Below are 119,709 nucleotides of genomic sequence, written 5' to 3'. Positions count from 1 at the left end.
CAAATTGACCCTAGTCCGTGTGTGTGTGTTAGGGAATTTAGACTGTAAGCCCCAATGGGGCAGGGACTGATGTGAGTGAGTTCTCTGTAGAGCGCTGCGGAATCAGTGGCGCTATATAAATAAATGGTAATAATAATAATACCTGTACAGTATTCCACAATGAATCATTGAGTCAAACCATGACGATATGCCCAACATTGACTCCTGGTACAAGAATTTCGTGAGTAAGCTCCGGTGTAACAACTTGAATTCCTTTTCCAGGATGTTTACATTCTTTAATTCCATCATAATAGTGCCAAGAACTATCATCTGTAAGGTTAAATAAGCATATAAAATGTTCTCCGACATTGTAGGTCACTGCTATTGTCGTATACCTATGTAGGGAACATAAACCATTGCTATAGAAACAGTTATTCAATATTTAATTGAGTTTCCTTTACTCTTTTTTTTTTTGTTTTATGGGGGGGGGGGGGGGCAGATTGCGTTCAGAAATCCCCATGAGTTACATATTATTATTTAGGGCCGGAGTCACCATTAGGCAGCTGCCTGGGGCGCTGGGCTTTGGGGGTCGGCACTGTGGCCCCCCACTAACAAGACACTAACAATGTCTGTGAATGAGACGTTGTTAGGCGGCCAGGGTAATACGATCGCCCGCCGGCTATTTCTGCATGCTGCTGTCATCACCTATAAAGAAAGGAGGAGCCGCCTTGTGGCAGCACTGCTGCTCCGCATCCTCCTGGCGCCAGGCTCCTGGCAGAGCCGTGAAGTCACAACGCTGTCGGTGTAGAGGAGCAGAGGGGCTCCAGGAAGAGATGAAGCAAAAAGCGAACAAGAAGAGAAAAGAAAAACTAATTACAGTAACACAAAGAAAGGGAGGGAGGGGGGCTGGAGAAAATGGGGAGAGAGGGGTCTAGAGAAAATGGGGGGGGGGGGCTACAGAAAATTGGGAGGGGGGTGGCTACAGAAAATTGTAGGGGGGGTGACTGTAGAAATTGGGGGGGGGGGAGGTGTCTGGAGAAAATGGGGGGGGGGGGGGAGATTGCGTTCAGAAATCCCCATGAGTTACATATTAATTTAAAGGAACTTAAGGTTTGAGCCCACCTTTATTTTTTTAGTATTTGTTTCTCCCCTGTGACTATTTATTAGTATAATGAATTTAAATCTGCAGAATACATGAACATATAAACAAAGGTAATCTAAATGACATAGCATTAAGCTGTTTATTTATTACAATTTTGTGGGCAAGAGGACATGTGAGAAAAAAGCTGATAGGCAGCGGAGTACATGTCAGTATGTAACAGGTGAGTGATGTCCTCCCCTCTAGAATCCTGCGTTTGCTCCTGGGCAGCAGTGAAGCCTGGACAGCATTCTGCGTCAGTACATCTGATCTGCAGCCTTACCACCCAGCCAGGAGGAGGTAAGAGTTACTATTTTTATTTTACAAATGTGAAGTGTGTGAGGGGCTAGGAAGTGAGAATTGGAGGGAGAAGGGGCGGTAGACAGAAGCTTTGCCTAGGATGCCGATAAACCTTGCGCCAGCCCTGGGTAAACAGTGACGCTGATTCCATGTTTCAGGAAAATCATTGGGGTATTCTTTTACTTTAGTATAGATTTTACATACAAAAGTCATATATAGCAGAGCGCCACAATATCCAGTATTCACATTACATGCATTATAGGCCCCTCACCCGCCACACATCACATGTGGTTTTCAGCTCCGAACCGTTGGATTTACTAACCAGCGGTTTGGATCCTAAAGAAAAAACCAGCATGCGATGTGACGGTTTAAAGTCAAGAAGAGGCCTGTGGTTTGGTCTGTATGCTGTTACTGCAAACTGCGGAGTCTGAAAAATAAAATAAAAAATCAAGTGTGGCAGTGGCTCAATAGATAATCAGCACCAAGGCCAGACAGCCCAAGACTGGCACTGTAACGCATGCAACTTTACTAAATGTGAGCCTGCCCGCCCCGCGGTGACTGGGTAGGCGTCCCCACGCCATGACGCAGGTGTTATCCTGGGAGAGAAAGACATCTTGCTGGAGACCAGGGACAGGAGAGGACAGGGTCCCAAGCTCCCCCGACGTTTGGGATGTGGGTTTGTGGCAGAGCCTTGTGGGCCAAAAAAAAAAAAAAAAAGTCCCATAGTAAGAAGACGCTGTGAAGAAGGGGGCCTGCAGCAGATGCCTTAAAGTTGCTCATTGAGCCAGCAGTTTTAACATTAAAACTCCCAACGCATTTCATTGCATTATTTACAAAGGGTCCAAGATTTCTCCCGTCGTAACCCATTTAACATTGCTGAGCACAGACCCCATATATTAATATGGGGATTACGAAGCTATCCAATTTACATCATTTTTGCAGCTAAGCTTAAAATCATAATGCCATCTCATGATGTCATTTGGTACCTGAGCCCATAGAAACTAATGTTTATGCCAGAGAGGATATGACACAAGAAAACTGCATGCCAGGATAATTTACAAGGCATGAGCAGCAGGTCAAGAGGTAAGAAGCAAGAGGATGCATCGTGTCTGCAAGGAGCAATGCAAGGCCCATTCTCTATGGCAGAGTCCGGGAGGACTCCCAGAAATTCGGTAGTCACCCGGAAATTCCGGGAGAGTAGGCAGCTATGCTTTAATAGTCATGAATGCAACATGGATTCAATGCTAAAATTATCCCCTTTTCTGATAGAAATTCAACCTTAGTCTTTTGGATGTTAGAGGTGTTTTAGTCTTTAATTGCAGGCACTTTAAACAAAGAAACAATGTTTGCCTTATAGAACCTCTTTGTAACCAACTGAACCCCCAAATCAGGGGGACCCTAACCAGTCCTCGTTAGGCATATGTTTATGCTTTCTAAAAAAAAAAATAGTTTAAAAAAACATAAACAACCTTACATTAGCAGTCTATATAAACAGACTTCTCGAGACACTAATGTAACCCATATGTTACTATATTAAAGAGGTCTGGCTCTATTCACATGTCAGCTTCTTCTGGCTTTAGGCAATTCACGTTATCTCCCTGCTGATCAGGAACCAACATTTAATTGTACATTATAGGACAGGGGCATGACTGGATGAGACCCAGCAAAAAAAAAGTTGTTTTTTTTTAATAAGCATAAAATTAGTCTAACTAGACCATTGAAGAGAACTAGCACTTTTGACAAAATAAAAAATAAATAACATAAAAGAACTTTTAAAAAAGAATACTTGATTAAAAATCTGAGAAACCAGTGCAGTTTTCTGGACAAAAACCATGTTGCAATGCAAGGGGTGCACATTAGTTTATTATTTTGAACATAAGGAAAATACTGGAATTCAAAGTTGATTTTGGACATGACTTACCCAAACTATAAATCTGCAATCACATTTTAAATTTACACCCCCCCCCCCCCCCTCCAATGCAACATGGTTTTGCCTTACTTACTTTTGCTTAACTTTCCATAATGAATCAGGCCCAATGTTCCCACCATTACTTTCAGTGCGACACCTTTTGCTCTAAGTGCAAGGGCGGGGCTTAGGACACGAGTCTTGCGTCACAGTGGCCCCGCCCACTACCATAGTAGGCAAGAATTGATAATGTGTGTTTAGAGGGCGGGACTAAATGACGCGATTCACCGAGCCCCACTCCAACCTGCCCCCACATCTCCTGGAGGCAAACTTAGCAAAGTTGGCAAGTATGTGTATAGTGTAGTGATAGGCACCCTGATGCCATTCAGGGGCCTCAGGCGCCCTCTGGAACTTCAAATAGGCCACAGATTACACTAATTTTTAGTAATAGGTTAAAACAATACATTTTATCAAACAAAGAGACACCTATCTGCAGTAATGTATCAGCACGCATTTTTATCCCGACGTCATGGTGGTGGAAAGTTGTTACACGGACCTTGAGGTGGGTCATTATGACCCGGGTATATTTTTGTGCCTAATTTTGAAATTTTAAGAATGATTTTAGAAGATTATTATTATATTTAGAATAATGAATTATTGAGTGAGGTATTTTGATAAAAAAAAGTCGTAGAGAATTAAGAAAGAACTCTTTTTATTTTGACATAGTCTTCAACAAAAAAAAATCAACAAAATTGGCAATTTCTGTGTTATTGCTAATATCTTAACAAAAAATAAACTTTTAATCTAAAATTAAACTTTTTTGTTAACTTAAGTATGAGATCTTTGAAAATTAAAACAATACGAAAACAAAATCAGTCTTAAGCTGGGTACACACTACAGAATTTTTCACCAACTTTTTATGCCGATCGATTTTACATCCGATCGATGGTCCGATCGCTCGGTCCATGGACTGCATACGCACTAGCCTTGTTTTAGACGATAAAGGGAAGAACAGCTGTCCTGTTAGCGACTTTTTACAGCTATGTTGTCGTGAGCAATGACGTAACGGTACGACCAACCAAATGAGCCGATAATCGTCCATTTGGGCATACTTTCGACCATTGTGTCACCACACACACTGACCCGACTTTTAAACGAGCGGTTGTATGCCGGCTGATTGAGCCGATTATTGGACAAAAACCGTGTAGTGTGTACCTAGCTTTACAACTAATCAGTTTCACCCAGCTTATCACTACAATCGCTGCAATATGAAATCAGGTGTTCCGGCCATATAACTTTGTAACACACTTGGCATGTGCGAGTGGTCTTATGATCTTTTTTAGCGGGACACACTTGACATCTTTTTCGAACTCCTGGTACATTTGCTGGTGGCTCCTCTGAAGATTCTCCAGTGAAATCGCTAATTATTTTGCGCATTTCTCTTGGTGAATGAAATACATCTTTGCGGATGCTCAAGTGTTCATTTAGGAGAGCAAGACCCAAGGTATTGATGAATTTACGTTATTTTTGCGACGCACTATTTTTATTATACCGGTATATTGTGATCGCATTGATTTCAGACATATTTAGCATGGCATAAGAAAAATAGTCAGGGGCCATTTTCTCAAATTGCTGCTTATATTGAACATCGTCTGCAACATCTACTCAAAAGAATAAATAAAACATCACATAATAAAATGCCTGAAATTGTTACACCGACATTGAGATAATTCCTTTTTGGAATTTGCGCCCGTTTAGTTCTCTGTGCTGACACCGGCTGACTGAGTGGGAGCGGGAAACGGATAGAGAGGGGTCTTAACTCCAGCTACGGAGAGGTTTGGCAACGTTGCATAACTAAGTAAAAAGATACACATAATTTAAAAGGCCCTGGGTCATTATAACCCAACCTCAATGACGCAGGATTAAACAAGTGTTATAAGCCATAACAAATAAATCTGAGGGTGGGGCTGGGGGCTGCAGGTGAAGACCCTATGGCCACCTGTTGTCCGTCACTGGTATACAGGATGTTCCCTTTATTTAATAATAAATTATAGATGTATAGCTGAATGTTACTGTTATACAGAACAGTCTCACTAGCCAGATAGTGGAGCATAGTTTTTCTAACCTCGTAGAATATCCGGGAGATTCCCGGGAAATTTAGAGACATCCGGCACTTCCGGGAAGTTAGGTTCCAGCTTTTAAAGATGTGACCGTGGAATTTTTTGGCCCTGTTGTTTGTATCTCTTTTATTTTTCAGTACTGAATATCTACACAATAAAATTACACTTTTTGTGCAAATAAAGGCACACAGTATTTTTTTTTTTTGGGGGGGGGGGGAATGTAATTTAATAAGTAGTTAGTCCACAATTTATATTAGGAAGGAACTTGAAATTACATTTTTGACTTTTAGAACATGCACAATCCTATCACGCACCCCAATCTGTCAAATTGTTGCTAAAACTTTTGCTCAGATGCACCTACAAAAAGCGTAGTGTGGACAAATGGCTGCAGGTGAGCAAAAACATGCACTGCGCCTCCACATTTATTAAAATGTCCCCTAAATTTGTCTCAGTGTACTTGTGTGTAGATGGCTTTTACATTTTTTTACTTTTCTCATTCATATATAGGGGACTGATTCATTAAGGATCTTAACTTAAGAAACTTCTTATTTTAGTCTGCTGGACAAAACCATGTTACAATGCAAGGGGTGCAAATTAGTATTCTGTTTTGCACATAAGTTAAATACTGACTGTTTATTCATGTAGCACACAAATATCAACTTAAAATTTCAGTGTGTGTCAGGACGTGATGACTTCACATCCGACAGTCGGTGAGAAGAGAGAGAAGGGCGCCGGATGCGGCACCAGGTAAGTGTTCATTTGGCCGGTGGGCAAGCGGGGAAGGTAGGCGGAGTGAAGCGCCTCTCAGGCACGGCGCTCCCACATCATGCTTACCCCATGTTCCGCCGGCCCTGGCTGCCTGTAAGGAATTGGGACGGATAAGCCCCACTTTGAGCACTGATCGGTGCTATCTATCTACTACTGATTCAGCTGTGTGCATATTGACCCCTCCAACTGATATTATTATTTACTTTAGCACATAGGCTATATTGTGTTACGTTTATTCACACTTCTTATTGACCACTTGGACTACTGTAGAGAAAAATATCCCTATTGGATTTGTAAAGTGCAAACAGGGCATGTAATGATGTTTGTATTTAATTACATTTTATATGAAAAATGTGATTTCCACATTTAGAGCTAACACTGTTTAGACACTCTGTACATGACACATTATTACATTATATTGTCTATAAACAGGGTAATACGACTCTCGTAGTTATACTGTTAAGTATCTCTAAGCTATTGTTGAACATAAATATATGCTTTTGAATGTCTGACGTAGGAATACTTCTGTATTTGAAGTCGAGATACGTACGACTCAACATACCGCACATTGGACACATAATGCATGAAAATCTTGTCTCAGATATTAATATTTCAGGTGAATAGGGAGGCTATTTGGAAACATAAAATAAAATACTTTGTACCTATCTTGTCTTCCCCATTATATTATATGGGTAGTTTTGCACTTGAATAATAGACCATTTATTACCAGAGGACTTGATCATAGTGCAGAAACAGCTCTTCCACACTCACACACTATTGGTTGGCCTAACACTGTCACTCGTTTCTTCCTCTGCTGAATCCTTCTTCCCAGTGACTTGATTAACATAATTTGTATTGCCCATGCCAGGAATGACAGGAAAGGAGCACAGTAAGTGATAGCAAGGTGATAGGTAGATTCCACAAACACACATTTAGCAGACATTAATCATTAGCAATCTATTAAAGCAGCAATCCAATTAAAATATGAGGTGTATTATTTTAACATAAATCACTGTGAGAGGCTATATGAAAATTCTTAGCAGTTACCATTTTCCTTGGTTTGTTTCTTCCTGCTGCTATTAATGATTTATAATTCTGCCTAATGTCATGGACTACCATGGCAACCACAGTCACTTTGTACATCATGTAGTGACCAGAGAGGTTTAGGAACGCCCCTCTGAGCTTTGTCTCCTCTGTTTACTGTAAAATCCTTCCCCGGTTTATCCTCCTTCTCTCTTAACAGGACATGCTGTGAGCCGTGAACCTATTTGTGTGTGACTGGCAGTCATACTTTGCGCCCTCCAGAGAGATTTTGAAAAAGAGGTAACAATTTGTGGGAGGACAGCTAAGAAAAATGCCAAATCAGATGCACGCTTAAAGGTACTTAACCTTCTATGTGGGATTGCTGCTTTAATATTTTTCTTTTTTTTCATTTACCACCCATTTAAGCTGGCAAAACACAGCCAAAATCACAGCATCTGTTTCCTATTCGCCCATAAACATGTTCAGACTGAGTAGTTGGGAACCTGCTAATGCGCTTGGTACGTAACAGTACATGCAGGAAGATGCACATCTGGCTACCAGATTTGCATGAAACATTGAAAATGATCCACTTGATGTCAATTGGAATATATACAGGCATTGCTCTAGTTCTGGGATATATATTTGCTAATATAGGACCAATTTACCAATATCCCCAGAAATATTGCTGACTATGCAGCCCCAGATTCAGGCACATACTAAAGAGGGACTGCCCATAACCCCCTCCCCTCCCAGAGCATATATATTTTCCCATTCCCAAATCTATATTCCTCTAGTGCAGTGGTCAGGGAACAGGGGTAAATTACCCCAAATGGGGTAAAAATGAAATTCCTGGGGGTAATGCTGCCGATTCACATGCTGTCAGTTGGATTGTAGACCCCTTTAAATGTGAAATTGTTGTTGTACCAGAAGAGCCTCAAGGGTTGGCAGAGGCACTTCTTGAGCTTCGAAGCAATAATGAAGCACGTATTGCATTTGAAAACAAAGCAGATCTGTCATATTTTTGGATGTCACCAGCTGCAAAGGCATTCAAAATTGCACATGAGGAGGCAGTCAAAAAGTTGCTGCCTTTTGCAACAACCTACCTTTGTGAACAAGGATTTTCCACTCTAACAAACATAAAAACAAAGCAGAGAAATCGATTGGACGCTGAAGATGGTATCCAAATTGCTCTGACATCAAAATGCCCCAATATTGATGCTCTCATGTCAAAAATGAAGCAACATTATTTCTCCAAAACCTGAAGTTTTGAAGTTGAAGCTTTCAAAGAAATTTTGAATAGACTCAATAAAATTTTGGATTCCAATAATTAATAATATATGATTTCCTTCCTTTCAAATCAAGGGGGTAACGTCTGTGTATCTAAATATATTTGGGGTAAAAGGTAAAAAAAGTTCCCTGACCCCTGCTCTAGTGCCATGTAGGAATTACCATGAATGTAGTACATTTAAGCAGTTGTGCACTGAGGCCCCCCTACAACACTCCCTAGGCAAATGTCACTGTCCTCCTCCAATCAACAGTCAGCTCATGTTACACTGATCACATGGTCACGTGAGTGTCTGACTGCTAATGATGTCAGAGACTTCAGCCTCTCTTTTCTTACCCAATGTCACCTCTGAAACGAATTTTGGGGAGTTCTCTCAGACTCCTGGGAGAGTAGGACAATTCATAAAATTGATTAAAAAAATGATTACTTTTTGTAACTTTTTGCTAGCCCCTCCGTAATACCAATGAAGTGTAGAGCTAAGACAGATTCAGCAGTGATTCTAACAGATTAAAAAGAAAGATGTTGCTTTATTTGATGGTTGTAAAATGCAATTATACTAGCTTTTTCTGTTTTAACTTACTGTCAACTAGTTTATACCTTATCTGATGTTTAATAAAAGCTCATTTTGCTCAATATAATAGATAACTATTTTTTATCTTTGATCCAGTGGCTTAAAAGTTCCTCAGTTAAAAGATAGAGGCAAAAGTGTTTTTGGAACAAGCAGAAAATGGTCTAACGTATCTGAATAGGATTTATGAGGTCATAGTTGGCAGACATTCGCTATATCATAAATAGGACAGCGCCACGATTGAATTAATGGACTGGCTGGACCTGTTTGGTTCTACAACTAGATGACTATGACACAACTGTGTGGGTGGATTTTTTTAAGGACACACTAAACAAACAGATAATTAAATATAGATTAGGTTTGTGTTAGTTTCAGCCATATTAAAATACTCGTGTCATCTTTTTTTTTCTTTGTATTACAAACCTCGTGGTGGTTTCCAAACATTTTGCTGTTGTGACACAGCAATTGTGGTTAATTTTTGTGATGCATTAATTAAAATATTGTAATAAACAAAACTATAATTATGAACAAACATGACTTCATAAACAAACCCAGAATAAATATTATCTGAAGCCATTAATGATCAATAATATAATAAAATATTATGCTTTATCTCTCCTACACCTATGTTTTGTGACATTTCTAATCCTTTATGTTAGTCTAATGTTCTGCGTTTATGCTATGTTAGCGTAAGTTAAACATGGAGCAACTACGAATTTGAAAAACTGGGTCATGATGCCGGCTCCAAAATTTTTAAGAGCATAGGAACACCCATGATGTCACAGTGTTGGACATTGGGGAAAACAGGACATGAATAAAACAGGGGCATACATGAGGGGCAAAAAAAATACTAAAGACTTGAATATAAAGGGTCAGGAGGGCCCTGCTTATGAGAGCTTACAGTACATTCTAATTGGAAGAGGGCACAGCTGAAACAAGGGGGGGGGTTAAGCTCTAATAAAGAGATGGGTTTTAAGAGAGCATTTTAACATTTGAAGGCTGTGGGAGAGTCTGATCATGGTAAGGAATTTCATAATTGGGTAACATCACATGAGAAGTCTTGTACGTGCAAGTGAGGGGTGAACCATAGACCAGGCGTAGGTCAAAGGTAGATCTACAAGAATTAGAGAGAAAGTGTTTTGAAAAGAGATTTCATCATCATCATCATCATCATCATCTATATAACACCAACATATTCCATAGCGCTTTACAATTGGGGACAAATACAGTAAGAAACGAACTTGGTAAAACAGACAAAGAGGTGAGAAGGCCCTGCTCGCAAGCTTACAATCTGAGGGACAATGGGAGTTTGACACATGAGGTTAAGTCTACATTTTGCATTTCGGCCCAGCCAGACTGCAAAGGTAAAAGTGATTCGCAAGCTAACTGATCCCGTCACAAAACAATGTTGGTCAGGGGGTAGTTGTCTTGTGTGAAATTGTGTAACGGGTGGTAACGGTAATCTAGTGAGGTTAAGAGGGTGGTTGAGGAATATTATAAGCTTGTCTGAAGAGGTGGGTTTTCAGAAAACGCTTGAAAGTTTGCAGACCTGAGGAGAGTCTTATTGTGCGATGGAGGGAATTCCATAGAGTGGGTGCAGCTCGAAAAAAGTCCTGTAACGGGAATGGGAGGATGTAATGAGGGTCGATAAGAGACGCAGATCTTGTGCAGAACAGAGTTGCTGAGTTGGGAGATATTTTGAGACAAGAGAGGAGATGCAATTTGGTGCAGCTTTGTTGATGAGATGAGATTTGAGATGTATGCAGGGGTAGTGTTATGCTTTATCCTTAAGGGTGAGTAATTTGAATCGGATTCTGGGGGACACGGAAGCCAGTGTAGGGATTTGCAAAGTCCTGCGGTAGATGTGGAGAGAGAAGAAGGTCAGTCTTGCTATTGGCGTACTTGCGAATAGGTATTCACAGCCATAATGGGAAGCTATTGGGGCTTAATATTTACATAATCAAAATTAAAATTCAGTTGAATTACTTCCTAAGATCGTTTTTAAACGTGCCATGATTGAATGAGCTAGTTTAGGGGGTTTCCCTTTCCATACATAAGAGGTAAGTAAGTTACGTAATTTGTCCATATGAAATTTGGGTAACTTAAAAGGCAAAGTCCTAAATAGATACATCATTTTGGGCAGAAGAGACATTTTAAACGCGGCTATCCTGCCTAACCAGGAGACCTCATAGTGCTGCCACGCTTTTGCCAGGGTGTTTAGCTGGATCAATAATGGACCATAGTTGGCCTCTATGATGGAATCTAAATGTGAGGTTATCATGATTCCCAAGTAGGGCATGGAAAGGGACCTCCAAGAATATGGGAAGGCCGTCTTGAGGCGACCCAAAAGGGGCTCTGACAAGTTAATAGGGAGAGCGTCCGTTTTAGTTGTGTTTAATTTGTAATAGGAGGCCCTTCCAAATTCCTGTAGGATATCATGTAAGAGTGGAAGTGAGGTCTCCGGGCTAAGTCTAAGATCGTTTTTAATCAATATAATATCAAAGCAACAAAAGATATACATCAGTAATATATAATAATACAGGACTTTAATATTGTATTATTTTCTGCAATACATACTACCTTTTTCTTTTAGTAACAAAGAATCTGAAGCTGCTCAGTACTAATTATAGGGCCAGATACCCGATATCACATTGAAAACAATGTTATTTTTAACTTTAGAAGTCAACATATAGTCAGAGCAATAAAAGTGGCATTGTGTTAAAGGGCTATGAAAAGTGTGACACAAATATTGCTGCCTGAACAGGTAAACAAACTGTTATGTCATAAACAACAACAGCGTTTGTTGTGGATTAACTTTTTCTTTTGATAGGACAGGAACCTAGTGAACCGTAATCTCTGCTTCCCAAAAAAAAAAGCAGGTCATTTACTGCTAAAAATTGTATGTACACTTCTCACTGTACTCTAGATTGTAAGTCCCTAAATTAAATAGTATAAGGTATTTCTTTATAATTTATATAGTATCAGTATTTAAAATAAGGTAGACTGTTATCTTATATCTACAGATTAATGCATAGATGACATATACATTGTAATAGAGGTTCGCAAAATCATAGCCAAAGTTTGTGCAACTCTAGTTTTGTGGCGAGACAAGTTAAAAGTTTCACTGGGAACTCTTAGGGGTTTCGGCGGTGTCCGGCTGCTCTAGTGACAGTCAGGGGCAAACACAGGATTTGTAGAGGGGAATTTCCACCCCACGCCACCAGTGGGCGTGACCAGCATGCATGGGGGCGTGGCTAAAATTTTAGACAGTGCTTGGCTGCTCTCCAGCTCTTTCTATCCCCATAGTATGCATGGACAATGCTGCGTGGACTACTGTTGGGTGTACGCAGCTCTCCTTTTTCAAGCAGAGCTGTGTGAAGTGGAAGCAGAGTCCAGCCACCTCAATTATACAGTGCCCCAGGCTTGGAGGGGGGTTTCCAGGCACTAGGAACCCCCCCCCCCCACCCTCGATTTGCCTATGTCAGGGTACTATGGTACCCAAACATCACTGATTTTCCTGCACACCTTCATGACCATTCCGGAGGCACCCAAGAGCACATTGACAGTGATTGAACCCCCCCTCCAAGGTGAAATTCCATCAAACACACAAAATTTTGTGTCCAAACGCAAATTTAAGTGAATATTTTACTGAACATTTTTGAAAATTTTGTTCATTTCTAATGATTTACTTCCAGGCTAAATGACAAATTATTTTCTTTGAATCTTTTTTACCTACTCTTAATTTCCTGGTCTCTTGCAACGCAGTATATGATCAACCTTAATTGTTATACGTCAGTGATGATGATACTGAAATTATAATTGTATTTGTGCTCCCGCCTATAGATGTTATCATCCTGCCTCATGCTGTGACCTTGCCAATCCCCATAGCTAATAATCTCCAGTACTTCCTGTCTGACTTGTTCAACTTGATCCTAAACCTCCTATACCACAAAGACTTTACTAGTCACTTAAACCCCACATGAAATTCAGTCTTTTTTTTGTTTCAATATTTGTGTGCATTGGGCTCTTTCAGCTTCTTATAAAATATAACTATTTACCTGTCCCGGGTCAGACTGCTGATAACCGCAATTGTTTTTAAATTTAAAATTTCTTTTTAAGAGCAGAGTACATTTACAGCTGTACAAGATACACTAGAAGTTGGCCGACCATACATAGCATTAATTATTATCATCATCATTTATTTATATAGCGCCACTAACTCCGCAGCGCTGTACAGAAAACTTACTCACATCAGTCCCTGCCCCATTAGAGCTTACAGTCTAAATTATCTAATATAGACACACACTCACACACACACACAGAGGGAGAGATTAGGGTCAATTTTGATAGCAGCCAATTAACCTACCAGTATGTTTTTGGAGTGTGGGAGGAAACCAGAGCACCCGGAGGAAACCCATACAAACACAGGGAGAACATACAAACTCCACACAGATAAGGCCTTGGTTGGGAATCAAACTCATGATCCCAGTGCTGTGATGCAGAAGTGCTAACCACTAGGCCACTGTGCTGCCCAATTAGAACGCAATATCTAAAGAAGACAGCTGGTAAATGTCCCTTATTTTAAAAGAATATGTCCTTGGAAGATTTGTTCCTGTAATTAATATTACATGTATTAAGGGGCATATTTAATTGTTGGTGAAAACGCCAAAAATCTGGCGGCACACGCACTATTACCGTCATTACGGTAATAGTGCGCGTAAATACCGTTATTACGGTAGTAGTAAACTGGATTTCAGCTCGCAGCTCCCTGAGCCGCGAGCTGAAATCCAGCTTATTATTACCGTAATAACGGTAATAGTTTTAACGCTGTGGGGATTCAAAAGAATTGAATATGCTCCTAAGTGTCCAGTGTTTTTTCTTCTTTTATTTTAATTGCTGTATTCCAGTGCCATGCATGAAGTTAAAATAAAATATATTGATCAAATACAACTGTACAAAGGTTGACAACAAATAAAAGAGTAAGATAAAATAGTGTCTTTTAATTATCTTACTATTTTATGCATGAAGTTAAGCTATACTATGAATTCATTTCAGATTGAAGTTGGGAGGGGGTAGATCACTGTCCCAATAATCTAATCTCCTTTCCTGAGGCCTCACAGTCGGTTAACTGGGAAGGGAGGAGCATCCAGTCTGCTGGGGAGGGGCCAGAAGATCCCGCTCCGTGTTGGCTTCCACTGTAGCGGGAGAACTGCTGAATATGGCATTGGCTAACAGAAACAAGCAAGTTTGTTAAATTGGACAAGTCCGCAGTTCCCAAGGAGGATACGAGGATTGCAATACTAATAAGATATTTAAATGAACGTTGTAGATCTCTGTCAACTGTTGGTAAACAGTCCCACATGCTAAAAATCGCCTTAATCCTACGGAAACGGCCTTTTACCGCAAAGATTTACGGCAAAGTAATGTTTCATAAATAGGCCCCTAAGTCTGCAACTCCTCCTTTATCATCAACATCATCAACATTTATTTATATAGCGCCAGCAAATTCCGTAGCGCTTTACAATTGGGAGTAAACAGTAATAAAACAATACTGGGTAATACATAGAGACATAGAGGTAAGAGAACCCTGCTCGCAAGCTTTCTTTATCAGCTGTCTTATTAATTCAGCCCTACAAATCATACCCAGTGGTCATGTTGGGCACAACTGTATTCTAATGTTGGCAACTTGGACGATCATCAACATCATCTATCACTATATACTCCATAGACGCCACTATGACTATCCTTGTACCGTTTGGCTCATTCTTTGTATCGTCAGAGAAGCCTCTATAGTTCTGTAATGCTTTATATGTTTTGAATGCTGGCCATAGAGGCAACAATTTTTCACATTAGAATACACGATTACATACACTTTCTATTACTGCACATGTTGCGATTGCATCACTTGATATCATTAGACTTTATAGAACCTCAGTTCAACCACTTCGGATTAAAATTTCCCACCATTGCCCATCATGTTTATTCTATTTCACCCACATATTTTGATTTTCTTTCAATTTTATTACAATTCCGTTTCTGTCCGCTTTAATCAATATAAAATGACAAAACCTAAATTTAATAGCAGTCCTAGGGTCGTGTACATCAGCCGTGAAGAGGAAAAACTCCAATGTATACGTCCCATCCATCCCGATTCTAGGGCCATAAAGGGGGTGGGGCTTAGAAAACCTGGTGCGTTTCGTCCCAAAGTAGCGTTTCTGGGCGGGGTTTTCCTTGAATAGGCATATGGCTTATTTTCACTTAAAATCATTAACTCTAAATTCTTTATTTTCTTTTAATTCAGACTTCAAATGCACCCAAATTAGTAGTATAGGTTCCTGTAACAATTAAACTTCATTTGGGATCTAAATTTTTTTTAGTGTAAACTGTAAATCTAGGACACCCATGTGATCTGGAGTATGTTCGGGCCATAAAATCCTCTCCATAATTCCATTTGGATGTCAAAGGAAAAGCTGTTCCAAAAGTATATTCCCATGTATATTCCTACTTATACTGTGAATTTGGGACCTTCAGGGTTCTAACAGGGTCACTTACATCTTAGATTAAGTCCAGGGGCTAGATTTACTAAACTGCGAGTTTGGAAAAGTGGAGATGTTGCCTATAGCAACCAATCAGATTCTAGCTTTCATTTTTTTAGTGCACTCTACAAAATGACAGCTAGAATCTGATTGGTTGCTATAGCAACATCTCCACCTTTTCAAACCCACAGTTTAGTAAATATACCCCTAGGTGTGTTTTACAATACAAGCTCTTGTGATAACAAAAATAACATGTATTTTATTTTTATATATATGTTTACATTTTATTATGATCCACATAAGTAGACCCCACCTGTAATTAAATATGCATTTTTCAAATCCCAATAAAGTGTAGAAGTTGCAGAACACATGCTGATGTATAAGTGTGCAATCACACACTCATGCTTACATGCAATTTCCATAAAATATCCAAGTAAAATAGAAATATATTTTTCCAATATTGTATTAAAATAAATCCCTTTTTACCCAGAGGAAATAAAATATAAAAATGTCTTTGGTAAATAAGGTTAATCTGCCATAACCAGGTATGAAAAACTATTCCACCCTCCCCTCCGCCACGCTGAATTGGAAAGGGTTAATGCAAGAGGAAATTGTGCTGAATCTTTTGTTTCTGAATTTTATTATTTCACTTTATGATTTTTGTTTTGCCTGAATGTTACAATGTTTCACACAGCCGCCCTCTACTGGTGCCATGTTATTATTACAATCTCACTGTTCTTTAAAAGCAAAAAGTAACTTTCTGTTTAAATTCTTGGTTTTTTTTAATATATAAAGTACTTATCATATTAACAATACAGACGTATAGAACTATTCTGAATGCTGCCATGTTTTAAACAACTTCATTCTCTCAGCGAACAGTGCATTTGTTCAACTGCCTATTACTGGTTTAGATTCTTTTTTGAAAATTCTTAGAGACCGCACCTTTTTTTGCCAAAGGCAGAAAAGCACATTGAACCTTTTACCCAAAGTACATTTACATTAGAGAGAGCCCCCAGTGACATAATGCATGTTTGGGGTCTTTTTACAGTGGTAAAAAGACTCCAAACAGGCAAACGTCACTGGTGGGCAGAGCCAAAAGGTTGTGATTCGCAAAGCCCCGCCCTTCTGTCCATACATGCCGGCTCTAATCTGCAGATACGGGAGAATTGAAACCTCTCCCAGAATTCAGGAGTCTCCCAGACATTCTGGGAGAGTTGGCATGTATGCTCTACTAAGTTTTTGTTTTTGTGTATTAAAGCTGTATGACCTTCTAGGGCAGGGGTGTCCAACCTTTTAGCTTCCCTGGGCCACATTGGAAGATGACAAGTTGTTTTAGGCCGCACATAAAATACACTAGCACTAATAATAGCTGATCATTCAAAAAAAACATAGAAAACGTTGCTAATGCTCCTTGTTGTTGCTCAGTGCTTCAATGACATGCTAATGGCTGCTGTCAAACATCAAGTGATATTGTTACAACATTTTATGAAGGGCTTCAATACAGCAGTCATTAAGACAGGAAGATAAGGTTTGTGATGCTCCAGGACCAGGTGAGTTTATGCACTGGTCAGCGTCCCTTGAAATAATAAAAAAAAACAAAAAAAACCCCTTAACTTACCTATTAATCGGCTTGTTCTCTGATTCTCCTCTCTTGTTTTTTTCGTTTCACTGCTGCAGATAGTTCGCGCGGGTGACTCCTATGTGCTGTGCTCCGCAATGGATGTCGGACGTGGTGACGTCACGCACGACATTCACTGCGAGCGCCGCACGGAGGAGGAGACCAGGGAGGGACCGCGTGACCACAAGGTAAGTGTTTTCTTATCTTTTTCTTTTGCCATTAGATAGCATGTAGCAATGGCGATTTTTATGGGGTTTGTTTTTTTTAGTCTTTAGGATACTGGCAGAATAGCATGGAGCAGTCAAATATGTTTGTTCAATATTTTTAAGTGTGATGTTTACCTAGAGATACCAGGTGCCAGCTTCCCAAATAATTCTGTCTCCACATTTTTAAAGGAACTTCTTTCTTTTTTTTTTTCCTAATTTGGCCCTCTTTGCTGCTCTAAATGAATCTGCCGCCATTTTGACATAGCAAACATGGCACCATTTCTAAACTATCATGTGTTTTTGTTTGTTCGTGTTTTCCAAATAAAGTAATGGGTCATATTCATTCCAACCGAATGCCGGCGCATCCACCGCTGTGACCACCGCCATGAGGAGGCGGCACAGGAGGTTGAGGCCCACATAGGCAAACCGAGGGGGGTTTCCAAGGCTGGGGCACTGTATAATTGAGGTAGCTGGACCCTGCCCCCGCTTCACACGGCTCTGCTTGAAAAGGGAGAGCTACATGCACCTAACAGTAGTGCACGCAGCATTGCCCATGTATATTATGGGGATAGGAAGAGCTGGAGAGCAGCCAAGCACTGTCTAATATTATAGCCACGCTCCCATGCATGCTGGTCACACCCACTGGTGGCGTGGTGTGGAAGCCCCCCTCTACAAATCCTGCGTTTGCCCCTGGCCCAGAAGGCTACTATTTAGCAGGCACTAACAGCAACAGGCAGAGGAGCCACAGCTGCTTGTTGAAGAAAATAAGTATAGGGATGTTGGAATGTCGAACACTTTCACAAATTTGATTTGCCATTATAAAAGTGTGGGCATCTGAAACAGTTTTTGAATTAAAAGTTATGTACCCTTCCTCTGGTCACAGTTTACCGTTCCTGAGGGCATCCTAAGTACCCCCAATCAGGAACCTGCGCCCCTCACTGCTTGTCTTGTGTGGAGCTGGGTGGGACAGCAGGGGCTGACAGGGAAATTGTAGCTTGGTAAGACACACACACACACACCATACTTGCCAACTCTCCCGGAATGTCCGGGAGACTCCCGAATTCTGGGCAGCCTCCCACATCCGGGAGCGGGGACAAAATGACACGATTTTTTTAACCCTGCCCCTCGTATGCCCACCTCACCCCCGATACATCCCGGACGCTGACTATATACACATATACATACAGGTGCCTGAAATAAATAATATACTTCTGAATATTGCTGTCTTCAGCATAACATAAACCTTTGGCCCAATTTTCACTTAATATACCACTAGTGACTCTACTGAGCATGCAAAATGTGTGCACAAAGTACACCCATAGAGCTAGCATATAACCTTTGTTATAATATAATGATATTTTTTATTTCCTTACATATAAAAATTATATGAAAATATAATTTTTATTTCCTTTTTTCCAGCTGATGAAGAACTGATGACGCCTAATCCCCACAATGGAAAGTGCTCCCTGCCCCAGCCCCAAGTTCTTTTCCAATTAAAAAATAAAAAAATAAATAAAAAGTTGTCAAAAAACAAAAAATATTTGTTATTAAGTTCAAGTTAAAGTATTTAAATAAAACAGTTTTGTTGATTTGTTCTAAAATCTTATGTGTGTGTTTGATTAATGATAAAAAAAATGTATATTAAGATTTTTTAGTATAATTGTGTGCCAACAACAACCCCCCTTCCACTGTATCTGTACCTAGTTCTGGCACCCAGAGGCCGCTGGTGCCTATAGGTAACATGAAAGAAAGTAACATGAAAGAAAAACAAAAAAAGAACAAGAGTAATCAGATTTAAATTTAAATTACAAACAACAATCATTTTTAATCTTTATTGCAGACCTACATCATCAAGGGTAGACAATGATAAACTAACTCCTAAAAGCTCCACTGTCATGTTCCTATTTCTTACAGGCTTCCCATTCAAATGCTAGTGTATTGTACAGTACGTAGGTCATACTTGCCAACTTTTCCTCGTTGGCTTCAGGGAGATCCCGGGGGAGGTGGGGGACCGGGGATGGGGCTTGACGAATCGCATAATTTTGCCCTCACCCCCTAAACGATTGTCACAATTGTGGCCACTTACAGCAGGCGGCGGGGCTAAGATGACACGATATTTGCATCATTAAGCCCCGCCACTTATCTATTGCAGGGGCGAGAACTGGGAGGTTGCCCTGCTCTCCCGGGAGGTCTCCCAGAAATGCGGGAGTCTCCCGGACATTCCGGGAGAGTAGGCAACAATGCGTTAAAGAAAAGCAGCTAATGAATCTATAGAGACTGAAGTGTCTTTTACATTTCTGTCTTCATTACCAAAGTCACGTTGTCTTACATGTCAGTCTTTGATTAAATCTTGGTCTCCATGAAAATGGCCACCTCCATAGGCATCAATACATGGACATAGGACACAATTTCTGAACTGTGTCATTATGCCACAGATGGCGAAGCCAACCACGTCTTGTACTGGCTCAGCATCAGGGAGAATGCCAGACTCTTCAGGGAGTGAGGGAGATCACCCCTATTTCAGGGAGTCTCCCTGACATTCAGGGAGAGTTGGCAAGTATGACGTAGGTCCGAGATGTACCTAGCAGATGCATGAGATACAAAGACAGGTGCAGTGACAGGGTCCGCCATTGTGAACATAACGTAATTGATGTTACTACTAAAGTTATCAGGCAACTTATGTAACACCCCTTTCCTTGTTGACATTGGGAGTACGAAGAGGCGATTTATGTACGTTTTACACCGAACGCAGGTTGCGCTCAGTATGTGTGCCTTAAGGACTTCGTACCTCAGACGTTCAAATACAAATTATCATTAAATATTGCTTATTATAAATGGCTACAAACACCACAGAGAACTAAAACATAAAATTCAGGGTGGATATAATTTTCCATTTAAGAGCCATACAAATCTTTAAACAAGTCTGTGCAAGTCCTTTTACAAAGCTGAATAGAGGGAGAATGTAGAGACTAGATGGCCATAGTTTTTTGTTTTGAGAGACGTCCTTGAGGTCATCTTTGACACCTACATAATCGGTGTATATAGACAATGGCCTTTCTCTGGCCTGTCTGTGTTTTCGGTTGTGACTGAGGCGGATGTTTTATTTATATATACATTGTTTGATTTTAAAATTTTGCAAAGCAGACGGTTTGTGCTGTAGATCAGATAAGAACAGAGTAATTGCTAAAATCTTCCCCGAGAGCATAACACATCAGGGCTTTCTGAAATCAAGCCTCCAAGGCACTGTCGTTGCACACTTCACTGATCAATGGTTTCGGCCTTACACACCCATGCCCTAAAGGTAGGGCTTGATCATTTACCTCCTCACAGATCCTTAAATAGCCCATGTCACTGTCTTTACTTCTCTGAGAAGTGTACTGTCCAGTAGTGGCTGGCCTGAGGCTGTTGCTAGGGAGTGGTTTATCATAGTACATTTTGTACCGTATTTTCAGCTATTGGGTGTCAAGGCCACTAAGTGGCAGAAAGATTTGAGACACTTGCAGATTCCTTAGTAGTAATTGTACCCATATGTACTGCAAACCATCTGAGCCTTTCATCCAAATGAATGGAGTGGCAATAGGCAAAAACTTGTGTTACACTGCTAAACTATGAAAGGGATTATAATGCTTTAAAATTGTATGTGCCTTTACCTAGTGTAAGCCACTGTTCCCTGCTCTAACACATTGGGGGAGATTCAAATTCACGGTGGCTCAGTGGTTAGCACTTCTGCCTCACAGCACTGGGATCATGAGTTCAATTACAGACCATGGTCTTATCTGTGTGGAGTTTGTATGTTCTCCCTGTGTTTGCGTGGATGCCTCCGGGTGCTCCGGTTTCCTCCCACACTCCAAAAACATACTGGTAGGTTAATTGGCAGCTATTAAATCGCCCTTAGTCTTTCGGTATGTGTGTATGTGTTAGGGGATTTATACTGTAAGCCCCCAATGGGGCAGGGACTGATGTGAGTGAGTTCTCTGTACAGCGCTGCGGAATTAGTGGCGCTATATAAATAAATAGATGATGATCTGTGGACACACGTTCAAGGTCAAATCCATCAAATAGTTTAGGTGTCAGACCCAGTAGCGGGATAGGAATGTAAAAGGTTCCACTTCCGGGTTGGCCATTGGTTCACATGCCAATGGGAGTCATCAGCATGTGAACACGTACGTATCCATCCTTCCCAATAACAGTACTTTAGCCGCTCTAATTGAATGTCACAAGAGCAATATGAATGTGATTGGCAGAGGTTTTCAGCTATATCTGAGCTCTTAGACTACTAATGGAATGGCAGTATTTTGTGTTAATGAGTTATTTAGTGAGGAAAATCCCTTTAACAATCCCTTTAACAAGTGGCCACACTGAACCAGAGGTACCAGCTGTGTGGATGCTGTGGGTAGTTGATACCCCAGTATCTTTCTCTGCCGCAGCAATGGGTGTCAGCAACGTTGCACCCACTCCTGACCTTTTTTGTTCCTGCTTACGTTTGGGGAGCTAATGCATCCAAATCTACATGAACTCCTTAGTTCATACTAATCAAAATGCTTTAGAACTGATCTACTAAAAAAATAAATAAAATAATTTCTATATTTCATATATATTAATTCACTATATTTCCTGCACTATAACAATCAAAATTGTGAAAAGACTTATAAAGGTCAATTATGATGCTGTTGTTTGCTGAGGGTCCAGCAGGGGGGGCTCTAGTAAAGAAGTTTCTCATTCATGTTTCATCCATTAGAGAGGAATTTGCAAAGCATCTCTGCAGAATACAAACACACCCATCTCTCATTGATTGGTCTGGGATACAGCTGCAAGGTTATTTTTCCTGATGTTTTCACATGTTATTTCTATCCATATGCATGAAAATTAAGGGTCCTGATGTGCGCCTGCTGTCTGGCACAGGGATGCCTCTACTGCTGCCTGCCTTTCTGTTCATTATTTTGGGCTCCCCTTCCTCCCCTGCGTCCCTGTCTCCTGAGTACCACAGTGAATTTGATGGGGCCAGAGAGGCCTTGAATGCAATGGCAATCCCTTATAAGGTGAGTAGCATTTAAAACACAAGCTCTGTCATCAGATCCCTAAGGAAATTGTATGGCTTGAGTTATTTATTTTCTTTGCTGAGCTTAAATGCCTCTGAAGCCAAATCAGGATGCATTTACTTTATTAGGGATAGATGTTTATGCATTGAAAAACATGTCATATCCTTCTCTGCATTTATAGTAGATGTGGTCATTAATATTCATTAATATTTCAAGATGCAGCAAATCCTGGTGGCAGTGTGCAGCTATGGAACAGAGTTTAACCCTTTCAGTAGCAGTACTGGAATCAGCTGTCACTACCACCTATGAATAGACACTACTATTTTGTGATGTACGTACATTTCTTTGGCTCTAGAATGACACAGATTCTAATCTGGACTTGGGCCCTCCTGCAGTAATGGGACTACTATTTCCAGCATGATTGCCTACCACTGATCGTACCTCTAACTGGTGGGGAAGTAGAATACAACCACTATTCAGGGGCAAACGCAGGATTTACAGAGGGGGGTTTCCACATCACGCCGCCAGTGGGTGTGACCAGCATGAATGGGGGTGTGGCTATAATTTTAGACAGTGCTAGGCTGCTCTCTAACTCTTCCTATCCCCATAATACCATAATATACATGGGCAATGCTGCATGCACTACTGTTAGGTGCACGCAGCTCTCCCTTTTCAAGCAGAGCCGTGTGAAGCGGGAGCAGGGTCCAGCCACCTCAATTATACAGTGTCCCAAGCTTGGAGGGGGTTTCCAGGCACTAGGCAACCCCCCTCAGTTTGCCTGTGACTATTCTATAGCACCCATCAGCTGATGCATCAACTGAAGGAGGATGAACAGTGTGGGGTCCCTGCGAAAAAGCCACAACCAGCGCCAGGCTGGGCTGGTGACATTATAACAGGGAAACCTGCAGCGTGGGGTCTCCCTACCGTAAAGTCACTCAGCCATAGCCTGTTCATCATAGGGCCCCCTCTATAGGAAAAAGCAACCCCTAAAAGCACCGGGGCTCCTTCCAACGTGTGTGGTGGGTGTGTTGGTAATAGCTTTAAATGGTCCCAGCAAGCCTTAATAGCTATAACCTTCCTGGTTGTGCTGGCAAAGCATACTGGAATCTGTAGTGCCACATAAAAAATTTACTGTAAAAAAAAAACACAGCAGACACCATGCATACCTCCCAACCAGGGGAGGGCTGGCAAATGTTAGCCCAGGGGGGCAAGACTCGGCTCAGCAGCCTATTAGGAACATTTTAAAGGGAAAAAAAATGCAGGTGACCCAGCCCAAAGTAGCCTACTATGGGACTGGCTTAAACACAAGTGCATGGCCTACCCCCCTCCAGTAATTTGTGCATTTGTGGCTGGTGTTTGGTAAGAACTGGGACGAAGCTTATTTTGTCGGGAGGCATGACCATAAAATATACAAAACTCCATAACACAATAAACAAAAAACCACATTGCTGCTAGCCTGCTCCATGCAGAACCAACATTGTGAGAAACGTACGTATATGATACCAACATAAGAACAAAACATTCTTTGTACAATATAATATATTGTTATAACACAGAGTGACAACACAGTAGCACATTTAGGAACAGCTCCACCTGCTGTCCCTCAAGTGTAATCACTAAAGCAAGTCTGTTGCACTCAACACTCCTTCTGAACAGATGAGGCTTAATCCACTAGACCCATCTTTCTAAGTAGTCTATGATGTCTTTCTCCAGCTAAGGGCTTGGTGAAAATATCCGCAATCATGTCCTCTATTGTAGGATCATATTCATCTACAAAATGGTTCTGTATGAGTTGTATTCTTAAGGTGGCTCCCACCACCACCGTATCCAGTTGTCAGCTTCCCTTTTCGGTAGGTCAGATATTTCTTTCCAGGAAGTGGGCCCAATTTTAGCTTTATATGAGAGGCGCACAGGTTCTTTGGCTTTGCTTCTCTGGTTGCCGCCTTACTTCATCTGCTGTGCACTACTGTGTCTCTTCACCTTTGGTATCTGGTTTCCCATTGATTTAAATCTCTTGTTCAGTGGCTGTATTTCAGACAGGGTTCCGTTCTTCCTTTCAGCTACCCCATTTTGTTCTGGTGTGTAGGGTACCGACTTGTGGTGCTCTATGTCGAGTTTTCTTTGGAAGTGTTCTATTTTGTGTTCCCATGAGATCTCCATTGTCACTACGAAATGCAAGTAGATTTCTTTGAAATGTATATCTAATCATTGTTTCACAATTCTGCAACTTGTCTAGTACTTCATCTTTGCTTTGTATTAGGTAAGTGACTGTGTATCTGGAGTAGTCATCTGTGAAAGTCACTATATATCTGTTACCTCCTGGTATACTCACTTTCAATGGGCCACACAAGTTGCTCCATAGAAGTGGTCTCAATGCTCTGGTCTCACATTTGGGATTGTTATTCTTGTGGCTTTTGCATTTATACAGCGTTCACACCTCATGGCTGATGAACAGTCTGATGTGTGAGATCCTTTGTTGGGTCTCTCCTTACTGCTCTCTGGGTGCCTGTGTCCTAGTCGTCTGTGCCACACATGAATACAGTCAAAGGCGTTCTTACCTTTTGGTTGTGCTTTGGCTAATACCTTTGTTCCATTCTGGATAATGCACATGCTATCTTGGAATTCGATAGTATGTCCTTTAGTCGCCATGTATGTTACAGACAAGAGCCCGACTTCCAGTCTGGGAATATCTAATACATCTTTTATCAGTATTGGTAAATTGCTGCCGTTTGTATTGGTGCACAGGAGCAGACCGTGCCCTATACCTCCCACAGTTATATTGGTCCCATCTGTGAGATAGATTACTTCTTTATGTTTCATGTCACGTTCAGTGATGGAATCTCTTGTCATGTGACTTGTCACTCCTGAATCTATATTGTATCTATGGGTCAGATGAGTTACTGTCGCTTTTAGTTCAACTCCACTTGTTTGTGCATGTATCTGTGTGTGTAATTTTAACTCTCTGCAAATATAGTTTCTGCTGTACTGCTTTCCATATCGATCAGTTTTTCTTTAAATGTCCAATTGTCTTACATTTAAAGCATGCTCTTGTTTCCCTATTAGACAACTTGGTTACTGCTGGCCTAAAATCTGTGCTGCTTGCCATTTTCTTCCATTTTTGTATATCTTTATTCCCTCTGAGGTATAATACTGGGTTACTCACTACTTACTTGGGCCTAGGTCTTTGTGTCTGGATTCCAGATACCAGTGAGTGAGCCCATAACCTATTGCAGATTATGCTTTTTTCAGTCTGTCAATAGACACACACTGGGAAGTTGTGGAATAACTTTTGTATTAAACAGTGTATCTCAGCATACAGTCATAACACATCTTGCATTTAAAACCAACATGTGAACAAAGCAGAACATGCTTTGCACAAAAATGTATATTGTTATAACACAGGAGATATAGTCAAAATATCAACAGTCAAAATGGGGGGAGGATAGTACCAATGAAAAAGAAGTTTATATACATTTTCTTTTATCCGGACACAATCTGAGCTGGAGGCTGCGTTATCCCTAATTTCGGACCAGTCAAGAGGGTTGCCCAGGTCACGCTCCCTTTGTGAGGGTCGCGGGACGTGGTACTCGGGAAGGTCAGTTCTAACTCACCCCTGGTATTCACCAGGGACCCCCGCAAGGAGGTATGGACTTGGCTGCGAGAGGTGCACAGGTCGTGGTCCTCAAGCCAGACAGTAGTGCAGTACACAGGGATAATCAGAAGAGGCTTCAGGTAAGAGCAGAATGTCAAACCAAGCGGGCTGTGTAGTACCAAATCGGAATCCAGGAGAATAAGCCAAGGAACAAGCCAAGGTCAACAAACACTGGAAAATAGGAGAATCACAGGAAGTGCTGGAGCTGGTGTGAACCAATACTCTGGCACTGATCTGCAGTATGGAGGATCCTTGAATAAAGTGAAGTGGTGCCTGATAGGAAGAAGCAGATTAGTGATCCAGTGCAGCTGAATCGGCAAAAAAAGGGGCGCCGGCAGTAAGAAAAGACAGGCGTCCATTCCCAGCACCACATACAGTCAATGTCAGGAGATTGTAGAGCAGAAAAGTTTTTCTTTGTTTGTTTGTTTTGTTTGTTTACCCCTTGTGGGGGTTTTACAGTGCAGGGTAGAGGGAACTGTAGGGAGGATAAGGCACACTATGTGAAGCAGGTGCAATGCAGACACATACACCGGAGAGGCGAAGCAACGCTGGCTGGGTCTCCTCACACACTGCTGGTGGCCAGAGGTAAGCAGGTGGATTGGCCGAGGTAAGGAGAGTGGGATTTAACCCTCTTAGGGTGGTGGAGGCAGGGGATGCCCGAGTCTACGGTCACCATGCGGGGAGGGCAGATCAAGTGTCAGTCGGCAGCCGGTCCACAAACTTGTAGCGGGTTCAGACTTCCCCGGGTGCCGCTCTGTATTACTGAAAGGGGGCCCAGTTGGAGGGGGGGGGGTTCGGCGAGGACACTTCTCTAATGATGGCTGCTGGAGGACTGATTGAGGCAGCTCCAGGGGCGATATGTAGTCCGGCGGTTCCAAAAATCGAGCCCGCGGCTTCTGGCATGGACTAGGCCTCAGGAACCCCAATATGAGTTTGGGTGGTACCGGAGGATGCAGGGTTCCAGCAAAACGGGGCTGACCTAGATGGCTGCCAGACCACGCCCCCCCTCCCCCCTTCCGTAGCAGTTATACTATCTCAACCCACATTCTAGTTTATGGAGGAAAGTGCCAAAGTTGTTTTTAGACATGTGTAGACAGTGCTGGGGAAACCTGAAGGGTCATATAATTATCAACTAAACAACATTCTTCTGGTGCTAACCTAATGATGTATTTCTTTATTTTTCTTGATGCTCATCTTATAAGGTTCCTTACAGTGCACTGTCACTAACAGTTAATATGTGATCCAATGGGACAGAAAACAACCTAGCGGTCATTTATGAACCCTTTGGTTACACAATACAGAGCCCCTTCTGGTAGTTAGCATACAGTGAAGACCAGTGGGCCAAGGGGAAATTTAGAAGTAGCGGAATGGAAACTTAGAAGCGGCGGTACGGAATATGTAATAGGAATGTAAGTGAATGGAAATTGATCGTTTTTCAGTGAAAGCAGTAGGAAAAGTGGCGGTATGGCGTACCACCATATACACCCCAGTCACATATACTGGGTTCCTATTTTAAACACCAGTATAAAAAGCATATGCCGTTACCTCCATTGATTGAGCCTGTCAGGTGTAAAAAAAAAAAAGTCTACATGACCTTCTGCATGCCTGGCAGTAACATCATTCAGCCACTGTTCAACCTCTCAGCCATTGTTCAGTCATCAGTAGACACTCTGTTTTAACATTTACATAGTGCACTAGGTACTATGTAAGATATTATTAACTCAGCAGTGACTGGTCCTCTTGTAAGTAGTAATCACTATTGTTACCGAGCAGGTAAATATGTTGATCTAGTTGTTGCTGTCATTATCATATGAGTTATTAATGACTCATAATACCCGCACGGTATATTTTCAGCACTACATACAGAACCATTATGTAAATTAAGTTTAGTCACCAGTCAGGGGGACGAAACGATAGTGATCATGTGAGTGCTACAGTGGTTTCCCAGACTAAACTTGTTGGTCTTGTTTAACAAGGGTGTGATAGATCAAAACCTCCAGGCTCCTTTTACAAATAGGCCCAACTAGACACTGTTCCTCTATCCTCACCAAAAACAGCTTTGTGATTCTTTTTCATATTTTTTTTTAGAAAAAATAAAAAGTCCACCTTCTTCTTAAGCAAATGAGCTTACTTATTATTAAAAAATTAATTCATCATTCATTCTTAGAGAGGGAAATAAGTATTTCAGTTGTCGGGAGGGGAATTGCAACTACTTTTTAAATGTTTATATTAATATTAACATGGGGGAGGGGTATATATACTAAACTACAGGTTTGAAAAAGTGGAGATGTTGCCTATAGCAACCAATCAGATTCTAGCTGTCATTTTGCAGAATGTACTAAATAAATGACAGCTAGAATCTGATTGGTTGCTATAGGCAACATCTCCACTTTTTCAAACCCGCAGTTTAGTAAGTATACCCCCGGGAGAGAGTTGGTGAATAGTGCTACCAGTCGGACGATACAGTTATATACACCACAGTTCTAGTACCCATCATCATCATCATGAATGAGATATGGTATTGAGTGACACATTGTGAATCATTTATTTCTGTGGTATAATTGATTTTCTCCCTTGTACTTGATATTCCATTCTACAGGACTGTAATGACTCCCGTGACTGCCCACAGGACCAGTATTGCCACGCTTCATCAACTGCTGCTATTTGCCAAGAATGCAAAACCAAGGAAATGGTGAGAAATATATTTGGAACATTATCTTAGAAAAACATCAATGCTGAACTGTGAGAATGAGTGTTGAATAGGTAATGGAGACCAAACAGTACTTAAATGACTGAGCATGTATGGATCTAATGTATAGGTTAATTGGATGTCAAAAGGCATCATGTAACATTCTTATATACATGTCCATATTAATATCAACATATATGGCAATGGTTGGAGAATTTGATAATTGTGTACCAAAATTTGGGGACCATTGTACTTTTTGTGACCCCATTGTGTCCAATATTAAAGTCTAATCTCACTAATCTGGGAGAAAGGAAAATTTGGTTGGTCGTTGAGTGATGTCATTGCTCAGCCTATCAGATCTGGACAATGTAACCTTCGCGTGCATTGCTAGATTGCTCACAGAGCCAGCAATTTGTTAATTGCAGAGAACGACTGGATTCAGCACTGTCTCTATACAGAAGGCTCTTTCTTATTATCTTATAAAATATTTTAGTATTAAAGAATGCCATTTGCATATATATATATATATATATATATATATATATATATATATATATATATATATATATATATATATATATATATAAATAAATTACAAACTGTTACCTTTCCTTATTTTACTTATTTTATTGTTCACTTGGTTTATTGCACAGTATATAAAAATTAAAGATGCTCAGGCTCGGTTCCCCGGGAACGGAACACACCCGAACTTAGCAGATGTGAGTGGTACTTTTGCGCGCCCTCAGATTTAAAAACGAAGCAAAACATCATAGTTACGTTGTTGGATCCTGGGAGCTTTGGATTCTATAAGTACCGCCCTCCACGGCGATCCAGCGCCATTTCACAGAGGGACACAGAATGGGTAGCACAGTTCTTGGCAGTCCATAGAGCAGTGGGGCAGCATCATAGGTAGAAAAGAGAGGAGGGGTAGCAGCGTTCTTCAAAGTCTCCAGTGACATTCAGGAGAGCTCCATTGCTAATTGTCATTGCTGAAATTTAGATATTAGGTTTGGCAGGCTTGGTCTTCTAAATCTGCAGTCTTTGTTTGAAAGTGTATGAAAATAATATTGTGACCTGTGAGGTGGTCAAAATTGAGTGCAAATGACTTGAAATTAGTGTTATTGGGGTTAATAATGATGTAGGGGTGAAAAAAGTAAAAATATGGGATTTTAGCACAAAAAAAATAGGGATTTTATTAAAAAAAATAATTAATCGGGATCCAAAACCAAAACACGCAAGGGCGGTTTTGCCAAAACCAAAACACGAAGTTAATCCAGATCCAAGTTAATCCAGACCCCCATACGGGGGTCAGTGAACATCTCTAATAAAAATGGCCATAACAGTTAAAAAAAACGTAAACACTGCGCTCCACCCCAAGGGGGAAGTATTTTTCTTTTCCCTTCTGCTGAGAAATTCCATTCTGAGTATTGCATGCATGCACATTGAATGTGCACCATAATAATTTGTCATGGTGTGTCATATTTTTGGATATGATAAAATGTCACCCCACAAGTCTTCTGCCTCCCAGCACTACAGATACTGTATAAACCTCCTAACATTTTTCCTTTGTCTTTGACACCATCATTTGTATCAGCATTGTCAGGAAGATGAAGAGTGTTGCTCTGGGTGGGTCTGTGCCGAGGGCGGATGTACTGAAGCTCTGAGAAGTGACAGTGGTGGAACGAGATGTCATCCAGCAGAAGACAGTTGTGCTCCTGGATTCTGCTGCTACAAACCTAAAAGTATGTTTAATAAAATCTGCATTTAGAGTGTGTATGCAGAATGTGTGACCTGTACATCCCTATCCCAACTACAGCTGGGAGCTTGCTAAATAATCTGACAGAAATATTATATAACATTGGCATACCTAAAGGCCCTGGGGCCCTTGTGCAAAGTCTGTGTTGGGGCCCACGACCTCTCCTCGCCATTGACAACACCTACTAAACACACAAATCACACAGTCACATCTACATCATCCACATGTTTTCCTACACTGCCGACCTTTTTTGGGAGCTCTCTAAAATCGGCCTTACGTTGTCTAGCTTATATCCTTAGGTCCTTGTACCGATTTTGCCTGCGTTATCTCCTTATGCATGCCCCCCGGGCTCTTCTCATTCCCTGTCTTCTATCTGCCCCCACATGTCTGTCCCAGCTTGTGTTATGTCAGTTTTCAGCACGCTCATAATTGCCCCCTTTTCTTTACCATCTTTTTTCCGCCCCACCCAGTGTTTTGAGTGTCCCTTCCACCACTGTCTTTCGGTTTCACTTTCTTATGACCACAGAAGCACCGTATTCCCTATTAAGGAGATATAGGAGATGTTCTGCACTCACGGCGAGGGTCTGTGTGGTGACATCCTGGCATAACTTCTCAAACAGACCAGGATGGAGATTTTACAGTTGCAAAATTTGTGCTACCTGTGCTAGATTACAATAAAATATGTGTTGCCTCCTCACACCTTGCTTACGTCTATACTGTGCTGGGATAACCTTCTATCCCCAGTGATTCATATAGTAGTCGCAACCTAATTATACTTTTAGTATTGGTCTCGGGTGACTCTAATTGTACTGTAGTGCTGTAATTATATAGTACCAACTTGTGCTTCTCTTCTTGTGCCTTTATGAGACTTACACCGATCAGCCTCAACATTAAAGCTACCTGATTAATATTGGGTAGTTTCCCCTCGTTCCTCCAATACAGCTCTGAGCCGTCAAGACATGGACTCCGCAAGACCTCTGAAGGCATGTGGTATCTGGTACCAAGACGTTAGCAGCAGATCCTTTAAGTCCTGTAAGTTGTGAGGTGGGGCCTCCATCATGGCTCTGACTTGTTTTTCCAGCACATCACACAGATGCGCGATTGGATAGAGATCTGGGGAATTTTTAAACCGAGACACGTCATGCTCCTTAAACCATTTCGGAACAATTTTTGCTGTGCGGCAGGGTGCATTATCCTGCTAAAAAGACGCCACTGCCATCAGGGAATACTGTTGCCATGAAGGGGTGTACTTGGTCTGCAACAATGTTTAGGTAAGTGGTACATGTCAATGTAACATCCACATGAATGCCAGGACCCAAGAGCATCACACTGCCTCCGCTGGCTTGACTTCTCATCTCTTCTACAGGTAAACAACGAACATGCACCAGCTATCCACATGATGTTAAAGAAAACGTAATTCATCAGACCAGGCCACCATCTTCCGTTGCTCCATGGTCCAGTTATAGCGCTCATGTGTCTATTTGTAGGTGCTTTTGGCGGTGGACAGGGGTCAGCGTGAGCATTCTGATTGGTCTGCGGATACGCAGACCCATAACATACGCAGCAAGCTTTAACTTTTTCAACAATTTGTGCTACAGTAGCTCTTCTGTGGGATTGGACCGGATGGGCTAGCCTTCGCTCCCCACGAGCATCAATAGGCCTTGGGCGCCCATGACACTGTCGCCGGTTCACCGATTGTACTTCCATGGACCACTTTTGGAAGGTATTATCCACTGCATACTGGGAACACCCCACAAGACCTGCCGTTTTGGAGATGCTCTGACCCAGTCATCTAGCCATCACTATTTGGCCCTTGTTAAAGCCGCTCAGATCCTTATGCTTGACCATTTTTCCTGCTTTCAACACATCAACTTCAAGAACTGACTGTTCATTTGCTGCTTAATATATACCACCCCTTGACAGGTGCTATTGTAACGAGATAATCAATGTTATTCACTTCACTTGTGAGAAGTTTTAATGTTGCGGGTGATCGGTGTATATAAATGAGATCTTTCCACTATATTTAATGTGCAGGCGTTAACAGCAGGACGTTGGCAAGTGCACAATTCCATGCAAGTTGATCATGTGACACATTCTCACATAGGTACAGGTTGCAATCTTTGGCCTGGAACAGCTCATGTTCTTATGTCTGAGCTGTGTCATCCATCTGATTGGGTTAAATATAGCAATCAGCCTATTAAAGCCACCCTTTTAATAACATAACTGTAACCAACCAATCTGCTATCGGCTTTTAGCCAGTTTCTGATTATCCAATAGGCTGGAGCCTAGGGCGCAAGGCTTTTGGGTGAGGCGCTACATTTTTGGGAGTGCAAAACTGTGACACGGAGAGGTATGAACTGAAACTAATTTTAAAACATAAGAGAATAGTTAATCTCTAAAGTAAAAAGAAAACATGACAGAAAAATCTAGCAAGATTTCAATCTTAACGTTTTTCCATGGTGAGTCATTAAGTAGAGCAAAGTATAAAAAAGGAGAAACTTTTCACCTGGACAAAACCATGAGGAATTAGTGACACTATAAAAATAGCTGATGATGATACTGATACAGAGTAAAAGAGAATGGGGGTCATGTACATAGGGTAAGCTCAGTGTTGTGCTCTTGTGCTAGCTTTAAGAGAGTGCTTGGATACGCTCGCCTCCAAAATGCATTCATTCCACTTTGATTTTCTGCCATCTGAGATAATATTGTGACTCTTGAGAGCCGTACATGTGCGCTCCCCTCCACCCCAGTTCTGTTTTCTAGGCTAAATAACACAAAGTCATTGAAGATTACTTGTATGTGCCTGATTCATTAAGGAGCGTAATTGCAGATGTGTGCCGTATTTTGTTTTCTGTGGACTGCGCATCACTTGCTCAATTAAAAATATCACCACAACATACGGCCTATAGTCACAAATAAGCCTGACCTCCTCATTAATAACACTAACATGCACTCCCACTACTATTTAGTAAGCCCTATATATTGTTTTGTGTAACTCTTTTTCTTTTAAATTGTATTGTTTGTTATTAGACTATCCTTAAATAGATAAAAAAAAAAAGGTTGTATGGGACACTGCAAATATGAAATTCTTTTGCAGCAACTATATGTTTTAACTGTCACAACTAGAACTCTTTATCCCTAGTGAGCACTAATGGGTCTAATGAGACCAATGGCTCTTGCAGAGACCCCAGTGATCATGTGATTGAGAGTTACGCAGCAATGATTGCACTGTCAGGAAAATTACTAGCTATCTCTCTGGAGTCCCAGGCTGTCAGTGACTTGCGGCCATTTCTAGAGGCTATTAATATAGATAGGTTATGTTCTTTGATTTACATTTGCATGTCTATGCGCTTTGTGCCTTACTTGCAGTGTACTGCTTTTTTCTCCCTTTAAGTTATCTGTTAGTTGCATGTAATTTAATCATACTTGTCTACTCTCCAGGAATGTCCAGGAGACTGACGAATTTCAGTGTGTCCTCCCGGACTCCCAACATAGTATCCATCCCTGTCAGATCATTTAAAGATCTTGTTCCACAAAACAAAATCCTTTTTTTAATAGATTTTGCTATATCATTGCGCCTAACTGACAGCACTCTGAAATGCCCACGATCTGCTCAGGTTCACCCACCATCCTGTGCAAACTGTACTTGTTCTGTATTTCACCATGTACATCCATACATAGTTTCACAGAAAACAGGTTCACATCTGCACATTGACCTCTGTGGCATCAACGCTAACTGCTATATATTTATAATGCGCCACCATTGTAAATTACTCTTCCAGTCTCTAAGTCCTATGTGGAGCCAGATATGTTAATGCCCTGAATCAGAGAGAACAGGGGCATTGATCCCACGCAGGCGCACCCCTCAGCTTTGCATAATGATGTGATGCTTTGTGGCAAAGCATTTAAGTACAACACCCTGTTATCACATATGTAAGCAAAGCAAAGAAATAGTAGCATCAAATATTACTCACATGCATTAGGGGTTATTTTGGATTCAACTGCAACAGATTTACAGCAGTGGTGCAACATTTTTTTTTAAAAATTGCTGAACACGATCAATATTTATTAATTTAATTATTTGTATGTAATATGTATTCTATGGGCCTGATTCATTCATTGCCTTAATGAATCAGGCCCCTAGAATACATTGTACATAGAGAGCAAAACAATGACAATGAGTAAATTTGCACCTTGGCAAAACCATGTTGCATTGGAGGGGGAGGTAAATTTAAAATGTGGGGACAAATTTATAGTTGGGATAGGACATGTCCAAAATGTCACTGTAAAGATCAAGCTATCAAGTATGTGTGGAGCTACATGAAAAAGTAGCCAGTATTTTCTTTACATACAAAATAATAAACTATTTTGCACCCCTTGCATTGCAACATGGTTTGTCCAGAAGCAAATTTACTCCTTGGGGTAAATGTATGAAGCTCCGGGTTCTTCAACACCCGCGAGTTCGGCGTCTTCAGCGCTTAAATTTAAAGCGGCGCTGCCTTGTAAAATTTAAGTGCTGAAGACGCCGAACTCACGGGTGTTGAAGAACCCGGAGCTTCATACATTTACCCCCTTATCTTTGCTGTGCATGCATTAATGATTAGGGCCGATGGAAGTGGTGATTGTGAGCTGAGAGATACACCGACATAACTGTACTGTGTAGCATGTAGTCCTGTTCTCAAAATTTTGAGTCTATATTTTTTCACAGCAAAGACCATTTAGAGTAATGCAGTACTGTACGTATATGCTTAGTAGAAAAGCACAGATATTTAATATTTCCAGTGATTTGTTCATACATGCCAACCTTTAAGACCCGGGGGAGAAGTCATGTGACATGGGGTAGGAGGAGGGCGTAGTGACATTGTCGCTTCACCATACTATAAAAAGCCGAAATTCACGTCATTGAATGGAGGGGGCGGAGCTACATGACGTATTTAACCCCACCCCCTCCATTCACTCCCGGGAATTCCTGGAGAGTAGGCAAGTATGGTTTTGTTCAGTTTAACTAGCAAGTCAAGGGGAACAAAACTTGATGTATCACCACATTGAGACATTGAGATATGTCCATTTTTTACGTAATAGAAGATGTATCTGGTTTCTTTGTCTGTTTTTCCTTAGCTCCAATATCTACTGACACACTTAGAAGACATGGGAGGTGTTTTTTGAAACAGCCGCACAGTGGGGGAGAGATACAAACTATGCAAATGAAATTATATAATGGGAAGCAAACAAATTTTCTGTATTCCAACAACTGCAATTTAATACAAAAATAATCAGTTTAAACACAGGATGCTATAACTGGTGTGACTAAAAATGATGCAATTAAAGGTCCAGTAATCCTAAAAAGTTGCCTTTAAGAAAAGAGCTACTTATAAAAATGTGAGTGTCACCCGAAAATGATGGTCACCCCAATGCTTTATAGCAAGAACCCTGCTATTTATCCCCATTGCCCAACCCCTATCCCCACTGAGGATTAGAGCATATGTCAGTCCCTGCCCCATTGGTGCTTACAGTATAAATTCCCTAATATACACACACAGACAGGTCAATTTGATAGGAGACAATTAACCTACTAGTATGTTTTTTTGGAGTGTGGGAGGAAACCCATACAAACACGAGGAGAAGAACTCTACACAGATAAGGCAATGGTTGGGAATTGAACTCATGACCCCAGTGTTGTGAGGCAGAAGTGCTAACCACTAAGCCACTGTGCATTTATTTATTTATATAGTGCCACTATGCTTATCACATTTTGGATAAATATGTGGAATACCATTAATTGAGTAAATGTAATTTGCAGAAGAAAAGGGAATTTTGTTTCCTGATTTTGACTGCTTCCCCCTATATAATGTACACAAAAAAATATATTTATGCCACCATTCTACCAAAATGAAGACCCGTGACTAGTAAATGTATAAAACTGAGTTGTGTGGACTAGGAAGTTTTACCTAGGGACATCACCAATATGTGAAGATTGATCTGTTTAGGAAGCAGCTATAAAACAAATAGTACTGTGATCATTAAAATATTGAACTTGACCATAACATTTCCCCATAAAATAACAAATAAACAATTTCCCCCCATATAAACCAAAACAGTATTTGCACTTATCTGCAACCACATCTAATAACTGAAATATTAACTACAACTTATCTATATCACGATGATTTAGGCTTTCAATCACTCTAGACAATCAGCAGATCGCTTTTGCTTTAAAGAGCAACATGTTGGTCCCTTTGTATTAAATGTAGCACTTGTCATTATTCTTACAGCTTTTCCATTCCCGGTGTGTGTGCCATTTCCATCCAAAGGAATGCAATGTCAAAGCCAGACCAGTAATCTCTTAAAGTTGATAAACTTTGGTGCAGATTATGATTTTGGTCTGGGGCGCTGTCCTTGTGCCGAGGGTCTTGTGTGCACCAGTAAAGGGTAAGGTTGGTTTTAGTCCATTTACAAAAACTGACACTTGAAATGCATCAGTAACAACCACAAATCATACACATTGTTGATGCAACATATTTCTTGTTGAAAATGCACCATTCTTGTTGCACTTGCTTTGATTTATAAGCCGTTAATTGTGATTGATACTGTTGGTTAGGTTCATATTATTTAAATGTTGCATTTCAGTGTTCCTCTGTTCTTTATTTATTCTGTAGAAACCTGATTTCCACCTGTGAGAAGCCAGATGAAGTGATAGATTTCACGAACTACAGAGAAGAATCTTCTATCTTCCAACCAATAGTCCGTAGAGATGAGGAGTTGACATACTATGATGTAGAATTCGTTCCGTGGCCTTCACAGGATGACCAGTTAGCGTTCGTAGACTTTCCTAGGGCGGCTGAAGAGAGCGAGAGAGAAGCCAAAAATGCTTTTAATATGCTGAGCGTGGACGTAGGGGATAATTTGGAGGATGAAAGTCTGCACTTCGATGACCATGTCGATGAACCTCCTGATCCAAGTCAGGTTGACTTCCAAGAACTTAAACAACTTGCAAATGAAATGGGCCAATATTTTGGCCCTGGTTTTTACTAAATGCATGCAGTTTTACTGCTGTTATATTTAAGTTCTATTTTGTTGCATTTTGATATAATTTTTCTATAAGACTGTCTTTCAGAATAAAATTGTTTTAATAATATGAAGAAATAAAAATGCAGTGTTAAATTGGTGATCACTTAGTATATATAAGGCGCATATTACTGCAAAGATTCAGACGTGTCCATTTCACATATAACATAACAATGGGCGAGAAGTAATAAATGATATGCTGGGCTGGTTTACTAACACAGTTAGTGCATGGTTACAGAGTCACGATAGCAGCAACTGTAATGGTCCTGGGCAGACTTGAAGTTCCTTGCTAAATGCAGGCTAGTTCTCATAATACGTCTCGTATTGCACCCAGATGCCAAAGTGACAGTGTTGCAGGACAAAATATTTAAATTCTCCTTTAGGAGTGGAGAGTGCACATTTACAGGGGTATTCCGGTTTTAGCAGCTTCCTTTTTAGTCCTGCTATGTTACCTGATTTTTACACATCTTCAGAGATGCTGGAGGTAGGGTATTAACCAATACTTCCTATGGCAGTGTTGACTAACCTGTGACACTCCAGGTATTGTGAAACTACAAGTCCCAGCATACCCTTCCAGCAATAAGCTGCTATATATTGGCAAAGCATGCTGGGACTTGTAGTTTCACAAACACCTGGAGTGTCACAGGTTAGCCAACACTGTCCTATGGGATGCTGTTTGCAGATAGATAGATCCATACATGGTACAGGAAAATTCATTAATAATCATTAATAATCATGAGTACGTGTACGTGTTGAAAACCAAAATCTCAGCTGTTCTCTTACTCTCATGACTTACTCCAGACATAAATGCGGCTCTAACTAGCAGCAATTTTGGAAAAAATAGAAAATATTACATTAAGGAGTGTGTCAAAAATAGATAGTAGACAAGACTTTCAAGTGATATTTTTACTTTTGGCAAAAAAACATTGAAACATAGAATTTAACAGCAGATAAGAACCACTTGGCCAATCTAGTCTGCCCATTTTTTAACCTATGATAACCTCAAACCCTATTTCATCCTTTATTCGAAGGATATCCTTATGTCTATCCTAAGCATGTTTAAATTGCTCTATTGTATTAGCCTCTTCCACCTCTGACAGGAGGCTATTCCACATATCCACCACCCTTTCTGTGAAGTAGTTTTTCCTCAAATTTCCTCTGAACCTACTCCCCCCCAGTGTCAGTGCATGTCCTTGTGTTCTAATACTTCTCTTCCTTTGAAGAATCTTTCCTTTCTATACCTTGTTAAAACCCTTGATACATTTGAAAGTTTCTATCATGTCCCCCCGTTCCCTTCTCTGCTCCAAACTATACATATTAAGATCTTTTAATCTTTCCAGGTAAGATTTATGCTATAGGCCATGCCAATAAGAGCATTCTGGGTTTTTTTGGACCACAGTCCTACAAATGGTTGCTTGAAGAGTCCTTATTTTTTTATTGTTTGTAAATGACCCTTACTAACTACAAGCAAGAATATTTCGAATGGAAAAGAGCAAAACAGTATATTTATTTTGTAATATACCTATGCTGGGTGCACTAAGCATTTAGGGTACTATTTTTATTTAGATTAGGATAAATGGTTGTCTATACATTCAGTAATACAATTGATTAAAACTAGTGAGAAAACAATATACTCAGACAATTTAGAAGTGGTAGTATGGCCTGTGGGATTTTAGCAGCATGACATTACTTAGCCCTAATACGCAAGACAGCCCCACCACATACAAAACAGTCTCTTTCCCATCTGTTCTTGCAGTTTACACTACCTGCTGGTTTCTTAAGCTGATCAGCCACAACATCGTAATATGTGGGTGTTCATTGCCTCGCCCGATATGGACCGGGGCTTAATCCAGACGGCACAGGGCACATTTAAGTGAAATAATTTCCTACAACTGCAAAAGATAATATCAAATGAAGGTCAAAGGCTGAGAAAAAGTGGCCATCAAGAATCAAAAATACAGATGGATTATTAATTATACTATAATATTTAGCAATTTATCACCTAGGAAAATATGTTCAGACCAATCCTCATGCTCGATCCAATGTGACCAATTTGGCCATACACGTGGGTGGTGAAATTGGCCAGATAAATTCTGGAATTTGGCCATACACACAGGAAACATACCTGATAATGATCCAATTGAGTTTGGATTATTATCGTCCTTTTTTGGGGCCACACCTCCTGCAGTAATGAAACAGCTGCTGGTATCGCTGACAGCATGGCAATGTAAATGACAAGCATTAGCAAATAGGTTTTAAGTGAATGATCTGGGCTAGCCTTAGTACATACTACCCAACATTTAGAATCACAAAGTCGGATCAAAATAAGCCCACCCCCTTTCCGCCCCTGCAGATGCTGCCTAGCCAAATGTTTGTATTGTACAGGTAAATGGGGTGATGATGATGATGATAATGCAGGCAGTGGGCTTGGGACCATGGGAGAAAAAATACTGAAAGTATGGGAGGAGGAAACATGTTACAGATGTCAGGGGACGGACCTAGCAAGCCCCCTATGTGACATGACCACACCCCTTAATTATGACCCTCCACATTCTTCTATCCATACAGGGAAATTCCCTGTGTTGAAATGTATGGCATAATTGCAAAGAGATTCATCTTTTCCTTCATTAAATGCTATCCCATACATGCCAACCATAGCGTCACCAAAGCCCCGCCCCCACTATAAAAAGCCGAAATTCACAGCATTGAATGGAGGGGTCGGAGCTTAATGACACGATTAAGCCTCCCCCCTCCATTCACTCCATTCACTTCCGGGAGTCCGTGAGGACTCCCCGAAATTCGGGAGCCTCCGGGGAATTCCGGGAGAGTAGGCAGGTATGTGCTATCCATGTATTTTTTCATTTTAAAGCCAGTCAACATTTTATTACCCCTTGAAATTAGTCTCCCAATATGAATCAGGGCCATATCCCTCTCCACCTAAAATACAGTCATTTAACTTGCTACTTTATTTTTCCTTGTGAACCTGGATAACTAATATGTCAATACGTTGATTAGATTAGAAAATGCTTGTTAGCATAACATATGTCAGTTGTTTTCTGTGTTTCTTTTTGTTTGTGTAATAAAAATCTTCCAATAAAAAACAAACCATTCAAAAAATAAATAAAAAATAATCTCCCAATGTGGCTCTCACACCAGGACATGATTGTATGTTACTGATAGATACTGTAACTCCCAGCCTTGTAACAAATAAAGTTGTTTAAAAAAAAAAAGAGAGGGAACTACTTATATCTGATTAAGTCTGGGGGGTGTGAGACATATTGAGGAACTTGAGGTAAGTATTACAGTGTCCGGGCTTTATGTCCATTTGATTACAATTTATTGTATATCATGGCATTATCCAGTCATTCAAATTGTGGGTGTATTTTATTTTAAAACATTAGCCAGGTTTTGCTCTTTGTGTATTTTATTATTACTTATTCGTTGTTCTCTCAGGTTTTTTTTACATTTTTACTGCAATTGGCCTAATCTAAGACCAGAAATGGATTTCCTATAGATTTAGGCGAACAACACAACAACATTTGGGGCTAGATTTACTAAGCTGCGAGTTTGAAAAAGTGGGGATGTTGCCTATAGCAACCAATCAGATTCTAGCTGTCATTTTATAGAAGGTACTAAATAAATGATAACTAGAATCTGATTGGTTGCTATAGGCAACATCCCCACTTTTTCAAACCTGCAGCTTAGTAAATCTAGCCCTTGGTGTTTGTGTATTTTAGTATTACATATTACATGTTCCAGCAGATTTGTAGATTACAACTGCCAGAATAGACAATGGCTGCCAGGGCTTCCAGGGACTTATTATGCCACAATAGTACTTAATTATTTTAGTTATTTGTCACTGGCACCCACCACCCAATCAGTGCCAGGAAGAACCCCTGTTATACTGTGGCCACCCCAGCCTGGCATAGCCTAGTGGGGTGGGGGGGGATCACACTTTTTAAAAAAATTAATAAAAAACATATACTATTTACCGCTGCACTCTTATTACTATAGCCATCTCAGGATGGGATAGCCGAGAGTCAGCAAAGTAAAAATAAAATGCTTTATTATTAAAATAAAGCATTTTTCCTTGTTTTAGTTAAACAAAGTTATTTCTTTTTTTCTATGTTTTACAATTTTTTTCCCCAAAAATATTTTTTTCATTATTTTTTTCCAATGTGGAACTGGGAGCCCAAGTCCGAGGTTCAAGTTCCAATACACATGCGCGAGTAGAGAAGCCGGCTCAAGCAAGCGCAGATTAACCCCTGACTGGCTTGGCAAATGGTAAGACTCCTCTTACCACCGCCAGTCGGTATTGATGGGGCACTGAGCATTTATTGATAAATTGTGCAGCCATAATCTTCAAAACCACAGGGTCTTGGTAAATAGACCCCCCCAAGTGTTTCATTGGTTGGTACGGTTTAATGCTAAATTTGCACCTAAATACAGTGTTTATAAATGATCCATACTGTCCCTTTAACCTTTTGACTGATATGGGGGTGCCAAGACCTTTTGGGGGCTGTTTTTTCATTAATGAAATTAAGAGTAATGTGTGGTCCTTTTAAAGGTTGGATGGCCACACATGTGGCCCTTGAAGTATACCAGGTGACCCATAACTGATGTAAATCGTCATCATCATCATCACCATTTATTTATATAGCGCCACTAATTCTGCAGCGCTGTACAGAGAACTCACTCACATCATGTAGATGGAATACAGTAACAAACAGAACACATGCTTTGATAAAGAACACAGCAAAAACTTAAGTTACAACATTGTTTTTTTTAGGACTGGAATACTATAACAAAATGTCTGTGGAAATCTTTGATAGTGTCACACAAGTCAACCTAGTGGCATCAAGTAGACAACTTGATGATTTGACATTGGTTTCTGATTTTTGGAAGATGGATGAATCATCAGAGCAAGATTTGCAACTCAGCAATGAAGGTATATTGATTATCAGGTGGCACAGTGCTTAGCATTGTTGCCTGGGCCATAGGTTATATTGAAACCAGGGCACTATCTGTGTGTAGTTTTCATGTTCTTTCTGTGTGTATGCATGGGTTTCTTGCAGGTGCTCTGGTTCCTTCCCCCACAGTCCAAAAACTTACTGTCAGGTTAACGTTTTTTATCTAAATGGTATGCCAAAGCACAGTATAAATATAAATAAAAAGTGATTATGTCAGATTGGATATAGTAAGATTTTTGTTCATCTGAATATATATAAAGATATACTTATATGTAAAACGCAATCACATTTGATAATTTATAATCACATTAAATAATAATACGAATCTACTGAGTGTACTTTAAATACATTATAGATGTTAATGTATAAAGTAAAGTGAAGGTTTGTCCTTTCTTTCCGCCATTCCCAGGCAAACAAAATTACATGAAAAGTCAGTTCATTTTCTGTTATTATTCCAAATAAATTGTTTTGCATAATATTAATGTATGTCATTTTTTATCTTATTTAGTTTATTTTAAGCATTGTGGCTATTTGTCCATTTACTAACTTTCTGTTCTCTCTGTTCTAATAAATTCATGTGCTAGTTAGCTTGGTTATTCATACTCTACATAACTGAAATACTGGTGATTGTTTGGCAAACAATAACTCGGGTTGATTTAGCTTTTGATTGTAATTTTGCTATTAAAACAAACCTTGTTGGTGGCAGTTTTGAAGTAAATGTGTAATACAAAAGGGGGAGATTTCATCATTTTTAGACAAACCAGATGGTTGTGTTGGGATTAACCCTTTGTCACGTATTTGTCAAAACAGGCGCAGGTGAGTGCTGTTTGTGACAAAGGAGATTGATGATTCCTAACCGTTGGTGCATTATTATTTTAAGCTCTTGAATGCATTTCAGCATAATCCACCTCAAACCACTGAGCACCATATGTGCCAGGCCTTAAAATGAAACAGACTGTAGGTTTCATCCTACACTGGTAATATGATCCATTTTGCATCTTCCAGTTGCACTTCTGCAGGAAAGAGAATTTATTGGTGCACTTTAAACATTGCAATAAAAACCTTCAAACTCACAAAAGTGACACATGTATTGTAGTGAAAATTCATTTTTAGTTTTTAAAGTAGTGGAATGGAAAGGCTAGACTAGTTAAAATATAGTACTTATATGATATAAAATGTTTTTTTTTACTTAAACATTAAGGGGTAAATGTATTATGGTCCGATTTGTTCATCCCGCCAGAAATCGGCGACTTTGTAGCTAAAATTTACAGCGCCGATGGCTTGTAAAGGCAAAATTGTCACTGGGGCAGGGCCTAAATGACACAATTTGTGACACATCTCTTCACGGAGGACATCATCTCACCCACTTCACTAGGAAGTGGGATGGATGTGGGAGAATGGATTGCTAATAAGCAGACCTACCTGAAATTCCGAGAGAGTGGGCAAGTATATTCTGTACTTGATATAATTGTCAATATTATGTAGGGTCACACACTCAGCAATTTCACAAATTAACCCAATATCCATAATGATCAGATTATTTCCTGGTATGACTGTAAATCCGGTCGTCAGAGCTATAGCTGCTTATAAGTGGTCATATGTTAACCATACTAACAGGCCAAACTGAGTGCCGAATGGCCATATCTGTCTGATTTCAGCATTTGGCCCACGTATGGCAAGCATAACCAGCAGCTAGTTTAAAGATGGCATTTGCATTTTAGATTCAGTAGTTCTTTAAAATATTTAAATCTCTAGCTGAATGTTAAATATTTGGAATCTTTTACAAATGATTGACACAGCGCCTAAGGCCCTCGATTGCTGTGGTAACATCACAAATCATCACTTATATCTGTTTTGGGGGCACTACAACAATATACATGGTTATATGACATTTGTCAGATGAGCAAATATTTGCTCATGATGATAGAGAATTTCAGGTCAGTGGATTTAATCTGGTGATGTGCCAGGTTATGCACAGTCTGGTCAGTCAGTCAACTACACTGACACAGGCTCACAGCTCTCAGCATGTCATGTGATGGCAGAGGGGGGGAGAAGGAGGATGTCACAGTGCAGACAGAGTTCAGAGGAGTGGGCTTAATGACCCCACCCCTCTGCTCACTACATCATGTGCGGCATTTCACTGTAGGGATGGGGCTTAATGATGCAATTTGCCTCCCTGTGTATCCAGGAGGGTGCCTGCTCTTTCAGGAGAGTAGACAAGTATGATCCGCTGCCATGTGACTGTGGTTGTCACGGCAGTCCAAAATCATAAATCAGTAATAGTAGCCTAAAGAAGGGGAAATGGTAAATACCAAAATTGTTCTTATAGTCTGCCCCTGTGATTTATGTGATGTTATGTTTATTGCTGCTTTAAGTTTAGACTATAAAAGGTTTCAGTAGATTACAGACAAAAATTCTGTAGCGCATAGGAGAAATCTTTATGAATCACAGCCTTATCTCTAATAATCGTTCCTGAAACATTTTGCATAAATATTCCTGAATACTACTGGTACTTCTTCTACGACAACTAGTATTTTAGAATAAGTGGTCCTTTAACCTGATGACATACATCATTATATCTATAAGTACTTAAATCTCTTAGGTCTCTGGTTCTCAAAACTACTCATCTCTATTCATGTAATTATTCTTTAACATGACCTATGTAATCCATGTGACATCTGTACTCTGCATAGCTTTTATAGGAAACCGTTCCTTGTTATCTTGTTATAGAGGGTCATTAATGAAGGAACTTCTTCAATTCCCCTTTTAGATATTTCCCAGAAATACCTTATGCAAACAGCCAATTTATCATCTGAAGAGCAGATGCTTGATAGTGTCTTTCGAGTATGTGATTCAGAAGAAAGAGGTAAGAGGTTTGTTTCATAAGATGATGTAAATAACCTCACGGCAGGATCATCAGTGGCTCTTGATGTCATTCAGGGGAAATGTGAGCACTATATTGTATGGATAGATTGCATGATTTGTGGAAAAAGTAAGTGGAAGTTATATGCAAAATCCATTGTGAACCTGTGATCAACATATATTTATATCAATATTATATATATATATATATATATATATATATATATATATCATATATACACACACACACATATATATATATATATATATATATATATATATATATATCCATATATATATACAGGCTATGAATATACACCCACTTTCTTAGTATTGGGGAGGGCACCCCTTTGCACCCAGAACAGCCTGAATTATCATCATCATCATCAGCATCATGTATTTATTTATATAGCGCTAGCAGATTCGCTTTACAATACATGGTATGGATTAAACAAGGTGCTGGAAACATTCCTTAGAGATTCTGGTTCCTGTTAGCATGATAGCATCACACAGTTGCTGCAGATTGGTCTGCTGAACAGTCATGCTGCAAATCTCCTGTTCCCACACATCCCAGAGGTGCTCTTCTGGACTGAGAGATAGTGAATGTAGAGGCCATTGGAGTATAATAAATTCATTGTCATGTTTGTGGAACCAGCTTTAGATGACATGTGCTTTGTGACATGGCGTGTTTGTGACCTGCTGGAAGTAGCCATTAGAAGATAGATAGTCTGTGGGCATAGAAGGATGCACATGGTCAGAAACAATGCTCAGGTACCCTGTGGAATTAAAATAATGCTCAATTGATATTAAGGGAACTATTGTGTGCCTAAAAACATTCCCCACACCATTACACCATCACCACCAGCCTTCACAGTTGACAAAAGGCAGAATGGATCTATGGATTCATGCAGTATACGCAAGATTCTGATCCTAAATCATAATGCTACAGCATATAATGACACTCTAGAGAATTGTGTGCTTCCAACTGTGTGGCAAAGTTTGGTTTCTGCATGTCAATGTTTGGTTTCCCAAGTTATGTGTGAAAGAACTTGACTGCACAGAGCCCTAATCTCAACCTTATTGAGCACCTTTGGGATGAATTGGAAAGCAGACTGTGAGCCGGGCCTTATCGTCCAACATCAGTGCCCGGCCTCACCTAAAGCTCTTGTGATTGAATGTATGCAAATCCCCGCAGCCATGTTCAAAAGTAGGAGGCGTTATATATCAACAAAGGAAAGGCGAACTCTGTATTAATGCCAATGGTTCTGGAATGAGATGTTCAACAAGATGTACGGGTCTTCACATATTTTTTATCTACCTATCTAAAATCCTTAGCCTTAAGATATATATATATATATATAAACCAGAGGTGAAACTAGCGAGCTGTAGGCCATGGACCCTCTGCATCTGCCATGCAGCAGGTCCCATTATCTCCATGGGCCCCGGTGCACGGCCCCTGCAGCACCAGTGGTAGTTCCGCCATTGATTGTAACTGAGTTAGGGGAACAGGTGCCATCTCCTGTGGTAATTGGTAATGAACAGCAGCAGAGAAATCACACAAGTCCAAGGTTTTGGTACAACTGGCCTTATCCAGTTTTACTAAGCAGAAAAAACAAAGAAAACATCAAAATAAACACCTTGCCTGTCCGGCACCAACTATCACATGTCGATCTTGACTATCGAACTAAGCAAAAACATAAGAAGTTCCAGCACATATAATTTACTCACAACCAATATCAGGCTTTCTCTTAATATCAGGCATTCTCTTAGAGCCTCTGCGGTCCCTTCCCCCAGACAGAGCAGCGTCTGAGACAGATAATTCACACACCTTTTTTTCTGGCTTAACATACATGTAACTTTCTCCACTGTTCTGTTTATGAACTTTTTTTTCAGGCTATTCATCTGGAAATGATCAGTCCAGTTGTACTGTGTGTGATTGGTGAATGATCTCAGCCTTTCTTTCCTTTTGGCAGCCTCAGCGATCTACTGTATATGGGGTGAACTCAAAAAGTAGAATTAAACTCCAAAAATAAAATACTGTACTTATTGTAACTTTATGCAAGAGACATCTATCTATTCATACATGTGAAAGTGATTATTCATTTGATCTCAACTGTTTTTTCTAAAAGTAGGTGTTACTCTGCTGTAGGATGTTGCTATAAAGAGGGCAATTTGCAAGGGAAGGCTGGCAAATTTCATCCCAGGGGCAAGACTCGACTCAGCAGCCTATTAATAAGGTAAAAAATGCAGATGGCCCAGTGACCCAGCCAAAGGTAGCCTATTATGGGATCGATCCGGGGGGCAGATGCAATTTGTTAATTGATTAACACCGGTCAGGGTCATTTTCTTGCATGTGCATCACATTTATATATGCCCAATTATGTCTGTTTTTGCAGACAAGCACATAATTATGTGCATGATCGTGGGTACAGTCATGATCCATCTGACTGCGAGCCAGATCCAATGTGTGTAATCATAGTGGGATGTGAGCACAGTTATGTTGTATCCCAGGAAAACAAAAATAAACATATTTACATAAATATATAAGGATAGCTTGACAGAAAAGCAATGAATTTCATAGTTGCATATACAAGCCAATAAATAAAGTAATCTAAAGATTAAAACCTCTTTAAAAGCCCTGCCATTCAATTTAAAATCATGAACTCCTGAATATATTCAAATTTACCATCCCTATCAGATCATTGCAATACAAGCATGGTGGCTCAGTGGTTAACACTTCTCCGTCAATGTACTGGGGTCATAAGTTCGATTCCCAACTATGGCCTTATCTGTGTGGAGCTTGTTTTTTCTCCCCATGTTTGTGTGGAGGAAGTGTTTGGGTGGGTTTCCTCCGGGTGCTTCGGTTTCCTCCAACACTCCAAAAACATACTAGAAGGTTAATTGGCTACTGTTAAATTAACCTTAGTCTCTCTCGTTCTGTGTGTGTTAGGGAATTTAGACTGTAAACTCCAATGGGGCGGGGATTAATGTGAGCGAGTTCTCTGTGCAGCGCTGTGAAATTAGTGGCGCTATATAAATAGATGATGATGGTAATTTTGGTGGTTCTTGTGTATAGTAAAGAGATTATTGCTTCTATCTCACAGCAGGTCAGAGCATTCAAGATCAACTTATAAACCTGGGTAAAATGTACTTGTTGTTCAGTAACGCACAGTTCTGCACAAATATTTGTTCAGTCCACAGAACAATTTTGTGGTATCATTATGGCACATGAAAGATTTTTGTGATGCACCTTTGGTACATAAAATATCATTGGTGACTTGGAATTGAATACAGACTTTAACAGAAACATGGCAACACCTAGTAAGCAACTTCTGATTGACTTGTTGTGACATTAAAGTAATCAACTTCTTTATAAGTTTTGTTCCAAGAATCTGTGCTTTCCGATTTCCCTCAGGTTTCAATGACTATTTTTCTCTGTTCCTTACAATTTCTTCTATACTACTGATATAGATGGGTGTGAATTTGGATTGCAAGTGTTACCTGATTAAAGATGCATGATATGGAAGGATGGATGAATGTTGAATATGTAGTATACTTATAGCATGAGTGACTTCATCTGTAGGAAAGGTATCAGTGTCACAGATCATTGATTACTTGAAGAGCGTGACAGATCCCAGCCGTGATGGAAATCGTCTTCAGTGTCTCTGTACGATGTTGGACCCAGATAATCAGGGAACCCTGGTAGACCTGCAGACATTCCGAAGAGTCATGACCAAGTGGATTGCCAGCTGTAGCCAGGACAGGTTGGGCACAATTATATGCTTTATTTTCGTAATGTATGTAATGTTTTACAGTACTATAACATGGCTGCTCACCCAGTGGTCTGTGGGTCAAATACAGGATTGAAAGGCTTTTTTGCTAAACTTATACCTCACCACTTTGTAACATGTTCTGTAATACATCAACTTTTATGTAGGATGTCAAAATATATGACACTTACCTCACAAGAAAGATGGATATCAGTGTACTACAACATTATGTAAATCAAATGTGCAGTCCAGGACATGAAGGAACACATGCATAATAACCATTATATAAAGAGAAATGTGTTCCTATTGCAGTCTAACCGCTCCAAGGCCTGACTTATTACATAATGGCTATAGCAATTTCCATATTTTTACAATGTGTTGGCTGGATAATAAACACTTCTTTAATTGCTACTTTATTCAAGTGTACTTTATATTGCGTCTTTAGGATATAATGGGGTTTGTTTAGGTAGCAAATTTAATAAATTAAATAATATATCATCTATTCATAAATAGACAGCCCTAGAAGTACACATAAAAAAATAACTTCTTCCCCTGCAAAAGAACAAAATATGTGTTCTTTACACATAAACAAGGTCATACATTATAACTTTGAAAATGTATTTTTCTCCTGCCATTAATCCTTCATTAGCCCTTAAGATGGTTGTAAACCCCTGGTCAGTCACAGGAGACTCTAGGGATGCTTCTTTTGTCAGACTATGTGATTTTGATCAAGTAGATGACTGAAGCTTTCATCTTCCTACACTGACATGGGATCCTGGTTTCCTGGCAACCCCCAATTAGCCAAATATGTATCACTGGATCCAGAACCTGTCATTATCATAAGGGAAAGACAGTACAACATACCACACCACAGGTGTTAGATTTTAGGAAGGCTGATGGGAAAATGGGTAAGTGACTCTTTGGCAGCGTGGGCAAACTTGAAAGGAGTGCAAGAGAGGTGGGAAAATTCAAAAAGTGCAATACTAAAAGCAACTGATCTTTGTTTTAAAAGAGTTAGGAAAAGCACCAGGAAAAGGATGCCAGTGTGGTTTGCAAAAGAAGTAGCAAGTATTGTGACAGGAAAACAGATGGCTTTTAGGAAATATAAATAGACTCAGAATAATGAAGACAAAGAGTTGTATCTTGTTAGACAGAAGGAGACTAAGAAGCTAATCAGATGTGCAAAGTCTGGGACAGAACGTCTGTAGTACCCTGCAGTAGTTAAGAATGCCAGTGCATTTAACTGGGTCTTGGTCCAGGGCCAGTCTCAGATTGTCTCTACCTTAGCTGGTTCTGAACAAACCATTGTTTCCCCCACACCATGCCCCAGGAACTGCACCTCTGACATCCCATTCTGGCACTTTTTTTGCCCTAACAGTCAGATATGCTGACCCAATCTTCCCTAACACCAGCCCTACTTGCTCCAGGTTATCTTCCCAAGTGTTACTAACAATTAAAATGTGTTCTAGGTAACCCTGAACTCTGTCCAGCAAATCTACCAAATAGTTAAAACAGGGTGAAAGGTAGGCGTCAGACATGGTCACATTATTCAACTGGTAGTAGTATACGCAAAACCACATTGTCTTGTTCTTCTTGTGAACCAGTTCAATGGAGGAAGCAGATGGATTGCGCAATAGCTGGATCACACCTAGCTCAAGAAGCCCCACACATCTCCCTGGATATGCACTCATCAGGCGCGGGCTGGGAGAGGCGTGGCCGCGGGGGGCACACAGGCGGCCGCATCTCATGAAAAGGGATGCGGCCGCGTTATTGATGATGTGGCCGCATCCCCTGTCATGTGATGCGGCCGCCTGTGCGCTGACATGGCCGCATCTGATGTCATCAGATGCGGCCGCGGGGGAAAGCATAGTATTCTGCAGGCGGGGGGCGGCCGGCCGGCCTACCCCCCGGCCCTAATAGCGGCCTGACCGAGCAGCCCGGGGGGGCCATGCCCCCCGGGCCAGCCCGCCCCTGGCACTCATTGGCCTCTGGTGAGACCCGATAATAATTGGCCTATGCTCACCAGTGTCCACATGGTGCAACACCGAGGATGTCCGGTGGGCTTCCTTCTGAACTGAGTCCCAAAGGGCCAAAGCACTGCCTCAAGCTGCTCCATCTTGCAGGCACTCAACTGCTCATCCCAGCCCACTTCCTCTACACCACCTTCACCTCTGGCATCTGTGAGGAGGTCAGATAGTGGATCAGTTCCTGGTTCCTCAGTCGGTAAGTCCACACACTTGTAGTATGCCTTCAACATATTCACGTAGTATGTCTGCTGCCGCCTACAGTTGCTATCAAATGACATCACGTAAGTGATGTCACTCAGGCGTTTTGAGACTGTGTATGGTCTAGCCAGGCAGCATGGATCTTGTACTGGCGCATGGGCATCGGAACAAGGACCTTCTGCTTTACCTGAAACACTCTGGCATGCGTGCCCTGATCATACCAAGTCTTTTGTTTTCCTGCGATTCCACTAGATTAGCCTGCGCAAGTCCCATGAGATTCTCTAACCGGTCTCTGTACACATACTCCACCACAGAGACATCCTGTGTGGGTAGCTCCCCTTCCCAAGACTCCCAGAACACGTCAAGGGGTCCTCGGACTCTGCAGCCATATAATCATTCAAAGGGTGAGAAACCGGTATATACCACGACACTTCCTGATAAGCAAACAGGAGGTGCGGTAAGAAAACGTTCGCAGTCCCCCCCCTCCGATGTTACAAATGCCTGCATAATGTGCTTCAGAGTGCCATTGAACCACTCGCACAGTCCGTTAGTCTGGAGATGGTAGGGGGCAGTACAGAGTTGCCGCAGTCCACACTTTGCTCAGAAACACTGGACCAGTTCACTCATGACCTGTGTCCCTTGATCGGTTAGGATCTCACTAGGGAACCCTACTCTACTAAATACTCCTAGCAGCATGCCCACTACCTTTTCCGCAGTGATGGCGGACAGAGCCACAGCCTCTGGATACCAGGTAGCATAGTCCACCACAGTGAGGATGTACCACTTCCCCGATCTACTTGGCACAGGCAGGGGACCTACTATGTCAACAGCCTTTCGCTGAAAAGGTTCCCCAACTATTGGCAAGGACCTAAGGGGAACACGAGAGCTGAGGCGCCCAAGCCGCTGACACACATCACAGGACTTACAGTATGCCTGGACATCATCTGACATTGCCGGTCAGAAAATGTTCTGTGTGAGGCGCTTCAGTGTTTACTCTCTTCCCTGGTGTTCCGCCAATGGGATTTTGTGGGCAACTGACATCAGTTGCGCACGAAAGCTCCGTGGTACCACAAGATGAACTTGTTACCGGCATGGTCTATCCCCATCTACCTTCCTAGCTACACGGTACAACAACCCTTTACGCCAGGTTACACTCCCCACCTTCATTACTGGAAGGCTGCCGCCAGCCTGGCACCTCATGTCTTCCAATGAGGAATCAGAGAGCTGAGCTGTCCTGTACTTTTTTCTTTTTACCTTCACTGTCGTGTAAGTCAGGACACTCTGCAGGGGGTGTCTATGTTGGGGTTACTAGCGTCAGTGAAAGTGGGGTTAGTCAAAGGGAGGTCACTGTGGTCAGCTATACTCAATGCCGGAGCTGGCATACTGCTAGGGACAGGAGCATCACCGGGTACCCTCACAAGATCAAGTTGGCAGGAGTCAACATCCTCTGCGTTGCTAGGGGACGTAGTCTTTCCAGAGGAAAAGAGCTGGCTGTTTCCTGAAGAAATTGAGTCTTGTCCTCTGGGCTGGCTGAAGCTCTGGTTGCTGGTGATGGCTTTTGTCTAGGAGCTGTGATCTTTTCCTCTAGGTTGGGTTGTGCAGGTGTAGATCCTGAAGACTGTAGTCTGGTATCTTGGCTCCGGGTAATGAAGTAGAGAAATGCGGTCACAATTCCTCCCCCAACATCGTTGCTCGCAACTCCTGGCCATCTCCCCAGTCCAGATACACCCTTGCTACAGACACTTCCTTCTCCAGTCCATCTGCCACAGTAACTTTGGCAGTGCGACTCTGCAATACTGCAGCTGGATCAATAAGATGGAGGCTCTCTACAGTTATGGAGGCCCTTAAATCTTTCAGTCCTCCTCCCTGTGGGGGTCCCACTTGGACCGTGTGCCGGTTTTTCCACATGTTTTTGGTAAGTCTTTTGGAAACACAGGTGACTCTTCCCTCCACGTCTCCTTCAGACACGCCACACTCGGGCTGGCAGGGGTGGAAACAGTCTCTACTGGCTCACCATCGCCAATTAAGCAAGTCCGCCAGGCCCCAGGACTTGGATTAGGGACATGAGTCTGGGGTGCTGGGACTGTGGGACAGTCCATCCTTAGGTGACCGGTTTTCCGGCAGCTGTAGCACTTCTTCTTCAGCCTGGGCCCCAGTGGTCTCTGATAACTCCCAGGGACAGGACGGGGCGGTAGCTGGTGAACGTTACCCAATTGGTTGGATGCTTGCTTTTGAGTCGAAGAGGGGTGTCCCCTTGATTGTACAGTTGTTTGGTGTTGGCTATTAACCTGGAGCTTCTGCCAGTGTGGCCTCACTGCCACATACCGATCCGCCAACTCTTAAAAGAAAGAGTAAAATATCTAAAATCCAGTAACAGGATACCAAACAGCATTGATTTACTGGAGGAAAATATCTCAAACAAATCTTATTGATTTTTTTGACTGGGTGGCTAAAGTAATAGATCAAGGGGGGCAGTAAATGTACAGTAATGGCTAAAAGTTTTGAGAATGACACAAGTAGTAGTTTTCACAAAATTTGCTGCTTCAGTGTTTTTAGACCTTTTTGTCAGACATTGCTATGATATGAAGTAAAATTACAATAATTTAATGTGTCAAAGGCTTTTATTGACAATTACATTAAGTTTATGCAAAGACTCAATATTTGAAGTGTTGACCCTTCTTTTTGAAGACCTCTGCAATTCGCCCTGACATGCTGTCAAGCAACTTCTGGGCCACATACTTATTGATGGCCGCCCATTCCTGGGTTTTTGTTTGTCCACCCGCCTCTTGAGGATTGACCACAAGTTCTCAATGGGATTAAGGTTTGGGGATTTTCCAGGCCATGGACACAAAATTTCGATGTTTTGATCCCCTAGCCACTTAGTTATCACTTTTGCCTTATGGCAAGGTGCTCCATCATGCTGAAAAAGACATTGTTCATCACTAAACTGTTCTTTGATGGTTGGGAGAAGTTGCTCTTGGAGGATGTTTTGGTACCATTATTTATTCATGGTTGTGTTCTTTGGCAAAATTGTCTGAGAAGCAACCCTACACATGAATGGTCTCAGGATGCTTTACTGTTGGCATTTCACTGGACAAGCGTTATAAAAAAACGGATGCAGCAGACTTTGTGAAAAATTATATTTGTGTCATTCTCAAAATGTTTGGCCAGGACTGTAGCTTATCTAAATTTTAGTAAGACTGTTTACACTGTTCCACATCTCAGACTATTAAATAAACTTGAAAGCTTGGGATTGGATTCTAAGATGGTTGAATGGATAAGATCTTGGATGCAGGATAGAAAACAGAGATATAGTAAATGGAGTGCATTCACAGGAGGGAAAGGTTACCAGTGAAGTACCTCAAGGATCTATATTTGGACCAGTGCTTTTTAATAACTTTATTGGCAAAATTTAAAATCTTAAATTGAAAGGGAAGTATGTCTTTTTGCAGATAACACAAGGACATACAACAGGGTAGACACACCAGGAGGGGTAAAACAAACAATTGATGATCTAGGTTAAGGAATGGTTAATTGTGTGACAACTACAGTTTAATGCCCAAAAATGCAAAATCAGGTATTGGGTCTCAAAAAGGATAAATATAGTATTAATGACACTATAATGGAAAATACTGAGGAAGAAATGGATCTAGGTGTCACTATTTCAGGGGACTTAAAGGCAGGTAAGCAATGTTACACACAAATACTTGATCGCTTATTTGTACACTGAAATTTAAAGTTGATATTTGTGTGCTACATGAAAAAAAGTCAGTATTTAACTTATGTGCAAAACAGAAAACTAGTTTGCACCCCTTGCATTGTAACATGGTTTTGTCCAGGAGACTTAAATAAGAAACTTCTTAATTTAAGTTCCTTAATGAATCAGGCCCCTAGTGCAGATAGTTGCACAGAAGGCACATTTTATGAAGGATGGACACAGGATGTCACAGTGAATGAAGTATCATGTTGAATTGACACGGAGGTATGTTTGGACCTAATAGATTTAATGGAAGCCACTTGCTTGAAAGAGGACATATTCTTTAATATGCACAGCCCCAATGGACTAAAGTTAATTTGTCAAACCTTTGCTTATCTGTATCCCTTTTGCCAAATCCTTCATTAAATCACCATTGCCTTAGGCTGGGTACACACTACAGAATTTTCCAACCAATGTGTTGTCAACAATGATTTTACAAACAACTGGAAAAAATCCCGATCATCATGCCAATTCCTGTGTACACACTCTCGTACATGTTTTAAAACATTTACCCTCAGATCCGTGCTCTTCAACTGTCGTATCCTGAAAAGATCAGCACTCTGTAAACTCTATGGAGATCCTGATCGTGAGTTCATACAAACTGCAGGATTGGAACAACATTGGAACAAGATTTATAGTTCTGCTGAACAATCAAATAAAACGACGATCGGTACTTTGGAATGAGTATCGTTCATCGTTTAGGTATACACACTAATGCGGTATTGGCCCAAACAGCCGTATATTGTGTGGTTGACCCAATAGTCAGCTGAAAAACCTATAGTGTGTACCCAGTTTAAGTGTGCAAATGTTACTGATTGTCCATTATCAGTTTCACATAGTTCTGAGAAGTAAGAAAAGAAAGTTGTTTCATTTCGGTGTTTGGTATTTGTGTAAGATGTTTTCAGATTGCACATCCGTGACATTCTCAATGTGTGTGCATAGATGTGCAAACAGCTTTCCTGTTGACGTTTCAGCTTAAATGCATCACTGGACTATGTATTTTGAGCTTGCGAAAATTCTCTTTCACCTTACACATCAGAGGAACATACCCAGGTTTACCCAGTCACACATCATTTAGTTAATTTTAATATCATACTTGCATACAAGCCACAGTGATTTTGCAAGTTTGCTCTATATTATAAAAGATGGTTATCCATGTGCTAATAATCACTGAGAATTTTCTTTCACACTTTGAATACAATGAGAAAGAACATCACTTTTTATAAAGGATAACTGAAAAAGATTAAGGCTATTGTAACATAGTATAGGCAGAAAAAAGCTTAGACGTGGAGACGAGTTTATTGAACTGTTCAGCGTATTGTAACAGAGGATTGACTAGAGCAGGGTTTTCCAAACCCAGTCCTCAGGGCTCCCTAACAGTGCGGGTTTTCTGGATCACATGTGACATAATTAGGAGCACCTGTGGATCTGTTACAATGTGTCAGTCATACCGCTTTCATACTGCCACCCCGGCAATATCCCGGGTTTTTCAAGCCGGGTTTTTGCCGGGGCTCGGAGCGTCCCAGCTCAGAAACACCATTCATACTGCACCTCGGACCCGGGAATTTCCCGGGTTGACCCCATTCATACTGCACAAGTCTGTGCCCTGGCAATTTATGGGAGTCATCACCAGAGCAGTTTTCATTGGCTAAAAAATGGTGATACACAATATAATAATACAATAATACAATAATGAATAAAGGATACCTCCAATTGGCTTATATATTTAGTCGTACTAGTCTAGGAGGGCTTTCTGAAAGGCATAAAGAGACTGGGAAACATATATTTAAGGGAAGGTTGTAGGAGCTTTTAAAGCTAGGCATTGCATATTTCAATGATTACCCCAAAAGACTAGACTTCTAGATGGAAAATTAATGGCCTCTTTTTGGCAAGCATAAAATGAATGAGAAATGCCTAATTCCAAATCCTCCAGAGACAGGCAGACAGCCAATCAGCTTGTTTTCTGTGCAACCCGGGTTGCACCATTCATAGTGCAGGCAACACGGGTCCGACCCGGGAATTACCCCTCGATAAATCCCGGGTTGAATAGCTCGCCCCGACAAAAACCCGGGATTTTGGTCAGTATGAATGGGGTATCAGTAATGAATAAACATGTGCTCCAGCAAGGAGATATGGAAAACTGTTACGGAGCCCTGAAGACTGGGTTTGGGAAACCCTGGACTAAAGAGTTTGCACCACCCTTTAATATGAACACAGCGCAGATTTTGAGCAATGCAGTCACAGTGCTTCAGGTTAAGAACACAATATAATGCTGTGCAGTTTAATAAAGCCTACTCCATCTGTACACATAAATCAAACAATTACTTTGCTGTGCTTTCTAAATGCCGGGTAAATAATCTAGTGCAGTTTCTAGTTTCTCAAAACCAGTCCTCAGGGCTCCCTAACAGTGCAGGTTTTCCATATCTCCTTGCTGGAGCACAGGTGAAGTCATTACTGACTGATACATTGTAACAGATCCACAGGTGGTCCTAATTATGTCACATGTGATCTGGAAAACCTGCACTGTTGGGGAGCCCTGAGGACTGGGTTTGGGAAACCCTGATCTAGTGTTTGACACCTGGAAGTGACACCTGAAAGTCAACATATGCATTGCAGAGATTACATTACCATTGTCTGCTCATGTCAGTTACACTTTACCTATAAGTGCCTTTAGAGCACAATGCACGTCTGGTTGGTGGCATTGTGAACAATCATATCAAATGTTATTGGTGTAGACGATTGTCCTGCATGTTGTGTAATACATGATATATGACTAGTTGCTGACTACTAAAGTACTATTTCTTGGTACATAGGGAATTGCGTGACACAAAGGATGATGAGTTATTTATGAAAAATATACGACAGCCGCCTACTGGTAGGTGAAATTATAGGGGTTACACTTCATTTGATCACTTTATTATTGCACATCTCAAAATCTTTTTAACAACGTCAACTTTCTTGGATTTCCAGTGTATCTGAGTATTAAACTTAATTGTCCAACACTATTGTGCACCCCTAATTCATCGGTTAGTCCATTTGGCACTAAGTATATTTCTATTAGATAATTAAACCATGAGTGCTGGAACATTTTATTCAGTAAATATCACCAGTATCTAGCAAAGTGGCCTCTGCTGACTGTGATTTAAAATGTAGAGAAAAGGAAAGACCTTATGTGTTATTGTTGTCATCATACTGATCTTGCGTTGGTCTCATCATTACGTAGAGCCATGAATCCAATAGTTCTATTCTTGATGATTAATCCACTCATTCTGTAAGTTAATGTAAGTTGTTTGGCCAATGAGGTTTTAAGGTAGAATGGTGAAATTGGTGAAACTTATGTTACGTTTTTACAATGAAAAATCTATACTACCAAACAACAGTTTGGACTTTAATTCCTGGCATTATCTGTTGTTTACTTAGTTAGTTAGTAGATAGTTTGTTTAGCATGATGTAAAACATTGCCCTGCCGCATTCCCTTGTGTTTTGCAGTTGCCAGCATATGGCATGCATTTTTTCCTCTTAAAAGGGAATCTTATCATTTTGTTTATACTTTTTAAATTAAATATTGTTTTATTATTTTTTTAAATATTGATGTGTTTTTTGGAAAAACAATAAATATAAAATATTAAAATATTGTTTCCACGTATGTTTTTAGTTAGTCCTGGAGGGGTGGTCAGCTGGCAAGTGTGGGAGGGGGCATGGTGTTGCCATTACGTCACTGTCGCCCAGCCTCCCGTCTGCAATTCACTGAATTGTGGTACGGGAGCAGAGCTTAACGACATTAATCGTGTCATTAAACCCCGCCCCTCCCAGTATATGGAAGAGTTCTTTCTCTTCTGGGAATCCGTGCGGACTCACAAAATTCGGGAGCCTCCTGGACATTTCCAGAGAGTAAACTCTAAAAATTAAAATTTTTCAATGAACAATACAAACCAATTAGACACTTTTATTATCTTGCTTGCACTAGACAGATAAAAAGTTTTTGCCAACTGGTCATTATGGTTTAGTGCAAATTCCACACCCAAATGCAATATTAAAAATAAACCCTTTCGTGTTACTGTGTACTACTGTATCAAAATCACCTATTTTCTATCTGTGGTAGAAACGCTGCATGTGCAGTCCTGATTTTTGCAGAAAAATTTGTAGGGCCTTTTGGAAAAGGGCCACACTCAAAATGGGCACTATTTTGGTAAATGGGATGAGACCTACTTTGTCCTGACTTTCCAGTCACACAGTTTGTCAGATATGCATGTATTTCGTATTTACACCACCATTCATTTGTCTATGTCTTTTCACTTTTGGTTTGATTAATATATGTTATGTAATTACTGAGTTATGGCTTTACCGGTATTAAGTAGGTGTCGCTTTTTCCCCCCTATCAATAATGTCTATTGAAAAATATTTGCAGGTAAATTGGAGGGGAGAGGGGATGGTACAGAAAATAAGAGGAAGGAAGGAATAGGGGCCTTAAGATTTTGCGCTATCGCAGCCCTAGTCGCTGTCAGGATATAACCCAGAAGATATCTGTCATGTTAGGGACAGAGGTGGGGTAAAGGTGGGGCAGTGCCGCAACCAGGTCTGGGTCAACCGCCCCCCCCCCCCCCCCCCCCAATATTATAGATTATATATATATATTATGAGATCAAATACCTCCTGCCAAAGTGGTTGTATGAGTGGGCATGATAAGAAGACATGAAATATGTCAGCTATTTGACGTGTATCTCAGAATGGTTGATACGTTTAGACAACGGAAGGGAGGCAGTATAAATAAGTGTTGTCACTTTTTTTAAAAACTTTTTAAGAGATACCCTTAATTTTCTGTAAATCTTAAACTATGTAACAAAAGTAAATGATATTATCTGCCTTGGTATATTTTTGCTTCCACTGTGTTGCTCACAAAGTAACCATAATTATGTGTGATGTGCGTATATACACACATGCTGCAATGTCTTGTCTTGTGTTCAGAAACTCCTTTTCTAAGTATTTTATCCCTATACAGAGAAGCAGTTCTCCAGTACAGCACAGCTAGAAGGATATGGCGGCCTTGTCTATAAATACATGTAAGAGTAATTATTGTTCTATTTAAGCCAGTAAAAAATATGTGGTAGCGGATTGGTTTATCTGATAAAAAATACATATCAAAAGTAACTACATTTGGGGGACAATATGAAACATAGGGACACGCTTCTTTGAAGTACTTGACTGATGACTGACACCTTTTTACACCCTACATTTTGAAATGTCCTTACCTTTGATGCCCCTTCTTTTGTAGCAACTCATGTACATTTTATTACTCATGTAACATTTTTTTCAGTGTCTACAAATCATCATCATCATCACCATTTATTTATATAGCGCCACTCATTCCGCAGCGCTGTACAGAGAACTCACTCACATCAGTCCCTGCCCCATTGGAGCTTACAATCTAAATTCCCTAACATACTGACAGACAGACTGTCAGGCACACACACACAGACTAGGGTCAATTTTGATAGCAGCCAATTAACCTCCCAGCATGTGTTTGGAGTGTGGGAGGAAACCGGAGCACCCGGAGGAAACCCAAGCAAACACGGGGAGATTATACAAACTCCACACAGATAAGGACATGGTCGGGACTTGGAACTCATGACCCCAGGGCTGTGAGACAGAAGTGCTAAGTAGTAAGCCACCGTGCTGCTCACAGCATGTTCTCATACCTCCCTGCAGCATAGTGTACTATGTATTTAATGAGTGATCATATAGAACTCCTTCATACCGTACTAAGCATTAATGCCCATGAACATTGCAGGCAACGTTTAAACAAACAGAGAGCAAACACTTATCGAAATGTGTGTGTGTCCATTCTCTTACATAATTATTTGAACTATTACTTACGAGGCTTTAAGAACTCAATACTAACACCAGTGTGTACAAGCCTTAAAAGACTAAGGGGTAGACTTAACAAACCTTCTAAAAAGGAATATACATTTTCTAGAATATACTACATAGATGATAACAAGACACTAATTGGTTGCTATGGGCAGCAACTCCACCTTAGAAGGTTAGATAAATGTACGGCTAAGATATGATTCATTTCACCCGTATATGTAATGGTCTGCTTTCTCTGAAAGGGGAGAACCGACAGACCTAGTGAACAAGATTACTGACCTTAACTTTACCAACAAAAAATTGATTGATCAGAAAATAAAACTACAACGGAGCCTTGAATTAGCCGAGGAAACAAATGCCAACCTGACAGAGGAAATATCTGAAATAAAAAGCAAATTGAAAAGGTGGGTTACAGAGGCAAAAATGTTGTACTAAATGTATGGGATCCAATATTAACATTTATTGACCAGTCTGCTTTATGGAACCCTGATGCTTTGGGCCTTGTACATACAGGCACTTTGGAAGCAACCACAATGCATCTTGATTGGATGATTTCTAAATATCTTTAAAGTGTACTTGTCTATGAAGGTTTAGTCCAAATCTGCTGCAAAAATACAATTTACGGCTTTACTGTATTTATGAAAATAGTTGGTTTGTCTGACACTGTATCCAGCATTAGCCTTATTTACTAAACAGGAATAAAACAATAAACACATAATATAAAATAAGACCATTGATTTCTCCAAGTTAGCAAAATGAAGGTGTCCTTATTGTTATTAGCGAATTATTAAAAGTATACCCACATATTGTTTTAAAGCACTGACTTAAGGTCTCATACCCACTGGTGTTAATTTGACTTACATAAAACCCACCTGTATATACTGTACGTGAGTCAAAACAAATGCAAATGTGTTTCTGTTTGTAACAAGCACCTGAACTTACATTTTTAATAGTGTTTTGAGGGTAATCCCCGGTGAAAGGAGCAAACAGCGTTCAGCAAAATGCAGCACACCCAAATGGTAGTAACAACATGAATATGGGTTTTTGGGAAATAATAGGTTCCATTGCGATAACCATTTACCTATGTTGTACTAGCATAAAAACAACCGTAAATGCTTGTACATCTAATGCCAGTAGTTATGAGGCCTTAAGCACACACTTTCGACAAACTTGCTTATGATAAATTAACTGACAAACTGTAGCAGATTACATATTTAATCCTGAGAATAAAGTAACTCAAACTGACATTTCTGTAGCAATGTATATGAAATAGAGACTGCTCTGCACTACACAAATATGGATATGAATCATAATTAAGGTTTTGGTTACACGTGTTGCATTTAGTTCCCAACAGGCAATGCATCAAGTCCAATCAGCTCACAATGAGCTTGAAGATATGAAGACTTTTGCCAAAAGTCTAGAAGACAAAATTGCAGTTTTGTGTTCGCAGAGAAAACAGCTGGTTTGTATAATTTCTTACATCATACAATGTACCTTTTACAATTATTTAACATTAGTTTAAGGATTACCTGTCATGCAGGTAACATTGATATGGTTATTAGCATACAGTATATACCATGTTTTAGAAAATCAGCTTTAAAACAGTACTCCTCACTCTGAAACTGGAGGGAAGTAGGTTCAGAGGAAATTTGAATAAACATTACTAAACAGGAAGGGTAGTGGATAAGTGGAATAGCCCCTCAGCAGAGGTAGTAGAGACTAATACAGTAGAGCAATTTAAACATGCCAAGGATAGACATAAGGATAAGGATCAAATAGGGTTGGAGGTTACCATAGGTTAAAACATGGGCAGACTAGATGGGCCAAGTGGTTTTTAGCTGCCGTCAAATTCTATGTTTTTATAAGTGGGTACAAAGTCCCTGGGCCCAGATATACTTTGAAGGCCTCAGAGAAGCCAGGTAATTGCTGCTACAAAATACAGAATAGGACTGTTTGAAGCCCCCGAATAGAAATGCAATTCCAAACTTTGCTCATGCAAAACTTGGTAGGAGTGAGGACCTTATACCATACTTGCCAACTCTCCCGGAATGTCCGAGAGACTCCCGCATTTCGCGTGTCTCCTGGACTCCCGGGAGAGTGTGGCAATCTCCCTGATCTGCCCACTTCCTAGTGAAGTGGGCAGAATTCGGTTCAAACGCCGCGGTTCATCGGGAATCGTGGTGTTTGGCCCCGCCCCCGCTGTAAAATTACGCGATTTGCGTCATTACGTCGCGGGGGTGGGGCTAAAGTTACGTGATTTTCTGAGCCCCGCCCCCTACACGGCCACCTCCCCCTGGCAGCTCCCGGAAGAAAAATATTAAATGTTGGCAAGTATGCCTTATACAGGCTTATAAGTAAAATATCTTAGACTTGACTTGACCTGTAGCAAAAGAGCTGACTGCAGTAAGTTTTAAATAGTGCGCTGTTCTCATTGATGGTGCATTGCCACATGCAGTCTTTAGTTGGTATTGTGGCAGATCCTCGCACACCAGGACCTGAATGCTCTCCCGGCAGCACTGACCACAAAACAAATTTATTGGGAGGTAAAAGATAAGGCAGCACTAACACTAGCAAATCATAGGCCCCAAGTAGTGGACAGTTTATAAAGGTAGAAAGAATACATGCATTTGTGGTACACTGGTATCTCATTAGCAATCTCAAGTTAAAATGGCAAGAACCTGACATCACCCTCCACTGTAATAGAGGCCCATTTCTAGCATAGATTATCAGTAACCAATGTAGGCTTTCTGCTTCCATCACCCCGAGGTGACACACACCTCAGGCACTGAATCTTGAGTGCATGAACTTAAGCACGTGATAGTACTTCAGAATAACTTTAAAACATGCTTTTATTTTTTTGTTATTCTTAAAATTGCCTCCATATGTGTATTCTCCTATTTTTTCATTAGAATAAAATAATCGAGGATGATTATATAAATATATATGTATATAAAACAAACAGATCCTATAGATTTTGTAATGAATATGATAGTTTTACAATAAAGTTACAATAACTTTACATCAATAAACTACAACATCCACAAACGCATCATGATCATCTTCACCATTAATTTATATAGCGCCACCAATTCCTCAGTGCTGTACAGGGAATATTTTTGTTGTTCACATCATTCCCTGCCCCATTGGTCCCATTGGAGTCTAAATTTTCCTAATACACACATACACACAGACTAGGGTTACACACACACACACACACACACACACACACACACACACACACACACACACACACACACATATAAAATGCTAATACTCATTTGCACTTAAAACACATGTGTTTTGAAAACAACAACAATTGTAATATATATGGGTTTTTTTCACAGCAAAAGGACACACTTTTGTTTAGCAGTCAGAATCAGAGCTTACAGGATGAGGTGATGTAAAAGTGGTTTTACTGATTTGATAATCCATCTTAAAATACCTCACTGTATTTATTTTTCTCAGTTGTAATTTATAATAACTTTACATTTTGAATGGCACATGCTTAAAAAAGGTGGATTTTGTACTTACTGTTAAATTAATTTCTTTTAACCCATCTGGGGGATACTACAACATTGGGGTTGTGGTGAGGGTGCAGGATCTGTACACTTAATAGCTAACTTTTCTGAAACTACAAGACAGGGCACCCAATTTGAAAACCTGTCAAGTGGTTAAAAAAAAAGTCACCTTTCAAGTCAAGTGCTTTAAGTCAGTAGTCTCCAAAAGTTCATACAGAGAAAGCTGAAGAGCCGATAGAACCAAATTAAGATATGCAAAAGCTATAGGAAGAGGTGTGGAAACCTTTGCTGTTGCACAGGACTACATAAGTCTTCCAAACCCTATGATAGTTAAGTGCAGATACCGACTGTCTGGCTATGAGCACAGTTTGAATAAATCCCTCAGACCAGGGCCGTAACTAGGGCTGTGTGACAGGGGCGACCGCCCAGGGCGCAACGTTGAAGGGGGGCGCAATTTAGGAATATTTTAGGTTAATTTGGTTAAAATTGAGGGCAAAGGTGGGGCTGCCCCAGGTGCTAGAATTCTAAGTTACGGCTCTGCCTCAGACAATCCTTTGGCTCCAGAGCCTGGCTTTAACAGCCATGGCAGACGATGAAGGTCCTAGTGCAATGGATCCCAAACTTTCTCAGGCACCCTTAGGCTCTCCATTATTTTTTCAAGGCACCCCTAAGCAAAAATAATTACCAAGTAGTCCCCTGTCTTGATTATCACCTGCCCTCGCTGTGGCACCCCTTTGAGATTGCTGCGGCACACCAGGGAGCCGCGGCACACAGTTTGGGAACCACTGTCCTAGTGGATAAACGGACATTGCCACAGAAGATCTTCCCACGAGGAAGTCTCCACCCTGGACCTGCTGCTATCCTTACAACATCGGCGTACCAGGCTCTTTATTGCCAATATGGAGCTACGAGGATGACCAGAACTCCCTCCCTCTTGACCTTCTTGAGGACAAGTGGGAGCATCAGAATTGGAGGGAAGAGATAGATCAACTAGAACTTTCAAGGGACCATCATGGCATCCACTAATGCAGCCAATTTGTCCCTGGAGCAGAACGCGGGCACCTTGTTGCTGTGTTGGGAGGCTATTATGTCCACTTAAGATCCCATCTCTGCGTTAGCAGACTGAACGCATCCAGGTTGAAGCGACCACTCTCCTGGGAGAATGTTGTGCCTGATCATGAAATCTGCCTTCCAATTTTTCAGTCCTGAAACGTACATGGCAGATATTGCTGGCAGAAAGCGTTCCGCCCATGACAGGATTCGAAAAAAGCTTCCTCATCGCAAGGAAGCTCTTAATACCTCCTTGATGATTTATGTATGCCACTACCATGGTGGTTGTACAACTAAATCCGGAGAGGCTTGCCCTGCAGGGTCGGCTGTGCTACCGTCAGAGCGTTCATCAATGCTCTGAGCTCCAGAACGATGATGGGAAGACCTTGCAAGCAAAGATGTAATGTCACCGCACCCTATCCCTGTAGACTGGCGTCCGTTGTAACAATAGTCCATTCGAGGATGGTGAATTGGCGACCCTTGATAACATTGTCTGCTTTCAACCACCACCAGAGAGACAGGCATGTCTCCAGCAACAATAAAATGAGCTGAGAGTTCAACTGAAGGCTAAACATCGACCACCTCCTCAAGACATTCAGCAGAAAAATCCAGAGTGGTACCTGGCATACTGCACAGCTTCGAAGTTGGAGACTTCAACTTCATGCATAGCAGAACTGACAGAAGTCTGAGGGCCAGAACTCACCTCACCAATGCTTGGAGAGTCTAGATCTAGTCCTCTGGAAGGAAGACCCTCTGCACCTTAGTATTGAACATTAGACCTAGAAACGCCATCCTCTGCTGCAGAACCAAGTTGGATTTTTTTAAATTCAAAATCCACCCGTGCAATTCCAGTACCTGAGCAGTCCTGTGGGGGTGAATCTGCAACAGGTGGGCTGACTTGGCCTTAATAAACAGATCATCTAGATAAGACACGATGGTAATGCCCTCAGATCTCAACAGAGCGGTCATCACTGCCAGGACCTTTGTGATAACTTGTGGCGAGTTCAGCAGACTGAATGGAAGAGCTCTTAACTGAAAATGAGAGTCCTGAATGGCGAACCTGAGTAGACTGTGGTATCCTTCTCAGATCAGAATATGGAGATACTCATCTTTAACTAAGAATTCAGAGGCCGTGGATGGTGGAATTGAGAGACTCAATCTTTAACCTGTTAATTTGAAGCCTGGTGTTCAAGATGGGCCAAAACAATTTGTTTGTTTTTTGCACCAGGAAGAGGTTGGGATAAAACCCTTGAATCTTCTCCTGTTCCCAGGACAGGGATGATTACAGCTGATGAAAGGAGAGAGGTGATAGCCTTCCTGAGAGCCAACCGCCTTACCAATGGTAAAAACTGCTTTGGTGGATGGCCCTGAAGATCCAGGATGTAACCCCTCTCTTTGATACTTGTAACCTACAGGTGTGAAGAGGAGACTCTCCCCACACATCTTGGAACAACAAAAGGCGGGCTCGCACCACAATCTGAGCTGAGTCTCGGGTGGTGGGGGGCCCGTCATGTTGTCTTTTTCTCAGAGGGCTTAGGCTCCGGACGTCTGGTCGCCCAGGCTTGTCTTCCCCTCTGCTGAACCCCGCGTCCTGGTGGAATGGTGGGATCCCTGGAAGAAGAGGATTTCAGGAGCACAGATAAGTGAGAAGATGAAGGAAAGGAAACCATTCTTTTCTTCTTTCTTTTAAAAAAGGCCACCTTAGTATATTGAGAATCATCCACTTCTAACATGTTCAAAGCCTGCCATACTGAGATAACCAGTTCATCAATGCCCTGGCCTTCAAAAGATTTGCCTTGAATCCCACAGGATCCTCTGGGTCTAAGTCACCCAGAAACACTCCTTCTTCCTGCCTTCAGACCCAGAAATTGAAAATTCTGGTATAGATCCCTTAAATATTGTTACTCAGTTTTTCTCTTATGCAAAACTGCAGCAGACAGATAAAAATGGACTGTAACAATCTTTCCCACACACAGAAATTGGGATTTACAAAACAAATACAGATTTGCTAATAATAGAGTTACTTAGACTGTAGATTTCAGGACCACAGCAGGAGCCCTTGAGGAGAACACCCTGTAGAGGAGAGGAGCTTCAGCCAAGCAGCTTTTAGCAAGCAGCTCTTCCAGGGAGTGGTGTGCTTATAGTAGGCTCAGTCCAGTTGGGAAGCCTGTTAGGAGGAAGAAACCAGTGGCGGATCCAGGGGGGGGGGGGGGGGGGCGATCGGGGCGATCGTCCCCCCTAGCAGGGGCTTGCTGCCGGCAGCTGCACACTGTGCAGGTCCGTCAGGCAGTGATAATGTGCTGCCTGGCTGCTCTGATTGTGTTTTAAACACAATCAGAGCAGCGGGACAGCACATTGTCACTGCCTAACGGACCTGCACATACTGTGCAGCCGCCGGCAGCCTTAGAAGTTAGAAAGGGGCAGGGCTTAAATCGCCCCCCCTATATCGCCCGGGGTAGAAAAAAATTCTAGATCCGCCCCTGGAAGAAACCATATGTAGAGGGGTGTTTCTTCCCCTCCAGAGACCCAGTGCAATGGGACCCTACTGTCTAAATAAAGGTCCCCAAGCGGCTCCTGAAAGGGGTTGTTACTTGGTTTTAATAATTTTGGCAAAGCCAGCCATAATCAACAAATTACTCCCCCCTGAACTCCTCTGGAAACAAGGGCAGAACGGTAGTTTAATTGAGGGGATTTGCTGATGCAGTTTGACAGCGATCACAGCACTGCCTTTAAAGTAAAAATAACATAAAACAAACTATGTTGACATAACCATCCCCATATAATCTTGCCCAACTCCTTGTGCACTTAAAACTGAGTAACACTGGGGTTGGGAGAGTGGAGGAGCTTCAGTTTCAGAAAAGTTAACTCTTATGTGCCCTCGGTTTTATGTGTAATTAATTTAATGGGGATATTCTTATAGTCTGACCTGTTGCCAGCCCATGAGCACCGTAAATTTGCAGCTATTTTTTATAACGTGTATTTCTACATAACACACGTTTCATGCAGAAGTACTTTAAATAACAATAAATAATGACATTTCCTGTAGAATGATAAGCTACTTTCAGAGAAAGAAAAGGTCAAGAAGAAGCTGGATAGTGTTAGTGCTGAAAATTTCAAGCTAGTGGTAAGTGGATGGTATTGTTAATTGTGGCATTGCATCCTGGGACATGCTTCTAAGTTCTTATTGGTGTATATTCCTTTCACTAGCACCAGCTGTGTGAATATGAAAATTTACTCTTGCAGAAGGATGAGCTTCTGACACAGGTTAGTTGCTTAGTTTTGGTTGGATGGTGAGATGGACTGTTTTGTAGAGAGTATCCGAATGTGATTCTCATCATCAAGGACAAAGGAATGGAATGGCTGCCAAATGGGGTTGGAGGGCAATTACTCTGGCTGTTTAATGACTTTCACTCGCAGAGAACAACAGCCTCACAGCAAATTTCCCCACAAAGCTATAAGAGACACTTAAGTACAATATTGCTTATCCTGCAAACGAACATGACTACTACCGGATACTGCCACACCATTGGCAACTTACTTTTGTTAGCCATATCAAACTAAAAGTTGCCAGGAATATGTGGTTATCTAGCAATTGTTGCATTTAGCAAGGTGATCTGGCAACTTAGCCTTTGAGAGTAGAGATTTAAAATAAAATAAAATATGTAGTTTATACATTTCTCAGGCTTATCGTACATGAGTCATACAGAGCTGTCCTCTGTCAGAAGACTTACTTGTGCACCTAAAGAAAATCCTGTCCTCTCAGAGACTCACTAGCCTGCGGCCCTACGGAGTATCATAAGCCCATGGCTCTATAGAGTATGACCTGCCTGTGTGCTCAATGTTTCACTAGCCAATTATATATATATATATATATATATATATATATATATATATATTACCATTAGGCTCTGTGAATATATTAACGTATATTCATATTGACGTCTTATATATTAATATATATTTACAACCTAATAGGGAGGCTAAGACAGGTTGGGCCAGAGGAAAGTGAGTTAGATTAGACTTTGAAGAGCTGGAGGGATTATAAGGAGTGCTTAAACGATTGGGGGCTGGTGGACAGTCTAATTGGACATGAAAATGGATTCTATTCATGTGGAGCGGTACATCGAAATTCTATGAGGTGGGAGTGTGAAGTAGTTATAAGTTTGGGATTGTGGCCAGATTTACAAAGGGCAGCTCTCTAAGTGGTGGCGCAGGTGGACCCAGTCCAGTTTTTTCTACGGTTATAAGTGGGGAGTTGAGCCGCTATTTATTAGCAGAGTGAAGAGGACAGGAGAAGAGGGGGGGGGGGGGGGGGTAGGTTGAGGCTATTATAAGCGATAGAGATGAGTTTCATTTGGATTCTATAGGGAATGGGGAGCCAGTGTAGCGATTGGCAGAACTGGGAGGAAAAAGCAGAGTGGTGGGAGAGGAAAATGAGTCTTGCCATCTTGTTCAGGATAGACTCTAGTAAGGAGAGACAGGTGAAGGTGTGGTGGGCCACACGGGTAGGTTGTGGTTATCAAGGTGGGATAATGAGATAGTTGATAAGAGTTGTGTTAGCCAAGAGTGAGGAAGGGTCTAATCCTGGTGATGTTTCAAAGGTGGAAGTGAGAGACTGGATCTGGGGAGTGTAGGAGAAGGTGGAGTGAAGTATAACTCCAAGATAGTGGACATGAGGAACAGAGGAGAGTGTACTGTTGTCAATGGAGTGAGAGTTGTGGGGAGACTAGAGGGAGGTGAGATGATAATGAGCTCAATTTTAGACATGTTGATCTTTAGGTAACATTGGGACATGAGAAGATAGCAGAGACACAGCTGGACACACAAGAAAGGAGAGAAGAGGATATTGTGGGAGGAGAGGTAGATTCAGATGTCATCAGTATGGAAGTGGTTCTGGAAGAGTTGATTAGTTCCCCATGGAAGTAGGTATACAGTGAGAATAGCAGAGGGTCGAGGATGAGGAGCTAGAAGGTAAGCAGTAAACCAGGAGAGAATGGTGCCATGAAGGCCAATGTCATGAAGGATTAGCAGGAGAAGAGGGTGGTCCACGATATCTAAAGTGGCAGAGAGGTCTATGAGAACTGACCTTTAGACTCGGTAAAGAGACAATCATTGGTGTCTATAGTGAAGACAGTCTTAGAGTGAAGGGGACAGAAGTCTAATTGGAGAGGGTGGAGGAGGGAGAGAAAGCTTTTGAGACAGTTAACAGTAATTGGGTGGTAGTTGAAGAGAGAGGCAGGGACAAGAGGATAGGTGTCATTTGAGCATAGGTGAGACAAGAGCGTGTTAATAGATGACCCACCTTTTCAACTTGTCTCTCTTTACTGGCATCTTACCTTCAAAAGATGAAGGTAACATGCCAGTAAAGAGAGACAAGTTTCAAAGGTGGACTAGGTGCAGGCATACGTTTGGAGAGAGAGTGAAGAAGATGAGAGGTATGGAGTTAAGGGCACAGGTAGAGTCAGGAGAAGATGATAAAAGAGTGTGGATGAGGTAGGGGTGGGGACAAAAAGGTCAGTTGGATAGAGAGGTAGGATGTGAGTAAAGTGGATGGGGACTGGCATGAGTAGATGTCTTGATAATTGGTGTTATTTTGGCATTGAAGTGGCAAAGTCTTGGACTGTAAGGAAGGAGGGAAGAGGAGAATAAATAGGACATTGGAGGAAGTTGAAGTAGCAGAAAGTTGGGTTTATAACATTAGGTGGAAATAAGAGACAAAGTAGGTTTGTTTAGTGAGAGAAGGGAAGAGCAGTAAATAGAAAATATTTATGCAGAGTGGAAGAAGTTAGTGTTAGACCAATATTTCTTCAAGCTGCGCTCAGCTGATGTAGAGCACTTTTGCAAGTAACATTTCTGCTTGGAATGCCACAGGTGGAGTTTGAAGCAATTTTTACTGTGAGTGGTGGCAGAGTCAATGGCTGAAGTGGGAGTTACAGGGAGACAGCCAGATTGGGGCATGACAGAGCTGTTATAGGAAAAATGAGTGGTTCAAGTGTAGATGAAAAGATTACCAGGTCAAGAGCATCAAGATGATGCAGAGTGTGTGTGGATTTGGGTGATAATGCAGGCGGTGAGTAGGGGCAGAATAGAAAGCAGGTGGTGGTCAGAAAGCTGGAAGGGTGAATTGGAAAAATCAGAGATAGCACAGAGGTGGGAGTAGACAAAATAAAGGGAATGACCACTACAGTGGCAGAGAGAGGAAATACACTAGGAGAGGCCAAAGGAAGAAGAGAGGGAGAGAAGTTTTGTGGATGCAGAGTTGGTGAGTTTATCAAAAGGGATATTAAGATTATGCAGGATGAGGTAAGTTAGGTCAGAGGATAAGAATTGGGGGAGCCAGGCAGCACTTTTATCAAAGAATTGGGTGACTAACATATGTCCTCACAAAACTAGCCCCATCATATGTTCAACCAGTTCGCTTCTTCTAAACATATTTTGAGAAAAAATCCTACTAAAGTCCTAAGGTACAAAACCTGTACAAACTATTCATAGAAACAGCCAGTAGATGTCACCAAAGCTTCAGAATAATTACATGTTCAATAGTGTGGAGTATTGCTACAATATCCAATCCTTTCACAAAATAGCTAAAAACTGTGATAAAATTCAATGCATATTTTTTTTTTGTTTTTTTGGTTGTAATGTAAAATATGTACGTACTTAAACTTTGTCTGGAATGTATGTGAGATTGCGTTCTACAAAATAGTTTCAGATGTTAAATTGCCGACAGAATAATGTGTATCACTCCACTTGGCAGAAATTAGGATTATGTGATCTGGATTCTCTAAACTAACCTGCCTGGAGTATTTAACAGGAAATGCAGATTTGTGGATTTATTCCCCTTTGTATGTATACTGTCACTCAGCTTTTTGTTTTAGACCAACTGCAAGGTTATTAATAAAAAAGATTGAAGAAATATAGCCTAGTTTTTAATATTAATATAGGGCCCTAACCAGAGGTCGCTCTCCTACACTACTATTCTGAGCAAATCCCCAAACACGCTAGATATGTTTGGGGATTTTTCATTGCAACAATCCAAAAGCCCAAAATTGGAAAGACCCTCTGCCCCGTACTTTACATAAAATAATGTCTATAATCCAGATCAGTTTTAACATGTAAACTCTAGAAATACTTTATTCGACTTAAACTCCCTCCCCTATTATCAAATGGTCTCCATGGCATGAATATGTTACTGATGGAGAGGTTCTACCCATGTCAGACCCCAATGTTTTTTCTCAGCAATGACCTTTTAGCCTCAATGAGTCTCCACATGCCTCATAGCATATTTGACCTATGTTTGTTTTCTACTTATAATGCAATGATGTGCATAATATTGTTATTTTGTTAAAACATATTTACAATGCATTAAAAATATTGATGATACATTTTTTTAATATAAATATACTGTCCTGTGGTACCCCACTACACCTTCCTCTTATAACAACTTGTTGATATCTGTCCTTCAGCCAGTTATTTATTTATATACATATTTTCCTTCAAGTCCTAGAACTCAGATGATAAGGAAAAGTATGAAATGTTTTCCTGAAATCCAAAGATCTCTCAACAACTACATTGTTAAGATCCATTTTACAACTTCCTCCCGCATAGAAACTAATCAAATTGGTTTGGCATTGCTTGTCTTTAATTAAACCATTACCTTTGCTGTATGTAGCACTGCAGCAGTTAGAGTATTTTTCTTTTCCCAACATTCTATAAAAGGCCACGGTTGAAAGATTAAATTTAATATTAACAGGTGATTAAATATAGATGATTGGGTTGCAGCATATAATCCTGAAAATATGACCTATTTGGGATAATTGAATAATGTCTTATAATGTCTTATATTTAATCTGGAAATTAACTAGATAAAAGTAAATCTAAAGAGAACTTTACCCCATACTTGCCAACTCTCCCTGAATGTCAGGGAGACTCCCTGAAATAGTGGTGATCTCCCTCACTCCCTGAAGAGTCTGGCATTCTCCCTGATGCTGAGCCAGTACAAGACGTGGTTGGCTTCGCCATCTGTGGCATGATGACACAGTTCAGAAATTGTGTGATATGTCCATGTATTGATCCTATGGAGGTGGCCATTTTCATGGAGACTAAGATTTAATCAAAGACTGACAGGTAAGACAACATGACTTCAGTAATGGAGGCAGAAATGTAAAAGACACTTCAGTCTCTAGAGATTCATTAGCTGCTTTTCTTTAACGCATAGTTGCCTACTCTCCCGGAATGTCCGGGAGACTCTCGCATTTCTGGGAGACCTGCCGGGCTCCCGGGAAAGCAGGGCAATGTCCCAGTTCTCACCCCCGCAATAGATAAGTGATGGGGCAGGGCTTAATGACGCAAATATCGCGCTGTCTTAGCCCCACCCCTGCTGTAATTGGCCAAAATTGTGACAATCATTTAGGGGCGGGGCCAAATTAATGCAATTTGTCAAGCCCCGCCACTGCACTCCCACCTCACCCGGGATCTCCCTGAAGCCATGATTTCCCCTCAAGAGCTGTATTCATGAATGTCCTGTTCAGTGCAACCATGAACAATGGATGTATAGTAGCAAGTTACATTTTGAACACTGTCCTTGCTCAGCTTAGAGAGAACAGTGTTTCCTGGTGGACACTTTTACTGTATTATTCCAGAAGTTTTGCACCCGCTTGAATAAAGAACACATGTCATGAAGCAGCTGAAATGTTTAGCAAAGATTACACAGGACCTGCTATCACAATTGATGGTACTTCCAAAATTCCATTTTAAGTCTTTATGCTCCCAAAATATAGGTAAGCTGTATCTCTTCATCAATGTAATGCATATGGTAGTCATGAATATTTTATAGCAACTGCTTTTGTTTCCTTAATAAAAATTAGCAAACCGCAGTGACCAAATAATTAATTCTTGTTATATGAATATCGGTTTTGTTTATATGCACATTTCTAGAAAACTCTCAAGTTAGAAGAACTACAGGGACTAGTGGAAGAACACACATTTCTGTTAGAGGTAGGTCAGGTGGTAAAGTACAATGCATATTGAATGCATATAGACATTTAAACATCTATAGATACCTTTTTGAAATATCTATATATATAGCTTATTGTAGAGTTGGATGTGACTTGCATAATCTTTCTCCTATTGCGCAAGCACACAAAGTACGCCCATATATCGAAATGAGTAAATCTTATATTTGCAGCCCCTTATGCTCGGGTTTTATACATATCTTTCAGGTACGCCTTTAAGGGACACATCTTTTCACGTCCCCTAGGCCTGGATCAAGATTTCAATTAATGATGATGCTGACACCACATCTTTGTGCCGGACATGTCTAAACGCTAGATTTAAAGTCACATGCCCCATAATGTGCTCTCCTTTCACATGTTACATGCAATGTAAAACTATATTTGTCACACAATATGTTTACACTTATAAACCTGTAATAATATTAAAGGGTCACCTACCTATTTTTTTCATTTGTGTTTGCCTAATGTGAATATAAAGGGCTTTAGCTAGTTTCTATCATGGTAGCAGTAACTCTGTTTGCAAAGCTCGCCATTTAAATAGCTGCCATTGTTTGTATTCTCTCCCCCATAATCCCTTTATCTCCTCCCAGATCCCTCGTGTTCCGTTTACTGTGGTGTGATAATCTTCTCACAATACAATAGCTTGGCAAGGAATATGTGGGACATCCATGGAGGCTGGGCATTCTGTCCTTTCTGACTGGGATGAGGGAAAGGACAGAAAATAAGACTGGGAGCAAGCAAAGAGGTGCTGGGCTCAACTCCCCGGATGTTTTCTCATAGGCTGCACAGAGAGATAACATAAAACTCTCTAACATCATCATCATTTATTTATATAGCGCCACTGATTCCGCAGCGCTGTACAGAGAACTCATTTACATCAGTCCCTGCCCCATTGAAGCTTGCAGGCTAAATTCCCTAACATACACATACACAGACAGAGAAAGAGACTAGGGTCAATTTTGATAGCAGTATGTTTTTGGAGTGTGGGAGGAAACCGGAGCACCCGGAGGAAACCCACACAAACACGGGGAGAACATACAAACTCCACACAGATAAGGCCATGGTCAGAAATTGAACTCATGACCCCAGTGCTGTGAGGCAGAAGTGCTAACCACTTAGCCACCGTGCTGTACATTCCTCTGTGGTCTGTGGGTAAACAAACAAAGATTTTATTCATATTCCACAATTGGTTAGATAATCTGCACACATTGCAGTTCTTCTTTTCTGCTGTGTTGTAGTTGAAAACAAATTAACATATAGGATCAGATATACATTTCACACCGCTTAATGTCTTTCATGCTGGCATGGAAAATGCTGCTTGAAAAGTTCTAAATAGTATATGAAGAGATTTTCAGTGGCTCTTCAATCACCTGTGTGCAGATGAAATAACATAAATGTCTATGAAGTACTTCTTGCATGAGGTGCTGGCAACTTTTCAACAGCTGTCAATATACAAAACTGCTTTGTGTGACACTCTCTAGCAAACTCCATCCATTTAAATAAAAAAATGTCTCTGGAGGGAAAAACTCAGTAGACTTATGTGACATAGGGTAATGTCACTTAAGTCATTAGGCGCGGCACGTAATTGCTAATGCGCTGATACATAGTAATGATTGCATTTTCAGAGTGTGTAAGCACTAGTTCAGAGTCTTTACCCATTACTATGTATCAGAGCTCAAAAGCAATTGATTTAACCTCTCACGTGACATTTAATTTTTAGCCCATGCGGATTGGGTGGGTGGTAAGTGGGGAGGGGGGTGGTCATGTGTGCGTGGGAAGGGGGGGGCGGGTTATTTGTGTTTGTTTTTTGTCAATTTTCCATGTTTGCCCTTTTGATTACACATGCAAGAAAACATAAACAGCTATCAATGACTGGGATAGTCTGTGAAGGTTTGAGGATATATAATTGTCTACTGGAATGCTGTAAGAAATTCTTGGTTTAGAATAAAGTTATGTATATATTATAGTACTTAACCATATTACATAGCGGGGAAACATATTACAAAGACAGGCTTTCTCTGTAATACTCTCTTTAATTATGCATTGGATGGAAATATGTCACATATACATCACTGAGTTCTAGTGAAAATTTTAATTTCCCAATAAAGATGCCGTTAAATTGACCAAACACACACAGACTCTATTTTTAGACAGCATGAGACATAGAAATTTTTATGTCAGATAATTTAACTGAACCTCAAGTGTATTTGGTCAGGTGACATTGCCTGTGTTGCATTCTTAACCTACGAAGGACTGATTCAAAGATGTCACACACTGCTAGAAATATGATTCAAATGCTGTTTTTAAATGTAAAAATACATTAACAGCATTTTCGACAAATTTTGTTTTGATTTTAAACTACTTTATATACTCTAGGGGGGAATTCAATCTTTTTTTTACAGAAGTAATGCTCATTTTTGCTTGCGCTCCATAGAGGTGGGAGCAAAACTGACAGTTACTTTTTACTGTAGTAACGATAAATAAGTGCAGCCGTGATGTTCTGAGGAACATCGCGGACAATTGATTCTGCCCATATGAATCATAAACATTTAATAGATATTTGTTTTTCAACCAGTAATAAAAGGTGTGTGAATCCACCTGCAGGTAGCCCAGTTTTGCAAATGTTGTTACTGAATGTTCCCTGTCTAGAAACAAATGGCCCAGACCAGGGATGATATAAGATATTAGTGGGCCCAAGAGATTAAATTAACGGGCCTCCATGTCCCTATGGATAACACCAGGGTAACTTTATCCTAAAAGCAGTGACAGAACGACAAGGGGTACGGGGCGCAGGGGTGAGGTGGATCTGGCAATGACAGGTCACCTTCTGTGGCTCCCGCTGGTACACTGCAGGTACTTCATTGTAGCTCCCGTGCAGGCCCACAAAGGCAGAGTGGGGGGTGTCTCTTGGGAGCTGGCCAGAATCACCAGATCCTCCCCTAAATAGTTATGGGGCTGTATTCTGCCCCTCTAAAAGTATCAAGTTTATCAAAGTTTTGAAAAGAGCAGCCAAAGACAAACAAGTTTTACCTCTGGTGCACATTGTATGATATGATCCCCAAAACACTTTGTTTTAATGATCCATTCACTATGATCTGAATAGCAGACAATGCAAAATGGCACAGGTGGAACTATAGAGTATGACTGACCACTGTACATCTTGTACACTTAAAGCAGTTATCACTATTCTTAAGTATGTAAAATGCATAAAATTGCCTTACAGTCAAACATGTTCTAATGGTAGATGGTATTGTCATAATGTGCAGACACCTACGTATGTGTCTCGAGTGTATGTCAGGTTGAAATGGAATACATGTCTGCAAGTACATAGCATAGTAAAACTCTGTTATTGTTTACATATCATGTTACCATTGATGATCTACAGCTCTGTAATGGCAGATGTGCACATCAATTAAATAATTACACAAGGACATGATTTTTTTAATTTATTTATTTTTTTCTGTCAAGGAACTTAATATTGAAAAGAATCGTTTAGAAGAACAGCTTTCACAGACCCATGAGGACCTGGCTATGTAAGTTGGCAGAGCAGAAATCAGATTGCTTTATGTCTGAAGATGAAAACTTTTGGTTGTTTCTGCTACTCCATGATTTATTATTTTGCCTTTATGTTGGCATTTAGCTGTACTACGTTACTTCCAATCATTTGCGGAACTGCTTGCAGTGCAGAGACGCTGGCCTGGTGCTCACAGACATTAAGTAAGATTGTATCTTTAAACTGTTCATGCTTTACAAGTAGGGGCATGGATTCCATCTCTTATACTGTAACTACTTTTGGACTTGATTATCAGTGCATATGTGCTTCTTTTTCCCCAGAAGCTACTTGATGAGAGCAATAAGTACTTTAAGATTTCTTCTGGATAAACTATAAAAAATATCTTTAGAGGTGAATGTGTCAAGTAAGATAAATTGATAGGGCCCAGTCCTAGTGTTCCCTGTAACCTGAGTGATCAGGAAATTTTACAATGATCATCTTAAGGAATCCAGTGTTTTCTGCAACTCTGCATAATAGATTTTCAGATGTGTTTGACTAGGGTTTAATCATATAGGAGCTGATACAGAGTTGGGGGCAAAAGGCACTTAAATGATTATTTTTTCTTTTTTTAAAAAAAACAAACAAAAGTATTGTATTTCCACCCATATGCTGGACCGTATGTGTATGACTCTGCATCAGTTTGTTTACGCCAAGTCATCATCATTGGTGTGTATTTGCACTTGCTCTCTAGCAGGTGAAAACGATGCACATCCAAACAGGTGTATATGTGTGTGTATCAAAACACCATTGTATGAAACAATGTATCTAAGTTGTTTCTAAAGATTTTTCTCCTTCATCCATAATGGTGGACACTGTTACCTTGGGTATAGGAGGGCTCACTTAGTTTGGAGTATAGGAGTAGGCACTTAGTTTGAAATATTGAAAGCTATCAACTTGAAGATCCTCCCGATTCTATACCATCACAAACTCAGTTTTTTTTATGTAACAAAACCTATTGGATAGCTCATAATGATCAAACAAAAACCATTGTATCTAAGGAAAAACCTATACTCAATGCAGTATCCCCAAATGTAATCACAGAAATTAATTTAACGTACGTACAAAAATCTTCTTTTCTTCATGCTGGGCAATACTGCTACCTTTGGTGCTTTCCAAAGCTGTCCTATACCAAAGTAGCAGTGTCCCCCAGATGAATTCAGATAAATACATTTTGTAACACTACAATTTCCAGACTGCGCAGCTTAGAAGGAACAATGGCCATCACTACGACACACCACAAGGAGCCCTGGTATGAGTAAAATCTGAGCTCACTACCAAGTAATCTTTTTCATAATGCCACAGTTCTTCAAGTAAAGCTGTGAAGGTCACGTCTTTGTTCATTAAATTCACATTTATTGTATGATGGACAAACCAGAAATATTTTGCGAACACTTGACAAAAGTGTTCTTTGCTATGTCTTTACAGTCATTCACATCTTACCCAGAACCAATGTTCCAGCATTCTGTCAGCCCAGTCTGTGTGTAAGGAGCTAGAAGAAATACCAGAGGTAAGTTATGTAGTACATTAGCACATCCAATTATGTGGAAGCTTTTATAGCCGCAGCTTGCTGTAGAAAATTACTACAAATTATTGTTGTCCACTGCAATGAGATTACAGATTCTATACGTTTACCTTGAAAGTTAAATTTAAAATTCTTATTGCAAATGGGACTTAAATGAAAATAGAATGAATTGAAATGGTCTCCATGGCAACTTACAAGGTCTGTGAAGTAAAATGTTGAATGATGGTACTGAACTGATAGCTTTATGCATTGAAGCTTATGGTATGACATCAATATAACAAAAGGTTATCATCGACAGTCATTGACAAAGTGCAGCCTTCTTCTAGATTATAAACACAAGCTTCTCCTTGATGTGCGCCTAGACTTCTGCCAAAGCGCATAAGTTTATGGAAGCGAGAAGCGTTCAAGAAAATGTGCTGCAGTGCAGCAAAAGATAAACAGATGTGAAAACACAAATATATACTGTCTAATTTGGTACAGTGATTTCTATTTTCACATGTATTTACATGTACTTGTCATGTGTTAGAAATACTGTACATCAGAAACACATCATTTTACAGCGTATATCGCCTTAATGAACCTAATCTCAGCAGTATTTTAGGAGTAAAAGTGAAAGTTTATTTTATTCATAATTGCTTACTTTGTATTCTCACGGAGGGGAGGGGAGGGGAGGTGAAGTATAATTGAGGAGCTGCTCTGTGAATTGTGTCATATTGGGCCCACGAGCAATGCCGTGAATGCAGGAGAATGGTCTCCTCTCCCGGGAGACATACCAGGAATTCTGGAGTCTCCTGGACATTCTGGGAGAGTGAGCAAGTATGATTTTATTACTAGTGAAATGGGGGAAAACATTTATGGAAAGGGATGTGTGTATAGTGGTAGAAGGTTTGACTTTGATGTGATCTTTATACCTACCTGCACTTCCAGGTTATGGTGCCATCTTCCAAGAGCGGAGAGTAGACATGATATATATGCCTGAAATTCTGAGTATATTACTAAAAAGCTGTATATTGTGGGTATAGAGATGTTTTTCTATTGATATGTCAGTAAATGTTGTGCACTGGGTTTGTATGCAAAGTATTTACTCTTTTGTTATACTGTACTTGCTAAATATATTTTGCTTTGCTGTACCATATGCTCAGTATTCATTGTTGGCACTGTGCTCCGTGTTATGCACATAATACTAAAAACATCCAGGGTCGTGGCAGGGTAGTGGCCACGTTATGATGCCCCTACCCATCAGGTGCTGTGAAGCAAGCAGAGGATGGAGGGGTCAGGCAGAGGAGGGGATGTCAGTGCTGCCTGTGATATTTCGGCTGCAGCTACTCCATTACATTGACTACTCTGTGATGCCACAGCTCAGCACCACACTGCCAGCCTGTCGAGGGTACGAAGCAGCAGCAGTCGCCGGCAGCATCACAGCACAGTATAGGAAGCACATTCGGTGCAGTCATATTAATTTAAGTAATTAGACACACCCACTATTCCCCATCGTCAGGCAATGATGAAGGGAGTGTATTTAATTTAAATCCCCCCAAAAAATAAATAAAACACTGCTCAGTGTGGGGTGCACTTGAAAGAATAAAACCACTAAATTAGTGCACGATGTCACTCATTCAGTATTTTAGACACTCTTGAAATGTTGGCACTCTAGGCGACCGTCTTATGTAGTGCTGGCCCTGAATATAATCTTTTTACTATATCACACAAGTTCTTGTTTTCAACCGTATGCTGGACATTATTAGGTTAGTGTGTTGTGTAGGGCATGTATGCAACCTTTTAAATGAACATTTGTAGTAGAAAATCCAGAAATATCATCTCCAATAAAATGATGCCCATCTTTTAGTTTTGCATGGTGCTTTAGATGTCTCCCATGCTTGTTTGTTCCACCCTGATACTTGTGTTCTTGACAAACATTCAAATTTTATAGCTTTGTCCTTCACATTCAGCAATTATGCCTACCCTGATGGCTTTAAAGTAACAATACACATAAAAATACAAGTTGCTTTATATAAATGAGCTACTATTAACATTTGCAAGTTTTTTTAAAGTGTCTAGACCATTATAGAATTTGAAATGCCTGACATTTACACTCACTATACACCCAATGCAAACTGTTGTTTAATCAGACTCTTTGGACAAATATTGCCATATACTGCCATGCTCAGGGTGGCATTTCCTGAAGCTGATGTTCTCCTAGCACTGGGCATGCTCCTATTCTGCGTAGGAGCACCCTCACCAGGGGCGAACGGAGGATTGTCGGGGGGGGTTTTCCCCCGACCCCCCAAAAAAAACCACCCCCTGCGAGAGCTGCGCATGCAGCAGCTCCGTTTCTTCAGCGCTGTCCTATACAGCACCCGCGGCGCTGTCTAAGAAGCGTCCGCGGCGGTGCTGTATACACTGCAGCACCGCCGCGGACGCTTCTTTGACAGCGCCGCGGCTGCTGTATAGGACAGTGCAGCTATAGCGGCCACTTAGTAAGCGCAGGGGGGGGGGTTTCTGGAGACTCAGAAACCCCCCCTGCGTGCGCCACTGCTCACCTCTGTCCTATCTACAGTGCCTGAGCAGGATGTTATTTTGGCTGTTCTTTGCTAGTCCGAATTGCTTCTTTAATCTCCTGTTTCTGACCTGGCTTGTCTTCCAACCATCTCTGTCTGTTTGTGACCCAGACTTTAGCTTGTCTCCTGACACTGAACCTTGACTGCCTGCCCTGACCTTTGTCCTGTCTCCAACTACGTTTCTGTTTCTTCTCTTGATTTCTGATGCTTCTAGTGTCAGCAACAGCCTAGGGGTATGAACCCGTGGGTGTTCCTGGTGAGGACCTAACACTCATTTAGACTCAGAACTCAGGTTAACCAGTACCAGGTAGTGAGTTAACACCCACGGTCTGTGACATCTCCCGCAGTCTGTGACAAAAATGAAGCTGACGCTGTTATTTTCGGTGCTGGTTGAAGGTATAAAGTAATTAAAAGGGTATAAGAATTAGTCACAATTAAGATAATGAATAGCCTTTATTGAATCATTCAGTTTGAAATATCGGTGAGTAAATGTAAGTAAATAGTGTAGAAAACAATGCTGTACACCATTATCAATGCAACTATTGTTCTGATGATGGTGTTTTCTGACACCAAAACATCGCTTCACCAAAAGAATCGCACGAAGAATGGTGTTCAGCGCTACGTTCCTTTATATGGTGCTTTATGGTGATCAGACAAACTTTGTAATTTTGCCTGTATCAGTAACTGTTGATAGTGTTCATCTAGCTGTCCTACATTTGTTTTAACCTCCAATTCTAAATTAAAAATAGTATTTCATCATTGCTTTCTAAAATTGTAATATCTTGTTTGAAATGTTCGAACTCTACATGATATATTTACTGTAACACCCCTTTTTCCCATTAGGGTGTATATATCAATTTGTGTGTGTGGTCTGCAAATGAATTAAGTACCTTGTATTCCAGATTGCGCAGTGCCTCCACCTTGGTCTGATTACTGAAGGGTCTTCTATGGGTGGTGTCCTGGTTGTAGCTACACCAGAGGGAGACCATGGAACCCTCCACCCCCCCTTCACTGGACCAAAGGCACACACTAATGAATAATATCACACATGAATTATCTTTAGAAGCCACACTGGCACATTTATTAGTGTGATATAAGCTTCCAAAGGGATTTTCCAATATTTTAAATCAAAAATATAAATTGTAGTTTAAACAAACAATTGTATATAAATCAATAAATAGTACTATATAATACCTATACTACCATACATATATATTCTCTCTTCTCTATTATTCTACTACTAAGAGGTACCTCTCTTTAAACTACAATCATCTGGCAAATATAACTAATATCAAACAATTAACATGAAACAAGTTCAGCAGCATAAATAGACCTATGTTTACACTTTGGATTTCACCATCTGCCCCTTAGACCTGACCATATAGTCACTTCAATATCGTAGGCCCCTCACACCACAGGTTTGTGAATTTCTCTTGTATGTGTCTGAAAGAATAGTGAGGTAGTCTGCACAGATTCTCATACATGTAATTCAGTCTCTGCTCCATAACTAACTCTCCCTGCACTAATCCCTTGTTAATATTATCTCAGTCCAGCAAAGGGGTTCATTTACATTACAATCTTCAAGCCTACCCAGCTAGTCCCTATCTGACTACTGGTATAATACAGAGTCCTGATAAATCTATAAACAGATAATAAGATGTTACTTAGCCATATAATGATCAGCCTTTTAGTCCAAGATGCATTTTTCCAGTCAGGACTACAGTTGTTTATCTCCTTTAAAAAGATATTTTCCTTCTTCTCACTATGTCTCTCTCTATATCTCTCTGGGGTATTTTCTTTATTACAGACTTTTACGTTAAACAACTGACAGGGGGGTACTTCCCTCACCAACAGCTCCTATTTACTAATAACGCTCCTCTGTATACAGGGGTCTAATAGATACTGCTCCCTCCTCTTCTCAGACCTCTGGTACTCTCACAGAGTCTCTGTCCTGCCTCTCTGCTCCCTCTGTTTTGCGCCCAAGCACTAGTACAAGAGTACACTCACTCTCAGTCAGCTCTGTTTTTTCTTGCTCTCTTCCATACTCCTTCATCTCTTTCAACTGCTGCACTCCAACTGCCCATTTTAAAGTCATTTCTCTCACACCTTAACCCCTCTCCCTTTTGCAAGCTCTTACTGAATCCTCCGGCAGCAGCTCAGTGCACACCTGGGATTGTAGTTGCTGGTTGACTACAGTTCCCTAATGCGCATGTGCAGACGTCTGTGTCTGCCAGCGCTACATTTATCATGATTTAACTCGCAATACTAGTACAAAATGGATTGTACTGTTAAAACTGCAACGCATGTAAAATGTGTTAAAAACACGTCACTAAAACATGTCTAAAGAGCGTGTTCGGTTTCATGCATTTCTACTATAATATTTTCTCAGCATATATTTGTAAACGAGCCCTATAGATGTTATATATCACCCATTCATTGTCTGCATACATCTACACAATAGCTGCTCCAAATTTAATTACCAATAAACACCAGATGCTCGCAATTACGCATTATTGGAGGTTAATTGGTGTATATGTCCATGCCAAATTTAACACATGCTTATATGGTGTATTTATTTTTTCTCCCAGTGGAGACTGAATCCAAATTTTGGGCTTCCAAACCCTTTGTGTGGCATATCTGGATATATAAATTCCCTGCATCCCGACATGACGGCAGAGGACATTTGGACAGAGGCAGAATTAATGGTGAGAGTGTTATAGGATCCTGTGTTCCGCCATAATAATGATACAATGCCATTGATCTTACTAATAACTAATCTAATTAATTATTGGGATATAGCGCAATTTGCGTCTTTTTCGCTATTTTAGTCACGTCAAATAATACGACCTCGTGACATCTCAGATGTACTTTAGAGGCATTATTTCACACAACCTTTTGAGCTTTCGCCTTGTACCATGCCAACTGTAAAAAAGGTATCCCTGTTGTTATGCTTACACATCCCAACTAGAGATCCGTAAGAGTGACTTGCGCGATCCTTCTGTTTGACAAGGCTATATACCGCCTAAGTATTACACATCTATTGATCTCCACGTCAGATAGCCCACCATTATGTGTTAATCGCTAAATGAATACTAATCTATCATTTACTTCACTATACTGTATTATCTTTATAAACATTCATTCATCTTATTCATTCCAGTTATCTAAAGATATAAAACAGACGGAAAGGTACAAAGATAATGCAATACATAAATGCATACATACAATACAAATAACACAATATAGATTCAACAGGCATGATGTTAATACTTCAGAAGTGGGTATATAATATCCTATTCTGTTGTTTTTGTTATTAACCTTATATCTTAGCAATCCGCATTTGTATATTTAGGTTCAGGGATTCTTTGTGTGTGTATATATTGTGGCAAGAGCCCGCTACTGCAGAAGCACACACGAACAACAACTTCCTTTTTATGGTGCTTTATTGTCAGGATTGTAAATGTTTGACACCGTATACTTGTACAGCAATCATGGAGACCCTAAACACTAGCTATACATAGTCCAGCTCTCTCTCAGGACCAGCCAGCTCACCCAGCATTGGTCTCCCTGCACAAATGATATAAACAAGCTTTTATACCTGATACTCCTCCCCCAGCCTTAGCTTGATGGACAGGTGACACACCCACCTTCTCTTTAAAAGGAAACGCCCATCACTGGCTCTGTAATTCAGACACACCCTGTCTGTTTGGTGAGAGGAAGGATTTCAAGTCATGTAAATTAAACCAAACAAACTATTGCTTTTCATACATAGGTCTTTACATTCAATCTAGGTGCATTACTGCACAAATGTTTTACTCTACTTCCCTGCTTTCTCTGCATATTGCCAGCTAAATGCCTCCTTTTGTTACAATATATATATATATATATATATATATATATATATATACTATTTAAAGGACAACACCGCAGTTGCATCTAAATATATATGGCAGATTTTAGTAAATGACAACACAAGGTGTAACACCCCATACTAGATACAATTATACTTGTGCCAGGGTGTGCCATACTGGAGGGCCATAATCTGGATGTGTGGATTTATGTGACCTCCTCCTCCGCTAACAATCTCCATAAGTAATTGTTCTGTGTCCATTTAGCTAATAAAATTATATATATATATATATATAAAATCATAGAATTAGACGGCAGATAAAAACTACTTGGCCCATCTAGTGTGCCCATTGTTCTATTAACCTGTGGCAATCTCAAACCCTATTTGAGGGCAGTACAGTGGCCTAGTGGTTAGCACTTCTGCCTTACAGCACTGGGGTCATGAGTTAGATTCCAGACCATGGCCTTATCTGTGTGGAATTTGTATGTTCTCCCCGTATTTGTGTGGGTTTCCTCCGGGTGCTCCGGTTTCCTCCCACACTCCAAAAACATACTGGTAGGTTAATTGGCTGCTATCAAAATTTACCCTAGTCTCTCTCTGTCTGTCTCCCTCTCTGTCTGTCTCCCTCTCTGTGTGTCTGTGTGTGTGTGTGTCTATATTAGGGAATTTAGACTGTAAGCTCCAATGGGGCAGGGACTGATGTGAGTGAGTTCTCTGTACAGCGCTGCAAAATTAGTGGCGCTATATAAATAAATGGTAATAATAATAATAATCCTAAATTCTTTGTAAGGATATCCCTATGTCTATCCCAAGCACGTTTAAATTACTCTACTGTATTAGCCTCTACCACCTCTGATGGGAGGCAATTCCATTTTTCTACTATCCTTTCTGTGAAGTAGTTTTTCCTCAGATTTCCTCTGAACCTTTTTCCCTCTAGTTACATTACATGTCCTCCTGTTTTAATACTTCTCTTCCTTCTTCAGTAAAAACTCTTGATATATTTGAAAGTTTCTATCACGTCCCCCTGTTCCCTTCTTTGCTCTAAACTATACACATTAAGACTAGAAATGTTCACTGACCCCTGTGTATTGGTTTTGGATCTGGATTAAGTTCTTGTTTTGGTTTTGGTTTTGATTTTGGATTTGTATTTTTTAGAAAAATAGCTAAAATATGCTAAAATGACATAATTTTGCTCTTTTTTGTTCTTATATTATTATTAACTTCAATCACAATATTATTTTCATCCACTTTCGGACAAAGACTGCAGCGACCTGGCTGGATGCTAAGCGAAAGAGCAATGACACAAACACAGGGCAGTTCCTAGCACATCTAGGAAACATTTCTACACAGCAGTGGCAGAAAAGAAAAGTGGTGCAAGATGGAATTGTCCTTGGACCCTCTCACCCACCCCTATGTAAGATATTGAAAAGGACATGTACATTTTAACAAATCAAGCCCTCCAGCGACAAGGAGTGCCACTTTTGGTTTGTTTGGGCCCCCACAAAACAAGCTACCAATAGCTTAGCTGCCTTAAGCCCAACAGTGCTGTCAATGAACTCTACACTATTACACCATGTCTGCTCGTACTGCATCTTTGATCTCCTTCTCCTCCCTGGATACCTCCCTCTAATCCCTGAAGAACTGCCAAACTTATATAGACACAGGAATGGATATTATAACTGGAGTGGCATTACATCTGCTTCAGACAGACTGTATCAAGGAACATGTGGGCAGCATGGAATCCATCATCTTGGAATACAGTGCATTGAACAGAGATTTAAACCAATGTATAGAATTTAAGGAGACTGTACTTAAATTAAAATGTGACCCACTGGATGAGATTCCAGATTTAAGAGAGCTTGTACACGAGAAATACACTGCACTTCAGAAGAATAATACAGAGGACACTATGAGGCACGATGATAAATATGTCAAGTTAAAAGAACAGCTAAGAGACCTGAGAAAACAAATGGACATGATGAACAAAGTATGTGGTCACACGTACAAGAGAGAAGCAATTGAAAGGATGATTGAAAACAAACTCCAGCACTTATAACACATGTCAGTAACATTGGCACACAGTGGTAGCTGAAAGGAAAAGTGGTGCAAGATGGAATTGTCCTTGGGACCCTCCCACCCAACCTTATGTTGGATCTTAAAAAGGAAATCCACACTATAACAAACCAAGCACTTCAGCGACAAGGAGTGCCACTTTTGTGGCTGAACTGCTTAGTTTGTTTGGGCCCCCACAAAACAAGCTAACAATGGGCTTAAGGCAGCTAAGGTAACAGTGCTGTCAATGAACTCTACAGTGGCAAGATGTTGTTGTCATCATCTTCAGCCTCATCCTCACCCTCATCAGTGTGTACATCATCCTCACACAATATTAATTCTACCCCGCAGGAAACCACCATTACAGAAGTCTCTGTAACATAAATGTAAAAAAAAAAATGTAAAAAAATGCTTTTACCTTTTTAAAGAAAAAAACACACCTTTAATAAAGGTGAAAGTTTACTGTAGAAAAACATAAAATTGCCAACATGTCATTTTACCCAAATATTAATAAGTATTCCAGCATCAGCTAGCTTCCTTCTCTCAGCTAGATCCCATCACCTGCAATCTATATTGTCATCATCCTCACCCTCATCAGTGTGTACATCATCATTACTCAATGCTAATTAATCCTGGCTGGAATCCACCATTACAGAAGTCTCTGTACTTTGATCTAAATGCCAGTAAAGGCCTTCCTTGTGGAATTTGTAGTTGACAGAGCTGTCACAATTTTTGGGCAGTTCTTTTAGATCAGACCAAATGTCAAGATGTTCTGCTGAATTATATGAATCATCCTTGGGTTTCTTAGAAAAGCTTAGTTTTTTTTCCTAGCAGCAGTAGCCTGAGAAACTGAAGGAGGGACTGCCGTCATGTCAGGTACACTTCCACTGTCAACTTGCTCATCAGGAGCTCATTGCATCTCTTGTGATCTGGGACAGGGGTCCATAGCAGACAGGCAAATCGGTATTCAAGCAGAGGTCAGAGCCACAAGCAAACAGCGGAGTCCAGTATTCATGCAAAGGTCAACAGGTAAAACAGGCAAGGACCAAGGTACAGGCGAGGGTCACAACAGGAGGTCAGCAAAAGTCAGGAGACAAATAGCAGGTCAGCAAACAGCACAGACGGTGGACGCTATAACTGACAGGGAGGCTAAGCCCTCTCTGCCTTAAATATAGAAAGCAGCCAATCAGAGCCCTGCTCTACAAGTATCCCCAGAGGCTGCCTAATTAATTGACAACTTATTAATTAGCTCGCAGGCTGTTTAATAATATGCGCACTCGTCCGGCTGCCCAGTGTTACCGGGATGCGGCGATAGTTAGAAAGCTTCCCAACCATTGCCATAGTGACGGTAGGGACGGCGGAAAACGGAAGTGACATCCGGGACGCAGCTGGAGGAGGCGAGCCCTCCCTGCCTTAAATATAGAAAGCTACCAATCAGAGCCCAGCCCTTCAAGTATCCCCTGAGGCTGCCTAATTAATAAAGAAATTATAAATTAGCCCGCAGGCTGTTTAACAATATCCGCACGCGCACGGCTGCCCAGCGTTGCCATAGTGAGAGTCGCGACGGCAAAAACCGGACAGAGCGACTCGCCTCATCCAGCTGCGTCCCGGCTGTCATAACAACAGTCAGGACGCAGCTGAAGGAGGCAAGCCACGGTTCACTGCGGCTCGTAACCTATATGTTTGTTTAGTCATAATACTTATGGTGCGCCGTCCAGATTAACTTTTTTTTCTACATATATGTTGAATTTATTTAAAGGTCTGGAAACAGTGTTGAAAGCCTTACTAAAGTATAGATAAGCTACATCTACGGCCCCCCTTTATCTATTACTTTAGTCACCCAGTCAAAAAAGTCAATAGGATTTGTTTGACATGATCTTCCCCCCAGTAAATCCATGCTGTTTGGGATCCTGTAAGTTATTTGATTTTAGATATTCTACAACTCTTTCTTTTAAGAGTGTTTCCATAAATTTCCCTACTACTGATGTAAGGCTTGCTAGTCGCTAGTTGCTTGCCTCTTCCTTGCTTCCACTTTTGTACAGTGGCACTACATTTGCTCTTTCCCAGTCCTCTGGAATTACTCCTGTAGCTAGTGACTGATTTGATAATCCTGTTAAAGGGGTGCTGGTAACATCATTAAGCTCTTTTAGTATCCTTGGATCTATCCCATCTGGCCCCATTGATTTATCCACTTTCAGTTTTGAGAGCTCTGTTAGGACTTTCTCCTCTGTAAATGTACTTGTCTCTCCCTCATTTTTATGAATATACTTGCGACTTAACTGTGGCCCCTTCCCCGCTCTTTCTGTAGTGAATACTGAGCAAAAATAATTATTAAGATGATCTGCTATTTCCTTGTCTCCCTCAACAAGACCATAACTCTCTGTCTATAGTGTTATTATTCTTCATTTTGTTTTTCTCCTTTCAGTTATATACCTAAAAAAAGTTTTGCCCCCTTTACTCACTGACTAGGCCATTCTCTCTTCAGCCTTTGCACATTTGACTACTTTCCTAGCCTCCCTCTGTCTAACAAGATGCTCCTCTTTGTCTTCACACACACAAACATAAATTATAGATTTATTTTTTTACTACTTTTTTTTATTACTTTTAGCTTGTACAGCTTAAGCAAGAATTGGATTTGCTACTTACTAACTTACATGGATTCACTTCACCTGGCCAGTCAATCACAAGTAAAGTAAGTCAATTATATATTTTTTTTCTCTTAAATACTTTGGTGTTATGTCTTGCCTCTGTCCATAGAGGGGGTTTAGGCACATGTTATATCTGTTCTGTGCCTTACACATTTTGCTGCACTGACAGATGAAAAAACATAAAGATCTATGCAATCAGTACAAACATGGAGCAACGACTCTGTCACCTCTAATAACACTACTCCATGAACCCAATATATATATGACGTCTCCTATGTTCCCAGTATACAGTATACATCCCAAGACCCCAGTATGCAGAGCAGCTCCAACGACCACAGAACACAGCAACACTCCATCGTATTCCCTAGTATACATAAATCCAGCACAGAATCCCAGTTCTATGGTCCATGCCCCCAGTAACATTGTAACTATATAGAGGATAAAGTATATTGTATGATAAAATCTAAGGATAGTAAAAATCATTGATGTGTGACGTAACCATATAAATGAACAAGCACAATAACATCTTAAAAAACCACACAATCAAGTACCTAAATGTCAATTGGATAAACACATGTATACTGTATATTTTCTTTTTGTATTTTTTTTTCTTTTGATGGTTTGAATACGTACATGGATCCTCTGGAGCCCAATCTACACCAGTATGGACTTTTTACTTGATAATCAATATCTGATCGACATTTAGGTTCTTTGATTGATGGACACAACACTTGCAACATTATTTTATTGTGACCTCACGTGAAATATTTATTGTATTGCTTTATATTTTGGGAGCTTGATTGATATTTCATTTAAGAATGTAGTGGTAAAATTTCATCCTGATTATTTGTGGATAGCGCCAAGACTAGGTATTGTGTTTTTTTAGGTGTTATTACAGTGGGGTTGGTTCCTTGGTTCCTAGTGAGGCCGCTGTTCACAAGGTAGAACACCTGAGGATTATTTTTTTGTTCTGAAGCACAATAACACACATACAATATATACAGTATTAAATATTGCCTTAGCTGTGCTCTATAGTTAGAAGTAACAATGAAACAGTTCAGCCTTACATGAGAACTGGAATCAGGGAGTAGATACTGGAGCATCGAGGGAATACGGTATTTAAAACTATATTATTAGCCCGCAGGAGCAAGTGGCTAATGGAGAAAGAACATTTCACTGAATTCCAATATATACTGTTGTTTTTTGTTTAGTTTTAAATAATTGTATTGTTTTGCTATAAAGTTTTTATTTTAATTTCTTTCCCTTATAGACAAGGCGGGCAAGACAGGGTAGGACTTCCGTCACCAGTGCACTCAGCAGTATTGTGACTGTATTTATAAGGTTGTGTTTCTAGTTACTGGGTCCCATTGGCCCAGCAAACACAAAGAGGAAATAAGTATAGCCATAATTATCCTACAATGACTGTTAGTTCATCACAATCTGCTGCTTTAGATGTCTTCCCTGAACAGCTTGTGCTGTGGTACTTACTGCTGTGAGCCCCGTCCCTCCAAGCCACACACTGCCAGCCTTTCCCCATCACAGTGCAATCACCACTGTAGGTCATGCATTCATTCTACACTGCAATGTTATACTCATACTTACCAACTTCTAGTTGGCGTCCGGGAGCTGCTGGGGGGAGGTGGGCGTGCGGGGGGTGGGGACCCGAAAATCGCGTCACTTTGGTCCCGCACCTCGTGATGTAATGACGCAAACGCGTCATTTTACAGCGGGGGGGCGGGGCCAAATTTTGGACCTAATTCTGTCCACTTCACTAGGAAGTGGGCAGATGCAGGAGACTGCCATACACTCCCCGGAGTCAGGGAGTCCCACCCCGAATCTGGGAGTCTCCCGGACATTCCGGGAGAGTTGGCAAGTATGGTTATACTTGGGAGAAGTGCTGAGCAGCTAATACAAGTTTACTTTGCAACTTATCTGATAGGGAAAATACACATTTTAACCAGTTATAACTGAATCTCTTTAATGTTTCTCTTACAATATTTCAAAGTGAAACTAAACCCAGAAGGCATTTCTAGGTTTTGAAGGAGAGCGGACATTAATGTCTTCACTTTTCTTTCTTGAAAGTCAGAATAGCAGTGACAATGTCACTCTATGCTGGGAGCACTTTAGTAACATTTATAAATAGATGCCTCTAACGTGAGATTCTTTTAAAGTCCATGGGGCTAGATTTACTAAACTGTGGGTTTGGAAAAGTGGAGATGTTGCCTATAGCAACCAATCAAATTCTAGCTTTCATTTATTTAGTACATTCTGCAAAATGACAGCTAGAATCTGATTGGTTTCTATAGGCAACATCTCCACTTTTTCAAACCCGCAGTTTAGTAAATATGCCCAAAGGTCTTTGGGGTTTAGTTTTTCTTTTTTAGTCTTTTTCACTTTTTCGTTTAACTAAACAAACATTGTCCATATTTTTGCTTCACTCTGTAACATGACAGCTAGAAGAACAGCGCAGTATCTTACTTCAGGGCCTCAGCTGCCTGGCCCAGCTTCAGTGTGCGTGGGAGACATACACAAGCAAGATCAATGGGGCTCCTCAGACTAACGCTGACAACGGGATGCCCCTATCGCCAAGGTATCATCTAAAATGTACTTTTATTCAGATGATGCAGTGTTTCCCACCGAGATTTAGAGCGTGATTGTTATTGTACTTTAAGTTATATTTGTATAAATATTTGGTCTTCAGCAAGCAAATTATTCAAACATAAGTACCTTGTAATTGTTATTTTAGATGGGCCTTAGAGACAAGATACTTATATTAGAGCAGATGCTAAATATAAATTGTGTACGTGTTAAAATCTAATTGTATGTAGGTATATTCATTGTACTGCTGCTTAGGCAAGTCTATCACTGACCGTGTCTGAGAATTGTGTAACGATTTAAGCTGTGTCTTAAGCTGGGTACACACTGGAGGTTTTCTGCCGATTATCAGCCAATCACCCGATAAACGACCGCTCGGCCACATATCGCATTAGTGTGTGTACTTACACGATGAACGATAGTCATTCTAAAGGGCCAATTGACGTTTCATTTGGTTGGTTTGTTGGTTGTACTGTTTAATAATCTCATTCCAATTACCTTCCGATCACGTAGTGTGTATGCACTCACGATCTCCATAGAGTTTACAGAGTCATGGGGCTAGATTTACTAAGCTGTGGGTTTGAAAAAGCGGGGATGTTGCCTATAGCAACCAATCAGATTCTAGTTTTTATTTATTTAGTACTTTCTACAAAATGACAGCTAGAATCTGATTGGTTGCTGTAGGCAACATCTCCACTTTTTCAAACCCGCAGCTTAGTAATTCTAGCCCATGGTCTTTGCAGGCGATGCCGACAATGAACATGTCCCGGTGACTAAATGTAGAGAGTGCTGTAGTTAGAATAAATCATTTGTTCATTCTGAGACTGAATATTTTGTTGCAGAGTCACAGAAGCTAATGAAATTCGTTATGATATGTGGATAGCTATAACAAGGCGGTTAATCAGTGTGACAGGAATGAGTGAATGCATATTGTGCTGTCATTCTCTAAACGATTATAGGACCAGATGAAGCGCACAGATCTGAAGGTAAATCGTGTGCAGTGTGTATGCATTAATCGCCTGACCGGTCGGACCTTCAGTCGTAGATACAATTGTTGTAGATAACAGATTGGTCAGAAAATTCTCCAGTGTCTACTTAGCCGTATAGATACATTTATGATTCAGTAGCCTACTGAAACAGACAAACAAAAAATTGTAAAGAAACGACTGATTGTTATTCACATTTAACTTTGATAAAAATGTTGCACATCATCTATAAATTTATTGCATTAACATAATAAAACAAACAAAAAGTTCACATTTTCTTAAACAAGCCACTAGAAATCATGAACCCAAGCAACATCATCTTTTACGAGTGTAGCAAATTGCAACGGGTAAGAAAATTGCAAGTTACATTTCCTTTGATAAATACAACTTCCAAGCACGCAACATGTTTTGTATTGGTGTGCAAGTGCGTTTCAGTGGCAAAATTTTAAATGTTGCTCATGATTCAAAATTTAAATCTGTATTATAAGAAAAGGTGCACACTTTACAGAATTTAAGGATGGAAGTTATTGTAGGACTATACAGTATAAGACAACGTGATACAAAACTTTCTCCAAAACAAACAGGTCTCCTATAGAGTGGTCGTTATTACCTGTGAATAACCAGCTGACACCACACCACAGACAGAATCGGATGCGCCACAAACCCTTGTCTTTGTAAGTAGCTGTTTATTTAGAAATATGTGATCCCTTGTTAGTGAAAACAATTTTACTACATAATATACATTGGAGAGAACCAATGGCTACATACTTACAAATCACCTCCCACTTGTCCATTCGTTAGCTTAAGAGAAAGTTGGATGACTCAAATAGTTACAGCTGGCATACTTTAGATCACTTGATTTCCTTTGCCTTATGTTTCAGTTTGGAACAAAACAAGTTGCTTATATGAGGCAAATCTGATATTTATGTATGATTTACTATTACCAAGTTATCATCATCATCAGCTATTTATATAGCGCCAGTTATAAACTGTGACCGACTGGGCTTACTTCACCACTCGGTCTGTAGGGAAAGGATGAAGGGATGTTCTTCATGCACAGTTTGTCTGGCTTTCTCCTCCACCATCATTAAGTGACTGTTACTGACCACTCCTACTGGTGTCACCTTGTCAACAGACACTCGCTGACTGTGAATGCCAAATGCGCAATAGTTGTAGGAGAATTCAGCTGCCACCACTAGGCTCCTTTAACGGTGCCCAGAACCGCTTACTTCTGGGTAGCTGGTATAGCTGCTGCAGTACCTCTTTGCTGTGGGCTGGCTGGTATCTCCAGACCGCTTACTATGGATCAGGACTGTTGGGTAGCGGGCAGAGCATTGACACAGAGATGTTGGGTTCAACACAGGATAGCCGGGGTACAGATTAGAGTGTAAGCTCTTATCTGTTGATCACAGGATACAAGCAGGGAATAGTTTCAGGCAGAATCTTCAAGCAGTGATATTTTATTGCTCAATAGTCCAGACAAGGACAGTTACACTCTAGTTTGAGGTACTAGTGATCTCCAGAAGCTTAGATGGTATAAAATGTTATGTATTCCAACTTGGAATACGTTCATGATTAGTCATGCGACACAACATTGACATCACTACTAATAAAATATAAGGTCGAAGTATATCTTGCTGTCAAAGCAAAGCTTCAAGTGTGTGTGTGTGTACATTGTGTATGTGTGTATGTATGTATGTGTTATATATATATATATATATATCCCTTTATATTTAGGCTATGTACCGATGGAGTCTGCTCCTTTTCTCACTTCACGACAAGGCTCAGATCTAACCTTACAGTTCCAAGGATATTGCTGATGACTCTTATTTACACCTTCCTGTTCTTCCCAAGCTGGTCAGGGGAGCACATCTGGACCATTATGGCAGGAATCCTGAGGCCTCACCTGAAGCTGGAACATCTAAGCCTCCCACCAATTTAAAGTCCTCCTTTACAGTCTAGTAGTACTAAACATAAACTACAACCAAAGTGTGCAAACACAATACTGTAGCAATCAAATGTTACCCATTATAGCTTATTAACAGAAAAGTAAATACTTTTAGATACAAACGGTTTTAGTGTAAGCCATGAGGCATTACATAACATTGCCACTGTAATTTAAGGAGAGCATTTTAATATGTGTAATTCGAGTAATGCCATAATGACTGCAGCCATACTAAAATGAGGAGTTAAAAGATAATGTGCTTCAATGGAAAATACAACAAAAGCAGCCAAGGAGGCTATAATAGATCCTGCCAATCAAAAGGAAATTGTATAAAACTAATCTGCGGTGCCGAGTTTAAGTCTAGAAACTCCTGCCACCATTAATAACTCTAGTTAACACATTAACTTCTGGGCAGATGGTACAAATCCCCCTTCCCATAAAACAACACGTTCCTTATGGAAGAAGGAAAATAACTAGTCAAATTGCAAAAGTCCAGGAGGAACATTTACCAGCATATAAATTGGTGTTGACTCCAGTCCTCCTGGTTAGTGAAATAATCACAGAACTTGTCCAAAATTATGCTGGAGATAAGTCCTCATGGATGTCCTAAGCAGTATCCACTTAACAGGATGTGGGGGCAATACAGCTAAACTAAAAGTGTCATTGGGTACTATTACCTCAAATCTACCGTTTTGTGGGCTCACTCTCCAGGACAGGCATCCCCTCCATCTTATCTGCTGTGCGAGTATAATGATTTGTCCTCATTATTTCAATAAATTGGCTAGGTATTTCCCTTCCTTCCATTAGCAGCACGGTTGTCTTTCTTTAAATTTGTACAAAAGTGCATTTCAGCCTCCGTTCAGCAGCATAGGCTGTTTTTACAGACTGAATTGTTAGTAAAGGTTACATGGGGCCAGATACGGTGGTGTTGCTGTTGTAAACCTGCAGAGAGAATTCTGTCGAGGTTTTCAGGAAGTTGGGCACAACCCACAGCTCTGTGCCATCACTGTTTGGCATTTCTAAACTTCACCCAGTAACTTGTTAGCTGTGCTGAACTAGAAAGACTTGGTAATGCACAGCATTTACAGAAAAGAACATTTGGAATAATAATTCTGTAAGTTAAAATAAACTTCACCCATTAAACCATTTTCACCCAAAGGTTTTTGCTGAAAACTCACCTTCACATATTATAATGAACAGATTACACTATGCAACAACATCGGACTAAAGTAAACATTTTAGATATTAGCATTAGAGTAATTAACATTACCAGTCCCCATTACATTGCTCTGTATTAGTCCATTTCTTGTAAAAAGTTGTTTTACTGAATATATGGAATAGATAGAGAATATGTAAGAAATAAATCCAAATATACCTGGAGAAAGTATAATTCACACTATAAAAATGTTTAAGCTAAACATATTTGTACATAAAGTACAAAACAGCTAGGTGACTTATAATATCCTGCTTCTCTACAGTGTGTGTGTGTGTGTGTGTGTGTGTGTGTGTGTAATTCTAGGTAATTGTGTTCTCCTGAAGTACTTAAGTGATATCACAGATGTTAAAGTACAAAACACCGTTATAACTAATAGCAATGCAACAAGGAATGTGTGACACTTTGATATAATCATTTTTACATGTATAATTAAAAATCTTTCTCTGCTTTACCCAAAACAGAACCTAGTGTTTGCTATGCAATGGTTCATCTTGCCCTAAGCATTGTTGTTTCAGGTACTGACAATAAGGGGAGCGCTCCTGTGTGCATTACTAGTCACAGGCCATGTCTTCATTCTAACTCAGATACCAGATGTTTTTAGAAAAAAATTAAAGCATTGTTTTTATTTGGAAGCAAAGTTGATTTAATTTGCAAAATTGACCTATTCAGTAGTTTATGGTTATGATTAAATATGTTGCACTATTAAAATGATTGTGTTCATTCCTTTAAAAACAAAACTTCACTTGGAAATGATTCCTTCTTCTGAGCATTAAGTTACTGTTATTGTCTGTGAAGTACTATATATAAACTCCATTCTAAAATGTTTACTAAACACTAGCTGTCTGTGCTCGATATGCGGCATGTTGTAACTATTCCATGGTGTAAAAAAATACATTAAAGAATTATATAATAGCTTATCTGTACCCTTCAATTCATGAAGCTCAAATAATGGTTTATTAGCTTTTTCATCGCTAGTAAAAGCATGTAAACGGATGTGTGGATGGAACCATTTGGTAAAATGCCTCCAGTTGGGAGTAGTGGAACAGTCTTTTGGAAGCTGCCTGTTGAAATCAGTGACGTTCACCATTCTTTCCTAACCACAAGTGTAAGTGTTATAGGGAGAGATCAGTGAAACGAGTAAAGTTGTAGACATGCAATAAACACAGGGTTTAGAACTTCCATACATGCTTGTGCCACTTTCAGTAAAGAGTCTGCTATGTGTATGTTCATCATTCCCCAAGTCAAACCGGCCTTCAATGCACGTGTGCGCTAAAAGAAATAAAACTAATGGATGGATGCAGCACATGTTTATGGTGTTTTATCCATTTTATTTCAACATTCATGTGCTTTGGAGGTCTGGTTTGCATAAGGATCAAGGATATCTATGCAGAGGTCCGTTAGTGAACCTGTCATCACATTTTATGCGGAGCAGCTTGGACAAGGGCTATTAAACATGAATACAGAGAGTGGAGAAGGATGTTTTATAAACAAGTCTGTATCTTTTGAATGCGCTGCGCATTAAATCCACGTATTTCACTTAGAAGGTTCAAGATGGTTGTAAAATAAATCTAAAGAATAGTCATAGGCTTGGACATTTATTAAACAGTGTATAACACAAGCACTGTGCCCAGAGTATTCAACCTTTATGCTATAAACAGCACAAAAAAACTCCTACATTATCAGTTATTACAATTCTTTATTTCTTACTAGCATGTTTCCCATTTTCAGACAAATATTCACGACTATCATTTCATCACATTAAAAGAATTCCTAGAATCTCTGTCTTGCCGAGGTTTAAAATACTGCTGACCAGTTCCTTATTTATTAAAATGCTTTCATGGGCAAACGTTAGGGCAGGTCTCACATATCTGCATCTCCCCTGGACAAATGAGATTGTTAGGGGAGGTCCTTACTTGGCAGAGAAGTACTGAGGATATTGCAACAGTCTGTTTATTAAACATTTGTACATTTATTACTGTGTGTTTTTTTTCATTCTATACAAGAGTTTGGACTTCAAAAAGTTTTCTGAAGACAGATCCCCACCCCCCACCCCCCACTCCCAAATCTGGGTTATGCATTTCCTATAATAAAAATTATTGAAGGGAATCTTGAATCTCATGGCAATTATTCCCACTCCACTGCATTACTAAAGTCCACGCGTTCCGCTTGCTTTGAGCTGGCACACAGCTTGTGGTTTCACTGGCGTTGCTCGGGAAGGATGGCACTTGTTTTAAAGAATTACACACTTCCTCTTGGAGGATTTCTTCTTTTTCCCATTGTTTATCTTCTCTTTGTGCTTGCGGATTTCACGGACAAGGGTGTAGAACGCATCTTCAACTCCCTTTTTGTCAAGAAAATTCCAGTAGAAAGAAAAAGTGTGGGGGGGGGAAACAAAGTGAAAACCAGGTTAGCTGTGCAAAGGAATTGGAATATCCCCGAGATAACTTCCCTAATTACAGCAACAACAGGATGGGAAAGTCATCTTTGCTTACACAATCCTTTCCACATGTATAAACACTTGAATTTACAACCCACCAAACAATGGGAGAAAATTTTAAGTACTTGTAACTTTTTCCCACAAGATGACAGTGTCACGCTAGTGTAAACCTAGCATTTGATACGCACAAAATGGAAAGTGACCCTCACAATGAGCTAAGCTACAAAGTTTAAAAAGGTTACATTCCTGTCACCACTCTTTATATAAGATAACAGTATCCAAAACAGCGCGTTTACGGCTTGTTTTATAAATGGTGAACTTATAGGCATAATCCCTTCTTACATTTTGCTGCAGGAAATTTTCCTAAAAAACACGCCACAAATTCTTGTCAATAAAATTTATAAATTCAATAATATCTTGTTGGAAGACGAGAATAAAAGTTTCTTTTAGCCACGATTCAGCCGTTTTTGCTGGAGCGTACAAATTGCAAACATGCCTACAACAGTATTGTCTATGGCAGTGCTGGCCAACCTGTGACACTCCAGGTGTTGTGAAACTACAAGTCCCAGCATGCTTTGCCAATATATAGCAGCTTATTGCTGGAAGGGTATGCTGGGACTTGTAGTGTCACAACACCTGGAGTGTCACACGTTAGCCAACACTGGTCTATGGCATGCCGGTCCTCCAGTTCTGAAAGCTCTTCACTGCCAGGGAGGACAGTGAGGACCCCAGATGACAGCCCTCTACATAGCAGATACTATAGTGCATGTTTGTATATAATATCCTCTGCACTGGTCTCATACATTCGTGAGCTACAAGTCCCCCAATGCCAACAGGACAGATACAGTAGGCCGAGACAAATTTCTACACAACATAATAGCTAGCTATTTTTATTTTATATAAACTATATTACACCAACATTTATATATTAGCATATGACGAGTATTCCAGCCTGTGAGCCTTTACACATGCAGTATTATATGGTTACTAAAGTGTGACTCACACATACAATTGCCCATTTGGTCCCAGTCATAAGTATTCAGTATTGTGTGAAATAGAAATACAAACTCTTGAAACAGCAAGTCAAGGATGAAGGTGAATAAACTGCGTTGTAAGAAGCGTGAGATATACTCCATACACTCAATGTGTCAAATAAATGAGGTTTCAGAACACCTAGCAGAATGTATTCCAGTAGTGTCTTTACCACTCACATTTTTACCCCCTAACATTTAGTTTGTACAATTTAAATAAAGCCTGTAGAAACTGACCTGTCTTGTTTTGGCAGAGGTTTCTATGAATGGAATCCCATAACTCTTTGCTAGCTCCTGTGCTTGTTTTGTGTCCACTGTCCGTGATGGAAGGTCACATTTGTTACCAACTAATACCATGGGGACATCGTCAGAATCTTTTACTCTGTTGATCTGTTCTCTGGAGAAATAAAGTGGAAACACAGCTTTAAATTTACGAGAAATACAAGACTAAAATAAACCTAAAATTAGGTTTGCAGGAAAAAAACATATATACAGTATTTTCGTTTTCAAATGTCACAATATAAAGATAATTTTCTTGAAGTGTTCAGTCTTATCCCCAGAGGACCCTAACTCTCAGCATATTTTTGTACTTTTCAGTATGAAAGGAAGTGGTCACTAAGAGGGACATTTATAAAGCCAGTCTGCAAACGTTTAAATTTTGTTTCATATTGGTGTATACTGGACAGCACAATCTTCCTGCATCAATGCGACAGGAGCCTCAAATCACTAATCTGTGCTACCGGCGACCCTGCTCCTTCCACTGTCTATCCTAGAGTCTGACTTTCTGGCTGCCTCCATTACCATATCATGACAATGCCCCTGTCCTCACGGAAATCACATGAACAGAGAGGTCTGCACACCCATCTGAAATACTCTGTGCTGATGGAAGCGCTACGAAATATGTTGGCGCCAAATAAATAAAATGACGAGGATGTTGACAGTTCAGTGATCAGATTAGCTACATGTTGTAACATCCTCACCCATTTCAAAACAGGACATATGGATAAGCAGGAGAAGAAGGACTACAAAGATGTTCTGACCCAAAGAAGCATTTACAGAGTTGTTTCTTCTATGTGCACAACATTTGTAAACCCTATACAAGGACGTTACCTTCCCTGCTACCCTAAGCAAATCTGGTTTGGGTGCCAATGTTATTGTATAAGTTAAAAAGGCACTTTTATATACAATTCCTTTGGAAAATCAGATCTGTAGAAGGAAAAGTGCAAGATCTCATTTTGGGACTTTTAGAAAAGCTGGCATTCATGTTTATAAACTTGGTATTTATCAGTACAGCACATTTTCTCCACCTGTCCTCCAAGTTCTTGTTGCACATCACCAATGGTAAACATATGGGCAAGCATAGGGATGAGCTGCTGTTTATGAATGGCAGCTCAATGTGGTGCAGGCATGCTGTGGCGCATAAACCATATTTGGAACTCCGCTCTTGAGTTCCACTGGAGTGGCTGACCAGAGTTACTCCAGAGAAGCCCAAACTCCCCCCTCCCCCAGGAAATCCTGTTACTTCATGGTGGTGACATCATCATGGCTTTCATTTACCCCACTGTACAGGCTGCTGCCTCAGATCTCTCCTGTCTGTCAGCAGTTAATTGTTAGGGGCAGGCTACACTGCATCGATCAATGCTGTTAAGTCTGACTGAAGTTATCAATGTTGACAATAGGGAGACCTGGTACTTTGTAGGCCCTATACCTCTGCCTTAAATAACATATTTGGTAGAACAATTTTGTGGAAGCAACTTTCCAGGGCTGCATCGTTTGGATAAAGGAAACTATGAGAACACCCTTTGTCTTTATTTGCCAAATATAATGCGCTTAAAGACATTTATTTCACTATACTACCGTAAGATAGAAAATTTCATATTTTGTTTTTAATGAGAAATGAATCTAAGGCACACCGAGCATTACCCAACGCCCAATACAACTAAACCATAAAATGCCGTCTGATTGTTGTTTGTTGGTGGGCATCTGTGTTCTAGATATACAGTGTGGCACTTCCCTTTTTACTTTTGCTGTATAGTGCATGCAAGTTTATACAGTCAGGACAACAATTATTTAATTTCTTTTTTTTTACAGTTCAGTTTTTCTGCCCAACAGAGCTTGCAATTAAATAAAAAAAAAAAGTGCAAGTAACCTAGGAAGTCAGTGAGATCCTACTAGAAGTCTCATTGCTGTTCTTTCAGTCAGTGAAGTGAACCACTGAGCCTGAACATTCTGCCATGTACCAAGTTGCCCAGTTAAGTAACACAAATTACTTTCATTTCTGGCTCGATTTTAGTATTTTTGAAGATTTCTTTTTATTCCCTGCATAGAACAGACATATGTCTGTATTACAAATAAGAACCATGCTAAATGTAGACACGTCATGTCTGTATCTGCCTAAGGCACATAAAGTAAAATCATCCCAATGCCTCTAACCTGTAGTGGTGGACGTCCTCAAAGGACTTTGTGTTATTAATAGCAAAGACACACAGAAATCCTTCTCCGGTTCTCATGTACTGATCCCTCATTGCACTATACTCCTCTTGACCTGCAGTGTCCAGAATGTCTAGGAGACATGTTTCACCATCTATCACAACCTGCTTCCTGTACGAATCCTGCAATGGTGGAAGAGGAGAACAAAACACACACCATGAAATATAAATCATCTTTGATAAAGTATGGTCAGCCCTTAATACGGTGCCACTTGTTTATACAATAGGGTATATCATTCATCAGCATTTTCTACAGAGAAGTAACAAGGCTTATGTCCATGTGAACAAAGTAAAGGATTGGAATAAGGACTTGGGGATTCCAGATTCCACTTTTAATTGGGGGGAGGGACACAACTACACTGAAAAAGCCAGAGATCTGAATCTTCAGTGAAACTTGCAAGAGCCTGTGCAGAAGTCAGATCAGCTCAGAAACTTCAAAATGCAGCTTCCCACATTGGCGTGGCTGTATTTTTAGACTGCGGGAAACTGAACTGCCGCTCACACAGGAAAGGTGAAAAACAGACCCAGCCTAGAGAAGATGACGGAAAGATATAAAGGAGAAAGTGACCGTAACAATAAATTTCTACCTTTGCAATGTTTCAACTTCTACCATTTACTCTCCCATGAAAACCTGTCTCCTAGGCACCTCATGTCTTACCTGACTTATTTATCTATTATTATTTTATTGTTTTAAACACCTTATTGGGGCATTAATGGTATTTCATTAAACCTAAAAAACAAAACTGTTTTTTGCATGTGTAATACAGCACTAGAATTCACCTAAAATGCACTGAAACCATAGTTACACTTCAGTGAACATAATCATTATATTATCTACAGCATGCTTTTCAAATTCTTCGTTTAATCAGACCTTATTGTAATCTATAACGTTTGGCATGTAGTAGTTAAATAATGAATAGCATCAGGTGCTTCAAAGCATCCAAAATGATGGCAAATTTAGCCTTACTCCAATGACATTATCAGGATGAACGTAAACCGATACATGATTAACATATTCTTGTACCCAGTACATGACACTTACAACTCTACATATGCTTCATTATATCAAGGACATATTGTTCTCCAAGAGCCCAGAGAGAACATTTGGATACAGCCTAAGGATAAAACAAATGCAGTAATCTACAAAACAAAGCAGTACGCCCCCAACCCTCAAATTGCATCCAGGAGCACGAAAGAGGAGGCCACTTAAAAGAAACGAGTGTACATCAAGTGTCATAGCTCTCCTTTTGGATATACCCAGAGATACAAACACTGGGAAGTGTTGCTTAAAATATATACAGTTTATTGATGAAGGCTGTTCATCAAGCAACAAGGTTTAAAAGCAGAACTACAAGCTATTGATAACTGCACTCCATTAGGGCCTCTCAGAAGGTCAGGAACAGTAGTTCTTTACCATATGATGCCTCTACTCACCTCTATAGTGGGGTCGTACTCATCAACAAAGTGGTTCTGTATGAGCTGGATGGTCAGAGCACTCTTGCCCACGCCTCCAGCACCGACCACAACAAGTTTATATTCAGTCATTTCACTTGCACAGATCCTGCCTGGAAAAAAACCAAAAAAAAAAAACAGACTAAGGTGAGTACTCCGAATGGCAATTTCATCCAATATTTGTTAGAGCAATGAAGATATCTCCCCAATTCTACTTTAAAACACAAAACATCTTTAGAAAATCCCTATTTAGTGTGTAATCGCAGCAACCAGACCTGCAGAACAGAAAAGGCCATTGTTTTTGACATTGTCAGCAGGCCATATTATCAGGATATTCTAGTTGGAGAATAGTATTCAAAGCAGCTTGGACTCCTATGGACACAGCTTTAGCACTACTCAAGTAAACTATATGCAAGGGTCAGAAAGGATGTAGATTAAACAAGGCTGGTGGAATAGATACACGTAACAGTAGACCTGATGCAGAAAAACATGTTGGGAGTTACAACTGGAGACATTAGAGGTCATTACAAACAAGAACACAATTATGGTTGATGTTGAAACTTGTGAATTCAAATGTAATTTTTTTTTTTTAAATATTTATAATAAGTTATATTTAATTGAAATAGAATTACATACATTTTAATTGAAACGGTCCCATGTACTGTTTGGTTGGCACAGTTGCATCCACGTTGTATTTTTATGTGTATTTTGTGCTTTGTAATATTTGTTGTGCGTAGAAGGCTTTGTGTTATAGTCATTGAAGGAGAAGGAACTTTGGAATGTCTATAAATGTAAGAAAAGCTTGTCCTTTTTAGTTTAAGTTATAATTAACCGACAGAGGAGACTTCAATATTTGTATTTCCAACATGGCCATATGGACGTCAAAAATACATACCAAAAGCAGAGCCATCATTACTGCAACACAGTTACAGGACAGTGGTATATCAGAAGGTGTTCAATGGCAGAGGATGGCACACATGGCTAGTGTTCTCATTGGTGGCGTGCCTACTGAGAATGGTAGAGAGATGGAACTGTGGTGGAAAATACAGGGAAGGTGCTTTTCAGTGGTGTGCAACTGGCAACATCCCATATTCTATATAGCAGGTTAGTTCATGACTGGACCAACTTGATTTGCCAGCTATTGCACAACTGGTCAAATTCCAGTTGTCACAAGAAAGATTGTAATTGTGTGCTCTATAGTCTCTCCAGATTCCCCAGCCATATACTTAAAGCCCTGCAATCTCAGCAGGGAATCAATTGGAAAACCTTTGTGCATGGGAAGTGTAAACAATGTGGACCTGGCTAGTGTTCTATAACAATGTTGTCCCACGGGCCAGAGATGCAATTCTACATTCAATGAAAAACTTGGTGACACCATAAATCAGAATTTTAGCATTATGAAACATTGTATCAGGAAATTATAAACGCTGAACATTCAGACCAAACTTACTCGCGGCTGCTGCCGTGGTGGGTGAAGGACAATGCACACTGTGCTGACAAACTACTTACAATGTTGGCACACAAAGCTAGAACACTGTGGGCATAGGGTTCGTATATAAGAAAGAACAGGTCTGGTGGTCAGTATTACGTGGTCAGGGACACAGCAAGTATATTAATTGAGTGATTTTTACATTATAATATATAATTCACAAAACTTGTATGTCGCTTATCATGATCAATTACTTAGTATGATGTGGAATCCATGTATTTGGTAAAACCAAACCTGTTAATGTGGATAGGTCCTCGTCCGTTTTTGGTTTTTTTCCTTAACCTGACTCAGTTATTGGTGGCCTGATTCTTCTCCACAAAAAACTGGGGATTCAAGGGCCACTCATAAGGCCCCATAAATATATCATGTTACTCTCCACCAGCATATTAAGCTTACAGCAGCAAGCTGTAAAACTGCATAGGCTAAGCAAAAACCATACAAACCCATTAGTCACATAAAATAAAACAAAAAACAGGCAATTACAAAGTTGGTTGCAGCTGGAAGCTGCAAAGCCTCAGAAAACACTAGGATACACATTCCACAAGGGCCGATCACTTTCCAGCAGAAAATACACATCACATTAACCCTCTAAAAAAAAAAAAAGTGTCAAGTTTATTACTGTATAACCATTAAAATTCATATTAGCTAATTGCATATACAATATTACACAATATCCGCAAAGAGAAGGAGTAGCCTTAATGACAGGTAATGTAAAGGTGGAATGATAAATAATGAATCTAGTGCGAATCCACTCCCTGAATGCTTAATTAGGTCAGAAGAAACTTTACAAACAACATTCTAAAGGACGCCAAATAGCATTAAACAAACCAGTGTATAGGAAACTCCAGTGGTGGAAACGTTTCTCCTGTGCTCCATGTGGTTGGATGCAGGCTGTCTGCTAGTTCAATATGTTAAACACCAACTGGCAATCAAAACATCAACACCACAAACAAAGCAGCTATCCAATCCATGAGATATTTGGCAATTTGTTTCCACGTGTCCACCGACTTGTAATTCTAGTATACACAGTTTAAACCTGAAATTTCTTGCTGCATGGTGCCGCACTTTAACCAGATTAAATCACAGTGTCGGCAGACTCTTTATGTCATTCCATTCTAAACTACTACGCTGATGAAATCACTAGCAAGTGAAGAAACGAGTCAGCATGTTCAATGGAAATAGATCTGAATCTACTATTATTTTTGCACATATTTAAAGAGATTTTGGATATTGCCTTGTGCATTTATTTGTGACGAGCTAGATCATTTTCATCTGCATACAAGAGCGGCTCCACACTTAAGCTGTTCATAGTTTTTACACGTAAGCTCTTCAAATACCTTCAAAGCAGCTGTAAGGGTAAATACTTTCATAAATTACAGCAATAAACTTCAGCAGATAGTGATATGTGTTTCTGCTGCTAAAAGTGGAGATCCCCTTGCTACAAATCTCTGGTCATTTATTCCTGCAATAATATTCACGCAAATCATTGTGTAAATTGCATCAACGCTGCTCCCAGTGTAGTGCCAACATCATTAGTTTTTATTTATAGGGTGCCACTAGGTGTCCGTAGCGCCGTACAGGGCCAAACGATTACAATACGATGGGAGACAGCACAGTACAGAAAACAATAAGCACAGTAACTCAGTAAGCTCGAAGCACAGCTAGAGGGGGAGGGTTAGGGAAGATCTGCATACGCCAGAGCCCAAGAGGTAGGGTGCGGATGACAGGGAGACCCCCAGAGGGGTGAGAGAAGCGGGAGGGGTCGGAGGGCAGAGGGTCCTCGAGGAGGAGGGCTAGGTAGCTGGAGAGCAGAGTTAGAAGTGGTGGAAACAGAAGGAGATATGGCCCTGCTCAAGGGAGCGTACAATCTAAGGGAAGGGGTAGACAGACAGACACAGGGGTGAGAGGGAGAGACGGGGGAACGGAGGCAGAGTCAGGGGAAGGGGAAGAAGCAAAAGATAAGGTAGGAAGTTAAGTGGGAGACTGGAAGGCGTTGAGAAAAAGGTGGGTTTTTAAAGCCTGTTTAAAACTGGACAGATTGGGGGATGTTCTGATGGAGGGAGGGAGGCAGCACGGGCAAAGTCTTGGATACGCACGAGGGGAAGAGAGACGATGGTAATTGGCAGATCGGAGAGGGCGGGATGGAGCGTGAATAGAGGGGAGGGTGGAGATGTAGGGAGCAGTGGAGTTGGCGAGGGCCTTGTATGCGAGTGTGAGGAGCTTGAACAGGATTCTGTAGGGGAAGGGGAGCCAGTAAAGGGCTTGGTAGAAGGGGGAGACAGAAGAGGAGCGGCGAGACAGGAAGATAAGCCTAGCGGCTGCTTTAAGTGCAGATCGAAGGGGAGCAAGATCCCAATCAAAGTGACAGTTTAGATTACTAATTGTAGTAAACGCCTCTATGTAACTGTATGATGGGTATTTGCAGTTTTCTTCACTACAATACTCCCCCTTCTCAAAGTTCTAACATGAACATGTATCCTTAGCCAAGAAAGAAAGCCTTTATCTGCCAGACAGGTGATAATGAATTGTGGTCTCTTTTTGAGACAAATGAGAGGACCCTTATTTTGAGGAAGACTGATGTACAGCCATCAAGTGTTGTAAGTATTTCCATCAGGTAACCTGCTTAATGACCCCATTACCGGATGGAAAACGTTACAAAACTACACAGGCTGTGCAGCTGACAAGAACAAGTGCATTAGTGGAAGGCAGGTGTAACATCTTTGACCTTCGTTTGCAAATGTCCCGTCACCTAAAAGGACTGCAGTGGACAGACATTTACTAGAATGTATGCCTTTACTGACATAAGATACCTAGTAAAAAAAGAGGACCGAAATATAACATATTCCTACTCTGCCCATCACCTGGGCACATGAACGGTTCTTCAGGTAGTGCAAGTCAAAACCATGTCACAAATGGGGATGGTGGTTTATTGGGTAATTGGCTAAGCACAGCAAAGTCTAATTTACATGCAAATATGTGTTCAGTGCAATAAAAGAAAAAACAAACCAATCTACGCTCATTGGTTCCTTTTAACACATGACTTTACATGGTCAAGTATCTTCTTATAATGATCAATGATAGGGGCAGCACAGTGGCCTAGTGGTTAGCACTTCTGTCTCATAGCACTGGGGTCATGAGTTCAATTCCCGACCATGGCCTTATCTGTGTGGAGTTTGTATGTTCTCCCTGTGTCTGTGTGGGTTTCCTCCGAGTCCTCCGGTTTCCTCCCACACTCCAAAAACATACTAGTAGGTTAATTGGCTGCTATCAAAAATTGACCCTAGTCTCTGCCTGTCTCCTTCTCTGTCTGTGTGTGAGTCTATATTAGGAAATTTAGTCTGTAAGCTCCAATGGGGCAGGGACTGATGTGAATGAGTTCTCTGTACAGTGCTGCGGAATTAGTGGTGCTATATAAATAAATGATGATTATGATACCACTCAATCCCAACCAAACCCAAACACAGGAAATCAGTCCTGTGGGCATAGATCAGGTATACTAAATACATGAGTAATTAGCCTTAAAACAAAAACATTTACTAGTACTTCTTATGCCATTACATTTGCATCTCTTCACATACAACACTATGCTTTTGTTGGTTTTTTGGTTTTTACCAAGTACGCCGCAGTGACAATCCGCTGTGGACAGATAATAAACAGATAAACAGTGAGAGAAGCGGATCTCCTCAGAAAGAAAGGAAGGGGATAGCGAGATAAGGCAATATGAGGGGGAGGAAGGATTACAAGCCTTTACATATTTGTTTATACTGTAGTTCCGAAGCCTCGGGATAACTGCAGCCTGAAGGATACATGCAGGGAGGAGTAATTATTCTTCTAAACTACCTAGAGCTATTTGAGATGTAGATACTTGCATCATTTTGAAATAAGCCATCATGATGTAGACATGCCATGAACAGAATCAATGCATTTTGATTAAACTGTTTTTATTTATAAATAACTAAAGACCAACTAAAGTTGATCTCTAATAAAAAACTGAACTGTAAACATCCAATTAGTATAATGCAAATAGCATTGCTAAATAAACAGATCATACACCAATCCTAAAATTGAGATTAGTCTTATAACCCATATAAAATGTATTAAAAATATCTAAAAAGAACATATTATTGTTAGGACTGTAGTTATTAGAGGAGCATTTAGAACCAGGCTAACAGAGGTCTTCACCATTCGCAGCTGCCTTTCTCGTAGAACTGTTACTGTTCGCAGGTACTCAGATGCCCCCAGGACTTACGCTCAAAGGGTAGTAGAAGCTTATCTAAATTGCCGCAGTGCAAGTAGAAGGTAACCGGAATACTGGAAGCAGTTGTCAAATACAGGCTGCAGGTCATGGGTAACAAGCAAGCAGGATACCAAAGGACAGGCAAATGGTCAGGGCTGGCTGCAAACATGGATGGTCCAAATACAAGCAAAGGTCAAAGGGCACTGGAGTTCAAGCAGAATCAGAAGTCAAGCAAAGGGTCACAAACAGGAGACCTCATCTTGAAAATGCAGTACAGTTCTGGGCACCACTCTATAAAAAAGATCATTTGGAACTAGAAAGGGTTCAGAGAAGGGCGACAAAATTGATAAAGGGTATGGAGTCATTAAGTTATGAGGAAAGGTTAGCCAGTTTAGGCATGTTTACTTTAGAAAAGAGGCGTCTAAGGGGAGATATGATTACTATGTACAAATACATTAAGGGTCAATACAGAGAGCTTTCATGGGAACTTTTTAACCCAAGGACCATACACAGGACATGTGGTCACCCCCTAAGGTTAGAGGAGAGGAAATTTCACAACCAGCAAAGGAAGGGGTTCTTTACAGTAAGGGCAGTCAAAGGGAAGTTTCCCTTTACAAGGCAGCGTCGCTTTAAAATTTAAGCGCTGAAGACGCCGAACTCGCGGGTGTTGAAGATATTGAAGTTATAACTATTGTTATAGTCAAGGGTGTGTGGTGTACAACTCTTCGGGAAGCCGAGACACAAAAAACTATTTTAGCTTCAAATGGCTGCCCAGGTGGAATAAGCACCTAGGGTTCTTCCACACCTCCTATTGTAATCTTCTCTTCCACGAGAACTTCCTAGCTCTCTTCTCCAGGATACAAGCCAACTTGGCCTCCTGAATTCTCCTTATTGTCTCCTGGATGGACAGGATCATAGCTGTTAAAATTATTATACCCAACTGGCATTACCTTTTCCAAATTCTACCTCCAGCTGTGCCTGCCTCCGCCCTCCTTGCAAATATCCAAAAGGCCCTCAGCATCATCATCAACATTTATTTATATAGCGCCAGCAAATTCCGTAGCGCTTTACAGACATTAATAAAACAATACTGGGTAATACATACAGACGGAGAGGTAAGAGAACCCTGCTCGCAAGCTTACAATCTATGGGACAATGGGAGTTTGAAACACAAGGGCATGTGCTACATCATATTGCACAATGGACCAGCTAGAATGCAAAGGTAAAAGTATTGAGTGGGCTGTGTGATCAGTCACAACTATGTTAATCAGAGGGTTGTCGTGTGTTAGCTGTGTAAAGGGTGGTAATAGGGTAACCTAGGGAGATTAAGATATCAAACTTGTCTGAAGAGGTGGGTTTTAAGAGAACGCTTGAAGGATTAAAGACGAGGAAAGTCTTACTGTGCAAGGGAGGAAATTCCACAAAGTGGGTGCAGCCCCCAAAAAAGTCCTGTAACCGGGAATGGGAGGATGTGATGAGAGTGGAAGAGAGACGCAGATCTTGTGCAGAACAGAGGTGTCAAGTTGGGAGATATTTTGAGACAAGTGAGGAGATGTATGTTGGTACAATTTTGCTGATGACTTTGTATGTTAGTAGAAGAATTTTATATTGGATTCATTGAAAAACTGGCAACCAATGTAGAGACTGACAGAGTGGCTCAGCAGAGGAAGAACGGTTTGCAAGGAAAATCAATCTAGCCGCTGCGTGCAAAATAGATTGTAGCAGTTCAAGTCTGATTTTGGGAAGACCAGTAAGGAGGGAATATTATCTGGGACCAAAGGTCCCCAAGGATTTTGGCCAATGACCTTTAAAGATCGATCCCCAGAGGCCGCCGGGGTCTCCCCGACATTAAACTTTACTACCTACCCATTTCTCTGAAATCATTGCCTCTTATACCCGGCCCTGACTCCACCTCCCAGCTCAACATAGAATCAGCCTGTTACTTTATCCGACAATGGCTATCCCTGGCAGAGTTTCAACAGAAGTCTCCATCCCAGGTACTCAAACCTATAAGTTTTTCCAAATTCACCATTTTCTACATTCTCTGTCCCATCTCATGTACCCCGGCACCTTACCCCTTTTGGAAACATTTCTAAGCACCAGCCCTTAGACAAGAACATGATTTCCCAACGTTATAATATTTTTCTCAATACGACCCTTCCCTCTCCAAGAGCTAATGAAGTTAATGGGAAAAGAACCTTGGACCTCATCCAGAAGACAAAGCATGGAAAGATATGAGACTGGGGGATAGCTAAAAGTTCTCTCTCAATGAAAATAAGGGACCTCAAAATTTATTGTCGCCGGTATCATACTCGAACAAGACTTAATAAAATATTTCCTACCTCTTCACCTGTTGGCAGTGTTGTGGTCACAGGGGCACTAGGCTACATATATGGTAGACCTGTCTGATTAAAACCTCCGTTTATGGCTTTTTAAATACTCCATTTGAGGCATTGTGACATAGGATCCCTGGATATTTTTGTTGTGATAGCACCCCTCAAAGACTGGCAAATTTTCCAGAAAACTGATCGCACACATATGGGCAAGTGCCAAAACCATTGTAGCTCCGAATGTACCAAAATAAATAAAATAAACCTCCCCTCCGTCCCTCTCCGCACTCAAAACAGTAGGTCTGGCATGTTGCAGCCATGGAGGAAATAACCTATTACTTTCATTGAAGGGGGCATGTTTGCAACCAAGTCTGGACCCCTGGTTAACAGGACATATACACCACCCCCCCCCCCCCCCATATCTCTCCTATTCTGTGTCCCAACTTCCTATAACGTCCCATGTGCAGTGAATGGAGCCTCTTCCAACATCGCCATTACTCTCAGCTAACTATGTATTACTAATTTTGAGATCATCCACATCTTCCCCATCTTTGTAGTCACCCTTCCACCCCTGACCCTGCACTCCTCCTCTACATTTAACCCTATTTCTGCTGATTCTGTTACTACTATCAATTGTAGATCTCTAAAAGAAATTGGTCATTTGTTAATTTCTCCAGGGTCTCCCTTTTTCGATCTCTCTACAACATCAGGTTATATATTTTCCCAGGACGTACTGCGATATTTTCTTTATATTATGTATGTTCCTTTGTTTTTGCCAAAATTCTATTCCTTGTATTTGCAAATGACCATTCAAAACAAAATAGAAATTTATATATATATATATATATATATATATATATATATATTTTTTTTTTTTTTTCTCCTCACCTCCTTTTAGGTTGCATATTTACACCAGCCAACACCCATTATAGTGTTGTGGAAAGTGTTAAGGATATGTGAAGTTAAAACAATTACTAAATATTTTTAATCATTCTGGCACCCTTTGGCTGTGCACTACAACTCCATCAGATGAACAACAACTACCACTGCACAAAAAACACATCTGTGGCTTAGGTCTTGTTGAAAAACTTTACAGTAAAGCAGGGTGAAAATGATCCCCCCTGCAAACCTCTACATAGAGGGCATTATCACAATGGAAACATAGCAGCAGCAGTGAGATCCCTGCTCAGAAGAGCTTACAATCTAAGAGGGAAGAGAGTGCACTTAGACACAAGGGCCTGGGAAGCTGTATAGAGTGAGAGTGCATTGCAATGTAGCTCCAGTATTAGCTGGCAAAAGTGCTGACTAGTCAGGTCATGGAGTCAGAGTATATATCCCAGCCATATTCTAAACCAAACCAGTGAACTTTGATTTATTTCTGATTAAGGTGACACATACATTACGTAACTGTGACTCAGGTCCAGGTCACCCAGAGACTGACAGGACCCCAGCAAGCAGTGACGTCACTCCCCTGCACTGCCAGGGAACAGCTGATGGCCAGGGGAGGGGTGTGGGAGTATGGGGAGAGAGAAGGGTTGGGGGGGTATTCTGTGCTCACACCGCCTGGAGACAAGCAGAGGGGGGGCGGCTCTTACCGGACTGCTCGGTTCCCCGGGGGCTTCTGTCCGCCTGTTTACTTCTTATTCTCGCTCAGACTCCCAGCTCCTGCCCCCCGGGGGGTCACAGCTTCTCACAGACTCCCATCCCGCACCATTACATCTATCCTCCCGCAGAGCCCGACACCAGCGATCCGGAAGTGCCCACAGCCCCGAATACATGGACGCGCCCAATCAAACGCTGACGTTAGTCAGCTACTTCCTGTTATTCGCAGGCACCTATCAGCGGGCGGTACAGCGTGATTGACGGCCCGCAGTCCCGCCCCTTTGTCTCAGTCACTACTCGTCTGTGCCACAACAATGTCTGTGTGCAGAGGACAGTAGTGATGTGGCGCTGAGTGCTACCTTCTACACGGCTGTGTAAGACAGTATTATAAATGTCAGCTTGTGGTTTTATTATGTGTTACCAAAAAGTCCAGAAAGTAAAATTGGAATAAAAAAAAATGAACATAAAGTATCATCATCATCACCATTTATTTATATAGCGCCACTAATTCCGCAGTTCTGTACAGAGAAGTCACTCACATCAGCCCCTACCCCCACTGGAGCTTACAGTCTAAATTCCCTAACACACACACACAGACTAGGGTCAATTTTGTTAGCAGCCAATTAACCTACCAGTATGTTTTTGGAGTGTGGGAGGAAACCGGAGCACCTGGAGGAAACACACGCAAACATGGGGAGAACATACAAACTCCACACAGATAAGGTCACAGACAGGAATTGAACTCATGACCCCAGTGCTGTAAGGCAGAAGTGCTATCCACTAAGCCACCGTGCTGCCCAAGTATGTTTAAAACATACGTATTTCGAGCCTTGCGCAGAACCAAATTCACCAAGGCACGGATCTTAAGATACGTGCGCTGTTGAATTGGGTTATAGGTCTGCTGTGCTCTACTACACAAAACACTGCACAATACGTTCAAAGCCTATGTGGGTTATACATTCTCAAAAGAATGCACAGATTTTTCTTTAATAGATAGATATAATTAATGGCACCAGTTAAAACTAAAGGCATTAATGATCAAACAGTAAACAAAAAAAATTATATATATATATATATATATATATATATATATATATATACATTTATTAGTATGCTATTAATGGCTACTGAATATAGAATACATTTGTAAAATTGCTCTTGATTGCATACACATGTTCTAGCCTACATAGTTCCTCGAGCTGCGACTCCTTTGGGGACATGTGTATGTTAAATTCTGATGCCTGTAACCAGTCCCATGTGGTGTGGTGTCCGCACATCACTCATTTGGTAATTAGGTGCCTCTACGGGTGTCTAATGCGCATTGCATTACTATTGAAGGTGCTCTGCCCCTTATTTAAATTTCTTGGGGATATGGTTATATCGGCCTCATAAATTGTTTTAGTGTGTACAAAATTCTAATCTGTGCTCACGATAATATGACTGTGAAAAGTCGCTGTCCAGACGGTCAGTCTTTTGTTAATCGTCTAAAACATGACCAGTGTGTACGCATTAATCTTCCGAGCGATGGGACCTTCTGTCTAAGGTAAAGTCGTTGTAGATAACACGTCGGTCGGAAAATTCTTCAGTGTGTACCGAGCCTACCGAGCCTAAATATCAGTCATTACATTTTTATTATTTCCTGTTCTCATGTGATTTTGACATGACCTCATTTTATAATCTTCAATAATGTGTTTGTTACTGGTGTAATTTTTAGCCAGCTCTCTCCACTTATCTAGCTATTGTGCCTCAATAATGGCTGTCTAGTTAGTACTTCTGATCACCTAGTCTTCCACAGAATGACCGGAGAGGATAAAACCATACTTTGTAATACAAATACTTATACTTTTTTTTAAATTAAACTCATGTAATTATAAACAGATACAATAATGCATATGAGAACATTACACAATAGGAAATAATGGAGTGGTGTTACAGAGCCTTTTGTCTTATAGGAACTGTATCACAGTGTGGGAATATTCCAGGATATATTGGGCCTGAATCATTAAGGAAAGTAAGGCAAAAAAAGGAGTAAGTTTCGCCTGGACAAACCATGTTACAATGCAAGTGGTGCAAATTAGTTTATTATTTGGCACTTAAGTTAAATACGGGCTGTTTTTTCATCTAGCACACACATACTTCATCATCATCAACAACATTTATTTAAATAACGCCAATAATTCCGCAGCGCTGTACAGAGAACTCACTCACATCAGTCCCTGCCCCATTGGAGCTTACAGTCTAAATTCCCTAATATAGAAACACACACAGGCACAGAGGGAGACAGACAGAGACTACGGTCAATTTTTGATAGCAGCCAATTAACCTACCAGTATGTTTTTGGAGTGTGGGAGGAAACCGGAGCACCCGGAGGAAACCCACGCAAACACAGGGAGAACATACAAACACCACACAGATAAGGCCATGGTCGGGAATCGAACTCATGACCCCAGTGCTGTGAGGCAGAAGTGCTAACCACTAGGCCACTGTGTTGCCCAATGCAAAATGCTTTAAACTGTCCCCACATTTTAAATTTACCTCTCTCTCCAATGCAACATGGTTTTGCTAAGGTGCAAAGTTACTCCTTTTTTTTACTTTACTTTTCTTAATGAATTAGGCCCATTGTATTTAAAAGGCATACATTAAAGAGACACTAACATCAAACATGTGTTCATTTATTTGCTTTGAAAGTAATGTTAGAATACTGTGTTTTATATATTTAGAGAAAGGCATTGCCGTTGGAGACTGTGGATTTAAACACAGCAGACAAACATGCGTGGTCCTCTGTGATTCCATGACCTACCTCCACTCAGAGATGGATTGGAAACTTCAAGTGGTGGGACATACCTCCCATTTACTTAGAAACACTGTTACTCCATAGTAAGTTTATGCCAGCAGGGACTCTCACTAAACTCATTATGGGATCAAAAATAATTTTTAGTTTGATGTGTGGCATAAATCCCTCTGATTAGAAATGCCTGTAAAATGTTCTGATCCAATGGGGCAGGGACTGATATGAATATGACACCTGTAATCTCTTTGGGCCCTTGCCAATGTTATTGCAGCTGTAATTCGCCTACCTGGATGAAGTGTTCTTTGGCTTTCACATTCCTAAATACCTGCTCTTTACCCAGACCTGGTTTAATTAGGCACCCATTATAGGTATAATATTCCTGACTATTGAACCTTTGCACCTGCCTTCAACCCCTTCTTGTTTTTGACCCTGGCGATTTTGTACTGTATTGACCTTACACGTCTGAGTATTTTTACAGGCTAATCTGCTAATCATATTGGCCTGCAGCTATACATTCTTGCTAACGAATTGGGGACAACTAAGAACCGATCAACACATTCAAATTCATTGGATAGAGAGCTGAAAAGGTGAACACCATGACTAGACTGACTATTGCGCTCAATTGCTGCGGGACAAATTATACTCAAAGAGCTCTCTATGCAGTCAACATCTGTCTTAGAAACATAAGACCCTACTTCCTCAACATGAACTAGTAAACATGATAATAGTACATTCGTATTACACTCTATACAAATGGGACACTACGCGTCCTCACATGAACTGACATTACCCTCTATATTGACATTGGCCACTGTACCTAAACAACATGACCTGACCACCAGACATAATCATAATGCAATTCAATTGAAATCTGTAGAAACAAAAGACACTGTACCTACCAAGATAATCTGACTCTGTCCATTTGCCCTATCCAGGCACCCAGCTTTGTCTAGTGTCTTGTCTTAAAAAGGATTTTTTACACTTAGATAGACTGAACGTCTCTCCCCACAGCATGTAAGATGAGACTGCATAGCTACTCATGATGGCTCACTCTGTGGTTCCATTCCTGCTGGTTAGCAAGCACCTGGGATGCAGTTTCCCTGCAAGCACCACTCACTCTGCCCCTTCGGTCCTGGCTTGTTGCAATTGTCCTCTCAGTGTGCTGGGGGGCTTACTCTTAGGGAGCGTTCTGATTGTCTCTCTATACTTTAAATAACAAGGAGGGCTTACACTCCCTGTGGGTTATAGCGTTTGTTCCTGCATTCGTGAGCATGCTGTGTTTCTGTATTTCATGCTGATTACCTGTTGCCTGACCTTGCATGCCCCTGGTTATCCTCTGCTGCACATCTCAACTCTTTGTTCATTAGACCTCTCTTGCTCGCTGCTTGTCCCGACCTTGTCTTGGTTATCCTTGTTCACTGCCTGCCTCGACCATTGTATCCTCTCCGGTCAACTCTTGTCTACCACTTCGTGTTCCTCCTCCGTTCGCCAGCTACTAGGAGCACCATATATCTTCGCTAACTGGCATCCGCGATAAATTCTTATTACTTTGAACTCAAATCCTGGGGATATTCAAGTACCTGTGAGAATATTGCTCGCTACAGGAAAGATGGCTTACTGTAGTTGAAGACCTCATTACTGTCTGGTTCTAAGAAGTTATCCGGTGTCAGTGGGAGCCGTTACAAATATTAAGTCATATTGTGGTCACTGAAGTCCGTATGTTTCATATGGGAAAGACAGTACATCAATAAATAGACACTAGTCTAGTTGGTAAATGTATTAAGTTTTGATTTTAGCAAATCACCGATATTCAACGACTTTGTCAGCAAAACTTAAAACATTGCTGTTTAAAGGCAAAACTTGCCTTTAAACACATTGCCCAATATCGTAAATTTGCTAAAATTAGAGCTTAATAAATTTAGCCCTAGATGTCTGTATGTATAATCAGTGAAGCTAGGCCCATGACATATGTTTAACTTAAATAGAGAAGACATACTAATGAAGTATTGTCCCAAATTATGTAACTAATATTGTCATATTTCATTTTAAGAATTCACTACTAAATTGTGTGTGTAGTTGAAGTCATAAAAGGCTGTTGTAAATCTGCATTAGCATATACTTATAGCCTCTTCTGGTGACCTCACAAGGGAGAAGGGCTGGGGCAGAAGAAGCAAATTTAAAAGATCATTAACTTTCAAAAATTGTTCAGTTCCCAGCAGTTTATGTTTTATTGAGGATTTCTTCCAT

At 40.6% G+C, this 119,709-nt stretch overlaps 3 protein-coding genes across 3 annotated transcripts; 2 read left to right on the top strand and 1 right to left on the bottom strand.

Moving 5' to 3' along the window:
- The first annotated feature begins 22,164 nt into the window (after window positions 1-22,164).
- LOC142107925 (dickkopf-related protein 3-like) lies at window positions 22,165-37,752 on the top strand. The gene is made up of 5 exons (XM_075191593.1): window positions 22,165-22,486; window positions 28,738-28,830; window positions 30,422-30,569; window positions 36,856-37,012; window positions 37,240-37,752. The coding sequence occupies exons 1-5, from the start codon at window positions 22,286-22,288 to the stop codon at window positions 37,613-37,615; spliced, it is 975 nt and encodes a 324-aa protein (XP_075047694.1). The 5' UTR covers window positions 22,165-22,285; the 3' UTR covers window positions 37,616-37,752.
- A 7,640-nt stretch (window positions 37,753-45,392) lies between these two features.
- KASH5 (KASH domain containing 5) lies at window positions 45,393-97,873 on the top strand. The gene is made up of 17 exons (XM_075191553.1): window positions 45,393-45,484; window positions 49,064-49,244; window positions 58,046-58,107; window positions 60,232-60,292; window positions 61,343-61,504; window positions 62,445-62,562; window positions 64,445-64,495; window positions 68,715-68,792; window positions 68,876-68,932; window positions 74,603-74,662; window positions 78,148-78,212; window positions 79,658-79,739; window positions 84,901-85,017; window positions 90,823-90,906; window positions 93,316-93,452; window positions 95,028-95,117; window positions 96,181-97,873. Exons 1-17 carry the CDS (start codon window positions 45,409-45,411, stop codon window positions 96,383-96,385), a joined length of 1,686 nt encoding a protein of 561 aa, XP_075047654.1. The 5' UTR covers window positions 45,393-45,408; the 3' UTR covers window positions 96,386-97,873.
- A 1,313-nt stretch (window positions 97,874-99,186) lies between these two features.
- Window positions 99,187-114,856, bottom strand: LOC142107460 (GTPase KRas-like). The gene is made up of 5 exons (XM_075190896.1): window positions 114,665-114,856; window positions 104,996-105,126; window positions 103,506-103,684; window positions 101,310-101,469; window positions 99,187-99,945 (listed from the first exon to the last, which is right to left on the bottom strand). The coding sequence occupies exons 2-5, from the start codon at window positions 105,104-105,106 to the stop codon at window positions 99,835-99,837; spliced, it is 561 nt and encodes a 186-aa protein (XP_075046997.1). The 5' UTR covers window positions 105,107-105,126; window positions 114,665-114,856; the 3' UTR covers window positions 99,187-99,834.
- Window positions 114,857-119,709: the final 4,853 nt, after the last annotated feature.

Source organism: Mixophyes fleayi, chromosome 11 (genome assembly GCF_038048845.1).
Source record: "Mixophyes fleayi isolate aMixFle1 chromosome 11, aMixFle1.hap1, whole genome shotgun sequence".
Taxonomy (NCBI): Eukaryota; Metazoa; Chordata; class Amphibia; order Anura; family Limnodynastidae; genus Mixophyes; species Mixophyes fleayi.
Note: the sequence above shows the minus strand (reverse complement) of the source record. Positions and strands in the feature narration are given on the sequence as shown.

Excerpts from the sequence above, each read along its gene's own strand:
- LOC142107925 (XM_075191593.1), top strand. The coding sequence starts at position 22,286 with ATGTTATTTCTATCCATATGCATGAAAATTAAGGGTCCTGATGTGCGC. Across the intron at positions 30,570-36,855 it reads CTGCTGCTACAAACCTAAAA|CTTTTCCATTCCCGGTGTGT; the intron begins GTATGTTTAATA and ends TTATTCTTACAG. Across the intron at positions 37,013-37,239 it reads CTTGTGTGCACCAGTAAAGG|AAACCTGATTTCCACCTGTG; the intron begins GTAAGGTTGGTT and ends TTTATTCTGTAG.
- LOC142107460 (XM_075190896.1), bottom strand. The coding sequence starts at position 105,106 with ATGACTGAATATAAACTTGTTGTGGTCGGTGCTGGAGGCGTGGGCAAG. Across the intron at positions 103,685-104,995 it reads AGTACGACCCCACTATAGAG|GATTCGTACAGGAAGCAGGT; the intron begins GTGAGTAGAGGC and ends CCACCATTGCAG. Across the intron at positions 99,946-101,309 it reads CCTCTGCCAAAACAAGACAG|GGAGTTGAAGATGCGTTCTA; the intron begins GTCAGTTTCTAC and ends CTTGACAAAAAG.
- KASH5 (XM_075191553.1), top strand. The coding sequence starts at position 45,409 with ATGCAAACAGCCAATTTATCATCTGAAGAGCAGATGCTTGATAGTGTC. Across the intron at positions 68,793-68,875 it reads CTGAAAATTTCAAGCTAGTG|CACCAGCTGTGTGAATATGA; the intron begins GTAAGTGGATGG and ends TCCTTTCACTAG. Across the intron at positions 93,453-95,027 it reads GGGATGCCCCTATCGCCAAG|GTCTCCTATAGAGTGGTCGT; the intron begins GTATCATCTAAA and ends CAAAACAAACAG.